The sequence below is a fragment of the Euleptes europaea genome, chromosome 20, assembly GCF_029931775.1.
Source record: "Euleptes europaea isolate rEulEur1 chromosome 20, rEulEur1.hap1, whole genome shotgun sequence".
NCBI classification, from domain to species: Eukaryota; Metazoa; Chordata; class Lepidosauria; order Squamata; family Sphaerodactylidae; genus Euleptes; species Euleptes europaea.
In genome coordinates this window covers 99,004-217,150 of record NC_079331.1, presented here as the reverse complement: position 1 = coordinate 217,150, position 118,147 = coordinate 99,004, and the positions used below count along the sequence as shown (strand labels likewise).

Here is a 118,147-nt window from a genome sequence, read left to right as displayed (position 1 = left end):
TAACTAGGAGTCTACATGTTTTTTTAACATAGAGCATAGCATTTAAATAAAGTAAAAGAGTTATCTATTTCTGAGAATCAGATTCTAATTTTTGAGAGATAATTCAAACACAATTATTCTAAAGTTGAATATGGGGGGTGTTTTTGTTCTGTGGGTTTCAACAGATACCACTTGCATAGAGTAAGAGGGCTAGAACTTACCCCCATGTCAGGACTTTGACAGATTTCCCTGCATGCAGAAAGCGACAGGTCAGGGAGATGGCTTGGTTCCTTATGGAGGAGGCTGAGTCACATGAGAACTCCCCCCCCCCTGGCACTCCGAAGTAGTGCAGTGGTAGCATCCCTTGGTCCATTGATCTGCCGGCGTGGTTCAGAATCTAAGGATTATGTTCTGTAATGCTATATAAATAAAGCAAGTAAACACATATCTTTACATCTAAGACTAATTTAGTCTTACTGACATCAGATTTATTTGCAAGTAAGAGGTCTCAAGATTAGCATGTTAAATGAACAGAGAAACAAAATGTCAGCCAATAACCGAGAAGGCGCCAGGCCGTTTACAAAAGGTTTAGAATATCGGGATGGTCAAATACTTTGCTTTTGTCCAGGCCAACGTTGATACTGTTGTACTCTGTCTTGCCACAAACAAGCAGGTGATCTGTTAAGGAGTTATCCCTGGGGTAGTATTGGCAGGGGGCCATCGGGGCGGTAGGGGGCACCGCCCCATAGTCACTGGAGGTGGTTTTATACAGCAGCCGGGAGGGCTCCGCAAGGCAGGTGCTGGAGGTGAGCGTGGGTGCCTTCAACATGCAGGAGAAGACAGGGTTGCCGGGGCTGGCGCAGGGCATGTGGTGGGACCGGGAGGCCGCCTTCTCTGCGCTGCTGGGCCTCGGCACAGCCTCCTGCTGAGAAGCCATGGGCTCCTGCTGCTGGGAAGGGAGGAAGAGAGCAGGACAGACAGGCCATCAGGACCCAGCAGGGTCAAACCCCCCACCGGCCCAGGGTGTGTCAAACCCCCCACCGGCCCAGGTTCCGTGGGCTGTTGAAGCTGAGCCAAGCCTGGCCAGAGGGGCTTCTCCTCTCATAGAATCATAAAGTTTGAAGGGGCCACCCGGGTCCTCTAGTTCAACCCCCTGCACAATGCAGGAGATTCACAACTACCTCCCCCCCCCCCACACACACACCCAGTGACCCCTACACTACGCCAAGAAGATGGCCAAGGTGCTGTCCCCTCTCATGAACTGCCTAAGGTCATAGTATCAGCATTGCTGACAGGTGGCCATCTAGCCTCTGCTTGAAAACCTCCAGGGAAGGCGAACCCACCACCTCCTGAGGAAGCCGGTCCCACTGAGGAGCCCGCTCTGAGTGTTAGAAAGTTCTTCCTAATGTCTAGACGGAAACTCTTTTGATCCAATCTCAGCCCGTTGGTTCTGGCCCCACCTTCTGGGGCAGCAGAGAAGAGCTGGGCCCCCTCCTTCAAGGACCTGAAGACGCCTCTCCGCCTCCTCCTCGGCAGGCGAACCCTGCCCCGCTCCTCCCTCCCTCCCTCCCTCCCGTTGCCTGGGCTCCGCGCGTTGCCAGGGCGACTGCCTCAGCACCACCACCCGCGGGCCACGCCCCCTCCGCCGTCCCGGCCGCGGCCTGCTGGGGCTGGTAGTGCGCCGGCGCAGGGCCCTGCCGCCGGTCCGGCGGGGGACGGACTACGCTTCCCAGGGTGCGTCGGGAGGGCCGCGGGAGCGCGCAGGCGCGGCGGCGCTCTTCCGGGTGCCTGTTTGTTGTTTCTGCGAGGACGGACGGACGGACGGACGGGCAGGTGGGCGGGCGGAAGGCGTCCCCGCAGCCCCCCCCCCGGCCCCGCTCAGGTCAGCCGCCGGGCCCTCGGGGGTGGGGTGGGGGGGGGGAGAGGGGAGGACCCCCCACCCGCGGGCCCCTTCCTCCTCCTCGGCCCCAGAGCCGGAGAGGCGCTCGAGAAGGGCAGGGGAATGGGGGGGGGGGGCTGGCGGGGCGCCGCCGCCGCCTCCCCGCTCCCCCCCCCACGGCCAGCTGGGCCGCGTCGCCTGGGCGTCACAGAGGGCGCGAGGGGGGAGCCCTCCCCCCCCCCGGGAAGCCTGTTGCAGATCGCGGGCCTCGGGCGGGCGGGCAAGCGGTGCTCCCTGGCCTCCCTGGCCCGGCCGGCCGGGCTCCCGGCCATGGGGAAGTGAGGCGCTGCGCCTGGGGCGGCCAGGTCCCTCTCTGCAGCCGGACGGAGGGCGGGCTTTGGGGGCGGGGCTTCAGTGCCCTAGAGTCCAGTTGGCGAAGCGGCCACTCCGCGGAAGGGCTGCGCAGACAGGCGGGGGCAGCATCCCCAGGAAGGGCCCACTGCCCACGGGTGCATTTCGGGGCGCTCGCTAGCCTGGGGCGGGGCGGGGGGGGCGGGGCGGTCAACCGCTGGAAGCAACGGGGAACGAGGCTGGCGGTGGCCAAGGCAACCCCCTGCCTCTGTAGCCGAGGGCCGGGCAGGGTGGCCCCCTGGCCCCAGGTTAGGATGAGGGCAGGCTCAGGGAAAGCTGGGGCATTCAGCCTGGATTTCTGGGTCTGATTGCGGGGATTTCTTTCTTCTCAACTCCAATTTCCTTGGGGCCATCTTAGTGGGGAAGTTGGCCTCTCGCTGGGGGTCTGCCTTCTGGCTATGGGAAAGGGCCGGACCCAGTGCCGGGTTAGAGGTAACCGTTGCAAAATGTTGTCTTCCTCCGCGCGTGGTCTGAGCATTTTATTCTTTGGGCACTTACTTGGCTGCAGTGCATCGGAGCTCACGGCCCCTGGGGTCTGGCTTGCACTGGCAGCTGGAGAGAAGCCTTTGTCCTGGAGCGCAGGAGTCCTGCCTTGGACGGTTCTGTGAAGTTCTCCTTTGGCTAGAGGTGTTTTGAGGGGTCGCAGCTTTACATAACGTTAGGCTCACAGGTCACATTTTAGCAGCACTGAATGGCAAATTGGCCGGAGCAGACAGTGTTTATAGTTTCTGCTGTGTCTGGTTTTGCTTGCAGCTTCTTGCACCATGTCGGAGAACTCCAGTGACAGCGATTCTTCCTGCGGCTGGACAGTCATCAATCATGAGGTATGCTCCTTGCTTCTGTAGCTGCTCTGGGGGCTTGTCCCTGTCGTGGCTGGCAGAGCCGGGCTGAAATGCCTGAGCGGGAGAGATGGGGCACCAGGAGACAGCCAAGCCGCGTGGAAACATATAATGGAAGGGTACCCGATCCCTAGGGCTGCTGCTCATCTTTGGCTAAAGGGGAGGGTGTTGCAGTCCGGAAGCAGGACTGCTGCCAGGCTGCTAGATGAGAAGAGTCAGGAGATGAGTTTGATCTGGGGTAGCCAGTTGGTTCAGCCTTCCCAGTTGCCAAGGCTTGGGTCTGTCAGTGGCTGCTTTCCATGCCCACCCTCTTCTCATTTGCAAAACAGACCAGAGGCATGTTGGTGGGTGGGTGAAGTTGGCTCAGAGCTAAAAGCAGGTTGCCGTTGGGCACTTACCCACAGGACCACAGACGCTCCAGCTTTGAGGCACTGCTGTGTTCCCTCCCCTGTATTGTTAGAAGAGCAGGGCAGCCTCTCTGGCTCGTCTTCCATGAGATCAAAATCTCTCTCCAAGGGTGTGTGTGTCCTGTTTTGGTGGGCCAGGAGGTAGCAGGGCCTAGGCCTGACCACCAAACTACGATCAAAGCCCCACTTTAAGCCAAGAGGGCATTTAGGTTTAGAACATAAAAGGATAAGGATTATTTGCCATCAGAAGACTAACCCCCCCCCCCCCGGTATTTATGTGTAAGTCACTTTTCTGGACAGAAAATTAGCCCAGAGTGGTGTGAAGATTTAACAGGCCGTCTCCTACAAGAGCAAGTGATTCAGCTCCCTCCATATCAGATGTGGAGACACAACAGGGAAGGAGCTATGGCTGGCTGGTAGAGCCTCAGCTTGGCATGCAGAAGGTTCCAGGTTCCGTCCCCAGCACCTCCAGTTATAAGCAGTAGGTGAAGAGCTGCTGCCAGTCCGGATCATGGGGGGTGGGTGGGTCTGATTCCGTTTAAGGCAGCTTTGTGTGTGATGAAGAGAGGCCACTGACCCAGGTGCCAGCTTATTGGAATGGGGCAAAGCCAGAGCAGGGATGCAGTGGGCAGCCTCCCTCTGGAGGGGGCACTATGAGCGGGCAGCAGGCTTTGTTTGTTGCCAAGGACCAGCAGTTTTTCACCGTGCACGGAATGGGAGTAGCTCGGCCGGAGGCTGCTGGCCGCCCTGGCAGTTCCCTAGCCACTCGGGATACAATGCAGCGCGGCCCCTTTTCCCCCCCTCCAGGGCTCTGACGTGGAGGGCTTGGCCTCTGAGAACGAAGGGCCGAGCGGCCCTGTGGAGCTGGGCCCGGAGGAATCAGCGGTTCTGATGCCAGGAGAGCAGCATGAGGAGCCGGTGGTGGCCCTGCAAGGTAAGATCTTACTGTTCTTTATTGCTGAATAATGTTTACACTTGTGCACTTGTTTGTATGGTGGGTGTGTGGGTCTCTGTGTGCTTTTCACTGTGCCCATATTCAATTTTTGTCCTTGTAGCTGAATTTGGCCAAAATAATGCCTCATCTGCCGTAGATCAAAGCGGCTCCCCCTCAGAGACCCCTCAGCCTGCTGCAGAGGTGAGTCACATCAACGCTCAGAACCCCCCAAGACCCTGTTTACTGACATTTTCATCAGAAGATATAAAAATGCAACATTTCTTTTTCTAAGCTGCGCAATTGCCCAGCGCCCTTTTCTTTGTCACGGCAGTCCTTTTCATTTGCTGCTTAGGGTGAGAGAGAGAAATTGCCCGAGGAAAGTTCTTGCGTGGGGGCGGTTAGTGATGATTCCGATATTGTTACCCTCGAGACGCCTAAGATTGAAGAAATTGGAAACCCGGAAGAAGTCTCCCTTGGGGAGGAGGAGGAGGAGGAAGTCCCCGTCTCAGAAGATGTTAACATGGGCTCTTCTTCTAGCAGCCAGTACACGTTTTGTCGGCCAGAAGCAGGTATGGGGAGTCCTTGCGCACCTCTAGAGATCTGGGTTGGTCAGCTGAGAGGCAGCACTTTGTGCGCCATGCTCTGTGGAGACCAGAGGAAGCTGCTGCACTGCAGGGGCCTCCCTTCCTTGACGAGGGGAAGGAGCCGGGAGGAAGGGGGTGTCTGGGCAGTTCTCAGCGCTGGGCACAGCTTGGGATTTGCCTTAAGGGTGGTTGTGGCTGGCAGACAAACAGAGGCAAGAATGGATTCCTGTGGCATAGGAGGCAGATGCTAGAGAGGGAGAGCAGCAGCGGAAGTGAAAGAGGAAAGGGGCTCTAACTGAGCTCTGCTTGTGGAAAGAAATCTCAGCAACTGGAGTGAATTCCTTTCACCTGGAGCCCATTCCGGTCTTGTGCGCTGATCAGGAACAGTAGTTGTGGATTAATGTGTACCCTGTTCAACCTGGACCAGATCCCTTCTCAGCTGATTGAGTTCCAGTTTCCTTTCTGGTCTGGGAACTCAGTGAACAGCCTTTCTTTGCTAATCACACTTGATTTAATATCCCCAATATCGGATGAAGAGGGGGTTGGGGAGGGATCCAATACTCCCCGCCTCTTCCAGATTGTCTCATGTTGTGTAGCTGCACTTCTGGGCAGGGGTTAAAGTCTCTCCTTTCTGTTCCGCACGCCCCAGCCACTTGGCTTCAGATGCTGATGAGGAAGATTCCCGAGCGTGTGAAAGGCTGGGGGCAGCCGCTACGAGGGCAGATGGCAGCCGGCCCCTTCCCAGGTGGCGCTTGCAGTCTTGGGTAGTGTGTGGCCAGCCGGCTGGCAGTGTGGCATTTGGCTGTGTGATGCCTGCAGCAGCTTGATCCAGCTCCTTGGAGAGCTGAATGGGGAAAGGATTAGATTTTATTAAAACAAATGATAAAGCTACTGATGGTTCAGGGTATCGGCCATTCCCCATCCAAGTTGTGAGGCAGCAAACAGTATGTTTGGATGTCTGTTAGGAGGGGTGAGGTGTCTTAACCAGATTTTTAACCTTTGCTTCCAATATGGCTGTGATTGACTCTGCCGTATTTAATTACTCACAAACCATAACATTTGGTGTGAGTGGCACCCATGTTGGGGTGTGTTTGGGGACCTGAAAGGGGGGCTGCCCAGGTTCTGCTTCTGGGGAGACCCTCCCTCCCTTCCTTCCTTGTTGCTGGTGCGCTCCTGGGGCGGGCAGAGCTGTCTGGTGGATTGTGGCCGATGTCTTTGTGTGGTGACAAGAGCTTGCTTGAGGCCTTGGCATGACGGGGAGGGTGGGCGCAGGGAAGGTGGGGAGGTCTCCTGCCTGCCCCTTGTCCCAGCTGCCTGTCACCAATGAGGAGCACCCCTGAAGTGATGTGGGGGCATGGGGGTCTTGCCTCCCCAGATCCCCTTCTGTTTTTATGCCAGAGCTGGCGCATCAGTGGGCCAGTGGGCCAGTCTCCTCGCGCTCATGTCTGCAGGCACCACAGCGGGCCTTGCCTGGCGTGGTTCCAGCCACGCAGCTCTTCACTCGCGGTGCTTCCCCCGCCTCCTCCAAAGTCTCTCTTGCCTCCTCCCACTGAGCTCCTGCTTAGGAGGTTCTGGTTTCCCTCCCGTCCCATCAGGCGACTGCTGTGCTGATGGTTGAGGCAGCTGTTCCAAGTGCCCCCCCACCCCCCCTGAAGCCCTGACCGGCTCTTTTAAAGATCGGGGGCTGCAGCAGTCGCTCAGTCGCATGCTGGCTGCAGGCGAGGAATGTTTGCACGTGTGCGGAAGGTGGTCTCTTGAGCTTAAGTAGCCCAGTTCAGCTTTCTGTTTCATCTGTGACAGTGCACATGCGCTCTCTCTCTCTCTGCCCCTCTCCCCCCACCAATCTAGGGAGGAGATGGGGGGGCTGGGCTTCTGGAGCCAAGAAGGGGCAAGGCAGGGCTTTTGCAGGGCCCGCTGCCAGGCCTGGGCCTTTTTGCCCCACCCGCCTCTCCAAAGGCCCAAGAGCAGCTCTGGAAGCAAAGCGGGGCGTTCAGGGGATTGTCCAGCCTTGTCTGCTCTTCTGGCAGGGTGGCTTTTTGGGGGGGGGGCGCTGCCAGCATACTAAGCAACTGCTTGCAGCAGGGCTTTTCCCTCCTGGCAGACCAGAGGGGGGCCCTGGCAGCCGGCCCACTGCCCACCGTGCCTGCTCTGCCCCTGCTCCTCATGCCCGGGGCTGGTGCTTTCTTTCCAGCCTTCCCGCCTCACCCGAGTGGCGAAGAGTCCAGCAGCGATGAAACAAGCAACGGCTCCAGCCCCACCCTAAGACGCCGGCGGGGGGCCAAGAAGAGGCCAGCCTCCAGCTCCGAGTCGGAAGATGCACCTCCTCACGAGCAGGACCCTGAGCTGGTGCCAGAGCGGCCGCACAAGCACCGCTTCGGCAGCGGCCTCAACCAGTGTATCCTCCTCGCTCTGGTCATTGCGGTCAGCATGGGCTTTGGCCATTTCTATGGTGAGCGCTCTGGGAAGAAGCGGGGCCCTCCGTCCTGAGGCCAGGCTTCCCTGCGGGGGACTGCTGGGGATGCAGCGGGGGAAGGCTGGCTGCTGCCCAGAGGAGAGCCCCAGGGGCCGGCCGGGGCTCTGGGCCTGAGGGTCGGGTCAGACCGCTGCTGACTTCTGGGCCGGTGGACCTGAACTCTCAGCTAAGATGGGCAGGGTCTGAATGGCTGCGAAGGACCCCCCCACACACACACACAAACCTTGGCCCAAAGCAGAGAGGTCCTGCCACCCTCAGACTGGGAAGATCCAGGCTCAGATCCCTGCTTGGCTTGGAGGCCCCATGTTTCTGCCAAGCCTGCCTGCCAGGGTGGCTGTCCTGAGCTCCCATGCCTGCCTCTGCTGATGGGCTACCACCACGTTGTCTGAGCAAATCGAACGTTGGCACAGCTTGTCCTGGGGTGTACAGAAGCGATTGGAGTAGAACGCCATCTCTGGGCTCTCACTGGGAGCTGTGGGGCATTGCGTGTCAGGAACTGACCCTTGTCCCTTGTTCTGTTTTTAGGGCTTCTCGATGGTAAGAGGGCCCGAGCGTTGCAGGCGAGTGTTGCTGTGCCGCGCGCAGTCTCGGCTGTTGACCCTGGCATGCCTTCTGGGGGTGAATGAAAGCGCGTACGGGGAGGAGGGGGGCCTGGGCAAAGCAGTCTGCCACTGGCCTTCCTCTTCTGCAGCTGGGAGAGGCGTCTTCTGGTTGCTCAGTGGCCGCATGCCAGTGCTGGAACTGGCGGTGTCGCATTTCTTCAGTGCCCCGGGTGGGACTCTGCAGCCCTTCTGGCCTGGTGCCGGTACTTGCAGAGACTGACTGGGGAGGCAGCGGGCCTACTGGACGGGCCAGAGGCCATCTGGGGTTCCAGAAGCAGCCCATTTTGAGTGTCGTCCGCAAGGCTAGCTGGGCTCCTCCCCAGCTGTCCTGCCCTTTGTGCTCGGGGTGCCGGATCTGAGTGATGTTTTAGAATTTCTCTTTTGTCTCACTGGTGTCGGAATGCGGGAGCCCCATGGAATCATACGGTGCACACCGCTTGCGTCCAGTAAAGTTCCTGTGTTTGCTGATCACGCTGGTTTGACTGATACCTATCATTAAAAGAATGCGTGTTAAGTTCCCCAAGGGGAGGTGTGTGTCTTGCCTGTGCTGATCCTGTTACTGCCATTAAGAACATAAGGAAAGGCCCTGCTGGATCAGACCCAGGAGGCCCATCAAGTCCAGCAGTCTCTTCACACACAGGGGCCAGTCATTGGTAATGATTGTGGCTCTGCTGTCTTGACAAATGCATGTTGCACGTGTGTGTGTGTGTGTGTGTGTGTGTGTGTGTTCATTCGTGTGCCTGAACTGGGTGCAGGCCAGGGGTTTGCCCTTCTCTTTTCTCACCTTGGGGTGTGTTCAGAAGCCAAATCACTGTCTGAGCTGGAGTCTGCAGAGCGCCCATTCCTTGGTTGCTGTTGTCCGGGACAAAACCTGGCAGTGTCTACTGCAAGCCAATCGGGGGCGGGGGGAGAAGGGGTTCCCCCCCTGCACTGTCGCCTGGGAAACAGACTCCCCTTCCCTGCTGACGGAGCTGCCCTTCTTTCCCACTTTCCTTATCAGATAAAAGAGAGAATTTTCTCTTTCAAGGTACAATTCAGATCCAGAAACGCCAGCAGATAGTTGAGAAGACGCACGAAGATGAACTGAACGACATGAAGGACCACCTTCTTCAGTGCCAGCAGGGCCAGGTGATGGCGGGCGAATGCCAGGTGAGAGCCGTCTTTGCTGTGTCCTGGCGGATTCGCTTCGGTCCTGGACTTGTGCATCTGCTAGCCCCGGGAGGCGGGATTCCCTGCCATCCTTGGTGCTAGTGGCACAAGCCTCTCCGGACAGGCGGGTGTCGTGTGGGGGTGGGGGCATGGCTTGGGCCCCAGTGTGGCAGGTCAGCTGAGTCCAGCCAAGGTAGAAGGCCTGGGGGAGGCGTGCCATGGACTTGCTTGAAGGGGAAGATGTCTTTGGAATGTGGGAGGGTGCCCTGACTGGATAGCTCAGGCACGAGGGAGGGGTCACCCCTTTGGCCTTTACTGCCCACCACCCTTGCAGGCCTGGGGCGCTGTATTGCCAGTCACTGTTCCTCCTCTGTCGGGGGAACGATCCTATGCTGTGTTTGTTTTTCTCCTGAATTCCTGTGTGCTTCCTTTTTATCTCTGATCAGTCGCTAAAGGAAGGCCTGACAACGTGCTTGCTTTCAACCGAGATGGAAAAAAAATCCTTTGCGTCTCAGAAATGGAGCCTTGCTTCTGAAAACCAGCACCTGCGCGAATCTCTGGAGAGGGAGGAGAAGGCCTTGGCCGTGCTGCAGGAGGAGCTGAGGAAGCTGAGGGAGCAAATTAGACAGCTGGAGAACCTGAGAGCCGCCAGCCCCAATCCTGTGGGGACGGAGAACCGACGACTGAAGGCCCACCTGGAAGAGGAGAAGCAGCGGAGGCAGAGCTTCGTGCAGCAGAAGGCGGCCTTGTTTACCGAGGCCCAGATGCTGCGGCGGGAGCTGGACAAGGAGCGTCAGCTGGCCGAAGCGCTCCGGGATGAGCTGGAAAAGCAGAGTTCCCAACAGGCGCCCCCAGTGGCAGGCCCTCGTGGGGGCCCGCAGGAAGAGAGCGAGGAAATAGACGCTCTGCGGGGGAGGCTGGTGGAGCTGGAGAAGAAGCTGAGCTTCGAGCAGCAGCGCTCCGACTTGTGGGAAAAGCTCTACGTGGAAGTAAAGGACCAGGCGGAAAAACAAGAGCAAGCGGGAAAGCTGGTGAAGACGGGCGGGAAAGGAGCCGGTAAAGCCAGAAAGAAGGCCAAAGCCAGCTTCTTTGGGTCAGTGAAGGAGACTTTTGATGCCATGAAGAATTCGACCAAGGAATTTGTCAGGCACCATAAAGAAAAAATTAAGCAGGCCAAGGAAGCTGTCAAGGAGAATTTGAGGAAATTCTCTGATTCAGTCAAGTCTACCTTTAGACACTTTAAGGACACCACAAAAAATATCTTTGAGGAGAGGGAGAAGAGAAGGTACGGTGACCAAAGAGTGAAGGGGGGTCCCCACAAGCCGATGCCCTACAGGGCCCCCGGCAGCCAGAGAGAGTTCCAAGAGGGGAGGGCCCCCCGAGAGAGCCGCCCCTCCCGCGGCCCCCGAGAACCTGCCTCGCCGGAGCAGAGCCGGAAGCACCGCATGGCCCTCAAGGGCTGCGCGGGCATTTTTGACTGTGCTCATCAGGAGTTCGTTAGCCTGTTTAACCGAGTCCTGGATCCAATCCGTGCAGATGAGTTTAATCAGCTAATGCACAAATATTTGCAGCAAGAGGTAGACAACTTCCATCACTGGAGAGAACTGGACGGTTTCATCAGTCAGTTTTTCCACAACGGCGTTTTCATCCATGACCAAATGCTCTTCACAGACTTTGTCAGTGACATTAAGGATTATCTTGAGGACATGGGAGAGTACCAACGGGACAGGGAGGGGGCATTTGAGGATGTGGACAGTTACATCTACACCTACTACTTCCGTCAGGATCACTCGCCTCAGCAGGGGCCCAGGTTGGTATTACACATGGGGCCAAGGCGCTGTAAGGATGGGAGCACGGGCGTCCTCCCTCGGAGCAAGCATCCGTGGAGTCCCGTGTGCTGTATCCCCACAAGCCGGCCGAGGTAGTAGGACCCTTCCCACCCCGGGGCTGCTGTGGGTTTTCCTTTGGCTGCTGCTTTTTGAGAGGATGTGATCTGACCTGGGCATGGTGGGCCCGAGGGTGCCCCACCAAGAGATCTAGCGTGGCCTTTCCCACCTTGGCTCCATTCTTGACTAGGATGGGTAGGTTTTCCCCCTTAAGGGTGATATCCGGAAGGTGCAGCTGTTTTGTTTCTGGGATTTGGGCACTGGCCATACTGCAGTGTAAATGAGAGGCTGCCACGGCCCAGGGGATCCCTTCCCTCCCTCCCTGGCTTGGGCGGTGTGGGCGCCGAGGCTGTCCTGCAAGCATTCCTAACCAAGCTGCTGTTATTTTTTTCCAGCCAACCTCCGAAAAGGGCTTCTTTCACCCAGCAGGAAAGAGCCTCCCCGAAGTACCAGCAGCGCCACAGAAGAGAACGAGAAGGCAAGTGGCCCAAGCAGGGCGGGGGGCGCTCCAACGGCCGGCACGTGGCCAACGTGGAGATCGAGTGGGGCCGGCTGCCCTTGGACCCCAAGTACTGAGGCTGCGGCGGCTGTGAGGCAAAAGGCAGCCACGGACAGGCACCCAGGGGCCCGGTTGGGCCTCCCCTGTGATTCGCCTCCCCAAGGACCAGCCTGGCTGCTCAGCCTCCCTCCCTCTCTCTTTCCCCCCTGGTCTTGCTGCTCCCCTTGGGAAATCTTAATTTGGCTGCATTTCTACAATTGCAATAAATCCGGGTACGCAGTAGCTCATGTGTGTGGGTTGTGTGGAAAACAAGCTTACTGGTGGATGCTAGAATACAACCCTGATTCAGGCCTGATGTTCAAGTAATGGGGCGGTGTGTGAAATTCATCTCATTTCTGATTAGAGTTTGCTTGGTCTCGTAATTGTGTCTTTGTTCCTGTATTGCCGGGGGGGGGGGCAATCTCTCAACTTGGGGCGTGTGTGCTGCTGTGCTTTCTTATCAACCTTCCTAACTTGCATTTTGAAATTTCCTGCACATTTGCAAAGTGTAGAAGGAAAACAATAAAAGACGTGGTTGGCACAGAGACCGTGGGTTTTTTATTTTAAAAAAATAATGCCTCCAATGCTCTGGCTCTGTGCCGTCCGGCCTGTCTGCCTGGAACCTACGCAGCGTGGAGCAGGCACAATGGTGCAAGAAGCTGTGGGGTGTGTGTGTGGGGGGGAGGTTTGGTAAGTGAGGCAGAGGGGGGGCGTCTTCCCTGCTGCCTCAAACAGAGCTGGGGACGTTAGCTGGCTGTAGGTGGGTCTTCAGAGACGCTTTCGGTTCTTTTGTAGACGTAAACGGAGCTTCCGGTCCGGCCTTGAGGGAGGTGGGTGTGAAAGAAGGTGGCGGCCCTGGTGTAGCCGTTGGCAGCCAGGAAGGACGCGATGTCCTGGGAGAGGAAATACAGTGCAGTGATGGGGGGAGCGTTTGTCAGCCCGGCCTCTGCGCATGGACATGGGCTGTCTTTCTCGAGGAGGCAAGAAGGCCGCAGGAGAGGGCAGGGAGCTAGGGAGGCTCCGTGTGTGGGGAGCACAGCAGCCGCTTGCTGGGGGGGGGGAGCTTGGCCACCCCTCTGGGCCTCCTCGCGGGGCACAGGGCTCTGCTCCCTTGATCTCTGTGCGCCAGCCAGAGGGAGAGAGGGAAGGCCCTGCGGGGGGTTGTGTGTGTGCGCCAGCCACGCCTTCCCTGTGACCCCTCCTGCTTCAGGCCCAAGCACTCGTTTGGCTGGGCTGCTCCCACTGCAAAGCAGTGGCATGTGCCTGGGACCCTCTTTCAAAACCTGCAGCCATGGGGGGGGGGTGTCTTTTGCAGACTTCCTACCTGTTCCAGCACATTGAAGAAGACCACATGGGTGGGTAGCAAGGTAGTGTTAGAGAACTCCTCCGTGAGCCACTTCTGTGGGTCCGTGTAAAACACAGCTGCTTCGTCCCGGTAATCAGCCTTCCCCGTCAAGTCTGGGGGGCACTCCAGGAACCTCAGTGGGAGGGGGCAGTGGAGGTGGCTGGGAGGGGGGAGGAGCAGGAGTCAGCCAGAGGACACCCCCCCCTCTTTTCACATCTCGCTAGAAAGGCAGCACGGCTTTGTACCCGGGGGGGGGGAGAGGAAGGAGCCCCCCACGGCTGCTCCATATCAATAGTACAGCCCCCCCCCCCAAGAGCTTTTGCTTCACCACAAACGGGGCCTGCGGCTGGGTGAGCCAAGGAGCAGCTGCTGCGTGGATGTGGGGCTCTGCTTCAGCCTCAAAGAATCTGCCAAAGTCTCCGTAGAGGGCCTCCGCCTGGAGCCAGCTCTCACACTCCGTCCCCTTTTCCTGCGCCCCTCCCACACGGCTTTTGCCTGCACAGCTCCCATGATACCCAGCATAGCCCCCTCCTCCCTTGGTCACTGCTCAAAGCTGCTCAGACCAAAGCCCTCTTTCCGTGGGCCAGTCCCAGAGCACTGACCTGTAGTGAGGTGTGGAATGGCAGGGCATCAGCATCCAGACGGAAGCCGCTGGGGCCTGGCACAGCCCTTGCAGGTAGCCCATGACGTCAAGGGTGCCGCGTTGATGGACAAGCCCTGTGTAGAGCGCAGGCAGCAGGTTGCCCAGCACTAGGAAGGCGCAGGCGGCCCGCCTCCCTCTTTTCAGCTGCCGAAGAGAACGTCCTGCGTGGAGAGGCAGCCAGTCAGGGGAACGGGAACAGTTTGCACCTCAAGCAACTCACTGCCACTGTGCGTCTTGGAAGCATCCAGCCTTTCTCTGGGCAGGGTGTATGTGTGTGTGCTCACCCACCTCTTCAAGTCTCAGAGGGACCCTCTTCGCCTGCCTTAGCCTGGCTGCACTGCATGCGGTGTGTGTTTGTGGGGGGGGGGACTTGAGTCTGGGGCAGATGGCGGAAGGGACCCAGTGGCCCTTGGAACCCTCAGTCGGTTCTGTGCCTGTTCGAAGAGCTGAGCCCTTTCACCCCACCACTCGCCACGTGCCGAGATGGCTGCGGCCCAAAGTGCTCACCGCAAAACACCATGCAGAACGGCAGCACAGGGTAGATAAACCGGAATTCTTTGTGGCTCAGCGTGCTGGAACCAAAGAGGAAATGGGCTGCTCAGAGGAGGGGTGGGAAAGTCACGCATACAAACAGCTGGCGATGCCGGAGGAGACAAAGATCAGCTCCGCATGCCCTTCTCCTCTCTGCCATGAGTTGCTTCTCAGGAGAGCCGCTGGCACCGGCAGCCGTGCGCAGGGCTGCTGCTTTCCCTGCGTGCCCCAGGAATCCTGCCGGGGCTCAAGGGAGACCTGGCGCTGACAGGCCACTCTGGGGATCGCAGGGAGGGCAACGGACAAAGGGAGACGTTTCTAACGGTTTGGCATAAACTCCACTTTTGCTCCCCCTCCCCTGCTGCCTCTGGCTCCTGAACAGCTGTGCAAAGGGCTGCCGTGGTCTCTCTCCAAGCCCCCCAGGGAGCTGGCACAAGAACGTCCGCGACTGGGCAGCACTGGGGTGCAACCATGACTGAAGAGGCCTCTCTCCCCCAAGACACGGACCAGAAATCTCAGGCGCTAAAACCTAAAAGGCAGGAAGCACACCTGTAAACCCCCACAGTCCAAAGTACCACCGCCAGGAAGATGCGATGCTTCTGTGGGGCTTGAAAGCAGCCATGAATGAAGAAGGGGAGGTGGGGGCCCAGGACCACCGGCAAACCCTGGGAGAAGTACCAGTGCCACGGGTGGGAGCCATAGAAAGCAGCCAAATTGTGCAGGACGTTAAACTTCAAGAAGTTCAGCTGCACCACAACCCACTGCAAGAGGGAAACAGGAGTCAGGCTGGGCAGCACGCCACCAAGGCAGAAACTGGCCCCCCCAGCTGTCACCATTTCCACTTGCCAAGGGACCGGGTGTCGCTCCACCCCCAAGGAGGGGGGGCTTGCACTCTCGGCCCCCCACCATTGCACTCACCCGGCCAAAGAACAGTCGGTCCACTATGAGAGACCCTCCTAAAGAGATCAGCCTGGGAAGAGAGCAGAGAAACCAGCTCAGGAAGAAGAGCCGCTGTGGTCCCTGGGTTCTGATCCCCGCAGGCAGACTTTTGGTGCTATTCCCATTTGCCACACACAACCCTCCCCAGACAATCCATCCTTCGCCAAGGTCCGGCAAAGCACTCTCACCCCACGGGGAGGTAGGTGGTCAACAGCAGCTGCTGCTTTCGCGGCTCTTTCCAGAACTGATGGAGCAGCAATGGAGTCCAGGGGATGAGAGCGGTCGGGCGAACGAGGCACGCCAGCGCCACCAGGGCCAGGCACTTCCGCCTGGAGACAGGAGAGTGGGTGAGTCGAGGTGGGCAGAGCCCCCACTCAAGGCAGGTCTCCTCAGAAGCAAGGCCGGCCATGTTCAGCAGGGCTTCGTCCCAGGGGCCAGGATTCCACGCTGCTTCTGCTGCCGCGTAAACATTTTAAAGAGCGAGCTCTTCCAAAGAACGGTTGGGGGGGCAGGCACGTGTTAGCAGCGGCCCCACCCTCTATGCCCTCCCCCTTCCTGGGCTGGATTCTGGTCTCAGGCAAGCAGCCCACCCCCCCAACATGGCAACCATTTCCAAAGCCCCTTCTCCCATCCACACCCACACTTGAGTGGAACCAACATCTGCATAAGGCTCAGGGGGCTTGAGGAAGGGTGGGCATTTTGGCACCCAGGCAGGTGGGCTGGGGGAAAGATGCAAGTGGCGGGCAGGTGCCTGGTGAGAAAAGAAAAGGTGCCCTGGCCCCCCTCCGCTTCCCCACTCTGGGGCTCTTTCTCCAGGTCCGGCTTCTCACCTGCTCCCCGCCTCTGTGCCTTCCATCGGGTAGTAGGAGAGGGCCCAGGTGCCAAGGACCGCTTCCATGGTGTTGGTCAGAGTTCTGGTACAGCAGAACCATGTGAACCAGGAGCACAGCTGGCAGAAGGCCTGCAACCAAGTGCGGCTGTGGGCGTGGGGGCAGCCAGGCCTGCCCAACAAAGGCCCAGTGGTGCCAGTGGCCAGGAGGGCCAGCGCCTCCCCACCTCTCCCGTGTGGCTCGCCTCTGCTGCGGCAGAAGGCACGGCCCCCAAGAGGGCCAGGAGACGCAGGCCAGCTGTCCATCACTCACCACCCACTTGGCCGTCTCGCCATCATCCAGGCGCTTCGCGAAAGAATGGAGCTTCACCTCTGCCAGCGCCGACAGAAGGGCCTGGGCCATCCTGGGAAGCCAGATCTGCAGGGGGATGGGAGGGACACCAACCGGACAGGCTCACACCTCTGCCCCTCCCCTCCCACACCGCACGTTCCTGCCTGAGTCCTGGCCAAATTGTTACAGGACTGTTTCGGAAGCCTTCAGAGACCATCATTTGCAGAGGGGCCATTTGGACACCCAGAAGGAAACCCTAGAAGCCGGAAGAGAAGAGTCCTGCCGCTCTTGGAAGCAGTAGGGGGCAGCAGCTGTTAGGGTGCGTATTTAGGGACAGGAAGAAGTAGGTCTACCTAACAAAGTGATTCCCTCCCAAGTTCCTATGCCGTGTTTCCTGGTCCTCCAGAATGCAGTGACTTCATGCCCGCTGAGGTCAGAAACCCAGAATTCCCACACCCCAAACTCCCTTGGCCTAAGAAGCTCAGAGAGGAGCGGCGTCAGAAGAGCCGTCTCTGCTGCTGCGATGCCCTGGCCAAAGCTGCTCCCAGTGTCTGGCAGGCCAAGGCGGTGTTGCAGTGAGCCATGGTCTCCAGGGGACTCCCCTCCTCGGCCCCCCACCAAGGGGCCTCCTCTCGGGACGATCCAGGCTAGCCCAGTCAGGAGCTACGTGGCCTCGTCTGAGCCAAGGCTGCCCCAGCCAGGCTGCGGAGGAGGAGGAGGGCAGGCGCTGGGCAGGCCCCACAGCCCGCCAGGCAGAAGTTGCCTCTCTGGCCCGTCGTGGAGGCCGGCTCCCCTTGCAAGCCTGGGCACTTGCCTGCAGCCAGCCAGAAACCACACTGAGCGGCAGCAGGAAGCTGGCTGTGTTTGCACTCACCAACCACTGGACGTCATCCTTGGACAACAGATGCAGCCCTTTATAGATGCCGGCAAAGAAGAGCGGGAAGAGGGAACTCCGCAGCCCTTCCGTCCACTCCCAGGTCAAATAGCCATAACTGGCAGCGTTAAGGACCATAGGGCTGGCCTCCAGGGACACCCGACCCCCAGATTCCCATTCACAGAATACTTCAGGCAAACACCCCACCCCACCCCAAAAACACACACACACACTCACCCTCCAGGGAGCCCTCGGGCCCCACCGCCCAGCCCCCGAGGAAAACACCCACCAGTCGATACACAAGGAAAGGATACTTGAACACCAGTCGATGGGCGACCTCCAGCGACTGCCAGTACTCGTCCGGGACAAAACTGGTCTGGACTAAAAGGCAGTTGAGCAGCCTGAGGACGACGGCCAGGGAGGCCAGGCGGAGCGTCTCCCCCGGGAGGGCTGCAAGAAGGGCAGACAGCTCAGCCCCACGCCTGGCCTCCCGCGGCTGCCCCACGGGTCACCGGCCGACCTCACAGCGCTGGCCGACGGCACAACCTCGGAAAGTGCCAGCCCACCTCCCCCAGGAGGACGGCAGGAACAGGACTCTGCCGGGGGGGGGGGGAGGGGAGGAAAGACTCCCCCTGCTGCCCCTGCCTGCCTGCCCGGAGGAACTGGGACAGGGCAGCGCGCCTTCAAGGGCTGCCCCACACAAGGCTCGTTGCAGTAGTCCAACTTGGCCACTCGCTCATCATCACTGACCCCACTAAGCCTAAGCAGGGGGCCTCCCGCCAGGAGCCCCGGGGGGAGGGGGGGCCGCTCCAGCTGCAGAACCCCATGGCTCCGGGGCTGCCCCCAGGACTCTTCTGGTGCTGGAGGGTGAAGACCCCACGTGCAGCCCCCCCCTCCTCCTATCGACCTTGCCACTGATTATTTGCAGAGATCACACACTTCTTATGCACTCTGCAACCCTGCGAGGTAGACCATTACTGTGCTTCCCTCGCTGTCCGTGTGTGTGTCGGGGGGGGGGGGGAAGGATGACAGGGGCCGGCCTCGGCCTTTCCTGGAGCCCAGCTTCAGGCAGGCAGAGGTAGAGTGCCGTTGCACAGGGAGGCTCGCCGCCTCCGGGAATGAACCTCGGGACCCCCTCGGGACGCCGTGGCAGGGAGTCCCGCCGGCCCTGACGTCGCCTTCCGGGGGGTCACCGGCCAGTCACTCACCCGGGCTCCGCCTCGCGGCGACGGCGGCGGCACCCCCGGGGGCGGGGCTGTAGAGCTCCGACTTCCGCTTCCGCAGGCGCACGTGGGGGGGCCGGATCCCCCCGCGGCCGCCAGGCCCGGTCTCCATGGCGACGTCTCCCACCGCCCTCCCGGGGGGGGCCGCCTCTCGGCTCCGCGCGGACGCGCTTCCGGGATGGGCGGGGCGGGCGGGCGCTTTCCGGTGGAGGGCGGGGCCAAAAGTGCGCCCTCCCCCACGGGCCCGGAAGCGCGTTCTGACTCCTCCGGGCACCCGTCGCTGAGAGCGCCAGGAAGTCCCGCCCCCCCGCTGACGGAAGTGGCCGCCCTGGCGGAGAGAGGCGGCGCGCGTGCGCGGTGACGGCCCTTTCGCGCAGGCGGCTGTCCCACCGGTAAGCCTGCTGCTCTGCCCGGAGAGATGCGGCGGGGCCCGAGCGTGGCGCAGGCGGTGGTGGCGGCGGCCGTGGGGGTGGCCGGCGGGGTCTACATCTACCAGCCCCTCCTGCAGCCCCTCGCCAAGGCGACGCCGGAGCCGCCGCCGCCGCCGGACCAGGAGCCCACCCGCAGCCCCCACGGAGGGGCCCCCACCCAGGCCCGGCCCAAGGCCTAGGCCCCGCACCGCACCGCCCCCAAGGCCGCAGCCGGCGGGGGGGGGAGAGACTGTCTCGCGCGACCCCCCCCAGCCCTCTCCACGCACGAGGGGGGCAGGCGCCCCCCCCACGCCGGCTCCGTGGGCTGCACCTGCCGGACTGCTGCCTGGCACCCGCGCCTCGGCCTCCAAGCGGCCCGCCGGAGGAGCTGTGCGGCCATGGGGCTGCTCGCCCGGACGGACAGTCGTCCTCGCCGCCTGAGGCTCGACCCGCCTCCTCGTCCCCGGAGTCTCCGCGCCAGGCGGGAAGGCGGCGGCTGAAGGGCGCCCAATAAAGGCCTCCGCCATGGATCCATTGACCGATGGGGTCGGCTCACAGTTGGCCTAGGAGGAGCGGGGGCCTGGGGGGTGGGGGTGGGGGGGCGCGTCACCGCTAGGGCAGAGGAGGCGCCTGGCGCGGCATGGGCACAGCCTGGCAGCTGGTGATGGGGGCAGCCGGGGCTCTGTTCCTCCAGCTCCCCCTCCGCCCAAGCTGCCGCCCTCCCCGTTGCCCAGCAGCAGCGGTTGCTGCGAGATGGCAGCAGGAGGAGGGGGGGTGATCAGCAGGGGCCTCACGCAACCCCCCTCGTCCATCTTCACCAGCACCCATAGCCACAAACAACGGGGGGTGGGGGGTGGGATTGCTTCTCTTGCTGCAAAGAGTCGTGTGTGTGTGTGTGTGGGGGGGGGGGATGCGTCGGTCACCCCGGCTCCAGAGTTGTGCTGTGCTGTGAAATCACAACCCGGCTGCCCGGAGGCCTTTTGCGCCTCCCAGAGAGATTCTGGGCCTAGCAAGGGTCAGAGTCTCATGCCTGGTGAAACGCAGCTTCCGGGTTTGCTCCCCCGTCTCCTCCCCTCACGTAGGGGCTCACGGCCCACATCTGCTAGTCCAGCTGTCCAGGCAGAGGCCCTGCCAGGTGGCCCCTCTCTGCCAAAAAAGGGGTAGCAGATCTGGCCCGGGCGGCTTCACCACATGCCAGGCTGGGCCCCGGGCCCAGTTGCAGGGCTTCAGGGAGCGGAGCTCCCCCCCCCCCAAGGAAGTCCCAGGCAGCCAACAGGGCGAAAGCTGGCCCCTTCCTCCTCTCTGCCCCTCCCAGCTTCAGGTGAGTGGCTCACTTTCAAAGGTGGGTCCAGTCGCTTTCCTGTTCATGCGGTCAAATGTCTTTGGGGTCATTTGAACATGTTTTCTTAAAAGGGCCGGGTCTTTTTTAACATGAAGAATTGTGCCAATAAGTGGTTTGAGGAAGTGGTTTTGCAGTTGACAGAAGGGCCAGCCAGTCAGCAATGCGCACGGAGCCTTCCCCTGGGGAGGCAGCAGTCGGTCTGCGGGGCCAAAATACCAGATGTTGGTTTTCCCGGCGGGCTCACCCCTAAGACAAGGAACATCTGGATTTGCCAGGCCTCCCGTGGCTGCACAGCTTGGATGCTCCTGAGCTGGCGGAGGCGCCTTAAGGGCGCCTGGCACAGGTTGGTTGGCCCTTGCCTCCTTGTGGGCGCTTGCGCAAGGGCCCTGAGCTCACCTGCCAGTCCTCCCAGCATTTCCAGGTGAAGACCTGGGGGGTGTCTCAGGGGGAGACGGTTATGAGGCACAAAGCTGGGTCTCCGCATCCGCCTCTGGGAAAGGGGGTGCTCCTTTGGCTTTAGTTTGCACCCTGCGCTCTAACTGGAGGTGGGCGTTCAGAGAAGATAGAGGCCTCGAAGGGAACTTTTCCCTCCGTCTCCAAAATACTCGAACTTGAGGACATCCCGTGAAGCTGATGGGCAGCAGATTCAGGATGGACAACAGGAAAGACGTCGTCTTCACCCAATGTGCTCACTAAAGATTCTGGTGCAAAAAGGTCCCTGGACTTTGAGGCGTTCATGGGTGGGGGGTTTCTTGGTTGGCTCTCCTGTTTGTGGGCGCTGACCTCTGCGGCTGCCTCGGGCGCGAGCGCGGCTCCACTCCCGGAGGTGTGGACCCCGCTGCAGAGGGCTTTTCCTGGAGAGGTCCTCGCCCGCTCCCCACAGCTAGGCCTGCTCCGCTGGGGTGAAGGGGGGGCCCTTTCTCGGGAAGCCTGGCTTGGGGACCCTGGCTGAGTGCGGGAAAGGGCCGCCCCCTCCCTCCCTCCCAGCAGCTGCAGCCAGGGGGCTTCTTGGGCCCCGGAAGGGTCTTCTAACGCCGCCCCCCCCCAGGCCCGGGCAGGAGTGGAAACCCCCCCACCCCCAGAAGCGGCGCCACGTCGGAGCCCCCCCCCCAGGCAGGTCTCGGCCAGGGGCAGGGAGGGCCGCCCCCCCCCCGCCGTCACTTGACCGGCCGCCTGACGAGCAGCTGAGCCGCCTGGGCGGGGGCCGGCGGGGGGGCGCCCGCCCGCCCTCCTTCCCTCCTTCCCTCCGTCCCCTCTGCTTTGCGGGCTGCGGCGGCCCCTGCGCCCCCGCGTGCGGACAGGGAAGAGCGGCGTCCGCGGCCCCTGCGCCCCCCCCCCGACAGGTAGGCCGGGCTGGTGGGGCGGGTCCGCCGCTGCGCGGGGCTCCTGGCTGGCCTCCGCTGGCGGAGTGAGCGGCTGCCTGCCCGCGCAGGGGGGGGCGTGGTGGGGGTTTTTGCAGGGGCGGGAGGAGGCCGGCCTGGCTCCGGGGTGGGCTCCTCGACGGCTCCTTGGCGCTCCTGTAGCCGCAGAGCGGCGGGCCGGGACCAGTCCCCCACCTCACAGGGTTGTTGTGAGGCTGCGACGGAGGCGAGGGGAGTGGGGTCAGCCGCTTTGGGTCCCCACTGGGGAGGAAGGGGGGAGGTCAGCGAAGCCAATCCGTGGAGGGCGGGGCAGGGCGCAGGCGGGAATTCCCAGGGGAGGCCAACTGGAGACCCTGGAGGCAGCAGGTGACCCCCCGCCCCGCCCCGCCGCCGGCTCCATCCTGAGAGAAACACCTGGGGGGTGGGGGGGCGTCCCGGGAGGAAGAGGCCCCGCGCTTGGGTGAGCAGGTCAGGAGCGGAGCGGGGCCCCGGGCTGCGAAGCAGAGGGCTGCCTGGCGTTGGTTTCCCTGCAGACTCTCCCTGCGGGGTCATCCACCGGGCGGGGGGGGTGGGGGCTGCAAGAAGGAGGCGCCCCCCTCCTCGAGCAGAGCTGCGCGTCCCGTCCCCAGGAAGGCCCCCCAGCCACGGCAAAGGCGCAGCGAGCCGGACAGGGACAGCGGGGGAGGGGGGCGTTGGGACCGCCGGCTCAGGCCTTTGCCGCAGCCGCCGCAGCCCTGGCGCTACTTGGGGGCCGAGAGGCCGGCCTGGGCGGCCGGGACGCGCCCTGGCAAGGCTGGCCGGCCGGGGCCCGGTGGCTCGGCCCAGGGTGTGGCGTGCCGGGGGAGCCCTGCGGGAAGCCACGGGTCCGCCCCCCCCCCGCACGGCTGCGGAGGGTTCCTGGGCGAGGGCTGCTGTCGGGGAGTGCCGGAGCAGGGCCGCACCACGCTGGCCAAGCAGGGTCACGCCAGGGGCTCGCACCGCAGCTGTTCTTGGGGGGAAGTGGCAGGCGAGTCCCTGGCGGAGGCCGCAGCCTTGTGCCCATTCCGGGAGGCCGAGCGTGCAGGACGCTGGCGGCAGCGGCAGCAGCAGCCGCCCCCCCGCCCTGCCCCAGTCCTGTGAGCAGGCGGTGGTTGGCCAAGACAACAGGCTGCTTGCTTAGCTGCAGGGCTCGACAAGGCCCCGGTGACGCCCCTTGCGGCACACGCCCAGCGGGGGCTGCAGCCCCCTTCTCCCCACACCCGGAAGCTCCTTCTGTTCCCACCCTTCTCCCGGACAGCCCACCCCCCGCTTGTGCTGGGCGGGAGCTGGGCCACGCAGCATCCTGGCCCAGCTCTGCTCTTTGCCAGCACTGGCTGGCTGCTCTCTCGCTCTCTGAGATGCCCTGGAGAGGATGGGCAAGAGAGGCGGCTCCGGTCCGGACACTCAGGCCAGTGGGCTGCTGCCGCTCCCCGCAGATGCAGGGCGGCCCGCCTCTCGTGGGCAAACAGGAGCCACGTAAGCCTCCTGCCAGCTGTGTGCGAAGCAGGTGGGGCTCCCGAGGCTGCTCTGGCGGGCGAGAAGGGGACTCTGCCAGAGGAGCCCAGGAGACTACAGGGTTGCAGCGGAGTGCGGCGTGGCAGACGCAGGTGTGTGAGGGAGGCCTCCTCTCTGGGACTAGTAGTCAGGTGGGGGGCGAGGAGAGGGGGAGGAGGACGAGTCGAGGCCGGTGCTGTGATCCAACCTCACTTGTTACACTGGCAGCTTGGAAAATCGGCAAACTCCCTTCCAGTTGTACAGTTCTCAGTGTGAGAACCCCTGACCCCTGACCCTGCTGATTATGAAGTCTCAAGAATGCATTAGAAGAGCATCAAGAATCCCTTTGCTTTGCTCCTCAGCCCAGTCAGCTTGCTTTAAACTCGCAGGCAGCCGGCCTTAACCAGGAAAGACCAAACCCTGGCCGACGCTGATGCCACCCCTCACCCGTGGGAAACTGGGTGACGTGGAGCCAAGACGCCTGGGCGGGCAAAGTCCGGGGGAACCGTGGGTCAGAGGAGAGCTAGGGATGAGGTAAAGGGAGTGGAAGCCGTACCGGGCAAAGTGGAGGGCTGCCCACTGGGGCTGGGCGTGTGCCACTCATTGTCCTGGGGATGCAGATATTTCTCGTTGGGTCGGGCATCAGTGTGCCTTTGACAAAGGAGTGGCACAGCGCCCACAGCAGGGTGGCAGGGGAGGCAGTGAGGAAGAAGCGGAGGTTGCCAGGACACACTGAAGAAGAGGAGTCCAGCATGGCACGAGAGGCCTTCAGGGCACCTTTTGTGGCCCCAGCAGCAGGCAGCAGGGGGCCAACAAGGCTGCCACGCCAGCAGGAGAGGACTGGAACCGGCAGGGGGCCTCCTGAGCCTGTGCTGGGGGCAGCATGCCTGTTGGGGGCATACTGGTGACTGCGAGGAGGCGGCTTGGAATCCTTGCATGCGTTGGCTGGGCCACAAGCACAGGCACCACCACACACGGGACTGGGCTTGTGGGATACCACCGCATGGCGCAGCCAAAGCATGCTCTCAGGGCTGCCCTGCTGCGGGGGTGGGGGGTGGGCACCCCCTCCAACTTTTCTTTCTGACAGATGCCCAAAGGACTGCAGCAGGCAGTGCCATGCCTAAGAGCCCTGTGGAACCTCTGCCTGGGCTTTCACGGAAAGGCTCCAGGCATTTTGACTGGGGCCACACTAGTCAAAGGGTGGAGATCCCTGGTTCAATATTTGTCCAGGGAGGAGGTGGACGGGAGCTCAGGGATGACCGACAGTCTTGCTGGCCCTGGCCGGGTGCCAGGCGGGCCCTTCGGCCGAAGCCTCGGCTGGGAGATAAGCCCTGATTGACTGACCCTCCAGGATTGTCATGGCACATAATCAAGGAAGCCATGCGATAAACGTTTCCTGTTCCTACTCCTCACCTACGAGTCCTACCCCCTTTTACTTACAAGGGTGGCGCCTTGGATTGCCGGCCTCACTCGGGTCCCGAGCGCTGCTCTACCAGCGGCCTCAAACCCTGCTTTGGGCCTTCCGCACACAACACTGTCCCTGTCCAGGGGCAGGACAAAAACCTTGGGCCCGCCCACCTTAGCAGGGGCCGAGCACACCATGTCTCTAGCTTGCATTGCAACCCCGCTGCCAGCGCTGCCTCTGGAGCCGAGGGGCCACACGGGTGTCCTTCCTCCGTGGGTTTCCAACACCTCCACGTGGCAAGAGAGTGTTGTGTGACCGGAGGCGGGCAGACCGCTGTGGCCCACGGTTGACCAACAGCCGAGCGAGGCCCATGGGGTGAGCCGGTGTCCCCCGGCTGTGGCCATCCCCAGGGCCCACTCTTTCTCCTCCCTTCTGCAGGGCTGCCCACGTCCTCACCATGTCTGATGGGGACTATGACTACCTGATCAAGTTCTTAGCCCTGGGAGATTCCGGCGTTGGCAAGACCAGCCTCCTCTATCAATACACCGACAGCAAGTTCAACTCCAAATTCATAACGACGGTGGGCATCGACTTCCGGGAAAAGAGAGTGGTAAGTCCAGGCCCCGGTCGACACAGAAAGCTCACTGTAGAACACGTTTGCTTCAGAGTATTGTGACGGCCGGTGGGCACAGAAACCCTGGCTGGCACGGTTGGGGGGCTCCTGACCCTCTCTGGGGATCATAAAGCTGCTTTCTACTGAGCTCCCCCCCCCCACTTTGTCCATCAGGGCAAGCCTGGTTTCTCCTTTGCCTGGCATCTGCTCTGCCACTGAGTCACGTCCCCGCACCCCTTCAAACATACCCAGTCTGCATCATGAAAGGTTCTCTGGTAACTCTCCACGTTGTTCCTCTTTCTGGTGTGGTTCTCGAGTAGGACACACAAAAGGAGTGTTGCAACCGTGCGGGGAAAACACACTCATTCCCCGCAACAGTTTACATGCTTACGCAACCAGCCTCTGGTTGCCCTTGATAAACTTTTAACCAGGTTGCCAAATGAGGTGTGACAGCTGGCAGGCCAAGGCTCTGGCCCCTCTCCCACAAGGCAGCCCCCTCCCCCGTGAGGCCTCTGGAGTTTCTCCATTCTGGGGGGGCCTGAACAGAAGGTACCGTCCCCCCCCCCGTGCAACCAAGATGTGTCTCCGCTTCTTTTTCAAGGGAGGAGGCAATCCCTTGGAGGCACCCCCCCTCCTGCACGGGGGTGGCCCCCTGCGGCCTCCACTCCCACCCACCCGTCCCAGGGCCTCTTGGGGCCATAAGGGGGGGGGCTTTGCTTGGCTGGTGCGGCGGCAGAAAGTCGTCCTTCTGGACGACTTATCCTCCTCCCTCCACCCCACCTTTCCTGCAGCCCCCCCAATCTGTGCTGCCTGCCCGGGGGGGGGGGCTCTGAGGGTGCTCCTCAGCAGGGATCCATTCTCACCTGATGATCCTGTTGCCGGTGTCTGCCTGGATTCAGTGTGTGTGTGTGTGTGTGTGTGTGTTTGCAATTGCCACTAGCAGTCAACGCTTTGAGAAACAGTCCAGATGACTAGCTGGTTGTGTCATAGGGCTGGGCTTGCAATGGTGTGTGTGTGGGGGAAAGACACACTTTTGTGTGTTTCATTCCACATCGAGCAGACCCAAAGCCCCCCTGGACATCCTCTGAAGTGACCCACCTGTGCTCTTTTTGCAACCTTTCTGGGAAATTCTGCTGGGTGTGTGCTCCCCCCCCCCCATTCACAACATCCTTTTCAAACTAGATGTACCGACCCAACGGGCCAGATGGCCTCAGTGGCAGGGGACAGAGGATTCATCTTCAGCTGTGGGACACCGCAGGGCAAGAAAGGTAGGGGGATGTCGCTTGAAAAACTGGGGTGTTGGGAAGCAAAGATGGATTTTTCAGAAAGGTCTCCTCGATCTGTTGGCGTGCACACCTGCAAGGTTTGCAGGGAGCCCCGCTGGAGCTAATGGTGGCTGCGTGGCTCCACTCTGCCTCTTGAAATGGATGGAGGAGGTGGCGCCTGATCCCGTGACCCAGCAATGCACTGCTCCATGTGCCGGCCTGGCAGCCTCCATCCCTTTCTCCCACACGCTTGGTGTGAGTCTGGTCAGTTTCCATCCAGAGCAGAGGAACCACTTTCTAAGCCCAGGGACACCAGTGGAGCAAGACCGGCATCACTCTGCTTAGGGTGGGACTCGCTGTCCCCCTCTGAAACACAAAGTGGGCTGCAGCAGAGCGAGGTACCAGGCGGTCACCGAGAAACCCACTATCGTGGCCTCCAGGGGAACATGAGACAGGGTGCTGGGCTAGATGGACCCTCCCCTTTGTCTGACCCAGCAGGGCTCTTCTGATGTCCTCATGAATCCTGTGCTCGGAAGGGATGCTTTACCTTCTGTGGCTGTTGGCCAAGGAGACTTTGCTGAGTAGGGCCTAAAGTGCCGCCCCCCCCACCCCCCCTCGAGATTACTTTGGACTCGGGTCGACTGGAATTACAACGCTGGTAGTGATGAAGGGCGCTTTGACTCTCAAAAGCTCCTAACCTGAAAATCTTGTTGGTTGGTCTCTGAGGTGCTATACTGGACTCGAACCCAGCTGTTCAGTAGCAGGACCAACACAGCTCCCCTCTGAAATACAGATTCTGGCTCCTTGGAAGTTGGTGGCAAAGTAGCTGTCCGGATTTCCCTTCCTTATTCTGGCTGAAAGCCAACCTGCCCACGGGGGACTCTGGCTCAGCTTTCCGAACTGAGAAAGGAGCCGCTGAGCGAGCGCGCGTGTGTGTCTCTTGGCAGGTATCGGAGCCTGACGACGGCCTTCTTCCGAGACGCGATGGGGTTCCTCCTCCTGTTTGACCTGACCAACGAGCAGAGCTTTCTGAGTGTCCGCAACTGGATGAGTAGGTCCCTTCCTTTTGTACCACACTTTGGGGGCAGCCCGGTGGGTCAGGGTGGAGCCCTTTGCTGCCTCTTGTGCTCTGTGGCCAGGAAAAGCCTCTGCATCAGAGGCCACCTGAAGAAGCACCTGCCACGCTGCTCTCTCAGGCAGAACTTGCAGGCTGGGTGCTCGGAGCGCACGGATGCTTGGAGCTGCCTTGCCAATTAAGCATCCTCTGGGCACTCCTTGGGGCTCAGAAGGCCCTGGGGAATCATGGGCTGGATGTCCTTCGAGTGAGTCAGGCCACCGATCTGTCTTGCCTGCTCCCGTTGCTCTCTAGCAGGGCCCCCTTCCTGCTCCAGCTCCACTCCCCGGGACCCACGGCAGGGCTGCGAGGGGGTCTGCCATGGAGCCAGGGCCTCTCCTGAACGGCTGTCTGATATACAGAGTTCAGGAGCAGTAACCAAGAGAGCTCTCACCTGCCCTGATGGGAACAGCTGCCAGCAGTCGGGTTAGGAAGGGGCAGTGATACTGGCGATGGGATGACGACTGCTGACCCTTCAGCCAGGGACAGGCTGGGCTGGGCTGGGGCTGTCCCTTCACAGGGGCTTTGCAAATGTCTGTTCTCTGTACTGCACATGATCTATGAGCCAAACTCCCAGCCAATGGAGGCTTTCCCCAGGAGGCTGAGCACTGAGCCCATCTGTGCAGACACGTGCCGGGAGGGAGGGCAGAAAAGCCCCTGCTGCACGGATCCTGCAGTAGAGAGGGGGCAGGCGTCTTCATGGCCAGCATCCGGCCCTCTCCCAGAATTCTGCCCAGTCCATCCGCCCCCAACCCAGAGCACAGGAAACTCCCCAACAGCCTGCACCAACGGGTGCCGGGATACGAAGGAAAAAGGTCCTGCTTTGAGGGTCTGCCTGGCTTGACCGCCGCTCTTCCCTTTGCCCGTCCGGCCAGGCCAGCTACAAACGCATGCCTACTGCGACAACCCAGACGTGGTCCTGTGCGGGAACAAAAGCGACCTGGAAGAGCAGAGGGCAGTGCAAGAGGAGGATGCCAAGGAACTGGCGGAGAAATACGGGCAAGTATCCTACCCCGCCCTGGGGGCACGTCTGAGGATCTGGACAGGACAAGGAGCCCCCTTCACAGTCCAGTAGGCACGACCCATCCCTGCTGCACAGACTCCCTTCAGTTGTTCTTCCATGCCATGGCCTCAAGAAAAAAGCTCCTCCTTGCTCCAGTGCCCTTCCCCCAGGAGCTGGAATATACCAAGCGTGTGTGTGTGTGTGTGTAGGGTGGGGCACTGGGACTGGCAGCAGCCCCCCCTCCTCTGAGCCCCCAGCTGACCGTGATACCTGCTGAGTAAGCCAGCCAGCCAGGCGGCAGAAAGCGGGGCCTGGGAGCTGGTGGCACCCTGCTCCTTCTCCCTGCTGACATCCCCTTCCCTATGCTCATCGCACCAGCTCTGCTGGTGAAAACGGTGAAACGGTGGCCAGACAGGGAAGCTGCTGGCCCCGATCTGTGCTGTGGCTGGAGCCCCAGCCAGGGGGCAAGGAGGAGTCAGCCCGCTCCGCCCAGAAGGGGAGGGCGCTCCACCGAGCCGCCGTCTGATTCAGTTCACCCTTTGCAGGATACCGTACTTCGAAACGAGCGCAGCCAACGGGACCAATGTGAGCAAGGCCATTGAGACGCTGCTGGACCTCATCATGAAGCGCATGGAACGGTGTGTGGACAAATCCTGGATCCCGGAAGGGGTAGTCCAGTCCAACGGTCACAGCTCAACAGAGCGGCTCACTGAGGAGAAGGAGAAAAGCAAATGCAGCTGTTGAGGGCCCAGGCAGACGACAGCAGTTAGATGACACAGCGGTGCTATCAGGGGTGAAGTTTAGCGGGATCCGTTCTGAGCCGCTCTCACCTTGCATAAACGTAGAAAGCTTGGAGGTGCCTTTCTCCGGAGCCTGCCCGGTGCTTTGCAAATCAGCCAGGGACTGGTTGCACTCTGGGCTCTTGTGCCCTGAGTCCTTTGCCCCATAATGGCATTCAGAGTCTCTCATGGCAGCAATAAAACCAATTATTGGGATACGTGCAAGTCAATTACTCTTAATTGCTAGAGAAAGTCTGTTCTAGATCGTGTGCTTAGAGGCACTCCCGGGGCAAATTCAAGCGGGCTCCTAGCAGAGGCCTGTGTTGGACACACACGGAGATCTCCCCCCCCCCCGCCTAAACGTAGATGAGCGGTGCGTGACCACCAAAAGGAGCGCAGAGGTGTCACACACATGGTCTTGCTTGTGTTTTGACAGGAACCTAGGGCCAGTTCATGCTTTGCGTTAAATTTCTTTGCCCCACGCACACACTGGTTTGGAGAATCTCCTTCACAATGGGACCGAAACGGTTAGCACGGGCTCTGGCGTGGTGAGGTCTGTCTGTACTTTAATGAACCCTTTCCAGTTTACACGGTTTTTGTGTGCTGTTTGTTCCAAGAGAAACAGAAGGGTCTTTCTTTGTGGTGACGGTACGGGACGGTTGCTTGCGCCGAATCAACGCCCCAAAGCAGGTCACTGATTCTCACCGGCAAGGTCAGGCAGAGCCCGTCCTTTTAAAGGGGTCGTGCCGCCTTCCCGGAGCCTCTCCTGCAGCGGACAGAAACAGCTGAGAGCAGCTCCCCCCTCCCTCCCTCCCTCCCCCCCCCCGCTGTCAAGGGCGTTTCACTTGCAGCAGCAGCAGCAGCAGCAGCAGCAGCAGAGCGGAAACAGCCCCCTGCTCCCTCTCCCGGACACCGACATCGCCCCCCGACGCTGCCAAACGTCCCTGTGGCGCCCGCCCCCCCCCCCGGCGCGCGTGGCTGGGCGGGCGGGCGGGCTCCCAGGGGCGGCTGGGGCCGAGGCAGCCGAGCCGGGTGTCCTGCAGCCTCCCCGGCACCGCCGAGCGGGAAGGAGCCCCGACGCCCCGCCCCCCCCTGCAGGGGGCGCGATTCTGCTCGCCTGGGGAAGGGGCCACCGGTCACGTGTGCGTGCGGGGCAGGGGCTCCCACCGCTTCAGGGAGGGCCCCCCCCTCTCTCTGGAGACACGCCAGGGAGGGAGGGGGGGCGGGGGCCGTAGTCGGGGCGGCCCCCGCCAGAAGCCCGGCCGAGGGGGCGTCTCTGCAGGGCGCTCGCGAGTGAGGCCGCCGCCGAAGACCCTCCGCCCCCCCCCCCCCGCGGAGACGCGACAGCGGCCAGGGGCCCCGCAGGGAGCCCCCATTCCACCGCGCCGCCCCCCCCCGCCCCCCGCCGCCGGCGGCTTCTCTCCTGCCCCGGGAGGCCGGCCGGCCCCTCAAGGCAGGCGGCGTCGCCGCGTCCACCGGCTGGGCTGTCCGCCCGCCCTGCGAAGTAGGCCCCCTCTTGCCGGGGAGGCGGGGCAGCAGTGAGGACGCTGGTGGCCGGCCCGGCCCGCGCATGCGCTCTGATGGGACCGGCCCGGGCCGCTCTAGGCGCGCCCGAGGAGCAGCGAGAGGGAAGCTTCCGTTTCCGGGGCGCCGCGAGAGATGCGCGTGGAGCGGTGCTACTTCTGCGCGGGGCCCGTCTACCCGGGCCACGGCGTCGCCTTCGTCCGCAACGACAGCAAGGTAGGTGGGCGGGCGGAGGCGCCCCCGCTTCCCCGGCAGCCTGCGGAACGGGCCGCCACGCAGGGTGGAGCCCGCCGGCAGCGGGATCTCCGCCTCCTGGGAGGGGGGGAGAAAGGGGGGGAGGGGGTGCCGTGGGGCGAGGTACCGGCGCCCCCCCATCCTGTATGTCGCCCCCGCCTCCCCCCCCCCGCAGGTGTTCCGCTTCTGCAAGTCGAAATGCCACAAGGGCTTCAAGAAGAAGCGCAACCCCCGCAAGGTCCGCTGGACCAAGGCCTTCCGCAAGGCCGCCGGCAAAGAGCTGACCGTGGTGAGTCCGGCGGGAGCCGCGGGACCTCCGCCCTTGGCCCGGGTGGCGGATCCTACCCCCCACCCCCCAAGGAACGCCTGATGCGGCCCCGGGGCAAGGCTGGTTGGGGGGGGGGCTGGGGGCTCGTCAGCTGGCACTGAAGCATCGAGGGCGGGCGGGCGGGCGGGCAGGGGGGGTTGCAAGGGGGCCTTGGAAGCTCAGCAGTTCTCTTGCTGTGACCCCCACAGGACAACTCCTTCGAGTTTGAGAAGCGCAGGAATGAGCCCGTGAAATACCAGCGAGAGCTCTGGCAGAAGACAGGTAGGTGCCCTCGCTGCCTGCCGCGGGGCAGAACTACCCCCCCTCCCCCCGCTCGACCACCAGGCATCCTCGGCTCACAGGATGGGAAGACTTTCCTGCCTGGATCTGCCAGAGGGTTTGTATCTCCAGAGCAGAGATACCTGGGGGACTTTTCATTTCTTCTTGGAAAAGTAGCCTGAAACCTGGGGGGGGGGGAAGGTATTCTGATAGCTGAAGCCTGCAAGTATTTTTACCTGCAAAAAAAAGTAGAAGTAGACAGACTGCCCAGACTGTGGAAACTCCGCTTGAAGGGCCAGAATGGGGGGCAACCCCCCCACACACACAACAGCTCCTTTGGCTGTTTGCAATGTGATTTATCATCGGATCAAATTAGAGAGTGCTTCTGTTCTTCCGAGTTCTAAGAGTCGGATTTCAGTGATCAGAAGAGCGGGCCTGCAGATCATTCTGCCAGGGGGTAGGCGGGGTTGGGCTGGGGGGCAGTGCCCGTCAGAGGTCATCTCATGAACTCGTGGCCGAGGCGACATTTGAATCTGGGACCTCCTGTTAACTAATGTACAACAACAATTTGTAGTAAACCACTTTGAATAAGTTTACATATCAAGGTAGTCCACATTGAGTAAATGTAAATACTTAGTCACAATGCCACACAAACAAGCTTTGTTTGGGTGTTTTCACCAACTGAATTTGTGAATGGCTCATTCTAACGTGACGGCCTCCTTGTTTTCCAGTTGACGTAATGAAAAGAGTGGAAGAGATCAAGCAGAAGCGGCAAGCCAAGTTCATCATGAACAGGTACGGGGGCCGTTGGCCCCTTCAGGCTTTAGCTGAGCAGGTCTTTGACCTCAACAGAGACTTCTGGGCCAGAAACAGCCAGATGACCGTTACTAATTTGGGACGCCTGCACAGGTGGTTCTTGGGGCGAGGCTTTCCCCCAGGAGTCGGGGCCTGTCCCGAACACGGGGAGAAGGGGCTGGCTTCGCAGGGTGAATTGGAGAGGGTGGGGGCCCAGTGGGAAGCACTGGCATCCCAGTCAGTGCCTGAAGTAGCCAATGGCTGAATTTTCTCTCAGTGCCCATCAGCTGCAGCTTCCGGAAAAACTGGAAATATTTAATCCGCTACTGTGATATCACATCTTATTTGCATTTGGTTTTGGAATAAGTAAGAGTGTTTTTCACGTTCCCCCCCACCCCAGACTAAAGAAGGGCAAAGAGCTGCAGAAAGCTCAAGACATCAAGGAAGTCAAACAGAACATCCACCTCATTCGAGCTCCGCATGCAGGTGAGCCTCTGGGGACCAGAAGGTTGATCACCTGGCGTATTACTGCTTGAAAGTAGCTTCCCAGATGTCCACAGTCCTGACACGGCTCACTTGACTTGTGAGCTGCAGTGACCGCATGTTGTCTTCAGGGCTCGGGCCTCCTGCCTCCCAGTGGGAAGAGGGCAGGTGTGCCACCCAGCTGTCTCCCACGTTAGAGGTGTTTTCACGGATTCCCTGGGGCCTTTGCAAAGGAAGTTCTCTTGCGGTGAAGCATGGGCACCCGCTCTCCTGGGTCCCAGTCAGGGCCCTTTTGTCCTGGGCTGGCAGCAGTGATGCCCCCTGCCAAGGCACCCCTCTCTTCCCAGAGGGCTTCCCCTCTAGGGCAGCTTGCAGAAGCTGCGCTCATTCGGACTTCTGCAGTGGTAGACGCAAATGCCGCTTGGGCTGGGCTTCTGCACCCAGGTGAGAGAAAATCAGGAAGCTGACATGGGTAAGAGTGAACCTTACAAGGCATACACTCTGTAGAAATGTGTGCGCGCCAAAGCTAGAACCCTGCATGGGCCAAGGTGTGCGAGGCAGTTCAAAGAGGAATGGAAGGGGCACGCGGGTGACTTGTGATCATCACGGGTTGGAAGGGCGAAGATGCTCCTGTTGCTCTGAAGGAATGTTGGAGATGCCCAGAGGGGTGCTCTGGGCTGAGGTCCTGAGCCCCCGAGGTCACAGCCTGCTCCCACTCGATTGGAGGCATTGTGGTGCAGATCGTGAGTTCAGGGAGGCAGCCAGAACAGCAGTGCCAAGGGCTGTGAGGGAAAAGAACATCTCCCTCTGGAAGAAGAGATTTAATACTGCAGCCAGGGAGGGACTGGGAAGTATGGCTGACCCCTCAGGAGCTGAACTCAACACAGTCGTTTTCATTACTTTCAGGCAAAGCCAAACAGCTGGAGGAGAAGATGGTCCAGAAACTAGAGGAAGCAGTGGCCATGGAGGACTCTGCCTAGAGAGGCTGCTCCTTGGCATTGGGACTTGGCTGAGTGCGTGTCGTCGTCAGCTGACATTGTGGTCCAGGGGCGTGCCCGGGGCAACTTCTTCTCCTTGGGTTCAGGGCTCAGCTGGGGCAGGTGCTTGACCTGTCTTATGAGGCACCAGTGGCAGGGGGCTCTTATTTATATAATAAAGTATAAGCCCGTCAAAACAGCTGTTGCAGCCTGCATGAGCCTTTTATCTGCCTGTTGCTGAAATCCACTGAGCTCCAGGGGGCATCTACTGAAGGGCCTTTGTGAGAGGGAGGGAGGGAGAGGTGTGGTCAGTTTTCTGGCAGTTGGGGGGGGGGCAGCTACTTCCCTGGTGGTCTCTCACAGCACGCATGCTGCTTCTCAGCCTCCCCCCCCCTTCCTGGAGCAACCCTCCTGGTCATTCTGAGGGCCGCCCCCCTTTTTTTGTTGTCTTCCTGCTTGTGGTGGTCTCCTTCTGCCGCGCTCTGTTTGCTGTCCCTTGCAGCAGCCGCGTGGCCAAGAGCCCATTCTGCATCCGTGTTCCTCTGCAACTGGTGCTTAGTGCCTCTGGTGAGCCTTGATTTCCCATGTACAGGGTTGAATCGTGAGCCTGCTCTCTCTTGGCCCCACAACTGAGGAAATACCATCGCTGTTCCATGCATGGGGGGGGGGGAATAGAAGTGGCAGTCATGGGCAGCAGCGGATCCTGGAGATCTTTGGGTGCTGATTCAGTCTGGCCAGCAGTACAGAAATGGGCAGAGCCCTGGCAGGCAGCAGGAATAGCAAGCCCTGTGATGCATGAACAACTGTCCTGTCGGTTGAAGCTCCAGCGGTGTTCTCTCGTGGCCTGTGATGCCTCGCCTCCGGGCACTCATCCTCCAGGTTCCTCTGAGCCTGTTCCATCTGCACTTGGCGGATGCTTCAACAGCCACTTTATTTCAGTGGGTTGTCCACGTTGCGTTTTGAAAGCGTTTGGAGGTTGTTGCTGACCGTTGTGGTTTGCAAGACTGTGTGTGTTTCCAGGCCTTTAAAACAAACAGGACTGCACATGACACAGGCTTGGGGGACGTCTCCTGCCACCGTTGGCTGCGGCGTGGGGCAGGCCCTAGGCCTGGTCCACTTTCCGGTAGAAGTGCCTTTAGGGAGTGCTTTGCCTTTGGGGCTTCTCGCCTGGTCTGCCCCCTGCTTGGCTGCCAGCTGTTGGGAGCAGCCAAAGGCAGCTGCTTGCTTTGGGGCCTGGCTCACTCTGACATACTGCAGGCGACTGTAGCACGCCGGCTGGGACTGGAAAGCAGCCCGGCTTTGCTGACTTTGCACAAAAAAAGATGTTGGGGTGGGGTGGGGTTTACCTCTCAGGTGTGCCCAATGGGCAAGTATGTTTGGGTCTCCTGGGACTGAGGGAACCACGCCAGCTACTTGGATCCCAGCCGGGTGCTTTGCATCCAACCCTATTTATTATGCACCATGCTCTGAAATCAATAACTGTATTTTACAAGAGAAATCCGTTTCCACCAGATGCTTAAAAGAGGCCATAAATCAGATATTTTGCCGCAATCTCCTGGGAGCCTGGAACAGACCTTAAAAACAGCATCCGCTCAATTGTATATGAATAGAATGTTTCTTTTGCTCTGGCCTTCGTTAAACACAGAAAAAGAGATGTTTGTTGTAGACTTCGTGGTTCTTCCTGTCTCAACCCACCTGGCTGGATGCTGCCTGGAAGGGGATCTCCCCCCAGCTCTTGCCTGCACTGTGTGATGGCACAGAACGCTCACCAGCCAGAATATTGTGGAAGGGGAACGTTCATTGTAGCTGTGCCGGGGGTGGGAGACAGGAGTTCCAGCCCCGTGAGAAGCACAGTGGGTCGGGTCTGAGACAGGAGGGGCTCTGCATTCAGAGCAGGCTCCAGGCTCGTACTGCTCCTAGAGGCAGTGATCGTGCGATCCTCGTCACATGGAAGCAGTTGGGAAACGTTGCCTCCTGGTGCTTTTGAAAACCACACAAGGCACAGTTTTGCAAAAGAAGGTTCAGTTGAGAATTGATTGGAGGGGAGAAGCCTGGGGAAAGGATCCAAGAAAAATGGGGGCAACTGACGAGACGGATGGTGCGCTCTCTGAGAAAGCAGAAAGCCAGGCAAGGCAGCTGGCACTGGCTCGCTTGAGCCAGATGCCTCTTCCCGTATCTGCTCAGCCACTGGAGAGGGTGCGCAGCCTCAGGCGGGAACGGTAGCAGCCCAGCTAGACCTGCTGGCCAGCCAGCTGAGAGCACAGCCTCCTTGGGCCCCACCACTGAAGTGAGCTGGGAGATGTCAAAGGGTTACAGCTTCCTTCCTTCCTTCTGGGGAGAGGCCTTCCTGGGCCTGCACCCCACTGCTGGCCCTGCACACATGCCTCATGCTGCACCCCATGTGAGCGTGGGGATTTGCCCCGTGGGATTGGTTTAGTGTTGGCCCCGAGTGCTCAGGGAGGCTGGTTTCAACACTGAGGAGGAAAACTCTCAGCACACCCTGCTCCCCCCGGGTGCTGCTGCCTCCCTTTCCAGGTCATTTGGAGCACCGCTGCAGTCAAGCAGCGTCTTGGACACCCCCCCTCCCCACCACAAAAAAAACACACCTGCTGTCATTGACTAGAACCAACAGCGGCGGTCTCTTGGTAATCTGACCTACTTTCTGGGACCTGCCAAGTACTTCCTCATTACTGTCAACTGTAATTCATGGCTAATTGTCACACTGCTTGCTTGCAGCATGAAGTTCCGCCAGCTGCCGGGAGCTGGTGCTGAGTTTGCAGGTCACGCCAGAACCACTTTAGGGCTTCATCACCAACCCTGCAAACTCTGCTTATATATAGTCCTTATTAAACCCCAAAGGGGCAGATCCAGAAAGGAAGCCGGCAGTTGTATTTGGGGCAGCCCAATAATAGCCTGGACTCCTCTGCAAAGCTCCCCGTCACCTTCAATGCTCCATCTTCATTGAGAGACCGGGGTTGGGGTGGGGGGTTGCATAGGCCCTTGCTGCATTTGCTCCCTCATTCTGGATGTTTTTTTTCCTGTCTTTGCAATAAAGTATATAATTTTAGAAACCCTCAAAAGATGTGCTGCTGGATGCTGGTCTCCCTCTCCTGTCCCCAGTGGAACACACAATATGCCTCCCATGCAGAGCGCAAGGGGGCTGGGGGGCTAGAAGGGGTCTACTTCATTCGCTTCCTGTGTGTTTTATGAGCTGCAGGTTTATACACATTCCAAATCAACACATTTTGATTGTTTTGTTTTTCTGGTGTTAAGTGCTGATGATCTGATACACAATGACTGGACATATTAGAGATGGAAATAAAGAAGACAGTAAAAAGATGAAGTCTCACCCGTCTGGCTGAAGGAGTGCTTCATCCATGGATTGAAACGGAGCCTCTGGACCTTCCCCAGGAAATGAGACGAATCTAAAACCAACGGCTCTCCTCTCCCCCAGTCCCTCAAGACACAGAAAGCCGTGGAAACCAACGAGAGAGGCTGTTCCCCGGTGCGCTTCCAACTTTCACCCACAGAGCAGGCCAGAAACCAATGTGGTTTTCACCATCCTGAATAATTTGGTCTCATCTGCAAATGTGGCCACTACACTGCTCACCAAAATTCCAAATTGTTCATGAATACATGAAATAGCACTGGTCCCAATCCTGATCCTCAGCCTTCACTTTGGGAAACTGCAATATTCAGTGTGTCATCTAGAAAGCAGTGGACTCAGAACAGCCTCATGTAGCCTGGGACAAAAACGAACCCTTGGCCAGAGCCAACATTTACCTCCTCATGCCCTGTTCATCAGGAGATGCCAGACGATCCCTTTGCCAGAAGATGCTTGGTAGGTCAGGCAAGCGGATACAGCTTAGCAGTGCTTAACCGCCAAGCAATTCAGTTACTGCCGAACTAAAATCTGTTAGGTTTTGATCTCCCCTCCCCTCCAAGGGGCTCAGGTTCTCACTTGCTCCACTTTACCCTCCCAACAACCCTGTGAGGTAGGCTAGGCTGAGTGTGATGGAGCGTGATTTTGCCTGCCTGAGCAAGGATTGGAACCTGGGTCTCCCAGGCCCCAGCCTGACTCTGGCCGTCGCATCATCCCAGACTCCCTCAGCCGCCTGCTGCTCTGCCAATTCTGCTCTTCTGGGCTTCCACGACCGTGCTGGGGAGTGGCGGTGCCTTTCTGTGCTGAGCCTGGGCAGACCCCGCTCACGTCAAGGAGACGACAGGAAGCAGTTTCTTGTTTTATTTTACAATGGTTCACGAAATATATTTACAGCACATGGATTTTGCCTCAGTGCAGGACACAGTCAAGTTGCATAAGTAGAAACCTTTGAACTTGTATGAAAATCAAAGTACGAAAGAAAGCACAGAGCCGAGTGAGACGTCAGCTAAGTATGTAAAGAAAACGTTGGTCATGGTCAGAGCGAGAACTGTTAACAACGTCACTCTGCTTCTCCTGAAGGGGCTGTTGGTGGAAACCAACCACCAGCACCCTCCGTCTCACTCAACTGATCGAGTTCAGTCTCCTGGCACACCACACAACTGCGCAACGCAGAGACCCCCCCTTGAAAATGACCATCCACTCCCACGGAGCCTGTGCTGACTGCCCCCATCGCTCATCCCTCCTTGCTCCAAAGCCCTGGCTGCCCCCTGAGGAACCCCCCGGCCCTCCCCATCCATGTCGGGGGGGGGCAAGGGGGTCGCTTTCCTGCAGCAGCTTGTGCCAACAAAGTGAACCAGGAAGTCCTCAAGGGCAGGCGGGGACCTGCAGCAGATGACTGAGCAGAGTGGGTGGGGGGGCGGGGCTCACCCTTTGAAGTACAAATGTGATGTTGTTACCTTGGCAGTTTGGGAGAACAAAGTTATTTCGATATCAAACATCAGTAACAAACGTGGTTAAGCATAGCGTCCGGAGGCCATGCTGGAACAGCATTTCTTCACAGTGATATCTATGAAAAGTTGGAAAAAAAGTCAGCATAAAACATTTCCACTTTTTTTAAAGTGTATGCAAAAAATTATTTCTTTATATCAGCAATTATAAAATTACAAACCCTTTCTTGAAGTAACTGCATCTGTAAGTTATGATAGAAAAAGGTCTTGGGGAGGGAGACTTAAAACGGAGTTTGCATAAAATGGAAACAGGAGATCAGGCCAAACGGGAGGGGGTGGGTGGGAGAAGAAGACAATTCAGTTAAGACGACGTTGAATAGGCAGCACGGTAATTCAGCGGAGACAGCTAATGACTCAACCCAAAAAACTGACACATTATTCGGAAACCTTTACAGCAGGGGAGACAAAATCAATATTTCAAAATATGCCATTAACAATTTTGCTCTTAACTGTAGTTTTGGCACCTCATTGAATCAGTTACTTCTTTTCAAAGACCAAAATACTTATAAAAGATATTACAGCTCTTTGACATACCTTGCAAATATAGTACTTATGTTCTGCAAACACGGAAACAGAGTTAAACATTCCCACAGAGTTGCACACACATGCATGATTCAGACGTCGATAACACTGGGTCAAGGATCTTGGCGCTGACATTTTGCATTTACTTGTGAGGAGTATCAGGCTGTTTCCTCCACAGAACGCGTTTCAGACTTGAGCCGGACAAACTCTTTTGCCACGTCGTCATTGTTCCGCTGAGAAAGGATCCTCAGGATCGTCAGCCCGGTCGTGTCCATGTGGATGCTCCGCAGCAGCGGGTACCAGGCGGAGCTAGTGCTCCTCTCAGCTATGCTGCGCAGCTGGATTACCGTCATGCCGATGATGCGATCTTCCCGGGCAAAGCAGTAGTCCTTCACGGAGAGGTGAAGCTCATAGGCCGCCAGCCTTTCTTCCTGGCTCAGCAGGCTGGGGAGAGACAGATTTGGGGGGGGGATGCAGACTGCATTGGCTGGCACCAGAGGCACTCGCTCTGGCCAGCTCAAGCAGAGCAGCCCCCAGCACAGGCCGCTGGGCTGCCAGCAACACGGAGGATGGGACCGGGCTTGCTAACCGCCCTCTCTTGCGACACGTGAGCTGCCACGCCTGGTGCAATCTGCTTAGCTTGACTTGGCTCACTACCAGGCAGGCCCTGAGTTACAGGGACAGTTGGATTTGCCGTGACTTGGGCAAATCTGCTCGCTTGCACAAATTAAGGACCACCACTAGGATTTGTGCTGTGTCTAGAGGCTGCAGCGTCCATGGAAGGAAAGCCAAATGGCACTTACAACTGGAACGTCTCGTTGTACTTGGGTGACCAGGTGTTGCTCTTGGTCTTGGTGCCGTGCTTCCTCCTCTTGTCGCTCAGGCTGGGGCCCAGGATGCAGACCTCCACAAAGGGCCGGAACATGGCACTGGTTTGCCAGGTGAGATGATTAATTGCCACCACTAAAACAACACAACAAACAGGGTGAGGCCATGGCTCCCGCAAGGCATGCAGAAAGCCCCCTGGCAGCATCTCCAGCTTGAGGAGTCAGGGCGCAGGGGAATGTGGACGACCTCCGCCTGAGATCCCGGAGAGCCGCTGCCAGGCAGAGTGGGCAAGGCTGGCCTCGGCACACCCAGGGCCAGACTCGGTAGAAAGCAGCTGCCAGTGTTCATCCCACACAATGCTATATGAAGCCTTAACATTCAAATCCCCATATCTGCTTCTGCTGCTTCCAACTGACCTTTGACCGTGACTTTATGCTCTCCGGTGCCCGGATGAGTGGCGAGGTCCACCTGAACAGAGATCTCCCCGACGGTGTTGTCAGTCGCCTGATCTGCAAAGGAAGGCCAGTTTTAGTGCAACGGGGCTCCTGACTGAGCAAGCCAAGGGCCAAGACGGGCGCCCATCTTCCTACCATGGCTAGGTGTGTGCATGGCCTTTGGCTTCTCTGTCATGCTTGGTCCTCCATCCCAGAGCACACTGTCGCCCTTGCTCTTTGATTCAGACTTTTTGGGTGGTTTTAGACCTGATAACTCTAGCCATCTTATCAACTCAAGACACAACACAACCCCCCCTCCCCACAATTCCCCTGGTCATCCGTGCAGAATCAGCAAGTGGGGCTGCAGAGGAACAATCCCATGGGGCTTGGGCACAAGGGGGGCCAATTTCCCCAGCCTCCCCACACTGCACCCCTCCTCTTGTCTAGAGGACTATTCCAAATGCAGAGGAGGAGGAGCAGGGTCCCTTTTGGAGAAAGCTTGCACGGGCTCTCGGTGAAATGCTCAAAGGACCTCAAGCCTCCTGCTGCAAGGGGTGAAGGAGCTCTGCTTCAGCACATGCTGAAGATCTTCTCTTCCAACTCAGCTGCAGCCCCACAGTTTCTATGGGAGGAGTTTTGTTTTTGTTGTACTTTTTAGATTTACTCTAGTCTTAACTGGAGATGGCAGAGAGAAAAAAAATGCAATGATCAGTTGCACCTAGCTTAATTTGCAGGGCACGTCCCCTTTCAGCTGAACATCTAATGCCTCAACAAGTCGAGAGAAGCAACCAGACCCGTAGAGAGTTTCTGGGAGCGCAGAGAGGGGGGGGGGGGATGGTGGTCACCAGTGCATCAGAAACATCTTCCCGAGCCCCTGTGGCTGGAGATCTTTTGGACCTGACGTGTTGCTGGGGAGTGTACTTCCACCTGCTGAATGGGCGTGATGGCATCCTCCTGAGCAAGATGGGAGGCCAAAGCAGAAAGGTCCCCTGGGGGGATTCAAGGGCAGCTGGGCCTTTCTGAAGCCTCTTCTACACCAGGACCACATGGAGTAAAAAGGCAGCATGAGAAGGGGACTGCTGGGGTCCCAGCCCAACAGGCTGCTGGCAGGCTTTTGACGTGGCATTTTTTCTTTTAACCCCCCCCCCAAAAACCCCTCATTCCCCTCTTGCTCCCTTTGTTTTCGGCTGTGGTTCAAAAACCAAGCCCAGAGCAAAGGCCAGGCAGTTCTGGATTCCTGCCGGGCTTCCGCACAGCCATGCAAGATTCACCCCCAATTGTGGGGGAGTTGTAATCTGCTTTCAGCAGTACTATGATTAAATAAAATGAACACCGGAGACCTCTTCAATTATTCTCCCACGGATGTGTACAAACACAAAGTAATTGGAAAATAAAGACTTTATCCAAGCCTATGAACTAAGTGGATTAATGTTGGCAAAACAGCCCAAACCTCCTGTTCCTTATGAAGGAAGCACTTGAAATGGTGGGGGGAGGGGGGGGGGAGAAGGCACCCTTGAGGTGCACCTGCTAGCCAAAGGACTTTAAAGAGTCTGGTGGTTCCAGCAAGAGTCTGGGGCAAGGTTTACTGATACGGAAACACTGCAGTCCTCCGATGGACTAGAAGGGACTGAATTTTAACGATCTTCTACCCTCAAAGGATGGTGCCTTGGAAGGTAGCCAGGGCCTCCAAACACAGCACTCAGGATCTAAACAGGGAAACGGCTGGCTTCCAGTTCCACTCAGTCTACACATGGTCCAGACGCATCGGTATGTTGCCTGGGGAGGACCTGTGTGCTTACTTTCCACCCCACATGCGGCACTGTGAAGAGGCATGCATACTGATTTTCTGTAAAAACCTGATATTAGCGCTCTTCACTCCCACCCACTCCCCCCAGAGGCAAGACAACCATTCTTAGATTAGCATATTTATTTATTTACTTCTGCTAAAAACAGGGACATTTGACAAACACTTGTGTGAGTGGGGGAGGACATGAAGACCTCTATTTTTCAAGTGGGGACGTGCCACAGTATCCTTGTGGCCCCTTGGAATGACAGTTGCCTGTATTGTCTTGAGATGATGGGAATCATACCAGCCCCTCTGCTGCTTCCCTGGATTTTGGATCAGGCCCAGAAGGGAGGGGCGACTGTCTTAATTCAAGGGGAGGGCATTACAGCTTAAGCAGCTTCCCAACCCTTCGTGGAGCCAAACCTCTTGGCCAGTGGCTCAAGTCAAAGCAACACTGACCTCTCAAGGAAATGGGCATGTGGAGAACTGGCTCCTAAGTGGAAAGGCCCACCGGGGCCTCTCACGGAGCTGAAGATTCAGCACCACACACTGGCATCCAAAACTGGAACCTGAACAATGAGAGCTCTCTCCAAGCTGCAAAGTACCAAACATTCTCCCTTTTGTGAAGGAAGTGCCACCAACGCAAGGAACAAGTGCTGGATGGAGCCCTTCGCAGCCACAGTGTTTCTCTCGCTCTTCCTTGAGGAGGAAACAGCCCAACCCAAGATGCCAAATGACTTACTTTGTGATGTCTGGGTATCAATGAACTTCTTTACCAGGACGTCTGTTGTTTGAGTGTAAAGGTTGAGTGCATATTTAAGAGACTGCAAGTCTGGACTCTTCTCCAAGAAGGTCTTCTTCAGCCCGTTTCCCCCCGCATGAAAGTATTGCTAGAAGGTAAAGCACAGAGGTGAAAGGAGAACTTTCCCAACCTGGCCTTGGTGCAGGAAAGGCCTTCCACCCCCACCAGCAGAGGACAGGATGGAGGCCACAGGACATGGGGCTGGGCCGAAATCTTCGCCCCCTCTAGCCTATAAAAGCCTGTCTTTCCGGCAGCCCATGCAAACATATCTGAGACACTGGGAAGCTCTGCTAAGCCCTCTCTGCTGAACGACCCAACGGACAACTACACTGCCAGCAGGGAAGCCATTCCTGCCTCACTCTGCATGCTAAAGTTGAACAGTAATTGCCAGCTGTGTCCAGGGCGTTTGAACACAAAAGGAGCAGGGCTTGGGATCTGTCACCTACACCTTAAATGCCACCCACCCCCAATTATGCAAATAGCCTCAAACCCTGCCTGCCCAAAAAATAGGGACTGTACCAATCTGAGGCAGGACTGGAAGGGATGGGCAGGCAGCCAACGGGAGCTTTTGCAACTCAGAACAAGGCCTTGGCCAAGAATGCCAACTGGACAAGAATGTCCTCAAATCTGCTTGAAACCCCCAAAGCGTTCTGGCTTTTTGAGCAGACGCCCTGCCAGAGTCTTGGGAGGGCTCTTCTGTCTTGATCCTGCCTGTCAGAAAGCCCCTCGGGGAGAGGCCGTCCCCCTGGGCCACGGGGGCTGACGACTGGGAATAGGCTCCTTTTCTTAGGCTGAGAAGCAGCAGGGAGAGCAGAGGCTGCCAGCAGCTGGAAGGCCTCTTCATACCTGCTAGCCGACCAGGGACGACGGGGACTCACAGTACGTGTTTTCCGGTTGCCGCACCAGAATGACCAAGCTATTCTGGCAAACTCAGGGGCAGCAGGGACCCTCACGTGCAACTCCCGAGGAGGACAAATCCCAGAGGGAAGAGGTTTTTATGCAAGCCCCATTTCCACCACTGCCGCTACCCTGGCACAGGCTGCACGGGCCACACATTCCCTAAATAAGCCATACCTTAATCGTTGCCAGCACCACGTCCATGATTGCACACTGCCTCAGGGTCAGGCTCTTGGCTTCTTCTCGAATGACGTGGTCCTGGAAAAGAAGGCACAGTCTGAGGCCATCACACTGCCTCTCCCAGTGTGGGGCCAAAAGGCCTCTGCTGAGAAGAGGAGCCTTGGAGGCGAGAGCCTAGCCTAGCCAGCACCAGAATGCCCTCAGGGGCTCAGAAGAGGAGGGGAGGCAGCGCGGATGCCCCACTGCCTGGCTCCGGCAAACACCTCTCGGCCACGAGGGAGCCGCTGCTGTTCTCTGGATGGCATGCAGGTACGCTTACCTTCAGTTTCGATAGCTGTCCTAAGTCTTTGGCTGCACTGAAGATCATCTGAGGGCCCTGTGAACAGAAGCCAACGAGGCCAGCATGAGACTTTCCTCTGCTGCTTCATAATGCCGCATCACGCCTTTCCACAGCTGCGCGTTCCGGTCCTGCCCCCCCCCCGCCCCCAGTCGTCCTGTCCAGTGGAGGAGGCCCCTCGCTCTCCGAGAGAGAGAGAGAGAGCGAGAGAGAGGGGGGGGGCTTACGGTTTGGTCAGTCAGTGGGGGGAGCACAATCTGCGCCTCGATTCTGTTCAGGACTTGCTTCCAGAGTTCCTTTAGTACCCGCTTCAGAACGGTCTTCTCACAGATTTTTGCCGAGAGGCTTAAGCTGAAAGAAATGGAGCAGAGAGCCCACTCTAAATGGAGGCCACATCCTGGTCAGCTCAGCCTAGCAGCGGCTTTAAGGGCTGAGCCTCTTTCAGCAGCTTGGGGGGAAAGCACCATGCTGCAGGGGCTGCCCTGTTTGAGCCTGTCTTAGGGAAGGCTGCACATAGGCAGAACAGAAGCCTCTCCCTAGGAGAAGGAGACACCAGGGTCAGCGTGTGGAGGAGACCTGAAGGGTTCTTCCTGTGGCTTCCGTCACACCCCCAGAGGGCAGCAAGCTCCCCCTCCCCATCATCAACTGAGCCCCCTGCCCAGGGGTGCCGTCACCCTGTGTGCGGACTGGAGCAGGGTTGGGGGCAGGGGAATGGTCCCGCAATGAGCAGAAACATCGGGCCCTTCCAGTCCTTAGCCGTTAAGAACAACTTCCTTGCTCACTCTGTGGATTCTGCCACATTCAATAACAGAGTATTCCCCTCTCTCCTGGCCAGGAGACAAGCACGGCTTGTAAGCCAATCCAATGACTGGGCTTCCCTATTCGCTTACTTCCCCATGCAGATTAAGGGATGTGGCCAGAAAGCCACTGGAGATGTCCCTGGCAGACCCGGGGGCTGGAAGTGCCACAGAGGCAGCCACTGCTGACGCCAGAGAGCATGACAGGAAAGCTGTAGGGGCTACATGAGAAAGACATCCACCATACGGCGCTCATTTGGATGGGTCTTGAAAGGTTTCAAGGGAAAAACAACAGTTGTGCTAATGCCCCCCCCCACTTCCCAGGGTCTTTGAGGGGGGGAGCGTTTCCCCACAAACAAACCTGGCAATCTTCCCCACATGCACATCTCACAGAGGGCCCACTGCGCCCACCTGCAGAAGCCCTCAGCCTGCCCACACTGCTTACGTTTTGTCAAGGAAATCCATCAGAGGGCGCAGGACAATCTCTGCCTCCACAGCGCTGCTGTTCTGGGCAGGCGGGGCGGCAGCACCATTGCCTCGCATCTGATTTAACTCCAAGCTCATCTGCCTCACACAGTCCTCAATGACAAGCTGGAAACTAAAAAAAACACCCCAAGGTGCCCCCCCCCCGAAAAGAATGGGTGAGGGTCGAAAGGTGCAAACTTGCCCTGGGCTGAGCGCACTCTCTGCCCCCTCTCCTCAAGGCCTTTTCTTCCCCTCTGGCCCTTGGAGTCTTCTGGCCCCCTCCTCGTGGCCCAGTTTCGGCAGCTCCAGGCCTTGGCCTGACACAGAGTGTTTTTGACCACTCTGTTCTATGAGCTGCATTTCAGTTTGGAAAGCCTTTCTGTTTCCAGTGGCAACCAATGCTCCACTGAGGAAGGGCTCAACTGCTTCAGGAAGCAGCAGTCGGGGGAGGGTGGGTCTGAGAAGGCCCCTTAGGACCTGGCGAGCTTCTTACCTGGCCCCATATGTCACACTGAGCTCATCCAGGACGCTGCTGAGCTTGATCTGAAGCTCTTTCAGGGCAGCGCTTGCCTCTGGGTCCAGCTGAAAAGGGACACGGGACGTTAGGCGCAGCTCTTTGCTTCAGCACAGTTAGTGAGAAGGAAAACACAGCCCTGGATTGGGTGACATTAATGAAAAACAATGGTGGAAACGCCCAGGGCCAGCCCAAGGCAGAAAATCCAAATGGCCTCCTAATTCACATGGGGTCCCCTGTGCCAGGAAGTTCTTCTGTGCAAGCCCCACTGAGAGGAAGGGGAACAGAGCTTGTGCAGGAAAACTTGCCAATGGTGGTGTGTGTGTGTGTGTGTGTCAGATTGCACCATCCAAAATGGTGCCCCAAACCAAACGTTCAAGTCACAAATCAAAGGTCCTCCCTCCCTTGAGCAGCTAGGATGAGCCCCTCCAACAGGGCTACAGGGCTCGCTTAAGGTACCAGCCACATAAAAGGGCCCTGAGAGAACAGGCTGCCCTGGCTGCCCTGGCTCTCTCCCCCCGTTGGGATGGGAAGGGGTTTCCACGCCGTTTTGCATTAGTGTAGAGCATCCCATCGCGAGAAGACTCTCGGGGCCCATGCTGTTTCCAGAGGCAGGAGATGCAGGAGGGGAAGCAGCTGATCATTCCCAGCCCTTCCAGGACCCAAGCACGGGCTGGGGCAGTGATCCAGAGGAAGCCGGGCACACCTGCCCTGCCGAGATCCTGGCCCTCTCCAGCACACACCCTTTGATGCCAGGCAAGCTGTGGCACCCTCTTGGGCAAGGAGGGCGCAGACAGAGCCCGGGCGCTTCATGCACAAGCACTGACACTGTCCCAACAACCAGCCCAGCAATGGCCTTCTGTCGCCAGCACTGTGGTGGCGGCCTCATGAATTCGCCTTCTTAAGTTCACCCCCTTATCTTGCATGGATTCTCTTCTCTTTCCAAACTTTCAGGCATTAGTGTCCCTACTGGGGAGGGCCTCAGCCTCTACGGCCTGTTGGCCCTCCAGAATAACTGACGGGCCTCTGTGTGAATCAGGATGCTGCTCTAGACGGACCCTCACTGGTCAGATCCAGCAGGCACTGCTCCATGTTCTTACTGGGGGAATATCTGCAAGTGCGTCTGAAAAAATTCAGGAAGAGCCTTTCTGACTGCAACTGGGGAAATCCCTGCTGAGCAGTCTAGCAATTGGGTGGCCTAGGTGAGGTTGGCTGGCCTCAGGGAAGCTGATCAGAGCAAACTCCCTGGTTCTTTCCAGTCATATATGCCAATGCGTGTGCCTGGAAAGGAGGCTGCCTGGTTCTCGGGGAGGAGGAGGCCATCCTGAGGAAGACAGAAACAGCCATCCTCCCCCTGGTTAGCAACCCCCCGCCCCTTGGTGCTGAGGATGCCTTGCTGAAGGTGGGAAGTTGCGTATGTAGGAACGGACAGAGAAGGGCTTGTGATGCACACGCTGACCACAGGGTGACCTGCCTCCCTATAGTGGAGAGTCAGATAGGGGGCAAGACTCAGGGGTTCTGGTGCATGTTGGGACCAGCGGCACCAAAACTGCAGCTGTGCAATCTGAGAAGAAAAATGCAGGTTGCTCGGCTGGAGGCTGAAGTCCAGGACTGACACAGCAAGCAGCTTACTTGGCTGATCAGAACGCACTACTTGCAGGTGATTAACTTTTTGCACGGATTGTCCGGGAATTCCACGAGCATAACTAAGAGCGTTCAGAGTTAATTCCCTGTCTGAAAATGCCCCCGTTATGACAACTGAGCACAGCATTTATTAAGCCCAGGCGAAAGAAAACCAACACACTTGCAGCTTATCAAGGGAGTCCAGCTGTGAAGGCGGTTCCCGTCCTCGCTAAGCACTTGCTTGCACCTCAGCAGAGGCAAGCAAGGAGGAACTTCCATGCCAAGGCATGCTGGGACCAGGGATTGCCCGCTAATGCCGTCAGGGGCTGTGAATCAGTGTGGGAGGTGGGGTTGGGAGCGAGAACCTGGAGGTGGTGCCCGGCCCGCCGAGCAGCTTCTCCCCCAGCAGTGACGAGGGTAGGGGCGGGGGGGCGGGCATGTGTGGATGGGGGAGTGCCAGGCCTGCCTTGAAGGCTCTGCACACAACACCGACAGGAGATGCTCTCTCTCCCCGCCTCAGTTCCCCAAAAGTGAAATGGGAAAAAAACACAAGTGCTCTGCTCCACAGGGTTACAGTCAAGGTCCATGAGATGGTAGCACCCCCCCCCCCACAAGCACTTTGCGTGCTGGAACGCTGCCTCAAAACTGCCCAGAGGCCCCCACTGCTCAGCATGCCAAAGCCCCCTCCTACACACCAAGGATGCTGAAAGGCTGGACTGGGGCCACAGCCCCTCGTGGCAAACATTCACACGGAGTAAGAGCTGACTCTGGCTCCCCCCCCCCCCCGGCCTTGCACTCCCCTCTGCCTACTCGGCACCCTCTCTGTCCTCCCCGGGGGGTGGAGGGTTGGGCCTTGATTTGCAGTCCCACAGAGGGCTTCAAGGGAGGCCTCCAGATGATCACCCACTCCTGGCATTTAGGCCGCTGGTTCCCATGGCATTAAACCACTCCAAACACTGGAAATGCATCTGTAAAGCAAAACTCCGTGGCCTTCACACAGCTTATAACAAGAGAAGCCTCTTTTGTCTACTGGAAAACCAGAGGCACAGAGGTGGGGCTCCGCCAGACCCTTCTGGTGACTCAGCCACACTGATGCACAGGCAGGAAGGGGGTCAGGAGGGAGAGAAGACGTTGGCCAGCACAAACCTCGAAAGAGAATCGCTCTCCTGCTTGCTTCTGTGCAGGACGCGGCAAGTTAAAGGTGTTAGACAAAGACAGGGTGACATGACAGACAGAACCCGGCACCCCTCCCCTGCCCCCACCAAGCAAACCAGCACTGCTGAAACCAAACAAACCACCAAACAGAGTCACAGGATGGTCCAGGGGAAGAGGTCGGCAGAAGATGGCACAGCAAGATGGAACCCACCACCACCACCTCCAGCCTCGCCAGAGGCAGGCCTGGCTCCTCCCTCCCAGAATTGGATGTGGCGCCAAGCAAGCCACATGCCCTTGGCGGGAGGCTCCCTCCTGTGGCCCCCGATGCCAGGGGCTGGGAATGGGGCGGCGGAAGGTCACTCACCTCTTTCCCCCCCATGGCTTCAAACATTTTCTCAAGCTGGACTCGCAGCTGCTGGATGTTGTTCATCAAGATGCAGGGCTGCAAGAAAGACGGGCAGCAGTGACTTTTGACCCCTGACCAAGCCCTGCCACCAGGCAACACAACAAGACACAGCTCTCAACATGGAGGCTTTTTCGAAACTCACACCCCTGGGGTGGGCCGGGCTGAGCAGCCTCCCCCAGTGGGAAGCCTGGCCTTGATGCACCAGCATTTTCCTCCGGCCGACTCTGGGGATTTTAATTTCTACCGTGACAGAGGGTCCCTGCCCACCCCCTCCTCCTCCTGTCTCCTTGGGCTTTATCTTTTTTTCCTGGAACGTTTAGGAGATGCACGCACATCATCCAAAGTGGAGCCTCCTTCCATTACTATCCAGTGTGGAGCTGCTGGAAATGGAAAAGGCGGCTGCAATGTGATGCCCCTTCAGAAACCAGGACCCAGCATCCCACCAGGCCACTTAGACAGAGTTTTACCCCTCAGAAGCCAGCAGGCCCAGAAAGGCCAAAAGCCCAGCATTTTGATATGACAGACCAATCAGGAAGGGCGCCTCCCCACAGGTCTGGGTGGCCCCTGGCAAAAGGCAGCAGCAGCAGCAGAGGAGGGCCTCAGCCTAGAGGCCCCTCCAGAGCAGCTGGAAGCAGGATGCCGGACTGGTCTGTTGCAGCTGTGCTCTTCTGAGCCCCACCCCCATTTCTCCCTCTTAACCAGATGGCCTCCCCAGAGAACTGCTTCTGTCACATCAGATGGCAGCAGGAATGCAGCACACGGAACAGCTATCCAACTTTGTACTCACCACATTTCCTTTATCACAGTAGGAGCTGAAATCCTGGCTTATAATTGCTGCATACTGAAGGAGCTCTTTATAGATTGTCTGGAACAAATAAGGGAGCCAAGTTATTGCAGGGACTGTGCAGCGGGACACAAGAGCCCCGTGCAGGGTATGGAAGACTCCCCTAGCTATCTTCTGAGAATCCTTACAACCACCCTGCGAGGTAGGTTGGCAGGACAGGAGACTGGCACGCCTGGGCCGCCTAGTGGGTTCATGGCAGAGGTGACCTCCGAACCGGGAAGCTCTCAAGGCATCCTCCAATCCCAGGCGTAGGGTGGTCCTCGGTTTCCTGCGCAGACCCTGCAATTCCCCAGTCCAGGCTCGCTCTTCGGGGCAGGTGCCGCTGCTGTTGGCGGGCAGAGAGGAGGAGAAGCTGCCGCTCTGGGTCCCTTTTGCCCCTGTTTCTTGAGGGGAGGGGGCTGGGAATGGGTTTTCCTCCTCCCTGTGCTGGCAGCCGGAGCACCCAGTGTGCACAACCATCACACAGTGCCTTGAACTTTGGAAGCTCTGATCGGGAGGAGGGAAAGAGAGCCGCTGGAAGGCAGTGGGTTTGCACCCACGCCTGCCTGGACCATTCCCACAGCCCACCTGAGAATGTCTTGCTCTCAAAGGAAAGGTCTCCAGGAGCCTAGCTGTTATCAGGCAGGTCTGTGCAAGGCCAGCCTGGACCTTGCCCCTGCCAAGCATGGCTCCCTGCCCTCCCCCTCAATGAGAAAGGTCACAGGTAAATAGGTAGGTAGGGGCCCCCCTTGCCTACCCATGGCTGACCTGCAGGGTGCAGTCCTTCCCTGGGAAGAGATGCCACTCGCATGGGCCACTTCTCTGCAGGCCACAGAGGAGATGCTCTCTGACAGGGTGCCAGCCCAGCATAGGCACACACCCCCTCGGCCACTCTTGAGAGGATTCACGGAGAAGCCTGTCGCTTCCAATCATCCCTCCAAAACACAACGGGGCAGATCCCAAGAGGATATCACTCTACCTTAGCAAATCTTCGCATCAGATGAGAGAGGGCTTCAGGGTTCGGACACTCCAGCTTCTTTATAATCTCAAAACTCTGGTTGAGTTGGGTGAAGACGTCCACCACAGAGCAGGAGAAAAGGGCATGGTCCGAGGTCTGCTGGAACTGCAGGAAGAAGCAAGCACGGCTCACCCAAGGGCCACGCGGCTGGGCCTGCCCCTGGCCCCGAAGGCTTCAGGGCTTGGACTGGGACGGCTTGCTGTTTAATCCAGTTTATTCCAGGACATCTTTGGTGCTAATGGTCTGGGCACAGACACGGCCCTTCCTTTAAGGAGAACCCCTGACAAGGCCCATGGAAGACAGCCTGCTTTGGCTGGATTATCAGTCTCCTCTCTCTTCACAGAGGACCGAGCCTACAGCTGCAGCCAGCCCAGCCCCAGCCCAGAAAGGGCATTTGGCAGACACTTTCCAAAAGAGGCCGTGCCAGGGCATCACCAGGCAACAGGATGTGATGCAGGAGTGGGGGCTGCCATCTCGGGGACCCCTCCCAACCAGGCTTCCACTTCTGCCCTCCTCTCACCCCATCTTTCTTGTCTCTTCCCAGGGCAGCATGAAGAAACTCCAGGGAGACGTCCTCATTTTCATCCAGCCACTCAATGACAAATGGCTCAAACCACCTAGGGACACAATCAAGCCAGCTTCTCAGGGTGGGGTTTTGGGTTTTTTTGCGCCTCAGCAACCATTTTGTTAAAAACGAAGACAAAGACACAAGCATATATTCTTCCTCATAACAGAAGTGTGCTTTCTGGCTGGAACACTCAAGAGTAAAAGGGAAGGGGCTGTGGGTCATGATACAGACCCACAGTCTTCTGGGGAGGGAGAATCGACGAGGCTTGCCTGGGCGTGCCCCCTTGCAGGACCTGCCCTGAAGAAGAGAGCCTCCCAAGGCAAGGAGCAGATGATGACTGGGCAAGGGAAGGCAAAAGCCAGCAGCACCAAGCCGCCGAGGCTGAAGGAACCCTTCTTGGGAAATGGAGAATCCTTTCTCTGTTTCAGCTCTGGAAAAGAGTCTCCAGGAAATAAAGAGCACAGGAAGGTATTTGCTTCTTTCTGGCTTTAACAGGGCCACAGTTTAAGTGGACTCTGCGCTTTAGGATGGACGGGATGAATACTGAAAGGAAACCGGAGTTCAACAAACAGAACAGAAGCTCCAGAAGACCCCCTCCCCCCAAACCCCTCCCCCCCTCCAACTCACAGGGAGTACTCGGGGGCAGCGTCTCTGAAGGATGGAAGGTCTCGCACATACTCATTATAAAACCATTTCACTTTGAAGTGCAAATTCATATAATCTGTGCTCTTACATAACCGTTGATTTTCATGCTCTGTAATGGAGCAAGAGAAAATAAAAACAAAACATTTAATAAAGCTCCAGCTGTAAATAAAATTACTGTATATCCCCCCCATGCACGCTTCAGCTACACTACCAAGCCCAGCAAAATAAACCATCCCGGGCTTTGACGTCCCAGATCCGCTGAGTTTTTTCAGACTGCCACGGACACAGCGACTTCCAGGTCTCAGTGCTGGGGGAAACGGGTCTGGTCTCAGTCCTGGCACTGGAGCCCGGGGAGAGGCGCGATCCCCTGCAGCACCAGCAGCTCTGGGGGAGCGAGGGCCCAGCGAGGCGAGGGGCTGGGCCACCAGCCCCCTGACCCATCTCCCATCCCACCGCTGCTGAATGGCTTGGGACAGAGGGGCCTCCACCGCCTCTCCAGCCCCGCTGCTTTCCTAAGCCAAAACGGCCAGGAGGGCTTCTACTGGCCCCACTGCGAGGCCCCACCTGCCATGTGTGGTGCTCACCTCATCTACCTCGGCCCTAAGCTAGCCAAGCCAACGAAAGGTGCTGGGTTGGGCCTAGAAAAATAAAACAGAGGCCCAGCGGCCCCTTCAAGACTAGCAAGGTCTTGGAAGTCTTAGGCAGGCGAGGGAGGACTCTGGAAAGGTACTGAATGTGCCAGTCATCACCTGCCTCACAGATGAGGATCAGAGCATCTCTGCCCAAACTCCACCCACCAGCCTGAATTGCGTGTAAATGACAACGGTGTTGCTGTTGCTCATGTGCTGGCCCCTTGCTGAGCAAGGCAGCTTCACTAGCGCTGCACGTGCCTTGTTCAGTTCTGCAGAAGCCTTCTTCTGGGCTGCAAGTGAGACGCCAAGAGCTCAACTTGATGAAGACAGATGCGGCTGCTGCCGCACTGAAGAGTCCAGGGAGGCAGGACAATGTCTCCTCTGCCTGGGCCTTTAGCGGCACAGCAAACAGCCGCCCTCTCCCGTGAGCCAGCGCCACCCACCCAAGCAACTGGGCCCTATGCCTGCAGTTGGGACACTCCCTGCATGAACGAGCATCTCCACAACTCAAAGCGGCTGCCGCAACTCAGTGGGGAGGTGGGAGTATTCCTGAATGACCATGCCACGGTTTTGCCAGCGCTGGGCATCTGCCACTCCCCCCCCCCACAGCCAGGGGCCTTGCCAGGGCAGCTGAGGGTGGGGGCAAATAGCAGAGCCCCTCATCAGAATGCACCTTTGACTCGGGTGCCAAGCCACCCCCAATCGCTTCGAGTAGGATCCTCCAAGCACCACACGAGCCCCTATGGATATTCACAGTGGTGCTTAAAAGCCCACCCTCTGCGTCACGCCAGTCTCCCCACACCTGCCCATGTGGAGGAACAGCCCTTGGGCCGCTCACCCCTTACCTTCCAGAGCGTACTTCATGTCCTGAGCAAAGAGGATCCACATGATTTCAGCACTGACTTTGCCCATGTCTAGCTCCTGCGGGAACCTGAAAGCAAACCCAAAGGCACGGTCAGTCCTGCTCCCCGACTGCTGGGAATGGATTCCTGAGAGCCTCCGCTCCTTGCAGCACCAGCTCGGCTTAAAAGAGCCCCCACCCCAAGGGGGCAGGCCATGGGCCAGATGGCAGCAGCCCCTTCAGAGCGACGTGGTGCTTGGAGCACAGCAAGAAAGTCCTTCGAAGGGTGGAACTGGAGAGAAGAGGGGGACATGCACCCGTCTCCCATGGGGAGGAGAGGGACTGTGCTTCGGTGCACCTCCTGGGTTTCCCGACATCCTTCCTGCCAGCTTTCCCCAACCCACCTAGCTGTGCTGTTCGGATAAAGAATACAGCAAAGCCGGGCTGGCACCGATGCGGATGGGAAAGTCTGGAAGTTCCTGGTTCATTTCCCCTGACCCAGTTGTCTGTGACATCCACTCCCCTCACAAGCACCAGAGGGATTTTTTTTGTTTTGTTTTAAATGTACAACTGACATTTCATTATAATCCTATGTCTATCAGGTTCTCTGAATTTGCAGCTGTGGGGGATGGGTAGAGAAAATGTGGGGAAACGTGGCACGTGGGGAAACCACCCAAGCCCACCTCTGTGCGGAAAGCCCCGGTGAGTCATCGTCATGCCTAAAAATAACTTCCTAGCGCTGTCCGCTTGCTATTGTGTTCTCCAGCATCTGCTTGGACTGGAGGTGTCCTGCTCTGTCAGAGGGGTTTGTTCCTAGCAGCCAGCTTAACATGCCAGCAAAAAAGTTGGCAGCCATACTGGTCCACAGCAAAATCCAGAACCAAAAGTCATGCAATACCACAAGAACACAATGCAGGCAGTGCAAGCTTTCGGATTCTTCAGAGCTGGATCAGGCTGGATGTTAAGCCAAAAAGCAAAATGGGTGCTGGTAGAGAAAAACATTACTCAGGCCACGCAGGGGGGATGCCTCTCTGTCTGCCTCGGATGCATCAGCAGGCTAAACAGGATCCAGAGCATTTCTCTCTGCAAAACACTTTCCTCAGCTTTCCCATTTACTCCTACTATTAATACCTCGGGTGTCAGAGGCTGGGGCTGCCTGGACCGGGATTGCCCTCCAGTGTCTCTGCGGGGTTGGTTGGTTGGTTGTCAAACTCACCCCTCCCTCCCATACTCTCACACTTCTTCCTTGCTTCTCCTTTTAAAGGAGTTGCTTGAGCCCCAGGGAAATCTCATTCCCGTGAGAATCCAGAGGGGGTGTGGCTTTGTCTCTTGGCTAGGGAGCTTCCGGGCCAGCCGGCCTCCCCATGGGGTGCAGCTGAGCTATCTGGGTGGTAGAGACCTGCCCCCCCCCATCCACCAATGCTGGTACGTGTGGGGGTACCTTCCCCAACCCCAGACACAGGGGGGAAGCCTCTGAAAGACACCACCAGATTCCCAAAGAGGGGCCAGGGGATGCCAGGTTGGCTCTCTGAAGCCCAGCAGGGCGTGTCCGAATGGTCGGCTGGAGCCTCAGGCTTTTCAAAGGGCAAAGCCTTCACACCTAGGGACACACTGCAATGCAGCATGGGGGAGCTGCTGTCCCTCCCCTGTTTGAGACAGGCTGCAGCACTGCACGGAAAGCACTCTGCCAAGGGACGGGCAGGACAGGGATCCTTGTAGGGCTTGCTCACAGGCAACGAGTCATTCCTGAATGCAGGAACGGTTCCTGCTGGCGTGCCACAAATTCATCCCTTCATGGTAGCTCCGAGAAGTGCCATGGCAACGGGAGGGCAACCAGGGAGTAACGCTCTCTTGGCGCTGTTTGTTCTTCTCTGCTGCCGGAAGCCTCAGCCTGGGCAAAGCGGCCTTTTGCGAAGGCCACTCCACCACAGAGAAGGGCTCTGGAGATACGTCAGCATCAACAAGGAGGAATCTTCTCTGCATGGCTTCCCTCCCCCCACCTCCCCTCCCAACGTCAGCCTGACATCACAGAATGCTGCTGGAACTGTTCGGCCACATCAACATCTGCAGGCAGCCCTGCCCATCGCTCCACCAGAGAATCCGCTCCCCGGAAGCCTCCTCTCCCTTCCACTGAAACAAACGGGGATGCCTCCCTGGGTAGAAGGCAGGAGAGGTCAGCTGGACCATGTCCGCTGCTATTATTCAACAGGCGTTTCCTTTGCGGAAAGTCCTCAGTTATTCAAAAGGATGGGGGGGATTATTCCCTCTGCTACCTCTTGAGGGTGGGAAAAGCTGCAGCAGGCTGAGATGTCCTGCGTGCCCAGTGCCAACGGGTCTGCCCACGCCAGGCAAAGCTCTAGCCTGAGGAGGGGCTGGGCTGGGAGGCTTGCTCAGTACCAGCCCAAGGTCGGGGGGGGGGGGAAGGGGTGAGAGCAAGCCACCACCTTTCCCGGATGGCTTTGCTCATTGGATTGTTCAAAATCTCTCTCTTTCACTGGTTCCTTTTCATGTCCATGAGAACACCAGGGAGGGAAAGATGCCCCCCCATGAGTTCCCCAAGGCAGCAGCCCCCTCCCCCCACACAACAGGGGCTCTTGGCTCATGCTGCTCTGCTTTGGAGTATTTGCCTGAGCTGGGGGGGGGGGGCTTGTGCACCTCCCTCTGGCTCCAAAGCACAGCCTTACTGGTTCAAGACTGGGGTGTAGGCCGTCCGGTCCTCGTCAATAATGGTCACCATCAGGGTAATGAGCTGTGTCCAGAAATCCAAGTTCTTTGTGGTTGGACCTTGTTCTTCTCGAGGAACATCTTGTTTTTTACCCTGTTGGCAAAAGTATGGGGAAATGGTCCCATTCTAGTGGTACTGCCGGTGTGTGTGTGTGTGTGTGTGTGTGACAGGGATGATCCTCCTGATGGCTCCGGCTGCCCCCCTCCCCAACTGCTAGATCTCAACATGACCAGAGTAGATTTTCCAAACTAAACTCCCAACTCAAATTGGACGCTAATCATTCCTTCAAAACGGCAATTTTATAAGCATCTTCTCTGCTTGGGTTGGACTGGACTGAAAAGCCCACCCCGCCAACCCTGCTGCGTTGCTGGGCAAAGGAGCAGCTGCCACTCGGCTGGGCTGAGATGCAGGCAGGGTGGGGCTCACACACTCGGGCGTCTTCTGTCACTGATTTATGAGTTGTGATGTCCCTGTGATCACACATCAAAGAGCTCACTCTAAGCAGAATATATTTGTCTGTGCTGATGAGACAACTGAGTCTTGCTAGACTGGGAAAGAGTCACCCAAACAGCATTTTCACAGAGACATTCACAAGGCGAAAGCCTGGGGCACTTGGCTTCCTTGTGAACACAAGCCCATGGCAGAGGTGAGCACGGGAGGTGAGGGAACGTGGCAGCTGGCTCTGAAGGCCTAGCGGGGTCATCGGACAGTGTCCCTCCTCGCCTGAGAGTGGCCAGCAGACCCTCATTCAGAAAGCACTGAAGCTGACAGACAGCTGTCATCCTTTCCTGTCAGTTAAACTGGAGCTGCCGCATGGCTCACGAAGCAGAGCTTTGAAAAAGGTGGATTCAACCAAAGATCTCCGCTATACAAGGCGCTGGGCATTTCCACCTTCTTGCCTCAAGCTAGAACTGATCCTCATTTCAGCTATCCCATTTCCTGGCAACGTGCTTGCAATTTGGCTGCCAGACCATGTCCACGCTTAGGGGAGTTGTGATGGTTGATGCACTACCAGACCAAGATGAGCACCAGAGTGCTCACCCCTTGGAGTGCTGCTGGGTTAGAACCAGGTGGGGCCCTCTGGCCCAGGATTCTCTTTGAACCCCTGGCTGGCTGGAGACCTGCAGAAGGTTCGCCGGGGTGGCATGAAGGCAGCACCCCCCCAAGCCGAAAATCAACCCAACTCTTGCTGAGGAAAGGGGAGAAGGTGCTGAGGGGTTCAAAAGCAGAGCTCACCTGATCCGTGAGCTGAGAGTACAGCTCATAGCAGTTGTCAAAAATGTATCTGTATGTGGAGTCCAAGCAGGCTCTGACACAATCCTTGACCACGGCGCTGGCGCGGGGCGGGCTCTGCAACTCCAGGACCTGAGCAGTATACAAGATCAAGGGTCTTGAGCATTCGCAACTACCAGTTTCAAGGCACACACATTCTGCACCCGGCACATTCCTGGTCCAAATGGGAAGGGCAACATCCCAGGGATTGATTTATTGAGAACACTATGCGACTCTTTCTCTATACGAGATGCCTGAAGCAAAAACATTAAAACCACTAAAATACATTAAAGCCATTACAACGAAACCATTGAGATTATTTTGAGCTGTTGAGGCGACAGAGTAACTCCATAGCTTTAGGAACTTAAAAAGAAAATCTTTGGGAGCCACTGAAGACTTTTGGGAGAGGAAATGCTTTAATTTTTCATTGACACTTAAATTCCACACTGACCTGGATTGCCCAGGCTAGCCTGATCTTATCTGATCTCAGAAGCTAAGCAGGGTCAGTCCTGGTTAGTACGCATTTGGATGGGAGACCACCAAGGAAGTCCAAGGTTGCTGTGCAGAGGCAGGCGATGGCAAAACCACCTGTTTGCCTCTTGCCTTAAAAACCCCATGAAGTGTTGCCATAAGCCAGCTGTGACTTGACGGCACTTTACACACACACTTTACACACACACACTTAAACTCTGAGGCTGCTTCCTCAAGGAGACAATTCTCTGTGTAGCTCTACTTGCTGCTGCAGAGGCATTTTCAGGTGCAAAACAGCATCCACACAGTAGTTTTCCCAGCGCTTTCCTTGCTTCAGACCCCAGTGACTGGCATTTCTCTCTCTCACACACACAGATAGCTGTAGCACAACGATGTTATTGCAACAATGTTCTAATTTCCAGTTTCATTTTTTAAAAGGTAAGTCTCTAGCCCTTTGGTTGCAAAGTTATAAGGGGAAATGTGCATCCTGCACATTTCGACTTATAACTCTGCAAGGAAAATGACCAGAGACTTACTCTTTAAGCAATCTATCAAATACTGATTTTTTACAAGCCTGAAAGAGTCCTCCAGTGCGCAGGTTCCAGATTCCGTAAAAATTGCAACTTGTAAGAAAAGACACGTGCTTCCTTGTAACAGTCACTTTTTACCAGATGCAAGGTTTCCCCATGCACCATAGGTGCTATGCACCATTAGTTCCAGGAGGCCAGGTGGTGTGGTCTCCGGGGGACAGGTATGAGGCAGAACTGCTAAAGACACCACTGCTACTTGGCTTCTGAGTCCTCCAAAAGCTCCTCTCACAGCAATTACCTTCATGCGGAAAAACGTGATGCTGGTGAGCAGGTCCACTGTGGATTTCAAGTCTTGAAGCCTCTCTGGGCTGCTGGCTGGAAAGTTCTCCTAGTGCATGAACATGAGAGCAGAAGCTGGAGACTGGCATGGCCAACAACCCCCTTCTCCCACATGCTCACCCTGAGGGGACAGCCTGGAGAAAGCCACTCCCCCAGAAGTCGTGCCAGGATGAGAGACCCGCCGTAGGCAGAGCAAGCTGCCTGCCTGAGTGGCAAAGGGCGAGGAAGGGTTGGAGCAGGGGAGGGCAACAGAATCAGCCAGAACACAGGGGAAAGGCCTGCTGTGGGTCCCGTTGCACTGTCGCAAGCCAGAACCCCGAGTCAGTTAGGGAGGCACTTGCCCCTGGTGGGCAGGGACAGGAGAGACATATACCTTGTATTTGGAGAGGTCAATCCGCAAGGAATTGTGAAGCTGGTCCAACAGTTTTATGAACTTTTCTCTCTGCGGGGGGGAAAAACACCAGATGTCTGTGAGTGAGATGGCCAGCCAACAAGCCCCCCTCGTCCTGCTTGGAGAACCAATCGATAACCTCATTCATCAATCCGCTGTCCCTCACATCAACTGCTTTCAAGCCTCCTAAAGGTCCAGCCTGATCAGCAGAGGAGCTTCACACAAGTCCTTTCTCCTCCGTTCCCCGACCCCCTCAGCACTTCTGTGCTCTTGCAACAGCCTTGAAGTGTGAAGGGCAGGCTGGCGGTGCCAAGCCAAGCCAAGCTTGGCCAGCATTCAAGACGCACAGAGGAAAGGAAGGGCAGATGAGCCAGAGCTGGGACCAGGCCCCCCAAAGGCTCCCCCGGAAGGCCTCTCGCAGTCCCTCTGGACCTCGGCTGAGGCAGCCAGGGGCTGGCAGGGACCCTGCTCCCCAGAGAGCTCACAGAGGACATTCCCACTCCCCCTTGGGTTTCCCATCTTCATTCCCTGGCATCGTTGAGCCTCCACCTCTCTCTCTCAGACTATTCCGAGGGGGCTGGCGAGCCTCACAGTACCCAAAAGCAAAAGTGGTGTTTCTGCTAGGACCAATTAAAGCAGCACAACCCAGTCAGTGCAAAGCCGACAGGTTCTCCAGAGCTGGATGTTAAAAACACACCCACACACACAAAGGGTGAGCAGTACTGCCTGCTTCCGTTCCACATGGGTGTCCCGCTTTCCTCCCTTGTGAGGGCCCAGAGCAGCTGATCCTCCCCTCCTCCTCCCAGCCACCATGGTGTGAGGCAGGTGAGGCTGAGAGGCTGTGAAAGGCCCAGGGTCACCCGGAGAGCTTCCATGCCTCAGCAGGGGCCTGGACCCGCCCGTCCCAGGCTCTTGCTCAACACATGGACCGCAGCACCGCCCCAGCCAGCCCAGGCCCGATTCCATGAGGCAGTGCAGGGTACTGAGCTGGCTTCCCTGGGGGGGTCAGAGGCACTTCTGGAGGGAGGGAGGGCTGCGGGGCTTCCCGCCTCCCTCCCCTCGGTCTCTTCTCCAGCCATTCCAGCCTTGATCCTTTGCTTGCCAGAGTCCAAGAGGCCACTCTGACCCTCGGACCTCTCTCCCTCCCGGCTTGCCCTGCAGCGGCTGGGACGCACCTTGTCTTCAACTGCTGCCTCCTACTCCCGCATTCCTACTCCTCAAAACTAGGCAGAACTAGAAACAATATTAACCCAGAGATCATTTTTTATATATGCCACTACTGCTGCAAGACTGGTTTATGCAGCAAAATGGAAGCTTTCGGAGATACCGGACAAGACGGACTGGATAAACAAAATGCTGGAACTAGCAGAAATGGCTAAACTTACAGCATTAGTGAATCTAAAGGAGAACACAGAATTTGTGGGAGAATGGGAGGCATGGACAATATATTGTGAAAATGAATTAAAGCTGGGAAGGCTTAAAGGTTATATTTTGATCTAATTCAAACGAGAGAAGTAGAAATATTATTAAGATATTGATTTAGATTAAAAGAATTGTAATTAGATTGATATAAGAAATATATTATAATGAAAGAATTTAAATGCAAAGGGGATAAGTAAATTATCAAATAGAGAGAGGAGGGGAGAGGGGAAGTCAATGAAATACTAGCATTAATTAGTTATTTCGTTAAGAAAAATGATGTTTATATCATAACAATGTTATTGAATGGTGCAAATTATTGTGATATAAAAACAATAAAAAAATTTATATAAAAAAACTAGGCAGAACTACAAGTTCTCAGGCTTTTGTGGGTCTGAGGGGCAGGAAAGAGGGGGGTGCTAGACATTCCCCCTGCCTCCCCAGGTCTCCCTGACAAAGCCCCCACCCCCCGTAGATACTTTTGCCCAGGGCTCCTTTCTTCCTAACCAAGGCCCTTCGGTCCATCTGTGCATGGGGGGGGGGAGAGTTTTGTGGATCCACATGTGGGATTGTGGTCTTGCCCCTCTGGAAAAAGACTCACAGGAAGCATTTTAACAGCTTTTAAGCTCACTGCTGTTTCCAATTCTTTCTTGGGCCCTTCTGGTAGTGCCTTTATAAATGGATTGGTGTTTGCGTCAAAGATAAATTAGCATTAACTTGAGAGAGGCCAGTCTCTACGAAAGATAAAGCACGGGGGAGCAAGGAGCAGAAAACACACAGGCGCAGGCTGACAACTGCCAGAGTCCCCACAGGCTGTCTCAAACCTTCTGCCTGAAGGAGGGAGTGGGTGTTGCACAATGCACTTGCGAGAGGTGGCTGACAATGGTGTGATGACCCTTCACATACCCTGAGCAACCTGCAGGCAGCGCCAACCAGAGCTGGCTTAGCCAAGAGCCGACAGGATGCTCGGCCGGGCTGTTCAAGGGCTGGTCGGACCCCCCACACACACACACACACCTTTTAAGGCAGCATGACCACTGGGCAGCAGAGCAGCTTGCCGTTCCAAGCAAATGCTTACATAAGGCGAAGCAACTGACGGCACCAAACCACAAAGAGACATGCTGCACATCTGGCATCATGAGTCTGAGTCCAGCTGGACCAGGGAATTAAGCCACTGGCTCAGAGTGGGGTGCCAGCCCCAGCCAGGAAAAAGTGCTTCTGCTCAACTGCATTGTTCTCACTCACCCCTTTGCTGGGCACCAGGAAAGGATCTTGGGGCAGTAGAGGAGACATTTCCCTGCACCCAGAAACTGCAAGAGTCATGCTAGTCCCTCCGGCAGCTGCCACACAGTGATGAATGCAGAGGCATTTGCAGTAGAAATGCGCTTCCACAGGGCAATTTCCCCACAACTATCCTTGCCTCGGTCCCCTGTGGCTGCCACTGGAGAGCTTCTTTAACCAACTGGCTAGAGCACCACTGCACAGGTAACATGGTAACAATCTAGTGCCCTGATTTAATAGGAGGATGGCAGACATGGGGGGGGGGGCGAGAAAAGGAAAATGTCATCAGTGTGGGCAGGGCCTTAAAAGATGTGCCCCTCTGCCCATGCGCATGCTGTACAAAGACACTTTGACTGTCATCCTTCCAAAAAGATCGTATCAAACCAGGTTTGGGAAAGATCAGAACAAAGCAGGAGAAAACCTGGAAAGTGGACGACTACATCGCACAGACGCTCCCCCAAGCCCCTGCTCCCCTTTGGCATCCAAACTGGAGCACAACCTCCGTGTGGAGGAACTGTGGTATGTCACCGTGAGTAGCGGCAGCTGGACAGAGTACTTGCCCCAAAGTTTGTAGCAGCAAATCGGTCGGAGGCCGATACGTTTGTTGTGGCTGTCGTGTGAGCATAGAAAGCATTGATGTTAGCCAGCAAAGTGCTCATCACCGCAGGGACTCCAGGGCACATGTATTTCGAAGACAGGCAGGAGAAATGCCTGCAATACAAACCAGATGGCCAGCCGTTAAAAGACAGAGAATGCCTGGCAACATGCCTCACAGCAAAATCAGCCGTGCAAAACGAAGGTATAAGAACATCACAGCGTCAAAGGGAAAGGGTGAGGGTTAAGGGCTGGCCTGGGGACAATGGAGGGAGAACAAGCCCCAACCGCTCTGACAGAGTGCATAAAAGGCCCTGCCTGAGAAGGGGGTTCCCCCCCTCAAGCTGAGTGGTAGTGAGGCTGCTTTGGATGGGAGTGATTATCCATCAACCCCTGGGGGGGGGCGGTCTGTCCAGGTTTGGGTATTGAGAACAGGTACCTTAGGGAACATGGTTGTTTCCCAGCCAGTTTCTGTTCTGTGTAGGTTTTGCCGTCCCCATGTGGTTGTGGTGCCCTTGTGTTAATTCTACCCCATTTTAAGAACAGCTGTCTTATTTACTTATCTGTTAACAGTGTTTTTTTAAATAAAGTGTTTCTCATTTACTCGGCCTGGATCAATCAGATTACACTCTCCTGGCTGGGAACGGGAGATGACCACGTTGTCTGGCTGCCCTCTCTGCCAGCCAACTTAGCTGCTGCTTCTCTGGTTTACAACTGAACAGGCTCAAACCATGTTTTCCACTCTGGCAAGGCTGAGAACTCTGGAAAGTTGGTGCATGGATCCAGTGTGGATCTCATGGGCATGGGAGCTACCAGGCGCTCCCAGAACTCCCCTGGGGGCAAGATGCGGCAGCCTCATGCACTCCAGTGGAGGCAGCACTCCTGTGTGCATGTGCACCCCAGCCCCCACTGAAGTACACAGGCATCCCCTTCCCATATTTAGAGGGGATACCAGAAACCACATGGCAAGCATATTGGGATGCCGAGCCATTCGTTTGTGTCTGACAAACGAAGCTGGAGTTTTGCTTGGGGCCGTCAAGACGATGCCTTTATCAATGGGCTGGGAGCACTCAAAGGACTCCTCTTGTGGTGCCAAAGCCAAAAGACCACGTGCCTCCTCTTTCAACCAGGCCTCTAGAGCAGGAGCCTCTCGAGCGGACTGAAGACTGCAGCTGCTGGGACGAGTTACTGGCTCCCGTCTCCCATAGTCCTCTCCACCTCTCTGTCTGTCCCTTTTTATCTCACCCTTCCTCCAAGGAGCTCCTACATGATGCTTCCCTCCTCAAAGCGACCCTGTGAGGCTGAGAGGCTGTCACTGGTCCAAAGGCACAGAGTGAGTTCCACAGTGGAATGTGGGGATCTGAACCCAGGACTCCTAGCCTGTCACCAAGACACCACACTAGGTGTCTCCATCAGGAACTTACGTCATCGCTTGATATATGAATTCAATTCCATAACGCATTGCAAATTCATCCACGATCTCCTGGGCATCAGCATCAAAGTAGACCTTCCAGGCATCGTCTCCTTTGACTCCCGGGATCTGAACAACCCCGCTGGATTTCACTTCCGTCAAGTAATGGAAGAGGGTCTGAAGGGAACACACGTTGCACCTGAACCAGAAATCCCAACCGCAGAGCACCACTGGCAAAGTCTGAGCTGCCTTGGACTCACAGGGCTCCTCTTTGGTTTGCTTCTCTTACAAGGAGCACTGAACAGGCTGAAGCCTAGCAACACTCCCAGGAGGCAGCTCCACCCAGGCCCCAAGCCACGCCCCCCCCGGAGCACAAGACTTTCCCAGCTCCCAACCTGTGGCAACCACCCCCACACAGCCCCCACAGCTGGCAACAGACGCTCTTGCTTCTGCCACCCCATCCTGACCAGCTGAGCTGGCAGCCCCCGTGCAGCTGGCACAACAGCGCCTGCTTTCTCCAGAGCCCTCTCAGAGAAAGAGGGGTGGCCAGTCTGCCTGACTCCTCGGGGGCTGTAAGGGAGCCCCTTCATGTCTTGTTTCCTCAACATACCTCATGTAAACAGGCATACTGCGCATGGTAGGGAGCCACCTTCTCCTCCCCTTTTATTTCAACGTTGAGCTTCAACCGAATGGCACCAGACACCGCAGATTTATCCGTGCGTTTGTCTAGGAAAAGGGAGAGGGGAGTAACAACTTGGCTGTTGCCAACAATTGATTTCCAGCAGCTGAGCAAAGCAACTGTCCTGTTCAGGAGCCATTCCTTGGGTTTGCAAAAAAAATTACATGCAACGGATGCTCCCCCTCCTCCCCTTCAGAAGTTCTGTGTGTGACCCAATGGCTCTGCCTCAGACCCCGGGGCTGTCGAGGTCTGCCTTGTCTCCAGGGCCTTTCCCCTTCCCTCCCACTGGAGCCTGGCCCCTTCTGCATGCCAAGCAGATGCTCTACCACCCCTGAGCCACGGCCCCTCCCTCCAGCTGCCCATGCAAAGGCCTGGCTCCCTCCACCAAAACAAATGAGGCGGTGCTTGTAGTTAGGAGAGCTGAGTGTCAGGAGGATGCTGCCAGTGGAGCCGTGCTCCAGAGCTCGGTCAGGGAACTCTGCCGGTCCAGAGACAGATACTCGAGTTCAGGAGGACTCTTTGCGGTCAGGCTGCAATGTGGCAGCAAGGGAGCCAGTACAACTAAGGCCCTGAAACAACCAGGTACAGCCCGGGAGCAGTGGCTAGATTGGGACCATGGCCCCCGTATTGAGAGAGAATTCTTTAAAAGAGAAGACAAGGGGAAAAAGCCCTGTGGAAACGCATGGGATGTGAACAGGAGCATCCTGGGCAGCTCTGGCACTGGGCGTGATCCAAACATGCCTGCTCTTGGAGGCGGCAGCTTTGCCAGAAGTCCCTGTGCCAAAAGGGGAAGCAGCAAAGGCATCTTAAGATCATCTGGCAGGACCTGGGACTATGGGAAAGCGGAGCACTCAGACCCAGAAGCTATACCCAGAAATGCCTCTCCAAGAGTTGCGGGCACTCTGGCAAGGGGGAATAACCGGAAGAGTGAGTCACATACCAAGGTTATACCAGACGTCCATCTCTCCGCTGAGGGTTCTTACTTCTATGATGGTTTGCCCCAAAAAGTCATCCGATTCCTTTTTGAAATGCTGCTTCACACGAGATTTTATATCATCATCTTCATCCCACACTCTTACTTTGATTCTGTCTGTGGAGTTGTGGCACTCGCTGAAAATGACAGGCAAAGAAATCTACGGTGGTTCCAGGACGTTGTAGCAGCCTCTGGGCAGGAGGGCAACAGCCCCTCCCTCAGGCCCACGGGCTCAGGGGGACCCCAGCTCTGGTGGCCTGGGGTGTGTGCAAAGGCCCTCTGGGGAAAAAACCTCTCTCACATTGTAAACTCTGCCTTTCTTTCACTGGGCCCAGGGCAGCGCAAAATCCCCCCCTTCCCCATTTTATCTGTGCAACAACCCTGCCTGATAGGAAGATTAAGTGGGCAGCAAAGGACTGGCCGGTGAATGCCAGAGTGCACAGTGTGGATCTGGACATGAGGCTAAGCCTCACCCTACCCAAATCTGCTCCCTTCACCACCCCCACCCTGGCTGTCCATCGCACACCCCCAAGAAGAGGCAGGGCATTCATTCCTATCAAGACACACCTGGGTTTCACACTCACTGGGAATGAGCGAGAGCACTTCTCAGGATCACCTTGCCACGCACATGTCCTAGAGACTTGGGAATGAAAAGGGATGCATGACCAGGGAAGGGTCAGCCAAAAATCGAGAATGCCGTGTGGCATAGTGGTTAGAGTGACGGGCTTGGAGCTGGGAGGCCCAGGTTCAAATCCCCACTCTGCCAAGGAAGGGCACTGGGTGACCTTGGGCCAGTCACACATTCTCAGAGCCTAACCTACCTCACAGGGTCATTGTACAGATAAATGGAGGAGAACAATGTCAGCTGCTTTGGGTCCCCACTAGGGAGAAGGGTGGGACATAAATGAAATAAATAAATGCACAGGGCATGGTGGGGTGAGAAAACATGCTCAGGTAAGTGACTTGGGGACTTGGCTTCCATGTCACCAGTATGCTGGTTTGGGAGGAGCCAGTCCAGATTTCCTGCCCCCTTGGCAAGGTTGCTGCTCCACCCACAGGAGGTTCTCACCTTCCCCTGGAAGACCCCATCCTCCCTTACGTATTTACAAAATACCTAAGCAGGCGCAAAGCCCTGCACGCATGACAAGCAGCCAGTCCTGGGGCTGCCAAAGGCACACTCGACTCGCTGGCTGCCAGCCCAGGGTGAGTCTCAAGGGGGGGAGGGGGAGGCACAAGCCACCCGCTCCCGCTCGCTCCTCTCTCTCACTCTGCAGAGGCCCCCTGCCGCCCTCCCTTGATGCAATGAGCTCCCCGACCCAAGGGCCTCGTGGATTAGAAATGACGCGACTCCTCTGAGAGCAAGAGTATTTTTACAAAATCAATCCTTCCCCACTATGAATAATTGAAGCAGCAAGGAAAAGCAGCCTTTGATGGTGGCCTCAAATAGCTTCCACAAAGCTGCAAGATTGCGAGGGGAGAGGCAGCAGCGGAAGGGTTCCAGGAGCCCCTTTCTAAAACAACGACGGGGTGGGAGGGCTGCCACCATCCCCTAGAAGCCCACCTCCAGAGGAGCCCCTGGCTTCAGGCTGACCTGAGAAGGCTTCATGAGGGTGGCCGCAGCAGAGGCAGATCTCTCACCCCACTGATTCTGAGCCAGCCCCTCGTTTTGCCTCCCAAGGGTCGAATACACCCCACGGCCCTTCCTCACGGATGGGCAGCGCAGCCCTTCAGAATCTGTGATCTCCGTGGTTTATGACTGTGACTTGGCCCGCAGGGTCTCATGCATCTCCCATCTGTCACTTACTGCAGCAGGACAAAGGTCAGCTGCCATCCAAACTGGGGGAGGACAGGCGGGGGGGGGGGATTTGGCTCTGCCTGTGCACCTGGCCTCTTTTCCACGAGAGGTTTTGCAGCAAGGCACGGAGGGGAGGCCAGCCGCCCTCCGCATTTCTGGGGCTTGATTTCACCAGGATGCAGCCTCTTCCCCAGCCACCACAGCCAAGCCCCACTGGGCATCCTGCACAGGCAGTCCCACCAGCGGGAAGGGCAGAGCTTCCCTGGCTCCTGACACTTGTTGCCCAGGCCTTTCGATTCCACCAAGAACCTACTGATTGGAATCTAACTAGACTCGGCTTTTGAAACCATGTCTTGGGCATCTCGCTTTCCAAAAGCTGATGCTCTGAAAGAGACAGCACTACTCAAGGCCATGGTATGTGAAGATGCCATAGTGGCAGGTTCAGAGATTAAACACGGACTCTCCTCCACCAGACAGAAAGAGCGGGCTCTCTTCTGAACCCCCAGAAAGGGGTGCTGAACTCCCTCTCCCTCCAGTGGCTGATCCCCTCCTTCCACACCTTCACTGGCCTCGGCTGGGCAAAAAGCACAGGGGTGTGGGGGGAGGCACATAGCGACTCCCTTTTGACAGGCCAGAGACCCCACCCATGGGGCTGAGTTGGGCAGTCTGGAGCGAAGGTGCCTCCGAGGAGGATCATAAGGCAGGAACAAGGCGGGAGGAGAGGCAGGGGCCACAGACACCCCTCCCCAAACATAACTATTCCTTTTCTTGTCAAAAGTCTTCAAAACCAAACACAGGATTATTTAAAGACCAAGCAGGGTCACAGAAACAATTTGCATAATGCAAAATAAATCCACACTTGTAATCAAAAAGCCACATGCTTTAAATCCTTGGCCATTTCTATTAATCTCTGAAGCTTCATATAGATTGTTATGTGTAGCTGTTTGACTAAACCATTCTTATATGTTTAAATCCTTGGGTATTAGCAGGAAGCCATGGCTTTGTAACCTGCATCTTCTCTCCAACGGCGCCCAGGACTGTCAGCAGGAACCTTTCCTCAGGAATTCTGAACGTGGCCATGCAGTTCCTATGGGAGGCTGACTAATGGCTTAAAGCCACTTGGAGAATAAACATTCCCAAGTCAAGGAACTGAACGTTATCTTAAAAATAATGGACTTCAAGCCCCCTGGTCTTGGTCTGTTTCTGTGGGGACATCTGGATCCTCTGCTTTGTTACTGTCACTTTTAAAGCACCCCTTTAACCAGCGATGGCACTCAGAAAAATGACCTTTGGCGCTTCCCCCCTTTGTGGGGAAGAAATGGGATGCCTTCTGCACAAAGCCTGCAAAAACCGTGTGTGTGTGTATGTGTGTGTGAGAGCAAACCCACTGTTGTCAGGGTTGCTCCCTGTTGTCTTTCTGGGGCAAGGAGGGGATGTTACCGCTCTTGCCCCCTTTGTTTCCTGGCTTTTCAGTGGAACTTTCTATTATTATTTAATTGTTTTAACTGTGTTAAAAAATGGATCCACAGAAAATCTTTCAACAAAAGGGTGGGATATAAAAGTTTGTTGCCTTGTTTCAAAAAATATAATCCTTTTTTTTTAAAGTCGAAAACATGCTCAGGGGAGGTGGGCTTATGATGTCAGGGTGGGAGGTGCACAGCCAATTTCTGTGAGACTGCTGAATGCGAACAAGCTGCAGGGTGCCTGCTCTCCCACCGTCCCCCCCCCCACCAACCGTGCACACCCCACATTTGCTATCAAAGATGTGCCAATTAGACCCAAATGAATGTGGTGGCAAAAGCAGCAATTCACAGACTTCAAAAGCTTCACTGTGTGTGTTATTTGAGTTAATTAACATTTATTTGCTTATTTTGGAGAGAACAGCCGGCACACACAGAAGCAGTTGACTGATGCCAGATGGCGAGCAGGAGCCAGCCAGCCAAAACAGGCATCCCGAGTCAGCAGAAATCAGCCATCAAGCTAGACTACAAACACAACATTTCAGGCTATAAATGTGTTGCTCTGAGGCTCACATATTGTGAGTGGTTGTCAAAGTGTGCTCAATCCCTGGGAGCACAAGTGGGAGAACTGCGTGCCCCAAGGCAAATGGTGCAGGCATGAAGCTCCAAACTGGCCTCCTTCAAGGTTGCCCCGGACTGGCTTAGCCTTCATGCCCCCAAGTCCTGGCAGAACAAAGGCCCCACACTGGCCACTCCTGCAGGTGCCTTGGGGTCACAGGAGGGGCTCCTGTCCTTTGAAAAGGACCAAGAAGACCATGGGGATGGACTCCCGGGGGGGGAGAACACTTTGTTTCTGTGACATGTGGACAGGCAAAGGAGCCCAGGGCTGCCAGCTTGAGGCTCTACTGGGGCAGCTGCACCTTTCAGAGCTGCAGGGTCTGACCTCCAGACAAAAAAGGTGGCAAGACGCTGGGAAAAGACTAAAAACCAAAGGAACAGAAGTTCAGAAATCATTTGCATTTACATTTGGTAGAGAGCTGTGTTGAAATATCTCTGGCCTCTTCTATCCCTTAATCTCCTTCCCCAGATTAAAAGTCCCCATCATTGCAGAAAGATGGGGGGAGGGAGAGAGAGAGAGAATGGATGTGAAGAAAATGTTTGTGGAGAGATGACGCGGCCCAGGCACTAATTCAAGCTGACTGGCTTCCTCGGCAAACTAACAGAGGAGAGGGTGGCTTTGGGGTCCATGTTACTGTGCCTGTAACAATTGCCTAGAAGGAAGAATTCTGCCAGATGCAGCTTCTCCCTACACTGTGGCGCTAAGCTGAGAGCCTTGTTCCGAAGGGCAAGCTGAAACACCACACAGCACAAGTAATACACAACAACCCTCCAAGAGAGGACCCAGCGACCCTTCCAAATGCCCCACCTAGAGCTTGCAGCCATCTTCTCAGTTCCAGCCTGTATTCCTGAAAATCGATTTCTTAGCACAAGAAAGAGTGTTTCCCATTGGAGGCCATGCAGCCAGTGCCTAGACAACAACACAGCCTGGACCCCTTTCTTTGGCCCCCAATATGATGAGTGGAGTGGGAAAGCTGTCCACTCCCAGCTGGAGCTCCCACAGGCTTTCCCTTGCAAAGCCAGCCTCCATTGGGTGTTGCTCAGGTAACCATCCCCGAAAGTCTCTCAGCCAGCCTGATGCGGCGTGTGACTTCTCTGTCCCTGAGCTCAAGGCAGCAGGAGCCCTGTTTCTTTCTCAGAATCCCTGTCCTCAACTCCAGAAGGCCTTTTCCGTGCCCCTCCTTGCAGAGGCAGCGCCAGGCTGCCCTGTATGCCAGGACTCCCAGCATCAGGCTGAGCCCGCACAGAAGCCACATCCTGGGCAAAGAGGAGGCCACACAGCACTTCCAGGCCCCCTCCTAGGAACACTGAGCCCTTTTTAGCTGGGCCTCACCAGGTCTTCTGCAGAGGGAGGCAGCTGAGGAGAGCAGCCTGGCAAATCCCCCTGCAGCCCAGTTTGGACTGAAGCACATCTACTCCTGTGGGGTGCCCACTGGCAAAGTACGCTGCACACCAAGACGGCACGAGCCTGGCTGTGAAGCAGACAGAAGCCCCTGAGCCTCGAAACAGTCCGGGGGGAACTGCTCTGGCAGGGCTGGTTGTAACCCAGGAGATTCGACTAGGGCAAATATCGCCTGAAACTTGCAGACAAACACAAACAGATCCACTAGGGACTGACAAATACTGACAGGAGCTGAGGGAAACACAAATCGTCTGCTGAATGCAGGCTGCAACTGGACCCCTGCTCGATGGCTTTTTCGAAGCTTCTCTTCTACCTTGCCCTTCCTTGCCTCTCCTCGCTGCCTCTTCCTTTCACAGAATCATAGAAACGCTGAAAGGGATCTCCAGGGTCCTGCTAAATGCAGGCAATTCACAACTGCCTCCCCACCCCACATTTCCAGTGACCCCTACTCCACGCCCAGAAGATGGCCAAAAATCCTCCAGGATCACTGGCCCATGTGGCCTGGAGGAAAATTGCTTCCTGACTTCAAAGTGGCATTACCCCGGGGCATGTAAAGAAGAACGTTATTTCAGGGTCCTCTCCCCCACCAGCCCTCGGCCTCCGCAGTGCTCCTGCTTCAAGCCTACTGGTTCACAGAAGCTGCACATCAGCTCCCCTGAGGGCTGTCTGGGTGCTCACTGCTAACAACCTCCCTGTTAAACAAAAGACAACCCCAAGCACAACGTGGGCTTCCTTCTCCTCAGCTGTCACCCCTCACTCACATCATCAAACACACGTTCTGAACACAAACATGAGAACCCAGGGCTGCCAGCCAGTTTCATCAACTGATCTTTAAGGTGCAAAGCCCATACATAAGTCATTTGAGACGATGGTTTTCCTGTCTCCACAGGACAGCAAAACCTTTCTCCCCCATGTGGCCTGGTGTGCCCAGGAGGACAGCTTTTATTAAAAACAGTTTGAATTGTAGTTTCTGTCCGCAAACCCATCAAGGATTTTAAGAACTCTCCCTGAAGCAAGAGCTAATATATTTCTGTTTTCATTACTGCATCTAAAACAGCAAAACAGAAGTACAGAGAGTATGCAGTAAGAAACGCACACGTCTAAATCAAACAGATATGAACTCTCTCACACAATTCCTAGGGATCATCACTACAAAAATACTAATCACAACTTTAAAATTGCCAGGCTTGCCCAAGACTGTAGTGGCAATGGCACCCATTCATCTCTCTCTCTCTCTCTCTCTCTCTCTCTCTCACGCACACACACACATCTGTAGAAAGAGAATTTTTTCCACAGAAAAACGAAGTGCTGAAAAAACATCTGCCCTGCATCTCTGGGAATGATGTCAAACAGCAAGCTTCATGGAAGCAGCAGTGTTTGGAACCCAGGCCTCCTCGCCAGTAATCCAACACTCTAACCACTACGCCATACTGCTTCTCTCACATGGACTTCCCACCCACTCAGATGTTCATTTTACAATTCAAATAAAGACAGCTGCTCAGGACAAGAAACTGAAATGTAAGCTGATGGCCTTGGGCCGTTCATGAGGATTCATGAATCTAGGTAAAAGCAGTCAATAAGCCAAGTGCTGCAGAGAACATACATTTGACTCATTAGCAGAAAGCAAAAACTTGAAAGATGTACTCACAAATAAAACTTTTCATCCCACATTGGATTCAGGTTTCCAAAGATGGTCTTTGTTCTTTTCTTGGTTTTGCCCACCTGCACAGTCACGTACGGATCGCTGGAGCCCGTTTTGTCCTTGGCTTGCAAGCCCTGGGCACAAACCACTGTGGGGAAAATTGCAAGACTCCTTCACAGCTTCGAAGGCATCAGAGAAGCCCCATTGATAGTGGGGGGCCCAAGAGGCAGAGGGCCCAGCATTCACCCTCTGGGGCACCGCAAGGGATGATGGGCCAGACCTCCAGAGACAACCCCACTCCACTCCCAACTTTGCAGGCAGGGTTTCCCAAGGCTGTCTATTAGATCCAGCAGTGTGTCCTTCCTTTCTTCCTTTCCCCCAAAGCATACACAGAAACACCCCACCCCTGCTGCCACAGCAAAACCACGGGGCCTGTGGCATACCACACAAAGATGAAGCCAGAACATTCGGATCAGAAAGAAAAAGGGGCACGCTGGTTACAGTGACTGTTCCAAGGTTTACTGAGGAAGGCAGACTAGAAATAACATAAAATAAAAGTAACATCTATAAAAGAGTTCCAGCTAAAACCACAAATACCCTCACCAGTGATGGTGATCTTTGCTGACCACTTAGATGTCCCATCCAAGACGCTTTGTTTGGCTGCCTTCGTGTGCTGCACAAAATCTTCCTTGGGGATCAGGAACACTTCCCGGATCAATTCAAATACTTCCGGTCTGTTTTTCTCTCGGATCTTCATTTGTTCCTTCATTGCTGTAATAATATTCTGGGTTTTATCTTCTGCACCGTGCTTTGAGCTCTTTTCTGCTGCCCCTGAGAACAGATGAAGGTAATATGTTACAGATGTCAACAGCTTATTGCTAACTACATAAATAATCAATATACTTTGGTGATTAAGGATGATGTTGAAATCTTGAAAAAAATAAAATTCCGGTGGTGGATTCTAGGATCAAATCCTACCATGCAGACCACAACATGAACCAAGGTCTCTAACGGCTGACATGTACAAATGTAATTATCTGTACGTACCAGAGCCTATCAGGTCACTGAAGGAATACCACACGTAGGCATGGAGTGTGACTGCTTCTTCTACATCCCCGAACAATATTTTGGTTTAGCTGGCCTTTTTCAGAGTAATGTCAGTACAGTGTCCTCAGTCCTAACAACATTCAAGACCATTCTGCTCTTGCTCCTGTAAACTGTTCGTAGAGAGACACTGATGTCCCCCAAGGGAACTTGTTACCCACGCAACACAATTCACAGATTCCTCCCAATATAGCTCCTTTCTTGTCTGGGAGAGAACTCAAGGGATAACCCACAGAAGTTTGGGTCTGATGGAAACCATGGATGTATGAAAAGGAAAAAAAAACCACCCAACTGCCTGGCTGCAGCTCAGAGAGTGTTAAGCAGTTAACCAGCAAACCTTGAGCCACACTAACACCAGAAGGGCCATTTGGCAGGAATGTCCTCTTGCTTCTAATATTTGCACCCAGGGCAAGGAACAGCAAAGGGATTCCCAAGAGAGCCTCCATATCAAATAGATGCACAAGAGTGGAAAGTGATCTACTGGGATTCAAAACTACACGAAGTCCTGCAGCCTCTTAAAGTCTCACATCTATCATGGTTCAAAGCTTTTGTGTAATCTAGTTAGCCAATTGGATCAAACGCATGAAAGGCATTTGGTGGGCTTAAGCACAATGGAATAGAAAGCATTCCTCCCTGTGATGCTAAGAGAAAAGTAAAATCCAGAAGAGGCAGCCTAATGAATGAAACCAGCAGGAGGGTCACCTAAAGAACACCGTCCAGAGGGACACGGGTTCAATGCTCCAATCAGCTCCAGCTCAGCAACTCTGCCATCTAAGCTGTTTGGTGTTGAAGCTGAAATCCCAGGTGAGGCAGACTCAGGTCCTGGGAGAAAGAAATTCTATCCTTGCACCCGGGCCGCTGTCTGTGGCCCCTTTTAATGGGTCTATTATTCTCCTACACCTATAAATGATCAATACATATTTAATGTATTTGTCAGTTTATAATGTATGTATTGCAGTAACTATGGAACTGCAATATTTGGAAGATGTTTGTTACCTGAAAATGGGGGGGGGGGAATCGTACACAGGCACAATGTCCAAAGAACCCAGCCTGCTGCTGTAGCAGGAATGTTGCCCCCCTTCGGGAGGGGCCATGGCTCAGTGGCAGAGCACCTCCTGTGCATGCAGAAGGCCCAAGATTCAATCCCCAGCATCTCCAGTTGAAGTAGGTGATGAGGAAGACCTCCGCCTGGAGACCCAGCATCATCAGAAGAGACATTACTGACCTTGGTAGACCCATGCATGGACTGACCACAGCAAAAGGCAGCCTTGTGTGAGTTCATGTCTTCTCCCCTCCAGATGGACCAGCTGGCATGTGTCCATCATACAGCCACTCCCTGAAACCTACTCCAAGCCTCACCCACTCTCCAGAGATCCACAGGAACCCATTCCCCAAAGCCTACCACCTCCCCCAGCATGAGACAGCTCCGTTCCAATGGGCTAGGAATAACACGCAAGCCTTGAGAAAAAGGGCAGCTGCCTGTGACTCCAGAGCCACCCAAAGGCACGTGCTAAATACTTACTCTGCAAACAATCAGCATTAAGGAGGTCTTGGCACTTCTCATGGCATTTGACCCCACACTCGGTGCACTTCATTCCTTGCCTGGCGATGCCCCAAAGGAGACCTTCACATTCATAGCAGTAAGTGGGGGCGGTGGCTGTCCAAACTTCAAAATAATGCGGGGTGGTTGAGGACATGGGGTAAATGAGAGCCTGCAGAGTCTTCCTGAAGACGTGCATTTTCTATTGGGCGGGGCATGACATGGGGGGGGAGAGAGAGATGTTTAAATGAAGAGAGCAGTTCACAGCTTGCATCATTCCTTTGTGCATGACTAGACAGACTCATGCTACAAAGCTTTTAATGGCATTTACACTACATGAACCTCTGTGCCAGCTGCCCATTCATCAGCTGGGCTCTCCCTTACTCATCCTGGGACTGCGCTGAGGCTGCAGCTCTCAGGAGGGAGCCTTGTGCTGGATCCACTTGAATAGCAAACACTGAACTGCTCAGAAACTATTACGGCAAGATTTCCAGACGCGTGGAAACAATTTTTCAGGATTTTCCCACGCCACTGACACACAATTTGGAGTACCCCATCAGTGGTAGGCACTGATCCGTTGGGCAGAAATGCCTCTCTTGAACTTCTAGCAGCCCCCACTGAGCTCCTGCCAGGAAAATGAATGCAAAGGAGCCTGATGTCTTCTGGAACAGTCTGAGAGCCTCTGCAAAGGCCGAGGTTCTCACAATCCTTCCAACTGGAGCTGCTGATGGGTGAGGAGCCAGCAGCGGACTTTGCTGAGGTGCATGGGTTCACATGGCGGAGTGGTTACTTTGGCGTGGCTATGGAGTCACACAGCTGGACAGTGCCGGGGCCGGGGATCCACTGGTCCTACTCTGAGGGTGAAGCTGCTTCTTCGGGAAGCACTTTCTTCGTTTAGTGCACGGTCCACTTTCCTTATTTGCCATGAACAGCCACACACACCCCCGGCATTTTTCTGCATGGCCCCACTGCAATTCTTTGCCTATTGAGTCCAAGAGGGCCTCATTTGCAGAAGTGACATTTTAAGGGACAAATCAGTTTTGCAGGGCATAGAACGTGGGCTGAAGTTTTCAGGACAGTCCAGAATCACCAAAATATTTGTAAATTCTATTGAAAATTGTTGTTTCCTCTGGGCTTTTAAAAAAACAACCCAATTGCCTACGTGACATTCTGATATCATCAGAGTGATGACATGATCCCTGACCAGCAGACGTCACTATTTCCAGTAACAAGAAAATGCTATTTTACTCTCTCTTTTTTTTAAGAGGCACTGATCAGGGGGAAATGACACCAAGTGAAGAACAGGCAGCAAATTGCTATGATAAAAGGAAGAAATAGACATTTGTGTCGGGGGAGGGAAATTTCAGTTTCCTTTCCTGCCAAAAATACTCGTGTGAGAACATTTGGCATAGCCCTGCTCTCTACAGGGAGAGGCAACGGCACGCAGAGACGGATTCCGTCCTCATTAAGCACACCTCAGCTGGCTGACCTTCAAAATGGTGTCCTGACAGTTGAATTCCTGACAGCACATGGATCTGCACGATCTGCTTCATTGCTCTGTAGAACCAAACCCCAGTGAATAGTGATCATGAAAAGTTCTCGTGAGTGCCTGTGTGAGGTGTGAATGTGTGCGTATGAGTGAGACACAGCACATGGAGCGAGTCATACATTATGAAGAGCTTAGTGTCACAGGTGTGACATGTGGGTTCTCCTCAATTCCTGGGCATGGGTGCCCGTTGCCAACAGGACCGTGGCGTGCACGGAGAAGGGTCTTCAGCCTCTCCCTCCTATTTTCCTGATCTGAAATGGCCAGGGAGGTGGCACTGTTTGGCCCAGTGGAGCCCGCCTCACCCGCCCCCTTTAGTTTGACTATATAATTCATCAGTGGGGCGCCATCTCTCTTCTGCCAGGCATGTGTTCCACCGAATATCTTCTGATGAATGCCATTCTGTTTTAATATCATTTTACACTTCTTTCTTAACAAACTAAACATTTTTTCAAAAATGGTAAAACATTGCCTGTCATCTTCCCCTGCTCCAGTCTTGCAGAGAAATAATTTTTAGTTGTCTGCTTCGAAGTTTCCACCTTCCACGTGTCATATGCAGCTCCAGCCAAACACAATGTGCCTCCCACAATGGCAGAATTCCAGATGTTGCATTCCTTAGGGCGGTGGCGACTCTGGTGTGCTCTATGCAGAGGCATTTCTCCAGCTGCTCATACTGTCTGCCCACCTCTCTAAGATCTCCTTCCTGAGTGGCTTCCATTCTCTTAGAAGCCAGCCGTGTGCATGAGAGATAAGGAATCTGCCAGGGTAGAAGCAAGATTCTCCAGCATCAGGGGCCAAACGTGGCATTTTCCTCAGTCTGATGGATCACTGCTGCCAGAAGGTTCTGACAGGGAAGGGCCTTTTCCTTACCCAGCTGGCCTCTTCCTCCTCTGACAATGCAGCACGCCAAGTTGCCATTGTGGTCCTGGGACATTTGGAGGGGAGGACCCCTGAAAGTGGCCCTTTGGTGTCCTACAGTTGGGCCTGGGAGCTCATTCTTCAAATCCCTCCCCAGCCACGGAGCCTCTCTCTTCACAAGCTCTCCGCCTGGCCTTCTCCCAAGGATGTTGTGAAGGTAGAGGAGACAGAAATAGCAAAACGTTTTGTTCTCGCTGAAAGGCACCTCAGGCATTATTCGTAAGGATAATAACAAAGGCTCTGGCATCCAGGTGGCACCGCTGTGGGGAGCACTTGCAACCACTGACAGGAGACAAACCTTTGTGCTAAAGAAACAGACAACGAGTTCAGAACTAAGAGGAGGCCCCTTACCAGTTCTTCATTATTCAGAGATGTCCGGATGACCATGGCAAGCGAGATGCCGGACTTCCGAGCAGAAAGGGTCTGTCCGAGGCAAAAGCACAGCGTCAGTAGGAGAACAGCGGGGCTGGGGAGGGAGGGAGCAGTTACTGCCTACCGCTTCCTTACACTACTTCAGTGCATCGCACTGCTTCTGCTCTACCAAATCCTGCCCACTTGTACACTGTATATTCCACTACCTAACCCCAGTATGAAATAGACAATATGCCACATCCAAGACTTGACCCATCTCTTTAAAGCCTCTAAATCTGACAGCTATGAACATAAAATATAAAGGTACCAATTAGGAGATTATAAATTTGGTGGTGGTGATGTGGGGGGGGGGACTTGAGTTAGGTGCTGGTGATCAACAATCTCCCCCATCCCATATTTGATCTCCCCCTCCCCTTTCCTGGGCTCCAAATGTGCCCTTCTCTCTGCGTGTCGGCTGTGGAGCCCCATCTCCCTGCAACTTCTCCAGTACAAAATCCCTGGTTGCCTCTGCTTCCGACCTGGCCTCTGGCATCGGTCCCAAAGACATCCAGGTCCCACTCGCAAAGCCTCATTTCAGCTTCTGCACAGGCTTGTAAACATTCATTGTCCACAGGCAGTGGGAAGCTGTGGCATCTCCAAGCCCCATGCTCTCACGTCATACAGAAGCAAGCATTTCAGTGTGCACTCGTGTTTTTATATGCACATCTAAATCACTCTGTGTGCAGCTGATGTCCCCAATGTAGTACGTAAAGTGAAACTTGGGCTTCTAAAACCGTGGCAGCCTCCAAGCCCATCAGCTCCAACCCACAAAAGTGTCTGCTACTTGAGAAACAGAACAACCATGTATCTGAGCAACCTTGCCAAAAAAAAAAAAAAAAAAACACCCTTAAAGATAACATTCTTTTTTAAATTGTTTGGGGTGTTGACCTGAGGCGGCCAATCAGGAACCTCCTTCAAATCCCAACTGGCTCCTCCTGCAAGGTCCCTGCTGCCCTGGGATGGCTGTGCTGACAACGGCTGCACTCTTTACAGAAAGACCCTGATAACCATTTTAACAGCAAGCATCTGATGCCGGCTTGTTGGGAACACCCTGTTGAGAGGCAGCATCAAAAACATTTTTGAACAGAGAGAACCCCTGGAGGGTCTCTGTGCTAGCCCTTCCTTCCTGGTCACTTCTGCTCTCAGAGCCCTGAATCGATCCATGCAGGGAACTTGCTTGCAGGGAGTGCATGTGTTGTATGGCCATTGAGAAGGGTGTGGGGAAGCCCATTTTAGAAGGTGGGATGGTGTTCTGGGATGAAATTCTGACTGAAATCTTGTGGTAAACACATTACTGGGGCCTCTGGCACTGCTTAAGCTAGCAGAACATCAATAAACTTGAAGGACAGAAGGAAATATTATTGATAGAAAACTTCTCATCCTCAAGGGCTTCAATGGATTTTTAATTATTAATATTAAAACAGCAGCCCAGGAAAGGCCATATATTTTCCTGCAGAGCAGCGTGGAGAACATTTACAGCCTCTGCCAGCATACATTGAAGTCATTACAAGTATTAAATGTGAACAGTTCATGGTGGGAAAGGGATTGCATTGCCAGGCTCTGAAATTAATGGCAAGACTAACAGAGAAAAGGAAACATTTCTACAGGAAGAATCCCACTCCACCAGGAACACAGAGAGGCATGAGATGCTACCAGGCCACAAAAGCCACCCCTGGGGGAATCACAACTGCGGGGCTGGATTTCAGAGGACCACATGGCCAGATGCCAGGTAGAGCTCCAAGCAGAGCCTTCCCTGACCCCCAGAAGCTGCAAGACACACGAGTGGAGTCCTCAGCCACTCGGTATGGCAGAATGCGGTTGATCTGCGGTTGTTTTTTCTTTCTTACAGACTACTGTGTGGTGCCCATGGGGGGGGGGACTGCGCTCTCTGGGTGCTCTGGCATTGAGCGGGGGACACAGGAGGGAGATTTGGGAGGGGGGCTGCAGCCTCTGTGCCAAGATGAGTGACCCTGGCAGTGACCCAGGCTGAGCAGCTGGGAGATCTGGGAGAGGCCAGAAGAGAAGGGGAAACTCCACCCTCTCACTGAGCCTGGGCAAGCAGAAGACACGTTTACCCCTTTCATAATGCCTTTGCTTGTTTCAGACATCCGTTAAATGACGGGAGACCGAAAACAAAGTATTAATCAAGCTTCTACTGAAGAAACGGGGCAGTTCCTCTACCGGTAAGGCATAACAGGTTGATTATGAGCAAGGGCCACACGGAAAGGGAGAAAAAGGCATGGTTGGATGACAGCAGCTGGGTGTGTGGTATCAAAACGTGGACCTTCCGGTGTGCAGACACAACAGCTGTCTCCTCCGAGTAAGGTAAGCATTTGCTGACAGACGCTCCCTCTCTTTCCTCATCATGGTTCTTCCTGCCTACCCTCCTTCTTTACAGAAGAGAAGGAGGCCACAGAAGTTCCTCTCCTACCAGCCTGGAGGCAGATTCCAGAATGTCTCCCTGTCATTACAACTCCCAGTTGCCCCTTCCTTTCCCTAAGGAAAGGAGGGAGGCATGATTCTGGGAGATGGCAACTGAGTCACAAAACTGGGTGAGCAGATGTGTCTGGAGGGAGGAGATTTTCCTGGACTTGTGTAAATGTGTATTGTTTAATTCCTCTCCTCCCCCACCCCCCACTGAAGTTTAGGCACCTTGAGCAAGCAACTGGTGACACGGCATAGAAATGTGCCCCAGAAGTCAGACTCACAAGCCCCTTGTCTCTTCTAGCCTGAAGGTCCTGCTGTCAGCGGAAGATGCTGCCTCCTGTCACTGGCCCAGATATCATTGCACATATTCTACGGAATAAGCAAGCAACAGGCTGACGAGAACCCCACCGACTGCTTCTTTGCACAGGTCTCCTGCATCAATTGCCACAGGGTGCTGTGACGGCTGTGAACATTTAGTAGTTATTCAACAGGACAGCGCAAGAGCTATGCTCAGAGTACCTCTGGCTACCGATGGCGGCAGTCTGTAGCCACCAGGCTCTGCTTCTGACTCCCCCCCCCCTTCCGGGACCTTCTTGGCCTCATTTTTCAGCTACAAGTTGGACCTCTAATCTCACCTGGTATGGCAATTCCTACAGCAACTTCAGTGTTGGCCACAATGACAGCAGGGTCATTTCAGCCAAGAGCAGACATGGGGACAAAATCAGACTCACACGCAGTTTATGGCCCTGAAGTTCAAAACCAGATCCCAGGCCACGTGAGCCTCCCAGCCACCCCCCAGGAAGGGGCCCGGCATGGCCAATTACCCCACCCCCCAGGCTCCCGTGGCATTTGTGCTGCCATTCTGTTATTTTAAGCAAACCTTTCTTTATTTTAAACAAACCCTTCCTTCTCGTTCATTCCGTCTTCTCTGCTCAGTTTAGCAATGAAAAGGGTTGAAAAGATGAAGGAAGGACTACCGACCACAGCAAGCTGAGGCCTCAGGGGCCGCACTGACATGCTGCAGTCGGCCATTTCCAGGCCCCAACAGGTGACACAGAAATGACCTGTTTTTATCACCACGTGTCATGAAAGGCAGAGCTATGACACAAGGGGGGCTTCCTAGGAGGAGGAGGCGCAGATTCCTTTCTGCCAAGGACCGCCCAGGATCATTCCAGACAGCCCCGGGTGGCTTCTCAGCACTTCCTGCCATACATCTGGCTTAGCACTTAGATTAAGAATCAACCTAAGAAGGATGAGGAAAGCACGTGCTTGGATACAATACTTGGAAGGCTATATGGGGATCAATGGGCCTTACTTCCAAGTAAGAGTGCAGCGGACTGCTGCCTTAGCCAGCTATCTAAACCGTACACACTTGGCAATGCGTTCCATTGAAACCACTGGGCCCAATACATCATCATTTCTGTCAGTTAACAAGAGGTTCTGAACCTCTTCTGCAAATCCTTCTAGAAAAGATCACGAAGAAGCATTTCCCATTTTCAGTGGACAGTTGCCTGGGCTTAATTATGACATTTCAAAGCCTCCATCAACAGAAAGGCACTTACCATTGCCTGGAAAATCCAGCATTGATGAGAGAAATGAAAGAAAGCATTGATAGTCAGGTGTGGTACAGATGATGACAAGCAATTATTAATATGTTGATGGGCACTGAAACTACAGAGAAATCACATTAACTGCTAGCTTGATCTCCCCATTTCTAAAACATTCACACAGGTAATTGGATTGATCCATGTAAGAAGAAGCTAGGAATTCCATTATTCACTTTTTCCTCTGGTGAAAATCATGGGGAATTTATTTAGTGCAACTCACAGTTGTACCAAAATAGTGGCTTATATGTATAATCATTTTATTGCAAAGAGTTTTTTTAAATCATAATGCAACACCACCCCAATCATCATAAGCACTACAGAAAATGTCCAGTGTGCATCCATCTATTACTAGCTATTATGAATTGAATTTATTAGCTGCCATTCCTCAGAAAGCATTTTGACCCAAGCTGTAATGATAAAATGGCAATTACACAATATAAACTGACAAAACCAGCCAGGATCTCACAAAGCAGCAAAAGAGATTAATCAGCAGCAAAAAACAAACAAACCAGGCCCTGGGAAGGAAAGACGGGTGGGCCTTTCCAGACCGCCCCAGAGTGTTGAAATGTTTCCTGGGGGATCTCTCTGGCTCTAGTTGGGAACAGCCAGTGGGGAAAGGTCCCGGCGGATGGGCAGCTCAGACACTTCATTTCCTGGCCTCCGGGTCAAGTGCCCGGTGTTGGCATGGTCATCAGAGGAAACCATGCAGGAATCTTTGAAGCAGAAAGGGACCTGTCCTAAGGCTGCTCCTTCTCAGAGCAGCACTCACAAAGCTGGGGCTACCGCTAGCAGTGGTCAGCCCATTGCCTGATATGTTAACAACAAACTAATGAACTGTGATCATTCACCCTTGACTCTTTTGCACTCTTCTGCTGGCAATCCAATAAAGCTCCACCAGGGAATGATCCCTAATCATTTGCAGGGTTTTTATGCTTTAAGCTGGCACAGATTTAGAGAAGGACTAGTGAAGTGGCTGGTGGTCTGTGGCTCATCCATAGCTTGCTTCCAAAGGGAAAAGATCCCAACAACAGCCACTGTTACTGTGGCAAGCAGAAGCCCGTTTCCAAAGAAAGGAGTACACTCACAGTGCACCACTGGGAACTCACCACATCGCGGACAAGGGGAAATGACTTCTTGCGGCGCAGGTCCGGCATGCTGTCAATGCCATACAGAGCACTGCCTGGCCTGAAGAGAACAGAAAAGAGGGATGGAAACCAGAAAGAGAGAGACCAGCAGTCTTAAGCAGCACCATTTCATAGGCCCCTCTGGCCCACAGATTCCATCGGAACGGTCTAGATGAGTTCTGGGCATGAGGAATGCCCAGGCAGCTGCAGGTGTCCTCGGCCTTCTGAATTGCAGCGTCACACTAGAAAGTCTTAAGTCCATTTGGCTGCTGAGCAAGACATTCACACTCACAAGACCACCTATACCGCCTTGATCCAAAAATCAGCCTTAGAACTGGGCAACTAACTTCATCTCTCATTATCTCAATTTGACCCAGTTCTTCAAGACACCCTCCCCAAAACAGTGGCTCTGGCATAGGTATTTCTCTCTGGGCATCAAGTAGTGTAGTTTTGTCTCTTTTAATTCTCTCTTTCAACTTCTTTCTGGCTAGACCTCACATTTTTGCAAAGCTCCTCCTTTTGAAATAAAAAAATTATTACTTTGGACTTCGTGGGCAAATTTCCAGTAACATGAATGTTGAACTTGATAGCATTGTGGTCACTGTTCCAAATCAGTGCAACAACATCTACATCTCGCACAAGGTCTCGAGTCCCACCCTGAACCAAGTCCGGAGTCACTACATGTCTGGTGGGCTCCATGACTAGCTGCTCCAATATGCAATCGTTTGATATCTAGAAACCTCCTTTGTTCAGCATGACTTGTGTGTGTTCATGTGACTCAAGAACATGTTTGCCCAGACAACACAAAGGTAGTTGAAGTCACCCAATATTTTCCACTTCGGTCACCTCCCTTATTTCCCTCTCTATCTCACGATTTGCCTCCTGGTTTGAGCAGGGAGGCAATAGTATAAGTAGCCCTCAGGGCCCTGTATTCCCACCCATAGTGATTCTGTGGGCAAATTTCTTCTGCTTTTGTTTTCTAGCTTGTTCGCCTGTGCGTCCTCTTTGAAATACAGAGCAGCACTGCCCCCCCCCAACACATTCCTCCCTGTTTATATCCAGACATAACAGTATGATATTGATTTTCCCCATTCCACCAGATTTCTAAAACACTCACTATGTCTAGCTTGTAATTCAGCACCAAGCATGCCAGATCCACTGATCAGAGGCTTCTAAGCATTCCTTTATAGGCCCTTGCGCCTTGAAGGACCCCTTCCTCCCTCTGCTCTGAGGCTTCCTCACATGGACCTCCTTTACTGCCCTACGCTCCCACCACTAGGCTCCCCAGCTCCTGTCGGCTTTCTCCCAGCAGCCTGGTTGCCTTTTGGTTCTCGTTTGTACAAATTCACAGCTTGTCTCAGGAAGGGGATCTGTGCCTAACAAATCTAAACACTTCATTCTGACTTCAGCACCACTCTTCTTTTAAATGAGGTGACTACACCACACAAGGGGTCCCCTAGGCAGCATAGTGTCCCTTCTTCACAGAGCAAATCAGATTTAGCTATGTAATAACATCACAAAGACAAATTAGGAAAAGGGCCGGAAGCATTGCTCTCACCCAAGTGCAGGTTTTCTGAAGAAGCTCTGTTTGGCCACAGAAGGACATCATGAAGTCAATGATTCCTACTTTCATACTGAACAAGCGAACACATTCATCCAAACAACTGCCAAGCAGGAGTGTGTTTCACGGGTGGAAGGAAGGTGAGGTTTCATGAAACATCCCATCCACCCCCGGCTTTGTTTGTCTCAAAAAACAGCCAGGCCTCAAGATTTCTGCCTTGCCACAATTCTGATTATTTCAGAATCAGAACGGGTATTTTTAAGTAGCAGAACTGAGATCAACTACTGAATAGTGCAAAAGATCATAGGACAGGGTATATAGAGGTCTTGCAGCTTGAGTCTGTATGAAAATGCCATCACAGAGATAGCTTGCCAGCCTCTCCACAAAGGGATTAAAGAAGCTTTAATACCAGCCAAAAATATCAGTTCAGTTCCTCTGTAGTAGAGCAGCCATTAGCAGCCTCCTCTGAGAAGCTCCTCTGAGAAGTGCTAGAAGGTGAATTACTGGTCAGTTTCATGCTAGGATCGAAGAAGTAAACTGTACACTCAAAGACACTGGGCTTATTCTACAAATTAATACTAGGAAGACAAGTGTGAAACAGCGCATGCTTAATTCTGTCCATCAACTATGTTCCCGGTGTGCCTTTTTATTAGCTGGGATTATTCTATGTATTTTTTTGACCCCAAGAGGCAGCTGCCCGACTCCTGCTTGGGGAGACTTCTTGTATTATCCAGGCTGTGTGTGTGTGTGTGTGTGTGTGTGTGTGTGTGTGTGTGTGAATGCCATGCAGGCCAACTGGATGTGGCCAGAACAACACTGAATTCATAAGGGCTTATTTTATATTGTTACACTGTTTTAATGGTAAGCCGCCTCAAGCAGTACTCTGAGGAGGCAGCATAGAAAAATATCCTAAATAAGTAAGCTGAGAGAGCTGCCCCTGATGATGTCACAAGGTGCAGACGTCCCCTTCTCTCGACACATAGCTTTGTGGTGAACCCTCTTGGTTTTCTGTTCTATCAGACACCATCAACATACGTCAACCACATACACAACCCACAGAACAGAAGAAATCAAGCATTAGCACACGTGCCAGCCCCCGTGTTATTGAGACAGGGAACAGCCAGTGGGATGGGCAGCCTGACTCTCCATAAGAACTTGCGAGCCCTGTCGACTCAGGCCAGGGGTTGATCGAGTCCAGCATTCTCTTCCACACACAGGGAGAGCCAACCAGCAAGGGCAGAGGCCTTCCCCTGATACTGTCTCCAGCACTGGTATTCAGAGGTTGGCTGCCTCTGATTGTGGAGATTCCCTTTAACCACCTTGACTGACTGATATCATACTATACTAACTGTGAGCAGAGATGACAAGAACTTGCTTAGTTTAGAAAAAAAGAGGCTGTGATGGATGCCCCAGCGAAGATATCAGGGGGGGCAAAATGAATCACTGGAGGGGGCCAAAGAGGGGTTGCAAGCGGGTATTAACAACCCCAGCCTAGAAACAAAGACAAAGTGTTTACCTTGGAGGTTCCTTCCCTGAGGAGCTAGTGGGTGTGATCAAACTCCTCCTAATGCCTTAGTGGTGTCCCATGACCGTGGGGACAGCCATTTCTGCCACTGGCATTCTCCCCCCACCCCCTTATCAGTCATTCAGGAGGGCTGTTCAGTCTGTTGGATTCTACACTTCCCCAACCACCAGCAGAGGCAAAGTACCTGCTTCTTTTGCTTGTGCATCATAGCACTGAAACAGAGCTGAAAGAATCAAAGATTGCATATATACTATTTGATGTTAGGCATACGAACATTGCTGCCAGAAGGAAAGTAATTTCTCTGCCAGAAGCCATTAGTGAACCCGGGCTTTATTTTTAAGCTACAGAGGATCAGCAACACAAAGGAGGGCAACCCTGAGATCTGGGAAAGGCCTTCTGGCCAGCTGCCTGTCGCCCTGAGCTCAAGGCAACGGATTACCAGAGGGACAGCTGTCCCCCAGGACTTGCCTGGTGTGCTTGGTGCCCCTCCTCACAGCATTCTTTTTGCCTTTCTGGCCTTCATTATCCCCCCTCACAACACACACAGCTCTAAGCCTACTGCCTGCTCTACCCCCACATCCACCCTGCTCCCCAGCCGGCACACACAAGGTCGATCTGGTCCATTCCAAAGCATCACACATAACTGGCTCATTATTTTGTACTGGGTTCAGGTGCTATGCCCCGAAATTCAAAATCAGGCCATTTACTCAGGAGAACTAAGAGAAAGGAAGATGACGAGAACCCTCTAGCAGAAAGAGCAGCATATTCCTCAGGACTTCTCCAGATTACAGAGAGGCAGCTGGCAAACAAACGGGGCCCTTATGGCACCTGAAAGACAGAGATATCGGAGCTTATGCTGCAGTAAACCTGGTAGTCTTTAAGATGCCACAAGACTCCTGTTTGGTTTTGCCACATAAGGAGGCGAGTCCAGCACCACCACCCAAAGGTCGTCGTTTGAATCCACTACCAGCCCTGACCTGGATGGGTCAGGCTAGCCCCATCTCGTCAGATCTCGGAAGCTAAGCCGGGTCGGCCCTGGTTAGTATTTGAATGGGAGACCACCAAGGAATTACAGGGTCCTCACACAAGGGCAATAGCACCGTGGCGCAGAGTGGTAAGCTGCAGTACTGCAGTCCAAGCTCTTTTCAAGACCTGAGCTCAATACCCACAGAAGTTGGTTTCAGGTAGCCAGTTGAAGGTTGACTCAGCCTTCCATCCTTCTGAGGTTGGTAAAATGAGTACCCAGCTTGCTGGGGATAAATGGAAGATGACTGGGGAAGGCACTGGCAAACCACCTGGTAAACAAAGTCTGTCTGGTAAACATCGGGATGTGATGTCACCCCATGGGTCAGGAATGACCCGGTGCTTGCACAGGGGACCTTTACCACGCAGGGGCAAGCAGTAGCAAAACCACCTCCAAACGTCTCTTGCCCTGAAAACCCTACAGGGTCGCCATAAGTCAACTGTGACTTGGTTAGAGAAAGATTGTTACAATACTTCACAATTTTATAAATTTAAGAGCGATAATTTTAATTATGGGTTGTTTTATTGATCTCATACCTTCGCTTATACAAGTATTCTGTAATTTTACTGTACAATACTACTGAGCTTAGACGTTTGATGTATTAATATGTGATTGGTCATTTGACCGTATTAAAAAAACTTGACAACTGTGACTTGACAGCCCTTTCTACAACCACACTTCCAGCTGGACACTGGACTGTGTGAAAACTTTAGCTACAACCAGAACACACACATACCCACTCCCATTCAGAATTCCCTCCTTTACTCCAGCTCCATGTGAGCACCATCAGGAATTATCTGGGGGTTAGATTGTGGCACTCTTCCTTGGGAGTAAGTCCCAGGGAAATCTAAGGGATATTTCAGAATAAACATGAAGGTGTAATGTAGATGGCTAGGTTAAGGTTAGAAAGAGAACTGTCTGGGGTCGCCACTCACATGGCCTCAGAGGTAGAGAGGCTTTTTCTAAAGGACAGATGAAATGCCGTTCCACAGCCTCTGCTCCTCCGCATGCAGCCCTCCCTTTGCTGTGTTATATATCCCACATTTTTGGGCTCCACAGTCAGCAGTGGAATATCGAGCAGCCAGCACGTTTCAGAGAGGAGCAACGAAATTACCAAGAATATCGAGCAGTCAGAAGGCTTCAGAGGGGAGCAATGAAATTACCAAGAACAGAGAGAAAGAGAACAAGAGTGCAGGGAATTTCGGGGGGCGGGAGATGAGAAAACAGGAGCAAAATGATGTATGAAATCTGTGACATTGATTGAGCACTGCATAGCTGTCCAACAGTGAAAATCAAATAACTGAAATCTAGACACCCTTAATGTGGCTCAGGAATTGCTTGGCCAGAGCCAATTAAAGCACAGAGAGGGGCCTCCCCCCACACCCTGGAAGAAAAGCCAGATCAGCTATGAGAGAATATTAAGACCAGGCAGCACAAACACATTTCTGGCACATGAGGTGATGCTGAGCATCAGATTTGATCTGGAGAAACAATGCAAGAGTGGACGACACCCTTGTCACAAGCTGTCTCAGAGTTGTGTGAAACATTTTTGAATAATTTGGCCTGCAATTGTTCTGCAAAGGAATGTTCTTGATATTGTTGAGAACTGATTATTTTTGTACACATTTGTTTTCTTTTAATAGAATATATAGAAATAATAATTTCAAGCAACAGAATGGCGTATCACAAACTCAGAATCTGTTACACTTCTTGGAACCGAATGGATGAAGCTGGTACCCTTGAGTATGGCCCTGTATTCCACCACCCCCCTTTTAGGAATGGCTGTAATTCACTAGATATGTACACTCTCGTGGTGGGGACTTGACGGTAGAAGCCCTTGTGGGGGATACGGAAGGAGGTATGAGCACAATCACATTCAGGTAGGAAGTCACACACATTCACACTCAGATGCAAACAACAGACTGTATTAAACTGTTTTTTTTGGTGCAGTAAGAGTACTGATGCAAAGGATGAAGAAATAAAACCAGAAGTACATCAGTGATACATGACAAGCACAAATATATATAATATATATACTACTCTTTCCCCTGGAAAGAGGTCAAACTGTATTAATCCTTGGGTCCTCAAATGATCCAGATGCCAAATGCAAAATGGGCATGTATGTGAAAACCACCACAGTGACCAAAAGGAAAGGATGGAAAGCAAGTCTGGTTTTTTAGACAACGCTCAAGTGGAAGGAAAGCTATTCTCGATGGATTCCATTTTCAGTCACTGCATCAGCAAGGTTCTGTCAGGAAGTGCTTGTTTAAGCAGCACCTGGGGACAATACAGCAAAGGCAGGCCCAGAGGCTGGCAATGAAGCAAACTCTTAAGATAATCCCTCTTTCGAAGGGACTGAACATTCTTGCGCCGGGGAAAGCAATTGTGCCTCCCACACACAGGGATCAGGGCACTTCCTAGCTAGATGCATCTATGAATCCAAAGCAGAGCAAACAGCACAAGATTCAGCTTGAACAGTGCAGGCTGCTGCAGAGCGGAATGAAGTTGCCACCAGAAAGCTTCATCCCAGTCTAAAGGAAGGATGGAAAGAGCAATTCAGACCGTTTATGATCCATAAAACAATATCCATAAGAGCAGAATGTGGCAGAAAGCCAGAGAGGCCCTTCGGAGAGCGCTGGCAGGACAAGCAAAGGTTCCTTCCAAGGAAGGCTCCACCACCTCCTTCTAAAGCAGTGCTTTGGAGAACACAGAGGGTTAATGGCCAGACAGTCCCTAGGCTGACTGCTGTTAAGAAAGGCAGCGCCAGCATCACTTTATCTTTCTGTTTGGGGCTGTGCTTGACTTTGAAAGGGGGAGCAGCACATAAAGCCAAGCAGCTCACCTTTTCAAAGCCCTTTTAAAACCTGGTGTCATGCCAGGGATGCCTCTCACTCCCTCCTTCCCAGCCTCCTCTTCTGCTGCAGCTCCTCCTCCTCCCTCTCTTCTGTCAAAATGACCACGATAGGCCTCTCCAAACTCTGTCACACCACACCTCCAGGCCTCGGCTTCAGTGGTCAGTCCCACTCCACCTGCGACTAGATCTCCCCTTGGCACCCCTTGGCACCACCTGTGACTAGATCTTCCCTTGGCACACTCCATTCCACAGTAACACACATGAGTTCTTCTCTCCCCAAAGATACTCTTTGCAGGATTAGGAAGACCCTTTCCCACTCTTCCATTAGCACTGGATTCTTCCTGACAGACCCAGAGGCCTCTCCCAATAACCCCATCTCCTTTCCCATGGATCATTTGCACTGGCTTTGGAAGGAAACCATCATGTAAAGAGTACCACAATTTGAAAAGAAAGCTTGTGGCAGGACTACATTACTTACCCAGCAAAGGCTTGGATTGCTAGCTTGGACGCCTCCAAAGAACCTCCACTTACTATACGGGCCTTGAATGGAGAAGAAGGAAAAGGTCAGTTACTCAGGTGCTGCCGGCAGGTCCTCAGCAAAGGACAAAGTGCGCCATACACAGAACACCTATTATGAAAATGCTAAGCAGGGCCAGCTCCACGCCAAAGCTAAAGTCCTTCTTGTTTGGAAATACAACGGAGCAACGTTCAGCATTTAGAGAGAAACCCACGCTGGCTATGCCCAGGAAGCCCCAGTGGTTTCCCTTTAAATCCTGGGGTGCAAGCAGTAGCACAGGCGATTGCCACAGGGCAGCACAACCAGAAACCAGGTTTGACAGTAGCAGACCCCTGAGCTGGCACAACTTATGACGGAAGAGAACCACAACAGTGAGGGTTTACTCTGCATATTAATGGAAGGCATTTGGAAAACATCGAGGAAGGAAGACAGAAGCATGGAAAGCTGGGAAGACATGCGCATCTCACAACTCAAATGGAGGGACCAAAAAAGGTCAACTTAGTCACAAACACACGCCAACAAAAGACACGACCCTTTAAGGAAATATATGATTCTGGAACCTTTTCATCCACAGAACTGCTGTCTGAAAGAGAATTGGAAGAGGGGGAGGGGGAATAAAGGTTAGATTGAGGAGTCTGCAAGACACTGTGTACAGCTCAAAGCGAACAGCGACAGTCCTGCCTACGGGCTGACCATGGAGCCATTCCAGGCCTAGCCTTACAACTTTCCGAGGAAGCAGGAAGGGAACAGAGCCTGAAGAGGGACGGAGCTCCCCTCCCCACAAACATTACGACTGACCAGCAGAGCCCCATCGGTGCTTTGCACCAATTTCACAGCAGTTGCACCTGCAGGCAGCCTAAAATTGACATGCTGTTGAACTTTCAAAGGCAATTTTGACCTACATCAATAAAACATCACTTATATCCAAGGCAGCCCTTAGAAAGCCCTGAAACAAATAAGTTTTTTTAAGGCACTGCAAAATTCATAAAACCCACACTGGGGTATTTGTGTTCATTGATCAACCAGCAGACATCCTCTTCTCCGATTGGAACGGTCCTTATTCAGTAGCATTAGTAAGTTGGTTTTAGGGTTGGCTCTAACTAACATGGACTTTTCTTTACCCACACCCCCCCTTAGTGATGCCATACCCCTTTCTCCTCCTCACTGCTTTGGGAGCTTTTGATCCAGAGAAAAGTTTGATGACGTCACCTGCCCGCTTCTAAGATCTGAGGCTGTTTTTAGTGCCTAGTCTGGTATTATTGCTTGTTATTGCATTTCATGTTTTATTGTTTCAAATCATTTTATTAATCTGAGATGTTTTAGTTTGATATACCGGTATGCTGTTGTTTTATCGATATTTTTTTTGTTTTAAAACTCTTCTGCCTGGATTATAATAGTTTACTGGTAATATTTTAAGTTAGTGTTGTCCCTGCTGTTGAATAAGAATGTTCCACTATTTTTATTTTTTTCATCATAAATTGGAATTACGTTACTTTTAAATTAATGTCCAGATTTAATGTTCTCTTACTGGCATTTTAATCTGAACACTTTGAACTGCCACGAGCATTTTTATGGACAGGTGGCCTATAAATGTTTTAAATAAAGGACTAATTACAGCTACTTTGTGTACAAAGCTGTCTACCAAGAACTCTAGAGACAGACTGGAGAGCTGCTGCCAGGCAGAGGGTGAGAGACAGAGACCACCCGTCAGACAAAGGATGCCGTGCTGGGCCCTTCCAGGCTACACACTACAACAACAACAACATTGGGCGCCTTTAACCTCAATGCTGAGGCTCCCAGAAGGGCTCGGCAAAGGAATAAAATTCCCTCTGCTCCAGCCGTCCAGGGAGAATGAGAAAGGATCTGCTGCGGAGGAGAAAGATGTGCTCAGATGGTGAGCCATTGTAGCACAGCAGTTGCAGTTTCGAATGAGAACATGGGAGAGCCAGGTCCCAGTCCTCAGCCAGCCGCTCAGCATTAACCTAACTCATGTTGTAGCTGCAAAGATGCAAACCACATGCACCCTCGTGAGCTCCGTGGAGGGATAAAATGCAGAGTCAGACTTCATCGCTTAGGCGAAGCAAAGCCTTGAGCCTTGTCCTACCCATCCTTCTGGATTGTTAAAAGATTCTCGCTTCCTGTCAGTTTCACTCCCAAATTTGGATGATGAGCAGGTTTATGTGAATGCTGATATCCCAGACTCCAAAACATGCTGGTTTGTAGCATGTGTGTATGGATTTAAGGATGCTGTCTGTGGATTTAACAGTGCTGTTCTAGGGTGAAGGTGGTTCTCAGTCCTTTCAAGCCAATACAATTCTTCCTTTTTTTCTCCTAAATTAAATCCATCCCTCCACAGAACTGGTCAGAAGTTGTGTCTGTAATCACAGTCTCTGCACCCAAGCACAAGAGTTGCACAAGAATGAGAATGAACACACACACAAAACCACCACCTTTTGGCCTGGAACCCAGTCTATGCATCTGGGCGCAGGTAGTCTGACCTCTGCCTGTGGGTTCTGAAGGGAAAATGCGATGCAGCCTGAGAGAGCTGAGAAAGGTGAATGACCTGGTCTCAGAAACTACACAGCAGCACAGACACCCCAGGCCCGACCAGGCAGAGAAAGCCCTGGCAGAGCTGCTGACCTGGGCAATGTTTCATTCCCAGGAGAACAAGCAGAGGGAAAGTCAGGCAGTCAGACAATTCTTCCTTTGCCCTGGCACATAAAGCCACCTTTGTCACCAGAGCCTCTCAGTTCTCCTCTTAATGGCAGCCCAGTCCTTAGGGCAGGCAAGAGACATAATGGTATGAGAGCTCCCCACTGGACTGCTGCCGACTCTCCTGTGCCAAAAGGCAGGCTGTTGCCCCTCTAACCCGCATGGTCAGATTGTACATAACTAATACGGGACAATGCCACCTGTGTAAATCTCACCCATGTGTTGCAATTAGACTCAGCCACATAAATAAACCCACTCAATTATAGCATCTTCATTTAAATAGAAGGGGTCTGATGTGTGGGCCTGTGATTAAGGGTGGGGAGGGGTGGGGTGGAGATGCATAATATGATCCTACAGTATCTATGAACCTCCAATAGAACGGTATATTGTGAACAGTGTCCCATTAGACTGGGTTCAGCAAACAGCCTGCTGCATTTAGCAACTATTCTCAAGGCTTCTTATGTAAGACAACCATTACGGTACAACTTACATGCTGCTTTAATCCAGGCTGAGAGCACCAGCAGAGGAGCCTGGCGCATAATCGGAGCTTTTCCTTCTGCAGCTGCTTTCCACAGTGTGTGTTTGGAGGGGAGGGGGGCGGTATGAAGCAGATACTCACAGCAAATTAGTTGCGAACTCCTCCCCCCCACACACAGCCTGGTCCTCTTCATCTGATATTGACCACAAGCACTCCAGCCAGGCAGCACACCACATTTATGTTTGCACATTCTCAGCACTCCAAATTTCCTAGTAGATATTGTAAACACACACTAAAGCCCTGACCAGCAAGGAATCTGTGTGGGAAATATGATGAGTGAATGTTAATGAACTGTTTTCTAACATCTTTGTTCAGGAAGAAGCCAAGCCCAATAATTGCCATGAAATAAATTTCCCAGCCCAGCTGCTCTGCTTGTAATTGTGGGTGTTTGGTCATAGGAAGTGGGTAGCTTGATCCGAACAATTCCCTAATTAGTGCCTGATTGCTAGGAGGGAGAAATAAAGAGGTAACAAGGAAGGCCCAATAAAAACATCAAAATCGGCCACATCACCACAAAGGAAACCATGCAGGAATAATAGATTCTAAAATTATCACTCCAGTGCAGCGTATTAGAGCAGCTTTGCCTACAGGGCGTTCTGTTGCTTGGAGCAGACCAGGATGCTGGAGACGGTGAAAGCTTCTGTATCAGGAGGCATGAGGGCCACTCCTCTGATCCAGAGAAGGGCACGGGGAAACAAGGACTGGTGGGTGGCAGAGACGAACCGCTCGCCCTCCCGCCTTGCCGCTCAATAGCCACCACAAAGGCCAGCCGACTCTGGACTAAGCCTGCTGCCGTTCACAAGAGCCACAGGCACCCCTCTCGCATTGTATGAAGGAGAGCAGTGGGGCCCCTCTGGTCTGAAAGGCAGTGTGGGAGCAGCTGGAGCCACACACGTCAGCCCCCAGCCACGACAGGAGGGAGGGTGCAAAGCAGAGGCAACTCTGAAAGGCAGGCAGCGATGTCTGGGCAGTGGTGCTTAGTTGGTGCTGGTTGCCTCCAAATTATTTACGCATTGCCGGCTTTTAAGCCAGTGTCTGATTTCAACACAAACCAGTTCTGGAAGCTTCTGAATCGAGGCTCAGTGCCGGTGCAAAACCCATCAGTATGTTGCATTAAAAAAGTAACTTCTGTGACTGATGCTTGACTCTGTCCATCAAAGCATCAAGGAACAGGCACCCGATAATGTAAAACCAAAAAATACATTACCCACTGTTCTGGAAATACCCTTCAGCCTCCTAAATATGGCAGTCAGCCCCTCTGGGGTATAACAGTCCACTACCCAGTTTCCTCTTTGAACTACTCCTTAGAAAGGAGAAAACTTGCCTGATCCCAAGAACCACAGGGGAGCACGGAAACTCACCAGGCCTTGCTTTCCTCAAGCCATCTGAACAGGCCGAACGGATGGGAGGACCAGCCTTCTACCAGCAGACAAGGCCCTGCGGGGTTGCATGCTGCAATTGCACCCGCTGCAGATGAGGCTACAAGAGTGATATGCAAACTTCTCTCTCACAACATTTCCAGTAGGTTTCAAAGACAGTCATGATCTGGTGCTGCTTTCTGAAGCCCGAATAGAGCAATGTATTTGGGGTTCGCTCCTGCTCTTACCAAACAGTGGAAAAGATTTTTATGCCAGCGCAAACTTGAAGGCTACAACATGGCGGCAGAGAATGCTTTTTCAAAGGTGCACAGAAAGTGCTGCAGGGGGATGGAGGCAGGGAGGGGAGCTGTACACAGGGAAAACTCAAAGATGATCGTGAGGACACCACTCCTGAGAGCAGGGCCACCGCAGGTTCTCGCACGAAACCGTCTTCACATTAGCCAGGGAGTGGGGGGGGGGAGCATCAAGGGCAATCTCTCAGCGGCCCACCCACAAAGAGCCACCGGAGAGGGAAAGGCTTCTTCTCTCATCCATCTGGCCGATCCTAAGCAAGTCTATTGAGGACAGCACAGCTAATTGAAGACGCTGATCAAATGGCACATACCTTGTGGCACAATAATACAGAGGAACTTTCAGAGACATTGGAGGAGAGAGGATCCACAGCACAAACACCCGGAAGCAGCAGTTATGTGTCATTTACAAGGGAAACCTGGTGTGCATGCATGACTTTTATGACAAAGGCCAGCAAATATTAATGAACAAAAAAAGAGGAATCAAGATGTTGTCATTAAAAAACATCACTCCAGATCTATGCTGCAGAAAGTCTTGGTATAGTTGCTCTGCGCATCTAAATAACGTTTCATTAACTCAGCTAACGCATTTGTTAGCTAACTCAGCTAACACTGAACTTCCAGCATGATGGCTCTCAACAGGGCTGCCACGTACCATTACACAACAAACAATTTAAAACTAAACACCAATAACATCAACAAAATACCACCACACAAGCCAGAATTACACATACAACTCAACCTGCAGCAGATCAAAAGCAATCAAAAATAAATAATGATAATAAAAAAAATCTTGAGCAAACACAATAGAATTATTAGAGGACAAAACAACCAGATAAAGGCGAAAGAGGAAGGGAAAAAGCACACATCTCAACCAAATTCCTGGGAAAACAATTAACTTTTCTCTGGCATCTGGTGCCAAGCAAACCAACATGGGGAAATCCTTTAAATATTCTGGTCCCTAGACCTACTTCCAGAAAAATATATTTGTGTGAATATTAGCTGTGAATATGTGTGATTTGCACATTCCAAAGTGAATGTCATATCTACCTTTTTGGGAAAGTATCCCAGATGTATGCCAGGTTTGAAATCATCATCAAGGTTTTCATCAGAAATAAAAGCAATGACAGGATGTGCAAACTCCGGCACAACAGCGAGAGAAACTGCTGCCCAGGAGGGCCCACACCCTCCCCCTCTGAACTGCCAATGTGGCTCCCTTGCCCAGGACTGATGCCCCCCCAGCAAGGAACAGAATGCAGCTTGAAGCCAGCGGCTCATTGTCATATAAACCTGTGTCCCCCAAGGGAGGCTTATGCTGCCCAGAAGCATCCATCCCAGGAGAGAGCACGTTGTGTTATAAAGCACAAAACCCCTCCAAACAGGCCTATACGATTCCAACTTGGACCTGACCTTACAAAGCCATTTGAGACCAGCATGGAGAAAGCAGAAATCAAGAGAGATGTTTTGCACCTTCCTAGCTATCACCGTTCAGGCACATTCTCACAGATTTTTCAGATATCGAAGAAAGCAATATGAGGACCCAGAAGACCTAAGATGCAGAGACTACACGTGGCAGCCAAGCCTTTGTGAATGGATTCCTCCGCTATGATTCTACAGTCAAAATCTGGGTATGTCAGCTGACAATCACAGAATCAAGAAAAGACCTGAAGGTCACTGGTGCCATCCCACTGCCCTGAGGCAGGACCTCCCGTGGCACCACTGCAAGCAGATTAGAGCATGCCAACACCCAGGGTCTCTTGTGCCAGAGATCTCTGTGCAATTCAAAGAGCTCTGCGCAGGGAGACAAGCCCAAAATTACAAGGACGGGTTTTCTCTCTCCCCACAGGAGGACCACTGTGGGCAGTTTCAAAAGAACAACAGGGGCACAGTGGTAGTAGCTATCACATGGCAGTGGAGAGACAGATCTCCATCCCTATTGGATTCTTCCTCTTGGTGTATTTGTCCAGGGTAACTGAATTCCTTCCCAACCATGTTGGGAAGTGGGCCTGCAGCGTTAACCTTTTACCAGGCCCCCAAACCACTGCGAGAGCCCCTCTAGCTGCAGAGTACTTTCTATTAATTTCAACGAAGGAGGAAGCACTGCAACTCCCCTTAAGCCACATACACAAGACTGCTGCCCTGCTCCACAGCCAAGCAACCCCCAAGTGAGCAAGCCACTAAAGAAACATACTGGAGGGAGAAGCCAGTCCTTCCGTAGTTAGCCCTAAAGGGACACTTTTGGGAAGAAGGAACAGCTACCCACTATGGACTCTGATCAGGAAAGCAGACACTCAACACGCAGCCTACACAGGTCATCTTAGGGTATCTACGATGCTGAGACTGGAACGCTCCCTGTACAATGGCCTCAAGAAAGGCAGGTCTTTCACATAACTTGCTTCTGGATTCAAGAAAAAGTTCTACCTTCTTGAAAGATCATTTTGATGTGAAACGCAAGGCTCTAGGTGCTAGTGGAGATATCTGAACATGCTTCTGTGTGGCAGTCATAAGAACATAGCAAGTAACCTGTTCCCACTCCTGAATGTTAACTCATCAGCAAATATGTCTTTTTGACTAGGGAAGATTTTCCAGGAAAAAGGCTTGCCAGCCTGTGCATGCTTTGCGAGGTTTATATGGCCTGAGGTGGCACCAGACACACCACGCTCTGTGGGTATCTGATAAATGGAAGCTCTCTGGAACGGGGTTTCAAAGAAACAGCCCACCAGGTACTTTGGACTAGGCAGGCTCCAGAGGCTAAAATTGGTTCTGAAGCCTCCTTTGACGCTTTTACATTGAGTACAGTTGATGCAGAACCTGGACCCCTTATCATTAAGGATATTGTGTGAATACGTGGATCAATTTGGGTTGGTCAGATAGATTTTTATAACTTAGTGTAAGAACTCACATGATTTTCTAAACAAATGGCTTCTGATCAATATCATCATATTTTTACCACAGCACTAGAGAACATTTCTGAGTAAATGCTGCATAAATCCTTTAGCAATTTGACAGGGTTGGAGACATTTTTAAAAAGTGTTAATTGTTTGTGTCTATTGACAGCATTATTACAAAATTGTCTTGCTGTGATGCAGATTAATCTACAGTGGATTTAACTGAATGTATTCAACTGTTTTCTGTGGGACTATCCACAAGTATTTGGGCTTCACTGGATTGTGGATCACAGTGTTTGGCTTCAGACACAGATCCTCCCTTAGAGCTCAGCATCTTTGACACTGACTTCCTGGGGGGTGGGGTGGGGGGGACCGGTACCGATCAAAGCCAAGCTTCTGCTGCTGCAATATGAAAAGTACAGAAAATGGCAAATACCTCCAGCAAGGATCTTCTCCTCCAGTTCACTCATCTGTTTCTTGTATGCCCTTAAAGCAGCTTCTTTAAAAGATGGCCGTATTTTTTTCTTCACTGGAGGCTGAATGGGGGCCTCAGGGACATTTTGGTTTTCATCCTCCTGTATTTCTGATTCGGCAGGCAAATCAACAGCAAATTCCAACACATCGTTCCTAACCACGTGGTTATCAAAATGTCCATCGAGAGCATCTTCTTGCACAATGTTGTACGGGGTTTCATACTGAGTCTGATCCTGCTCATATTCCTGAGTGATTTCTTCTGTTTCATTGGCACTAGTTCTGTGTTCCAGTTTCGCCAGCACTTGCTCCATGACTTCCACATAATCAGTTTCATCCTCCCCAGCTGGCTCACTGTAATCGTCCTCATCCTCTGCTTTGTAATAATAAGGCTCTGTATAAACATCAGAATCCAGAGTTGTGCTTGATTCATTGGCAGTTGACTGGGACAAAGTCCGAAACCTCCCTATAAAAGACGACCCGCTGTCCTCACAGCCACTTAAACTCTGTGTGCTTTTATTCCACACCACTTCTAAGGCTGATTTTGCCCTCTGGAGAGTATTACCAAATTTAGGAAAGCTGAATGTCTTGTCTGAAAGGTCAATGCTCAGCCTGCTATGCCAAGATTTAGGAGGCGCCGCTTCGGAGTCGTCACTTGGCAGCTCGCTTTGACTTCGGTACATCGTGGGCTTCCTGTTCTGGTTCTGATACAGGGTGTTGGTTTCTTGGTAGTCATCATACTGGCTGACCCACTGGCTCTGTGTTTCACTACTGAGACAAGTGCCAGAGGGGGAGTTGCCATCCAGGGTGAAATCATAACTATCCATGTCATACTGCATATCAGAGAGCTGGCCATAGTCTATCTGTTGGTCAGAAGAGCTGCTCAGGTCATAAACCAAAACTTCTTGTGTCGATGAATCTAGCCCCAAGTCTGTGTTTTGTTCTAGCTGACTCCAGTCTTTCCACGGAGAAAGGTCATCTTGTAATGAAACTTGAGAGTTGCTATAATGACTCCTGTCTCCAGATGCACATAATATCCCATTGCTTACCCCGCTGTCAACAGTCTCTGTGTTCTCAACTTCATTTTCTCTTCTATAAGGTTGGTAATCTTGGTTGAAAGTTTGTTCTTGAAAACCACTGCACCAGGTGGATGGATCATCATGCGTTCTCTGCCAGAGTTCTCGATCAGAGGAAGACAAGAGCGAGCTGCCATTAGTTCTGCTGAAGTACTGATTCTCTGAAAAATCTTCAGAATATGACTGGCACAGTTTCGAAAAATCAGATTCTGAACGGCTGAGCTTGAGTGTTGCAAAGTCATTCTGAGACTGCCAAAGAGGAGTCATGTCAGTGTAGTAGCAGGACTTTGACTCTTTCTGAAAGCTCTCTGTTCCTGATGACTCTTCATTATAAATTATCTTACTAGGAAAACTGTTGCCAGCTGCAGCTCCTTTAAGGACTCGAATGTTTGAAGACCCTTCCCTTCCTTTTGCAGCGCTTCTTTTAATTTGTGGGGCTGATTTGGATATCTTTGCATAACTGTTACGGTTTATATCTGATTCCAGTTCTTTATCACTGCTGTCAGGTGAGTCCCAATCATGTTTTTTAGCTTTTAGATCAATCGCTAGTAATTTCAAATCCATGCTCTCATATGTCTGAGATGAAGGCAGATTTTTATCTTTTCTTTCTTTCACATCATGGGAGAGTATATCAGTTGAAATTCCAATGCCAGTTCCTTTGAGCTTGTAAGACTTCTTTAAAACTAAATCTCTCTGTTGTGGTGTTTCGAAGTAAACAAGGATGGGTCTGGGCTTTGCATTTGGGCAGTCTCTCTGCTGTCCCACTCGATGAGCAAATTCTATTTTCACAGAATGCTGCGTCTCCAGAAATCCCATTTTCTCTTTTAAAGCTCTGTATACTGTGTTTTCAGTGTTTTCAAACTTCTCCTCAGGCACATTTAAAAATCTAAGACTTGTTTTGCTTCCTGCATGCCCTATTTGTTTGATATAGTCATGAATGTCATGAGTTTCTCTTCTCGACTGTACAAACCCTGTTCGCAGCTGTTCAATTTCACTCTGCACAACTTCCACACTGCTGGAGATCTCATCAATGGATTGTTTCAAGGCGTTGACGTGCCCCCTTAGTTCAGAGAGCTCTGTTTCAATTTGACTGATTCCCTGAAGTTCCTTAAAGATCATTTCCATAACATCCTGGGTTTGACTGATACACCCTGTCGAACTGAAGCCGGGTTCAAGAGTGTTTGACTTCTGATGGCGTACAGTCCTGTCTAAAGACTTGCTCCTGAGGCCCCAAGTTTTCTTCCATGTGCTGAGCTCGGAATCTGAGGAGACGTATTCCTGGCTCTTCTTCCATTTCCGCAGTTTCCTTAGAGCACCAAGCTTTAAGCTATGCAAAGTGCGTTCACCCTCAGAGCTGCCATCGGAGGGGGCAAGGCTACTCAAGCTCTTTCTGTTGCGTCTCACTGGCATGGTGTGCGACAAATACTCTTTACTCTGACCTTTGATTTCACTTAAGGACTCTGAATATGAGCTGCTATTGGAAGATACATCTTGAAATGTTTCCTCATTATTATTTGTTAAGAAAATACTCTTTTGTAGTCCGTTTGCAATTGCTACCCGGTAGCTGAAAGTTGGGGACAGGGAAAAATCTCTGTTGTTTTCCTCCTCTTCGACTGACAAATTGCGAGCAGAGGAGCACTTGGCAATCTTTCTGACAGTGCTTTTCAATGTATTAGTAAATTTGGGATTCTTTATTTGTTCAGCTTGGGAAATATCTTGTTCCTTTTTGCTTTGACAACTCTCTTTCTTTTTTGTACTATTTCCCAATTTCTTTGTAAACATTCCTTTGTAAATCTTATATATGTAAGAAGAGATCAAGCTCTTGAAGAGAGCAGTAACCATGGAGGGCAATTTCAATTATCCCTTTCCCAGAAGGATGACAATATTCTATCCAGAAGAATAGTTGCTTGATTTCCTCGTAATCATAAGGTAGAATCCCCTTGAACCAGCTGACTACTTGACAGGTGGAATGTGCTAAGACGCTACCAGAGTTTGTGTGTCATCTGACAGCAAATCAGTTGGTTGAAAATCAACTCCTGGGAGAGACCCACATGAAGCAAACTCTTGTTCTGCTTCCCATTGCCTTTCACAGCATCTAAAAAGCAGGGAATAGTGTTACTATCAATTCATCATTCTATAAATATGGCCTAGCAGTACTAAATTCTGGCCATGTGACATTCTGCAATGATAATTTTTAAAAATAATGTATTGCATTTACAGAATGAGTATTTTTGTTACGTATGTTAATCTCAAAGTAGGTGTACAACTACCGAAGTAACATGCGGACTTGAAAAAGAGAAAAGGCAAACTTATTTCACATAAACACTTTTCATAATGTTGTTTCAGATTCTCTGAATCCATAGACAATAGTTATTGGATTAGAAATAGTTACTGGAATAGAAATACAGGGAGGCCTCAACAATGGAAAGAAATCTGTTCTTCTAAAGCAAGCACCCTAGGGAAGGGAAGGTGATTATAAGCCACTTTGAGACTCCTTACCATAGAGAAAAGCAGGGTATAAAATCCAACTCTTCTTCTTCTGGATAGGAGACTGAAGCCATAACCCAGAGATCTGTTGCTCTGGAATAGGTACACAAATCCAGGGGAACTACAGATGGAGCAATTGCTTTGTAGAGTGTTCATGGAATATGTGGGCCTGCTTCCACATATACATCATATTTTGATTCCTTGGCCTTGTTCCCCACCCCTGGCATCTCCAAGCCACATCCACCCGCTCAAGCCCATCACCCTCAGCTTGCTTTGCCTGAGGCAACAGGGGCTTCTTTTCTGAGCAAAAGGCACGAACCCTCTCTGGGTGAAGCTGCTCAAACCATCAGGCACCAGCACAGATGGTGGCCCAAAGGGGAGGGATAGTTTCCCACACAAGATGCAGCAACAATAGGATAAACAAAGCCAGCACTGCCTTCCTTCTTGCCAACGGTGACCAAAATTCACAAATGAAAGTGGGACAAATCAGTGTGACTTCTGTTGAACCGCTTTGCTGTTTTTCACCAGCTTACCCTGTGACTCTGGTTAGGATATCCTTTTATCAGGGCTACTGCTCAGAGCTGGATGGGCAGAAAGGTCATCTGCAAAAACACTCCTCGCAGCAGAGACAGGCTGCCTTCTGGCACTTTTCTGGAGCAGCCCTCAACCAGCCTCCTCCTTATTTGTATTTATTGCGTTAGGGTTCTACCTGTTCTTTCCCAGCACAAGCCGGGCCCAGGGCAGCTAACAACAATCATCATACAATAACTGTACATTCAGAAACATATATTACTATAAAAGACATAAAATTCAAATTAACTAAAATGGTACCCTAATGATGATTCCCTCATTATGCCAGATTAAAACAGGGGGACTAATTCTTTAATAGGGTGAAATTGGTCCTAGAGGGTAATAGCGGAAGACCTATAAAACAAGAGGGAAGCATCAAATCAGACTCCCTGACATCTGTTGCGTGTCCCTGAAGGAGAACCTAGCAGAGAATCGACAGGGACACAATTGGTTGCGGAGTGGGAGTTATTGCAGTCCCTTGCTTTGCAACACATTTTGCCAACATCAGAATTTTGCAGACATGGTGAGTCTAGCCTCCATGTTCCTGATCTCCTCCACATTATTCCTAGGAACCTAGAGGAGGGGCAACAGGGCACATCTTGAAAACAAATCCCAGAGTAGGGTGTAGAACCAGCAGAGGAGAGTTGGAGTTTTGAATCTTTATGCTTCACAGCGCAGAGACCAGGGGATACAACTATAGCAAGATGGAAAAGAAGATGTTTTACCAAGTGCTACTTGAGAGCTGAGTCCAATGGATAATTGGACATCCTTGTCACTTTATTCATTCATCCTTGTTTAATGTACTCTGATTATTGACTGCTTCATAACTTGCTGGTACTAGATAAAAAGTATCAATATCAAACAAGCTCAATATTAACCTACTGCTTGTGATGATGGTGGTGAATTTTCTATCTTTCCCTAACTAAACAACACCTCGTTCCACTTCTCCTAGAATTAATCCCAAAAGGAAGTGAAATGAGGTCATGACATTTATTATGCCTTATTTTAAAGGTGTCTCTCTTTATTCCTCTGTCGGCAATTGTCTATATTTTTTCCTTATCGCAGTTTTGCGATAATTCCAAAATAAAAATGCCCTTCCCTTTTTGCTATGGCATAAGTTGAAACCATAATCAAGGTTCTCCTCTTCCCAATCATTTGCTAGCTGCTCAAATATTGAACCAGGCGGGTGGGGAAAATCTGTTGTTTGAATTAAAGTTATGTCATTAGGTGACCTCAGAAGCATCTGCAAAATTCCTTTCAGCAGCAGAAAAAGCTAACCCCACAAGGCTGCTGGCAGAGTCTGATGTGGTCCCTCGGAAGGCCACATCAGCTCTGCCTTCAGTTCCAAGTTCTTCCTCTCTCGGGACCCTTTCCTAAGCAGGCTTCCGTGCGACAGCCAGGGATGGGCTCCGGCGCCCCCAAATCTATCGCTCCGTGGGCTTTTCCCCTCCCTGGATTCCTCTGGGCTCCACAGCGGCTCCCCATGGCCAGCTCCTCCGTGCTGAGCCTGCCCCGTGCCTGGGGTCTCCTGGCGAGGCACACGCTTGTGCTGCGCCACCAGCATCCCCGTAGCCGGGGCGAGAAGGGCATCATCCCCCGGAGGCAGGCAGGCAGGCAGGCAGGCAGGCAGGCGAGCGGGCGTGGGGCCGGGGCCGCGCGCCCCTAGGAAGCCTCCCGGCCCGCCGAGGCGGCAGGTGAGCCGAGAGCGGCTGGCGGACGAGGCCAGGCCGCTTCCCAGGTGCCCGGGGGCTGCCAGGAGCCCCCCTCGTCCGGGCGGCGGGGAGCACGGCCGCGGCTCTTCCCGGGGCTCCCTCCCGCTCCCAACTTACCCGACAAACTTGGGCGTCTGGGCTGGGCGAGGCAAGCGACTCCGGGGAGCTCAGTGGCGCCGGCGCCGCGCCGCCAGCTTCTCCGGGCGAGCCGGCCCCGGCCCCATGCCGGGGCGCGCGGAAGGGGGGCAAGTCCGCCAGGAGGAGGAGGAGGAGGAGGAGGCGGCGGCGGCGGCGCTCCGTCCGTCCCTCGGCGCGGCTGGCTACGTGCCCGGGAGCTCCTCAGCAGCCATGGCCGTCGCCTCGGTAGCCGGCAGCCCCGGCGGCCGCCCAGCCCGCTGCAGAGCGCAAGATGGGAGCTGGCGCCATCCGCCCGCCCGCCCGCTAGGCACGGCTGTCTGCAGCGCGCCCTCGCCGCCCGCCCGCGCTCGCTCCCGCGCCCCGACGCAGCCACCTGGCGGCCGTGCGCCGACCCGCCGCCCAGCCCCAAGCCGCCCAGGCACCGCCAGGGACGGGACCCGAAGGGCCTGCGGGGGGCGGAGGGGGGGGGCGCAGCCAAGCCCCCCGCCGGGGAAAGGAAGGGCTGCGGCTGCGGGCTTGCAGGTCCTGGCGGCAGGGAGAGAAGGGCCCCCGCTGGCGGGCGGGCAGGTACCCTGGGCCAAGGGCCCTGGGGAAGGCGCAGGCTGGCCCCCCACGCCAGCCAGCCGGGCAGGGCTCACTGGCGGCCTGCCCACCCACCGGGAAGGGTCACTCCCCACGCCCAGGGCAGGGGCTCCATCGCCAGCAGGGCAGCTCGGCGGCAGAAGACCAAAGGGCCAGCGCCCCCAGCACCCCCTTCTCCCACAGGTAGGTTCAGCCAGCCGCAAGGCAAGACAAGGCAGGGACACTCCCTTGGGTACCCCCCCTCCCCAGGGAGCTTCTGGGTCCCCTCCTGAGGGGCGCAAGAGAATGCTGGCTGGGGCCCCCAGAATTGCTTCAGGTGACCTGGGCAATTCTGTCGCTGCTTCCTGTCAAAAAGACAGGAAACCCAGTTCTCATTTTGGCTGCAGGAGGAGGAAACACCTGTTTCATCCAGAGGTAAGGGCCTTTTACTCAGAAGTGAGAGGACAGAACAAAGGCTGAACAACATGCAGAAGCTAACTGGGGTTCACAGAGCAAGGTGTAGAAAGAATAGGAACTTCCAACTATCATTTCGTGACTGCTTATGGTTGAACAGGCAAAACAGGCAGCATAGTTGGGCATTTGATTTGCATCCTGTCGGGCCTCTCAGGATAGCTCACATTGATGCTTACTCTTTCTTCTTTGCAGCACCCTTAAACACTTACAAAGTCTGCTTTCTTCCGCCAATTGCAGGTGACGTTCACGGCTGCGTTCAGGTCCAATTGCAAATACCTTTCACTTGAGAAATTCACTGAGTTACACTTCAGAAGGGGTTAACTAGCACAAAATGAAATGCCAAAACATGAGGCATCACATGTAAGTACAAGCAGGGAATTATAACCCAAGTGTTGCAGAGGGCAGAAAGCAAACATTTCAAAGAGGTACGCACAAATACAATCCTCCATCCAAGACTGGGTTGGGATTTCCAAAGCTAGCCTTCGCTGCTCCACAGTAATGGAGGGATCACTGCAGCTACCATGTTTTACTCGCAACCCCTGGGAACAAACCACTGGTGGAAAAAGAAAACACGTCTCAGCTTCCTCGTGTGGCTGATGTGGGGCTAAAATGCTAACGGGAGAACTGTGTCCGCTGCCCTGAGCCCCCTGAAGGAAGCCTCAATGAGACGTTCCCCCAAGACGATGGCAGAGGCAGGCTTCCTTCAGCTTCCGGCCACGCTTGATGGCTGCTCCCTGCTTCTGAGCTGTACTAGTTGGAAAAGGTTGTTCAGAGAGCCAGCGTGGCACAGTGGTTAAGAGCGGAGGACTCTAATCTGGAGAACTGGGTTTGATTCCCCACTCCTTCAACATGCAATGGTGACCTTGAGCCAGTCACAGTTCTCTCAAAACTCTCTCAGCCCAATCTGCCTCACAAGGTGCCTGTTGTGGGGGTTGGGGAAGGGAAGGCGGTTGTATGCCACTTTGAGACTCCTTAAAAGGTAGAGAAAAGCGGGTTATAAAAACCAACTCTTCTTCTTCTTCTTCTTCTTCTTGGGACAGTAAGGTGAGACTTTTGCAGAGCTAATTTTAATAGAACAGACGTTTTAAAAACACAAAGGTTTTTCTGCATAATGCTGTAACCCAAGTTTTTTCAGTTGAAAAAGTTCATCATCATCAGCCTCAAAAAAGCTGCTTTTGTGACGCTTGTCTTCCTGCTGTGCATCAGCTAGACTTTTTTTCCCCAGAGACCTGCAGCAAATTGAAATGGTGCAATTCAGCTCCAGCCGGAAGAAATCTAGTGCCCCTGCCTGGGTGCTCCTCAGCTCATGGGTTTCTAAATAACCCCACAGAGCATACAAGAACATCTGTGGGAGTCATTTATCATGTTATTGATCTACCTTGGAATTAAAAAGCCATCCAGCACCAGCCTGGTCAGCCAACTGGATGTTCCACTTCCACCCACCCTGGGGAGCATTTCAGTTTTGCAGACACTAATTTTGACAGGGACGTCTTCTGCCTTATACAAGAGGGAAAGTTTGTGATGCCGGGCATCCGCAGAGTTCTCAGCCAAGCTTCCGGAGAGCTCAAGGCACATTCCCCCTCTTTTGCAGCAGCAGGAGTCACCACAATGTGGTGCTGCCTCTGCAATGAGCACAGCCAGCCATAACGCAGAGGGCCTGCGCACGCTTCTGTTCCCAAGAGGCATTCACATGAACCAAAGTCATACATCAAGAGGCAATTTCAGATGCAGCTGGCTGCATTTTGCGTGACTGCAGCCAGGCCTGGAGCACTGCAAGCAGTCCTGGGACTGCTTACAGCCATACCTAATGATCACCCAGGTCAGCTGTCTGCATTTCCCCACATATATGAAACATAGATGGTGTGAAGAGGCATGAATCAAAATGGCATCACAGCTTGTGGGGCGGAGACAAAGGAAGAATTCTGTTTTCCTGGCTGCCAAGAATAGATTTCCATGAACACACACACACAAACAAGCAAACATACACCACTACAAGCAACTTAAGATCCACCTACGCCTGTGCATTCTCCTGTTATTCACCTCTTTGCCAGTATTTAACCCATGCCCCACAATCATAGCTGGATGCCTGTATTATTACACAAATTTGATTAGCCTTGCAGGCTGTTGTGGCTCAACAATAGTGGCCATCTGATGGCTGCTTCCACGTTTGTGTTACAAGGAAAAAAACAAACAGCCGCTTGGCATCTCCTGCCTTTCTCTGAGTGCTCACTTTGGCAGCACATCTACTGCCACTGGAACAATGCAGAGATGATCAGCATGGCCCGTTCTAAGAAGGAAGGCTGAATTGGAGCTGTGTTTGTCACAGTACCCCAGGACAAAGGATGAGCTCTTTGGGAACAATCTGTCATTAACTTGTATGAAGGAATTTTTATGAAATGTTTATACTACACAATTAAACAAATGTATGGTTCAGTGCTGTCAAAAAAACATTTTGCTACCAGAGAAACTCTAGCGGTAAAATAACCATTTTTTTCCTACTTTGAAACAGCCTGGAAGGCTGAAGAGCTCACAAGAAATAAAGTCTTCCCGTTCACCTGCTATAGGGACAACCATTCTCTGTGTGTGTGTGTGTGTCTCTCAGCAGCCCTCAAGAAAGCAGCCGCTGTCAGCATAATTAAGACCAGTGCTGATCCTTAACTCTAAAAGACAACTTTCCAACTTAATCAGTGTCACCAGTGCAAAACGTGGAGCAAAATGTGCACGGGGGTGGGGGGAATGGGAAAGGAGCTTCCTTATACATCAGATGCTTTATGCTAGTGAGAACCAAACTAACAGTGCATTCCTAAGGAGCGTTAACTCCAGTCTAAGCCCATTCATTTCAGTGGGCTTAGATTGGAGTAACTCTCCTTAGGAATGTGCTGTAAGAGTTTAGCCATCTCCAGATAGTAACTTGATGGAAGCTGCCAATTTAGTTTGGATCCACCGATTCCCCCTCCTTGTTGCAGCCCCCCCATGTCATTCCTCTGGGTCCCCTATTCCCCTCCCTCAGCAGCATCAGTTCAGGGAGATCAGCGGGCTGCAGTGAGAGGAGGGAGACAGGAGAAAATTAAGACTGGATCCAAATACAAAACCTGTATTTTATTTATTTTGATAACAATTCATACCATCTCTCCAGGAACCTGCCCAAGGCAGCTTGCAAAATAAAAATAATAACCACAAAACACTAAAAGCTATTAATTAAAATCCAGCCTTTAAAAGCCCCAACCCTGCATAAAAACATAGGTAATGAAAACAGATCACAGACAGCTTAAACAGGAGTTTCCAGAGCAGAAATGTTTTGGCCTGGCACCCAAAAAAAGCAACACAGGAATCAGGCAAGCCTCAAGGGATACGGCATGCCACAAGCGAGGTGCCAGTACTGAAAAAGCCCAAGTAGACAGCATCCTGCATTATCTGGGGCAGCTACAACCATCACAGTGGTGCTGTGGCACTAACTCATCCTGCCTACTAAGTCTCTTGGCCACACAACACTGCTGGCCCAACCCAAAGCAATTCTGGACAGCCCACAAGCAACACTGATAGAGGCAGGAGGTGGTTATTAGTGTTGCAAGATTCTTCCATCATACCATATGTTAGGGAGAAACAGCAAACAAGTAATCTCAATAAATAAAAAGCGGCCATTTGCCCAGGGGCTGTGCTGGAGACAAACCGAAATTTGTCCCCCAAATCTCCTCTGCAAATTTTGACAGCAAACGTTGATAGCACAGCCTCTGAATACTAAAAAATGCACCAAAAATCCACTGAACATTTTTCTGCATTGTGCACTGGGTTATATTTGAGCTAAATATTTGCAATTTGACATGGATTGATAATTGGCCTACAATGAACATTTGTTACTGGACTATGTTTGATAGCTTTTGAGGCTTCTCCAAACCAAAAAATAACTGCATTGCAAACACTCTGGCATTCCCAATTCAAATGAGAAATTTCACATCCAAACTTGTAAATATACATATCAGCCACACATGTCCAAAGGGGAGATCTCCTGCTATATCCCATAATATCCCTTGTAGCAATGCAAGCCTGAAAATTATCTCCTCACATGCCTGCCGAGGGCCCACACATTCAGGAAAAGCTGTGGTCTTTGGCAAGGCACCAGGCAACTATCTTGACACTCTCACAATACTCTTCCTTAAGCTGCCAGTGATAAAAGACTACAGATGAGGTGTAAGGACATTAAAAAGATGCTTTGGGAGCTGTCTGACAGAAGCCAAAATACAGGAGTACAGAAAATATGAACAATGTTTTAAACCCAGGCTTCTCTCCAAGAGGAGTTTGAAACCCAGGAAGCATCACTTGTTAAGAGTTACATGGGGGTGTGTGTGAGCTGTCGGGAAGGTGGGGGAGCTTCTGGAGTTAGGCTTCTTTGCCAACACAGATCCTAGCATAACGACCTCCGGCGGGGTCTATTCTTGCGGAAGCGCAGACTCAGAGGCTTCTAGGGCAGCCTCGGCTTCAGGAGTGTCAACCATCCAGAACATGTACTAGTCAGACAGTAATTCAATTATAGATGTGCCTTGGGAGCCATACAACTCTCTAACTGACTGACCATAAAAGCAGTAATAAATAACACCCCACAAATCTTTATAAAAGAGAGAACAAACAGAAATCGGAGAAAATATATGGCAGAAGGATTGGTGTCTGATCTTTAAATAAATCAAATAACAGAAATCAAAGCAGAAAAGAAAGGCATTTTCCTCCTCCCTCCACCTCGGTATGATACACCAGATTTACAGCAAATAATGCCTGCATCTCTTTCCATGCTACAGAGGCTGTAGAATAGGCCCTTCAGGTTTGTGGGAGGCAAATCCTAGACCCTGACTCTCCAGGAGTCCAGCCGAGAGCTGTTCCTAAAGATGACGAATCTGTAAACCCCACCACACTCGTGTGCAGTTACCCAGAGACCATTTGTGCTTCCTCCTAATGGCAAGCTCCCCTTGGTGCCTGGCTCTCTGCTGGGTGAGGCTGGGCTGCCCTGAGAAGCACATTTCCCACACGGCACCTAAGCCAAGTTGTCATTTTCAGCCTGCCTTTTAGGCACTCCCCCTTCTGCCAAGCTCTGTTGGCCAAGGCCATGGGCATCCCTTCTGCACAGGCAAAGGGTGGGCTGTTTCTGGCAAGGCAAGTTGATGCACTCTCTGATACCTTAGCACATGTACCTTAATTTTTACTATGTAGTTAGAGAGAGCTCAGTTCTCAATTAAACTTTCAGGGTTTTCCTCTGAGGCTTTGGTGCAGTTTCTGACCCACCTCCTTTTGTTGTCAAAAGGACCACAGAAGGTAAGCAACAGCTGAGCAGCAATGAAAGCCCCGCATGCCCTCTTCATGAAGAGGACTTGTCCTGCTAGGTGGTGCAGAAATGCTTGGATTTAAGAGCTGCATATGACTACAGTATACCCACCCATCTTTAAAGGCATTTAACTCATTATTGTTTTTTTCAGTATTCCCCAAAATTTCCAATTTTTCCAATGGAAAAACTGAAAAAAGGCCTTAAAACAAACAAACACCTCTCCCACCCCAAAACCCACTCCCACCCCAAAAATATTCTGTCTTCTTCCTAGGCCTTTACATTTCTGTACTACGTGTCACCTCATGCATCCTTGCTACAATCTTGTGACCTATTATCCCTATAACGCAGGAGGAGAGGGGGGAAAATACTGACCTGCCTTGTGAGCAGCGGTGAGAACTGAGCAGGCGATGTCTCTTGCTTACAGCTGCAACACGTGCCCACTGTGCAGGATTGGCCTGAGGACTTTGATCCCTTAGAAGACCACATTTCTTATGGTTTAAGGTATAATAATTTAAAAAAACATTGCCTACCTTGAGGCGTTCCTAGTACTGGGGCACAAATTCATGCCAAGCCAGCTCAGCACAAGAGATGATCAACATGTTCTTCTGTGTGAGATGAATGGACTTGTGATGTGCGAACAAACAGCAACAGAAGAGAAGCCTGAAAAGATTCACCGTGTAAGAGGAGTTCCCAGGAGAAAAAAATAAGTCACTCACAGAGAAAACAGACCACCAACCCAACCTGATGAAACAATTTCCATTTATTAAAATGGGACATTTCCATATGACTCATTTATAATTTTATCAGAGTGCAATTTTTTCCCCTTCCCTGTGAGGAAGATTTGGCTGTGACAGAATGACTGGCCCAAGATCACCCAGCAAACCTGCCTGGTAGAGTGGGCATTCAAACCTGGATCTCCAAAGATCCCAGTTCAACACTCCAAGCAACCATACCACGTGCTGGCTCTTTCCATCACTGGCAAACCCAGGCCTAGGAAAGCTGCAGCATAGTGTGCCATCTGCAGCTCACACAATGACTTCCTGAAGGAATTCCCAGAGCTCAGATGCATGGAAAGACTCCACTATGCAGTGGAGGGCATAGTGCGCAGGGCCCTGCTCACAAAGCCATGACAGGGAACACTGCTTGGGATCCCCGTTCCACACCTGCCAAGGCCTCCCCTGTCTGCAAAAGAAGCTGAGTCCAGTACACTGAAACAACAGCCCCTTGGCAGGCAGCAACAAAGGTGTGCACTGCCATCCTGTGGCGTTATTGTGCTGATATACAGCGAGCAAATCACAGCTGAGAGATAAGAGGCCGTTCACCCTGGGCTGCTGGGTTAAGCAGCATCTTAATACAAGCAGATATCTAAACACTGAACAACAATCAAAAAGGTTATTTTATAGTCTCTTAGGCAACCGCTCCATTAAAGGAAGTCATTACTACCTTTCTTCTATGTTAGGATATAAGGTGACATTTTATGAGTCCTTTGCAGCTAAGCTCTTCCTTCTGCAAGCAAGCACAAGGGCACTCGCTTGTGAAGCAAGCAGCGCTGGCACAGCACCTTTCTGACCCTCTTATTTGTACATTTACAGGCTGAGCAGAAATTATGGGGGCAGGGGAAGGGGCATAGCTGCCTCCTGATGGCCCATTACATGCAATGGAAGGAAACGGACTGTAGTCTATGAGAGTTTATGGACTGTTAAAAAAAAATTTTTTTTAGTCCAGGGGTCCCCAAAGTGGAGCCTGTGTGCACCATGGTGCTTGCCAACACCTTTTCTGGCTCCCACCAAGTGCTTTTAGGCCAGGTGGGGCTTCTTCCCAGCAAGGCGTCTGATTGGCTGTGCAGACTTTTTAAAATGTCATTGGCAGCAGCTGCCACCCCAGCACAAGGATCTGCCCTGTGTGACTGAAGTTAAGCTGTGGCAGTCGTTTTGTAGCTGGCCCCGCCTCCTGCGGGAGCTGTTTTGTGGCTGGCCCACCATCCCGTGTCAGAATTCCAAATGTGCCCACAGGCTCAGAAAGGTTGGCGACCCCTCTGCATTAATCTGTACAAGGGAATAGGATTGCAGCCCATTGCAATGCTCACTGTATGTATCGCCTTGGTTTTACTGCATTGTCTTCTACCTTTGTAAACCATTTGCTGCATTTCTTTTCTGATGCTGTATTCCTAGTCCTATTACATAGTTTATTGGATGTCTTGTGCTGTCTGACTGAATTCATTTGTATATTTTGTCATCCACCTTCAGTCTCAGCAAGAGAGGTGGGCCATAAGGGAAGTAAATAAATGAAGGGGCCACAAGTCCCCTGTCATGCCTTTCTGGCACGCATGTAAGCTAAACAAAGGGACAGAGGCTTAGGAAGCCCAAGGAGATGGCTGATCAGTGAAGGCGGCAGCAGCAGGCTGAACTGGCTGGTCAAAGCTTTGGCTGAGCCTTTCTGGTGGCAGAGGAGCAAGGAAGTTATAGCACTCTGATACTACCAGCACTGGAACAGAGAGAGAGAGGGTCACTCTGCAACCCTCTTTCCTGTTGCTGCTGAAAAGAGCATTCCATGAACAAAAGAATGTTCCTGCACACCTTTGGTCATACAGATCCCAGCACCTTTGTTCTCTCTCTCTCTGGGTTGCTAGAAGCATTCTTCATGGAGGACAGGCTATTATTGCCTGTGGCTGGAGAGGTGTGATCTGCACAACCGAGCTGGCAGCTCCTGGACTGGCTGCTGAAGTCCAGCTCTGGCTGGAAGGAGGAAAAAAAGCTTATTTTACAAGGTATGAAATTGGTACCTCAGAAACGTGGTTTCCTATAGGGCTGAAAAATACTTCACCTTGCTGTTTATTAGAAAATAGAGCAAATATTAATTTCTCTGAAGGCAGGTTCAGGCACCAGACTTGATACTGATGAGCAAATCTATGCTATTATCAGATGTTTATCCCACCCTTCCTCTACTTTATTTTCACAACCCTCTAAGGTAGGCAAGGCAGAGAGAGAATGAGTGGCCCAACATCCTCTCACGAGCTTCATAGTTCAGTGGGCCTTTACAGTCCAAGTCTAAAGCTTTACACCAGTTACACATCTGGTATGAACAAGGGGTTGGTGGCCTGTCTTTCCTTCATCCCTTCTTCCCCCCGCCCAAAAAAAACCCCTGACAAATTAGAGAAGGTTTTGTCAGCCTTACCAACCTTCTTAAAAAAATTAATACGCTACTTTTCATACCAACAATAATGTGCCTAAACCTGATGGGCAAATGCTAGGTGCTGTGGAAAAGAATAGATTGGTGAACTTTCCCCAGACTCCACCACTGTTTTGGGAGATTAAGGGCCTGGCTTAGGTGGCTTTTCTTTGCAAACCACTTCCTGCTTTGGGGCAGGGCCTTTGCTTCCCTGGGCCCTGCTTCATGCCTCTCCTCCACCCGCTCATGTCACACATGAACGCATGAAGCTGCCTTATACTGACTCAGACCTTTGGTACATCAAAGTCAGTATCATCTACTCAGACCGGCAGTGGCTCTCCAGGGTCTCAGGCAGAGGTCTTTCACATCCCCTACTTGCCTGGTCCCTTTAGCTGGAGATGCCGGGGATTGAACCTGGGACCTTCTGCATGCCAAACAGATGCTCTACCACTGAGCCACAGCCCCTCTGTGGTCTTTAACATAATCACTTATTTTTGTTATCATGTCCAAGTCAGACAATAAATAACGCAACAGGATCGGCACAACTATAGCATAACACAGAAAGCTGGTTTTGGGTTGCTAGATTGCTCCTGAAAGCTTTCACTGTGGTCAACTAGCCCAAGATGCTCTGAATGCAAGAAATCCTCTCTCTGTGTGCAGGGCTTGCCATCTACTGCCTTTGCAATGAAGATCAGGTAAAGGCAGCAAAGCCAGCTAACAAAAGGCAGGAAAACAGCCCAACAGCGCCTCTCTTAACCACTACACCACCACGGCTCTTCAGATTTAGTTGCAGAAAAGTGATGTCCAGGAGACCTCTAGAGGATTTTGGCAGAATCCATGTTGAAGGGACAATGGGAAGAGAGTAAGCTGAGAACCAAGCAAAAAATAATAATAATAAATAAAATAAAGAAATTCAGATACAGTTTGCCAGCATCAGTAACAAACACCGCATGTAATCTCTGCATTGCATGGAGGCCAAGGAAACGCTGCTCGAGCAGAAAAGTATCATTCGTGTTTCAGCTTTCCCATATTTGGAAGCCCCTCAGAACAGCCACATCAGGAAAGATTAATCAGGGAAGTTATGTATAAAGACCAGTTGTTGAAAGGAGTCCACCCCCCAAAAAAAACAGTCAAAGCCACCCCAGCCCACCAAAATTCCTTCTAGGCACTTCTGTATTTTCCTATTCCACGCTTCCTGTGTCACACTTTCCTCTCAGGGTTTGTGGACCTGAGTTTGCCATGGGTGGGAACTTCCGACAGGCGCCTAAACAGGTCTCTCAAGAAATTCCCACATGAGGACCAAAAGCTTAAGGTTCCCCCCCCCCCCCGTCGGAGTAAGGGAGTCCGCCAATAGCGGGGGAAGCAAAGAAACACACGTTTGTCTTAAACCCAAGCAGAGCAGGCAAGGAGAGTTCATGGGGGTCACAAAGGTGGAAGGAAGGCGGCGGCCTCCATCCGCGCCGGGCCGTTTCCATGGGTTCTTACACTGATGGGGGGGGAGGAGGAGGAGGAGGAGAAGCTCCCCCCTTTCTCTCGACCACGTCTGGTTTTGCTTCGTCTCCCGCCCCACTTTCCTCCCCAAACCGGCTCTCCCTTTGGCAACAACCAGGCGAGGCAGGTGAGCCTGAGGGGCGCGCGGCTGACGGGGCATCAAAGCCCGCGCCCACGGCAGAGCCCGGGGGGGGGAGGGAGGGGGTCTCTCGCGCCCGCCCAGGGGGTCGCCTGACTCGACTCAAAGGGGGAAAAGGAGGAGGGGGGAGTAATTGGCGCCCCTCCCTAGGGTTGCCAACCTCCAGGTGGTGGCTGGAGATCTCCGGCTATGACAACCGACCTCCAGCCGATAGAGATCAGCTGCCCCGGAGAAGAAGGGCCGCTTGGGCCATTGGACTCTATGGCACTCAAACGCCGCCCTCCTCAGGCTCCGCCCCCAAAACCGCAGGCAACCCTAACCCCTCCCTCAGGCGGGGGTCGCCTGGCGGGGCTCAACAGCCGCCTGAGGGAGGGGCGCCGCTTGTTTCCCGCCTTTTCCTGAGGAGAATCGGAGGCGGGGGTCTGTTTCCCGCCCCTCGTGCCCCCTCCGGCCCTGCCAGGAGACCCGCCGGCCGCAGGCGGCGAGGAGGAGGGGGAGGAGGAGGGGGGCAATGGTGAACGGGGGGGGGGACAGAGCAGACAAGGCCGAGAGCCACTGCTGCAGTGGAGGACAGGTGAGGCTGGGGGCTTGGTGGGGGCGGAGGCCATCTGGCAGGCTCACCATAGGGCAGAGCCAGGGGCCCAGGCCCAGTCGCCCCAGGCTCTAGCCTGGCACTCTGGCCACTAGGCCACACTGTGTGAGTGCCGGGGGTGGGGGCGCCCCGCTTTGTCCTGGCCAGGATTTCCTTGGCTGTGGAGCGGGAGACCGAGGAGGTTGTCTGGAAGCCTGGCTCCGCGATTGCCGTGGGAATGGCTTCTGAGGATCACAGCCTGGCACTCATTGTCCTCGTGATTGGAGCCCTAGTAAGTCATAAAATCATAGAGTCGGAAGGGACCACCAGGGTCATCTAGACCAACCCCCTGCACAATGCAGGAAATTCACAACTACCTCCCCCACACACACACACACCCAGTGACCAGAAGATGGCCAAGGTGCCCCTCCCTCATCATCTGCCTAAGGTCACGGAATCAGCATTGCTGACAGATGGCCATCTAGCCTCCCCTTAAAAACCTCCAGGGAAGGAGACCTTACTCTGTGATGCCCAGCTGGCCACACCACGTGGTGTCCTGAATGGGCGCTTTGGGGCCAGCCCTACCTTGCTGTCCCATTTTGCTGCTTCTGGGGAGTCTGGGGCACGCGGTGCATTTTGGGCACCTGCTTCTTTAAGGTCCGCTGTACGACTTTTGAAGAATTTGCCCCTTTGGCTTCCTCCTCTGCTGCTCCTTGTTGCCAGTGGTTGTTTTGTACACAGAGCTGCTTACTCTTCTCGGAATTTTGTAAATACGGACTGGGTGGAAGAGCTTTTGTTTGATTTACAACATGAAGTCTTGTTCCCAGCAGGGTACAGTTTCCTCGTCTGTCTGTTGTGATGCTCTCTGCCCTTCGGACCTTTTAAAACCACAAGGGTGTTTAGGGAATCCAATACGGGGAGGGGCAATTATGGAGGGCAAATGAGTTATTGGCAGTGAGGTGGGTGGGTGTCATTCCCCTTTAGCAAACAACCTTTTCCAGAGCAACTTTAAAGAGAACCAGTGTCGTATAGTGGTTAGAGTGGGGTGT

The 118,147-nt window shown here is 53.6% G+C and overlaps 5 protein-coding genes across 5 annotated transcripts; 3 read left to right on the top strand and 2 right to left on the bottom strand.

Moving 5' to 3' along the window:
* The first annotated feature begins 3,033 nt into the window (after window positions 1–3,033).
* CCPG1 (cell cycle progression 1) lies at window positions 3,034–11,719 on the top strand. Its single transcript, XM_056865975.1, has 9 exons — window positions 3,034–3,093; window positions 4,323–4,449; window positions 4,571–4,650; window positions 4,802–5,018; window positions 7,225–7,482; window positions 8,032–8,043; window positions 9,136–9,257; window positions 9,704–11,067; window positions 11,539–11,719. Exons 1-9 carry the CDS (start codon window positions 3,034–3,036, stop codon window positions 11,717–11,719), a joined length of 2,421 nt encoding a protein of 806 aa, XP_056721953.1.
* Window positions 11,720–12,427: 708 nt separating this feature from the next.
* Window positions 12,428–19,333, bottom strand: PIGB (phosphatidylinositol glycan anchor biosynthesis class B). Its single transcript, XM_056866010.1, has 12 exons — window positions 18,382–19,333; window positions 17,488–17,623; window positions 17,174–17,291; window positions 16,282–16,386; window positions 15,970–16,100; window positions 15,328–15,468; window positions 15,119–15,170; window positions 14,750–14,961; window positions 14,177–14,241; window positions 13,629–13,830; window positions 13,006–13,186; window positions 12,428–12,574 (listed from the first exon to the last, which is right to left on the bottom strand). Exons 1-12 carry the CDS (start codon window positions 19,331–19,333, stop codon window positions 12,428–12,430), a joined length of 2,442 nt encoding a protein of 813 aa, XP_056721988.1.
* Window positions 19,334–24,861: 5,528 nt separating this feature from the next.
* RAB27A (RAB27A, member RAS oncogene family) lies at window positions 24,862–29,187 on the top strand. Its single transcript, XM_056865978.1, has 5 exons — window positions 24,862–25,036; window positions 26,222–26,307; window positions 27,252–27,355; window positions 28,294–28,417; window positions 28,967–29,187. Exons 1-5 carry the CDS (start codon window positions 24,884–24,886, stop codon window positions 29,163–29,165), a joined length of 666 nt encoding a protein of 221 aa, XP_056721956.1. The 5' UTR covers window positions 24,862–24,883; the 3' UTR covers window positions 29,166–29,187.
* Window positions 29,188–30,853: 1,666 nt separating this feature from the next.
* On the top strand, window positions 30,854–33,835 carry RSL24D1 (ribosomal L24 domain containing 1). Its single transcript, XM_056865976.1, has 6 exons — window positions 30,854–30,940; window positions 31,134–31,247; window positions 31,475–31,547; window positions 32,276–32,339; window positions 32,740–32,825; window positions 33,729–33,835. The coding sequence occupies exons 1-6, from the start codon at window positions 30,860–30,862 to the stop codon at window positions 33,800–33,802; spliced, it is 492 nt and encodes a 163-aa protein (XP_056721954.1). The 5' UTR covers window positions 30,854–30,859; the 3' UTR covers window positions 33,803–33,835.
* Window positions 33,836–39,062: 5,227 nt separating this feature from the next.
* Window positions 39,063–102,378, bottom strand: UNC13C (unc-13 homolog C). The gene is made up of 31 exons (XM_056865977.1): window positions 99,366–102,378; window positions 91,683–91,705; window positions 91,084–91,145; window positions 83,624–83,702; window positions 78,424–78,495; window positions 75,591–75,810; window positions 73,568–73,795; window positions 72,971–73,112; window positions 66,015–66,184; window positions 65,006–65,121; window positions 64,409–64,572; window positions 62,947–63,101; window positions 59,673–59,737; window positions 59,259–59,348; window positions 57,924–58,052; window positions 56,647–56,780; window positions 53,967–54,052; window positions 52,472–52,598; window positions 51,797–51,893; window positions 51,238–51,381; window positions 50,223–50,300; window positions 49,394–49,471; window positions 46,231–46,319; window positions 45,718–45,870; window positions 44,703–44,826; window positions 44,458–44,514; window positions 44,136–44,216; window positions 43,002–43,149; window positions 40,456–40,548; window positions 40,015–40,174; window positions 39,063–39,655 (listed from the first exon to the last, which is right to left on the bottom strand). The coding sequence occupies exons 1-31, from the start codon at window positions 102,316–102,318 to the stop codon at window positions 39,370–39,372; spliced, it is 6,603 nt and encodes a 2,200-aa protein (XP_056721955.1). The 5' UTR covers window positions 102,319–102,378; the 3' UTR covers window positions 39,063–39,369.
* Between the last annotated feature and the right edge of the window lie 15,769 nt (window positions 102,379–118,147).

Coding starts and splice junctions, on each gene's coding strand:
- RAB27A (XM_056865978.1), top strand. CDS start 24,884: ATGTCTGATGGGGACTATGACTACCTGATCAAGTTCTTAGCCCTGGGA. Junction 25,037..26,221: donor ACTTCCGGGAAAAGAGAGTG/GTAAGTCCAGGC, acceptor TTTTCAAACTAG/ATGTACCGACCCAACGGGCC. Junction 27,356..28,293: donor GAGTGTCCGCAACTGGATGA/GTAGGTCCCTTC, acceptor CCGTCCGGCCAG/GCCAGCTACAAACGCATGCC.
- PIGB (XM_056866010.1), bottom strand. CDS start 19,333: ATGGCGGAGGCCTTTATTGGGCGCCCTTCAGCCGCCGCCTTCCCGCCT. Junction 14,962..15,118: donor ACCGACTGTTCTTTGGCCGG/GTGAGTGCAATG, acceptor TCCCTCTTGCAG/TGGGTTGTGGTGCAGCTGAA. Junction 13,187..13,628: donor CATTCCACACCTCACTACAG/GTCAGTGCTCTG, acceptor CCCCCCTCCCAG/CCACCTCCACTGCCCCCTCC.
- UNC13C (XM_056865977.1), bottom strand. CDS start 102,318: ATGGTTACTGCTCTCTTCAAGAGCTTGATCTCTTCTTACATATATAAG. Junction 91,706..99,365: donor GGAGAAGATCCTTGCTGGAG/GTATTTGCCATT, acceptor ATTCTCTTTCAG/ACAGCAGTTCTGTGGATGAA. Junction 40,175..40,455: donor GCATAAAGTCACGGTCAAAG/GTCAGTTGGAAG, acceptor GTGTTGTTTTAG/TGGTGGCAATTAATCATCTC.
- RSL24D1 (XM_056865976.1), top strand. CDS start 30,860: ATGCGCGTGGAGCGGTGCTACTTCTGCGCGGGGCCCGTCTACCCGGGC. Junction 30,941..31,133: donor TCGTCCGCAACGACAGCAAG/GTAGGTGGGCGG, acceptor CCCCCCCCGCAG/GTGTTCCGCTTCTGCAAGTC. Junction 32,826..33,728: donor CATTCGAGCTCCGCATGCAG/GTGAGCCTCTGG, acceptor CATTACTTTCAG/GCAAAGCCAAACAGCTGGAG.
- CCPG1 (XM_056865975.1), top strand. CDS start 3,034: ATGTCGGAGAACTCCAGTGACAGCGATTCTTCCTGCGGCTGGACAGTC. Junction 4,450..4,570: donor GCCGGTGGTGGCCCTGCAAG/GTAAGATCTTAC, acceptor TTGTCCTTGTAG/CTGAATTTGGCCAAAATAAT. Junction 9,258..9,703: donor TGATGGCGGGCGAATGCCAG/GTGAGAGCCGTC, acceptor ATCTCTGATCAG/TCGCTAAAGGAAGGCCTGAC.